The 144,179-nt window shown below is 42.2% G+C and overlaps 1 protein-coding gene across 1 annotated transcript; it reads right to left on the bottom strand.

The window, feature by feature from the left end:
• Nucleotides 1-50,282: 50,282 nt before the first annotated feature.
• Nucleotides 50,283-131,958, bottom strand: XYLB (xylulokinase). The gene is made up of 19 exons (XM_066195862.1): nt 131,866-131,958; nt 129,515-129,597; nt 128,635-128,704; nt 127,146-127,226; nt 125,802-125,888; nt 124,539-124,667; nt 123,198-123,263; nt 120,212-120,284; nt 114,680-114,798; nt 113,455-113,536; nt 112,406-112,446; nt 111,881-111,996; nt 109,738-109,853; nt 107,372-107,445; nt 105,981-106,077; nt 64,938-64,996; nt 61,045-61,132; nt 58,787-58,881; nt 50,283-51,038 (listed from the first exon to the last, which is right to left on the bottom strand). Exons 1-19 carry the CDS (start codon nt 131,908-131,910, stop codon nt 50,955-50,957), a joined length of 1,605 nt encoding a protein of 534 aa, XP_066051959.1. The 5' UTR covers nt 131,911-131,958; the 3' UTR covers nt 50,283-50,954.
• Nucleotides 131,959-144,179: the final 12,221 nt, after the last annotated feature.

The following is a 144,179-nucleotide window of genomic DNA, read 5'->3' as shown; positions in this document are numbered from 1 at the left end:
ATTTCCACCCTGCATTTCCCCAACTTTTAATGGCTGAAATTAGGCAAAAGGACATGGATTTATGCAGGTCCCTTCCATTATTTACCCACACCTTCTTACCTGCAGGACTTTGAAGTTGCCCTCTGTTGTCAACAACTATCCCTTAGGTCTCAGTTTCCCCCCTGCTAGGGCCTGCCAATCAAACTCGGCTGCATTCCTGATTCTTAGCATCCCTAGCCCAAAAATCAGAGCATCACTGTGACTAGATATTCACCCAAAGGACCTTAAGGTGCTCCCTGTAGTCAAATGCACAATTCTACAGAGGCAGGGTAAGAGCAAGCAGCATACCCAGTGCCACCTCTGGGCAGGGATCTGGATTCCTGCTCTGCCAGAGCACTGCACAAACCACTGTCTTTGGCTTGCCACAGCCTCTAGGCAGATTCCAGCAGAGTTTAAAACACTCTCAATGGGTGGAAAGCAAACAGGAACAAGCTATCAAAATGTTTTGCAAACTTAGAAAAACTCAGGAGTGATGGGGAAAGTAAGAGCAGAAAGAGTCAGTAATAATAATTACTGCTATTGATACCTACTAAATAATCAATAAAACATAAAGCATTTACACATATCTCTTGTCTCAGCTGTTTGATCATTTCATCTCCATTTCTGAATAAAGAAAAGCTTGTTTTGCTATTTCAGCTCCTAAACCAATCCAAAACATATGCAGAGATACCACACACACAAAATAAAACTAGCACACACATCCTCCACCAGAGACAACCCAACATTTTCAAACCTAAAAGAAAACCCAAAATAAACTGTGAGTTTATCCTGAATGTGGGTGAGTTCTCATTTCACTGAGACAACTTTCTGGTGAAAATGGCTAAATAATCAGCTGGAAAACTAAATAAATAAAGTCACTAAAAAAAATCAGCTCACTAAAGGATTTCTGCCCCAAATTTGACATAATGCATAATTTTCCTGTGCATTTCACTGCACTAGTCCATCTCTACAAGCCACATGTCCAGGGCAGGTATGGACACTTCAATTTTAAGAATGATCTAGGTGAAGATGTCCCTGCTCATTGCAGGGGCCTTGGACTAGATGACCTTTAAAAGTCCCTTGTAGCCCAAACTCTTCTATGATTCTATGAGCTGTAGGAGTAATAAAAGCAATGAGTTAAAAAGCCCTAGCAGGTCATCAGAGATAAAAAACTCTTTGCTTGCAGGGATGGGGGAATAAGAAGAAAGCAAAACAAGGATTTTGTAGAAAAGTTTCTCTGTGATTAAGTTGTTCTGTAGCAGCAAGTTTTTTTTGCATCTGCCCTGGATAAGAAGAACTGGTCAGGATGTGGGATGGGAATTACGCTGGACTGGAGGACAGTTCAGCTTGATGCCTTCCACAAGAAGCACATTCATCTCAAAAGAGAAAATAAATGTAGCTTTAGGCCAGGAGCCTGACCCTCAGTCCTTCCACTTCTATTTTCAGGTATGTGTAAGAGTGACCCTTATTTTGGCTAAAAACCTGTGTCTGCTGAAACCACCTGGGAAGCTCATGCTCCCTGACACAGGACATTGGTTTGAGAGTGCAGGGACAGGCTGAGGAAAGGTTTCACACAGGATGAGCTCACCAGGCTACCAAGGCTTCACAACAATCAGTGCTGTGCACGTTTGCGCACTGTGCCCCAAATTTCGAGCTCAAAATCAGGAAACTATGAGGTCAGTTCCTGAAACAGCACCACAGGGCTGGCTAAGTGGCAAGAGCTGAGGTGATACTGTCATAAAAGCTCCTGCTGGGGGCTATGTTTGCTGGCAGCAGCACAGTTGCATTGCTCATGTCTGGGAGTGTTGAGAATGAGAAATTTTCTGTAACAAAAACCCAGCCTGAGCCAAAGTGCAGAAGGAAGAGAGAGGTTGTAGGTCCAGTCTTGCAGCTGACCCACCTGGTGAAGACCTCAACTCAAAGCCAGAGGCCACGGAACAGTATGTGGAATGTAATAATCAGACCCCCACGAGACAAAAATAGAAGCATTTGTGGGGATGGATGCACTAAGACAATGCAGCCATGAAATAAAAGAGTCCAGCTCTATCTTTCCCTGATCATTACAAGGAGCAAGAGGCTGAGCAAGGTGAGCAGTGAGTGTGGAGGGAGGAAGGAAATGCACTGTGGGAGCCCCATGGAGTGAGCCAGTGTCAGTTTGTTACCTGGGGTGAAGCAATTGCTGGAAAGTCTCCTGTGTTTGTGGTATTTTGTCACAATGAATATTTAATTAGGCCAAGGCACGCCTGGCAGTTTGCAGACACGTTCTCACTGCTCCAGAGCTTCCATCAAGATGGGGGATGCACAAAGGAGTCTACAACCTCAGGCCTCTGCTTCCACCCAGGTCACTCCTGTAGGCAGCTAAACCCTTGACCACTCCCTTAAAAACTTGACTTCCAGATGATAAACACAAGCACTAAGTGAGCAGCCAAAAAGAGAGTTTCCTTAAGCCTAAGCATTGCCAAGACTCAGAAATACCTTTTTTATTTTGGCTGAAACAAGGCACCCATTCTAGTTGCGAATGTATGGCTGTAAGTACAAAGTTGGGTAAACAGCTTGCTCTTGAAGAAAACCCTCAAGAAGCTTCACTACACTGTAAACCTCATTAGTCCTTTTGACTCCACAGAGGGAAATGTGACAACCCTGTGCAGAGCCAAGGTTAATGCTGTCCTGCACAACTTGATGTGGCTGTGGGGATCAGACATCAATACTCCCAGTAATCAGAATTCAAATCTGGCCAAGGAGGCTGGTTTTTCTTCCAATACATTAATTCCAACTTTTCACATTCACCAGCCTTTTCAAGTCAGGATCTTCAGAAACATGAGTGTCTCATTGTCCCCCTGGTGTCCTGAAACACATCCAGCCCTGAACCACCCAGAACTGGCAAGAGCAAACAGCACACATCTGCAGCCAGAAAAATGGCATCTGACAGCACCAAGGAGGCTGAATCCTGTGCCAGGGGCAGCTGCCAGCCCAGGGATGCTGGACTTCAGGACTCTGATGGGACATGAGCATTGTCCAGGCTTCCTGAGAAATTTACTCATGGCAAACACAGCAGTGCAGGATAAATAACTTTATTCTCAAGGGATCACTACCTTCAGACCAGCTCCCACAGAGGGATAAATTTCAGCCTGCCCTTTTGCTTTCTCTCATCACATTTTTGGTGTTAGAGGTGAAGCGAAGTATCTTCTTCAAGGAAAAACAAAATTAAAAAAAGTCCTGATGTCGTTCTTTTGGGTTCCCATCTTTCCTGTGAGCACACATACCTCAATCATTCTGTCATTTCATTGATACCAATGAAAGGACAAATTAAAAACTGATAATTCATGGGCTCACTTGGTCCCTCTCCCACAAAGAAACATTTGCTTATTTATGTAAATATTCCCTTTTTTTTGCTCCATCCCCCAACACGACATTGCTTAAAAAACAATGTTTAAAAAAAGTTTTTAAAAACCCTCCAAAATCTGGGGATTTTTTTAAAATTACCTGGATTGCACCAGATCCTGTTGGAGGCCTCCCCTCAAACCACCCCACGATCATGTGAGTTTCTACTTTTCCAAACACTCAGCCCTATGATGCCCCTTCATGCCAGTTTGGCTCAGTTTTGAATTCACAACAGGTCTCCGAAGGACAAAATTAACCTTAAGACCCTTTAACACACATTTCCCTGTTACAGCCCATTGAGATTTAACTTATTTTTCAGTGGATGAGCCATTGGTTTGCAACCACCTTGTGCAAAACAGCTTCCCTGCAGCATTAGACTTGGCAGAGAGATGTCTTGAAAACTGCCTTTGCCCCAAACAGTCAGCAGGGGAAGAGACCTCAGCCTAGCTGGGGCTTCAGCAGATTAATGAATGTGCAACAACATTGAAACAAGCCCCACAAACGCTTGCAGCAAGTGTGGATCCTGACACTGACAACAGCTCATGTTTCAAGATATCTTGCTACCTGTAGGCTAACTGCTTTCCAAGTCTTCCTTTGGCAAGCAAGGGGGAAAAAGGCTGAAGTGGGGAAAATTCCCCATTTGTTTGGCCTTGGAGGCTGCATTTGCTTGTGCACAGCCTCTCACACACTCCAACACTCTGTCAAAATGCTGCCTGAACTCTTCCACCAATACTTCATAAGTCATCAGCTAGACTAACAAAGAGCATCTTCCCTTCCACCTCAGAGCTCAGATCTCTGCTTGTCCCTCTGCTTTTGCATGGGTTTTCCAGGCAGAAAACATGGGGTATGTTAAAGACCCCAGAGCTGCAGCAGGAGGTGGTCAAATAAATTAGGCAAAGTCACAGAAGAAGTCAGAAGAAGAGCAGCAAAGAGAGGCCATGGTCCATCTGAGGCCTCCCAGCCCTGTGCATTAACCACAGTAAGCCCTCTGCTTACATCTTGTTTTATCCTCTAAATGCTGGAGGCTGTTTAGTGTCCTTTTTCTTTTTCCCTCTCTCTTTTCCTTTTTTATTTTCTGTTCAAATATTTTACTAGCTACACTGAAAAGAGAGCTACAAACAGTAGGGGAGAATCTCTCATGGCCAGAATACAATGAAGCGCATAAGTGCGGGGGATTGCTCCTTACAATGCTTGAATCAAAGATAAACATGAAAAGAGCTACCTCCTTAGAGCAAAAAACAGAGCAAGACACCATTCCCAAGGGGAGCAGTGATGTCTTTAAAAAATAAATCAGCCACCTCAGAGGTCAGAGCAACGTGGGGAGGAATATTTTTTTCATCCAGCATCTCGCCTGAATTTCAAATCCAGGTAATTTGCTGGCAAACAGCATTTGAGGAAAACATTAGGACGTAGGACTCATAGCAGAAAAAGTCTCTCTTCCAAGGACCCCAAAACACTCCACAGTCCTTAAGTAAGGAAACTTCACAGCACCCCTAACTACTGGCTGGAAAGCTCTTGCTCTTAAAATGATGTCATGCCTGTTTTGGGCTGACAGACCACTACAAGACAACCACAGGCACACTGTGCTCCTCAGCCCATTTTCCAGCCCAGAGCTGCCTTCCCTCTGGAACTCTTTGGGGCCACTGTGGCATCCAGCACTGGCTATATCCCAGAGAAGTGAGCAGACTCTTTCCCAAAAGCAAGGTGCATCTGCCTTGGGTGCTTCCTGATAGACCTCTGGAGGGCACAAACATACCCTAAATCCATAAAACATCCAATTTTATGAAATTAAGAGCCATGGAGACAAGGACAGGTGTTCTTAAATCACTAAGGCCAAAGATAATGCTCCCTTGATGCCCTCCAAGAGACCCCATTGTCCCTTGTGGATGGTGCCAAAGCCTCCACAGCAGCACTGTGCAGCATCAGACTGAGTCTCAATCCACTTTTACAAGTCCCATGAGCTCTTCCCCTCAACTGGGGTCTGCATCAGCAGTCACAGGTCCCAGGGTCAGTGACACAAAAGTCACCCTTCAGCCCTTGGGTTAGGGTGACTGTGTTCCTGGGGAGCATGGAGGGCTTCAGGAGGGGTCTGCAGACCATGATCAGAGCTGCAGGAGGCTGAGATCATTGCTCCATTTGGATTTTCCAGCCAAGTTATCCAAGTGTTGAGGCACTGGCATGAAAAAAAAGAAAAGTAAGCTTGAGGTGTCTCCAAAATGAATCCCCTCCTCTTCTGCCCACCTGCAGGGAAGGAGCAGCATGTCTCACATGACTATGCCTGATAAACCCATGCAACCGCCCAAAATATGGGAGCTTTTATTTGGTCATGGGGTAAAAAAGAAAGCATCACAATAAGGTTCAAACCCCATGCTGAGGTGGAGTGGTACCACGTGAAAACGAGTACGGTGTGCAGAAAGCTTCAGGATACTTTTGGAGCCCACCTTGTTCAATTGCTGCTTAGAGAAGATGGAGGGCTAAATATTTACTGCCCTTTGAGAAAAGCTTCCCGTTGCTGACTGGTCCTGTCTACCCCATCAGGGCTCTGCCACCTTCATTTGTAGACGTCAAATTTTTTGACACTTACATCCAGTGCAACTGCCCTCCAGCAGGGTCTAAACACACGGGTTCTGCTGCTGATTTTGATAATTTCATTCTGATGGAGGAATCTGCATGGCAGAGGAGAGGCAGGGACAGACTGCCCAGGACAGATAACAGGGTGTGCTCAGCTGCTACAGGCACAGCCCAGGCAGCACCAGGTCTTGGTGAAGAAAAGGATGCTTTGGAAAAAAAAACAAACAAACAAACAAACAAACAAAAAAAAAAAAAAAAAAAAAAAAAAACAACAACAAAAAAAAAAAACCACCAAAAACTATCAGGGAGAAAGGAAGCATGAGAAATAAAATGAGCATGCACAGAAGGACTGAAACAAAGCAGAGCTCCTTCCATTGGTATTCCCCTAGCACCCAGAGGCAGACACAGTTGAGGGGAAATTGGGTGGCAGTGCCTTTTAGTGACATCCTTTGAGAGAGAAAATCAAGCTGATGTATTTCCCAGGGAAAGGAGAAGCCTACCATCAGCACCAGAGGAATTTGATCGTAGGAGGGATAAGAGAAGAAAACACTTCTATTTTTTTACTTGATTTGAGGACACGTCTTTTCCCAAAAAAGGGAGGGAGATCCTATTGTTAAGTTACACCAATGCTCTCCTGGAGTCCAGTAAAAGCCTTCTGCTGGCATCCACGTCCTGAGTATGGGTCATTTGGGATGTCATTTGGAATGCATCACAGCCCAGGAGAGCTCCCCTGGCTGAGTACAGGCCAGACACATTTGGGTGCCCCATGGGACCCTTGTGCTTTACATGTTGAGTCTGAGGAGGTTCAGCCTGTGTAATTACTGTCCAGGGGTTTTTTTGAAAATTCGTTGTCTTTCTGTGGAAATGGAAACTTCATGTCTTGCTTCCAGAGCCAGAGCAGCCTTCACTCTTTGACACATCCCTGGTTGCCTCGGCACTTTTCTCAGAGCTCTGTCCTTGTGTGTGCTACAAATTACTATTTATATTTCCTCTGATTTATGTTGGAGAAGGTGCGCAACACTCAGATTTCACCAAGGTGTGTAACACACTCTGGTCAGCACAAGAAAACTCTGCTTTAGACAACAGCAAGAAAACATCTTGATTTTATTTTCACCTGCCTCCAATTCCAGCTTTTCAAACACAAGGCAGACAGCAAAAGGCCTCTAGCAGAGGCTGGCCTGCCTCAAAAACAACTCAATTTCTACCAGTAGTGGAAAGCTGCTTCTGAACCTTACTCTTGCAATACGGACAAGTAACAAGAAATCTGAAACACCAGTGAAATGTAGTAAAAGGGATAAGGTCCAACATGTGCTCAAGAAGGTGTAAAAGAGTGTTTAGGCCCCAATATCACTGGACATTGAGTCTGTGGGAATGGCTGCAAAGAAAATTTAGCAAAACCACCAGGCCACCTCTTCCCCCATGGTTCATTACCCTCAAGAAAAATAGAAAGAAAAAAGAGTTTAAGCATATTTATGGTAAATTCATGGCTCTCATTAGATTTTTAGTAGCCCAACAGCCCAAACATGGGCAACTCTTACTCCGTGGCTAAAACAGAAAGTTGCTGCAGGTCAGGCTGGCTTCTCATGGAAGGGCTCCACTGAGTTTGGTCCCAAAAAGGATTAAATTGCCTTTGTGCACTTTCCATGTGGATACACCCTGCTGGGATGGAGGGAGACACTGGGTCAGAAGTTTTCATATTCTGCCTTGAAATTCAGTTTTGCTTAAAAGGGTCCATTTTAGAGGCAACCTGGGACCGAGCGCATGTCAGAGGCACATTTTTAGCAATGCCATCGTTTGCAAGGAGCACTGGGGAGGCTAAGCCACAAAACACACATACACTCAATGTCAAGGATGCCCAATATTAAAAGCAAAGAGGCTCCCAAAAGGCAGCAAACTCATTTGCCTGAGGCCACCCATTCGGGCTGCTGCAGGCGGCCGGGTTCCCAAACAAGCAGGGGGCTGAGGGAGCAGAAAGGATTTTGCACGGTTCATGTGTCAGCCACGGCTCAGAAAGGTCAATCAGTTTTTCAGTGGGAGCCAAAGGAGAGAGAAAACTGCAGCTGATTAGGAGGAAGGGGGGGAAGGGGAGAAGGAATCTGCGGCCGTGCCAAAATCTGTGTAAACAAACTTCGCTGCAATGTCGCAGATGAAAGAGCAAGGCCTGGCGAGCGGGACCCGGCTCCTCGGCATAAATCAGGAGCCGCTCCAGCAAAATCAAGGAAGTCACGCCGGCACAAGCGGGACAAGAAAAACCCCCTCCTGCTGCTAAACAATAGCCCTGGTCCCCCAAACACGATCCCCCCCTCCCACATGGGAGCAGTGCGCTTGGGTGGCAGCACGGCCGAGCGGCCGCGGTGTTGGAGCACCGGAGTCCCCACATGCCAGACCCAGCCCGGCTTTGGGAAGCGAGGCTGCATCCGCTGGGCCGCAGCCGCTTCAGGAGGAGGGGGCAGTGAATTCACCTCCGTCTTCCGGATTTCCTTTGTTCCTCCTCTCACACAAACCCCCTGCACACGCGGGGGTAGGGACAGAGATAGGGAACGGGCGGCCGTCCCGAAAGGAGATGAGCAGCAGCACAGACTGCAGCTCGCTGACAGCACGCTGAGCCGCAAGCCACTTTTTACACCCTTTTCAATAAATATTAGCTGGAGGGGGCTCTGCTTTTCCCACTCTCCTGCCAGCGTGGCCTCTTATTGTTTACTCTCCCCCAGCAGTCCAGGCGTTCTTGTTAATGTGCTGCGATTGAGTACTTGGGAGAGGATGGGGTTTGGAGTTAGCTCCCGGCTCCCTTTGGAGAGCTGTTTACTCTTTCGTGGTGCCCATGGCCCGCTGAAGACAGCGCTCCTTCCCTCACCCCTGCTGCGTCCATCTGCTTTGTCTGCCTGTTTTCCTGCTGCCACCGGCAGGCAGCTGGCCTGTGCATTTCAGCTGGCTGTTCCTAAACCCCTGGAGGAAAAAATAAAATTAACCCCGTAAAGAAGGGGGCTGGGAAGGATGGGGGGGGAACGGGGAGAGAGGAGCAGCTCTGCCGCCCAACGCTGCTCCCGCTCCACAGCTGCCTGCAGGGACGGGCGCCAGTACAGGGCTGAGCCTCAGCTGACACCAGGATGCTCCTGGCACCAGGTGAGGATTTTTTGTCGGTTTTTTTTTTTTTTCCCCTTGTTTTGCATTTCCTACCTCCAGCAGACAGCATGCAAAGCACAAGGTTTTAGCTCTTGCAGGGTCTTGATGTCTCTGGGTCTCTGCTGAGTCCCTGGCTGAAGGCAGCCCTCAGTCACACCTGACAGCCCAAGTCTCCAGCAGGCACATTCCCCATCCTTCCCCCACAGGAGCCCAAAACAAGAACATATCAACCAGACACCCTACAGCCAGCGCTGCTCCCCCACACTGTCACCTCCACTGTGCTTCTGTCAATGCCGTACCAAAATCCTTGACATTGGTGCAGCCTGTAGGAGCTCTCATTTGGTCTCAGGGACCTCAAATATTTTTCAGGAGAACTGTGACCAGAGTCAGTCAGTACAAGCCATGGGGTGGCAATCTGTGAGAACAGAGATATCCTGATTGATGGCTTTTTAAAGTCTGTTTCTGCATCCCCCTGGAAACCAGACCCTTTGGAGTTCAAGTGAGGGCCAGGGTGTCTCTATGGTTTGCAGCATCACTGGACACACCAGTCCCCAGTCCCTCAAGGGCTATGCTCTGCCAGCAGTCTCAGAGGTCACCCTCTGACCCGTGGGGACATTTTGTGGCAGAGACAAAGATCACATGAAGTCACTGACTACATGCTGACCTGCAGGGAAGGTAGGAGACATCTGGCATAAAGATGGAGCAGTGCCTGGACAGCCCAGCGAGGGTCCTGACATTTGGGTAGCATAAGGGGCTGGGCTTTCAGCTTGTCTTTCATCAGAGCCCCTGCTACCAAAGTATCCAAACCCTTTGGTCTACCCCAAAACCCTCTCAAACATGGCTCATTTCTGAAGAGTCTGACCTGATCTGAGAAGTATTTAACCACTAAAAGGCAGAACTGAAAAGTGAGCTAACATGATAACCTGCTGGGTGCCCACAGGCAGATGCAAATACATACCTGTGTCCACACTCCCACCAGGCAAACACAGCAGCTCTGGGCATAAATACACATGTGACACATACAGAAATCCTCACAGCACTCTCCAGCTGAGGGTTACTCACACAGAGCTTTTCCCCCATCTCCCTCCTCAAACTCTGAGTGGCAAATGGGGCCATCCCTTGCTTGCCTTTGACCTCCCTGAGCTTTGCAGACATAAACAAGGTCTGCTCCTCTTTGCACACAATACTCCCAGCTAACAGGAAAAGCAAGTGGAACCAGAAGTTAGCTACAGTTGTCAAGCCAATGTTATATGCTGCGGAAACCAGCAGAAGTTGCAAATCTCCAGGGAAAACTGTAAGCCCCCTTGCACACAGACTCCTATGGATAAGGAGGTATCCAGGATCTAGCATCCCCCTGGGACCTCAGCTACTAAGTCTGCCCTGTGGGGACTCTTCAGAGCACGTTTTCTTCTCCTTCACACCCTAAACCTGTGGAAAGCAGCGGTTTTAGTCCCTGCTAAGCCACACCTCTGCTGCTCCACCAGCCAGCCCTGGCAGGGGCTGTGCTTGGCACAGGTAAAGCAGATGCCAGGTGCACATCAGCAGGGAATCGCGCCTCAGGATCTCACATGTGCTCACTGGAGCTGCAACCAAAACCCTCTGCAAGACATGCCCTCCCACTCCCCACCCATCTCTGCAGCAGCAGCTGGGAAAGCAAAGCTGCACCGCCCGTCTGGCACATTTGCCCTCATATTCCTCTCTCCAGGTGTGCACGGCTTTTTTATTCAACATTAAGGAGGGATGCTCCGGTGCCTCCAACAGAAAATAGATACCCCTCATTGTCTGAGACTATATTCGCAAAAGTCAAAGTCGCTGTAAATAATAATTTAATGGATGTTCTGCTGTTGGTCTGGGTCCATTACAGACACTTATTTTTCTTACCTTCATTTCCTCTCTGTTCTTCCAAGTAATAGGCTTTGCTGGTGCCAATTCCATGCTGCTGCCCCTTGAAAATAGCTGTGGGTGAGAGAGGATGAAGATGTTCACTCTCCAAAGCCTTTGACTGTACAGCAAGGAGAGAAAAATGCCACCTGCTACCTGATAGGCACTAATTTCCTACTAGGAAAAATGGTTGCTAAACATCTGGCCTGACAGCTGACTTCCAACAGAGCTGTAGGAGGCAGCAGAATATGCTGGGCTGGAGACCCTGGCCACAGTTCAGCAGTACCAGGCTGCCCACAGCGATAGCAACAACAACAAAAACCTGATTTATCTTGAGCCTCTGGTTACCAGAATCCTCTGCAAATAACATGCAGGGAGCTTAACAGTGCCTGTATGTAGAGGAACACAGCACCACAATGAGGAATTTATGCAAGCCAGGCTCTCAAGCAGATCTGGTGGAGTTTAACCCCAGCCCACTACCAGGTGCAGGTGCTGGGATCTTCCAATATTATTCCATAGCTGACATAGTAACAGCCACTCATACCCTGACTGCAGTGCAGTATCTCCTGACCTGAGGAGAAGGTGCCCTGAATTTTCCTTTTTCTATCCAGAGCCCTTTGAGTGCTAACAAGTTAACAGTGTAACTGGTTTCCTTCCATGATGGGATTTGGGGTCCCCAGGCTCTATTCAGGCTGTTTCTGGGAGCCCTGGCCAGTCATCTGATCCCAAATAGCAAAGAGCACCCAAGCAGCCCAGGATCTATGGGCTAGGATAGTGAAATAACCTAGAAAAAAAGCATTTTTTTTTGCATTCGGGGGAATTTCCATTTCCAAAAGTGAGTATAAAACTTAGCTGTGGGATCTTTCACATAAGAGAGCTGGAAGTGGACCTGGATGCTGGAATTCCTCCTTCCTGGAGGAAAGGAGAGAAAGTTCAGTTTTGAAATGCTGTGGAAATGCCCAGGAAGCAGAAGGACCAACAGTGAAGGGAAAGTCTCAGGGTAGAGCTATTGTGCAGGGCAGTCTGTATTTTGCAATGTGGCTTCACTCTGAGAAATGAATTATCTTGAATTATGAATAATTTCTGGTAAGCAGTGTGTTGTGGGGAGATACTTTAGGAGAGAGGGAAGATAAGGGAGCCCTGTGCATGGCCACAGAAGAATGACGGTGGGAGGACATCTTGGAGCTCAGCCTCCTGCCTTTGCTTCTTCTTCCAAGGCACACATCAGAACAAGAGACATGAGCTCCATCCCAGCTGCAGAGACTGATCTGATTTTGCTCATTTCTTTGGTAGTTGGGAAAAGCTGAATGAGCTTTTTTAGCAATCTGACAACAGAGACTTGGCATTGTCATCATGAAGCATGAGAAAAACCATGAGCCAGGTTTGGAAATTGTGAGATTGGCTTGAAAAGCAGAAGACCTTTTATTATTATTATTTTTGCATCTGTTTAGAAACAATGCACATTCTTTGTCTTCAGCTACAGTTCACTGAAATGTCGGGGTCTGGCTTTTAAGGAAATCTATCTTTCTCAGCCAGAAGGAATAAGAACATTTTTCTTCTCATTAGTGATTGTTGTGCAGTTGTATGACACTGAACTCCAGGCTTTGGGGCGGGAGCAGAAATCTTCCAGTGCCTTTCACGGGGCTTGCTGTCAAATTAATCAGTGAATTGGCTGGTCATTGACATGCATATAAATGCAGGCCTGACTCGTGCTCCCACCATGCATGTCCACTCATAGAGTTCATCTCCCATGCTGCACAACTACATGAGCCAAAAGCATCCCCTCAGCTGCCAGAACAAGAGACAGCACATGTAAAAACTGGGGTCTGCCTTCTCTTTTGTCTTCAGCTCTCACTAAGTGAAGTTATGCCCCTGCCCACTCCAAATTTCTAAGGTTTGACTTGGGCCTTTGGACATAAGCACACCGCCAGGGTGCTCGAGTGTCAAACACTAGGTGGTAAAAAGTTTCTGCTTTGATGTAAGTCTCACGGCTTAGAGTCCTCATGATGAAATGCAAAGAATTAACCCCAAACATTTTCCTGCACAAGGAAAGCCTATCCCCTGATGCCTCCTCCTCCATGTCTGGTGCAAGCAAGACCGGAATCGGGCCATTTATCAAAGAAATGGGCAGTTTCCCCCCAGTATTGCAGTGGAAAAATGGCCATCAGTTTGCATTAAAAAGAAACCGCAAACTTGGTACAAAGCACTCAGCCATGGAAACCTGCGGATGTGGCTCCCAGGATCCTTTTCTCTCCGTCAGAATTCACAAGAAAAGCCCTCTCGCTGCTTTCCGTGTCAGCATTAACTCTTCCAAAATGATTGGCATCAAAGGTAGCAAACACTCCCTGCTGACAAAAGCCCCCCTCTGCCTGCCTGCAGCAGCCCCCCGCCTGCCGCCGCCCCACTCCCCAGCACTGACAGGTCCCATTGTGCCGCTGTCCCACAGCAGCTGCACAGGGAACAAAGACATCAAGGCACAGGGGCCGGGGCTTGTTGGAGTTGTGGGAGGAAACACAAGCAAAGGAGAAAAGTGAGGCTGAAGGGAAGGGATCAACAGTTGGTGACTTACGAGCGCGCTCAGAACACGTGAGAAGCAGTTGAAACCTAAAGGTTTTCTACAAATGTACCTGCACAGGCATTTCTGCCTCTGATTATCCACTGCTCTGGCTTCCAATAGCACCGGAATCACTCAGCTAATTGCACTGTAAAGGTAACGGCCTATGAAATTTTTAATGGAGCAGATTGCACTTATAATTTTTTTTTCCTCTGTGGTTCAATATACCTCAAAATCTTTTCTCTCTTCTAGCATTTGATTCAGGATGACAATTTATACTGTTGCCATTCTCCTCACCATAAAGACTGAACTGCAAGACAGGTGCTTTTTCCAGCTGGATCCAGGCAGCTGAGGGCCACAGCTGGATGATCAAATGTTCTGAGGAGCATTTGAAAGCACATCCTCACCACCAAATCACCGATAGGTGCATGGAGCAATCATTTATCAGCAGTCACAGGGCTTGGGCATCCCACTGCTTTGGCATAGCATAGGGTGAGGACAGAAAGCAGTGCTCCTTGCTCAGGAAGGCATGGCTGCTGGGCTTCTACTGCTTCTCCAGGGAAAACAGAACTGGAAAAGGGAAAAGGAGAAAATATTTGAAGAATTAATGCCATGGATTGAAGTAAAGCAGTATTTAAAGCAGGATGTGGGTAAATTCTAAACGCAATGTGGACCACTGTAATAGGATGCAGCAATAAGAGTACCAGTGGGGGCCAAACTCAAGGGAAGACTGAAGCATCTTTCTGCAGAGCATTTAGGTCCAAAACTGCCACATCTCACAGCCACTGCCAGCCCCCAAAGCTGACAACTGCCATTGGCTAGTGGGTGGCTGCAGCTCTTGAGCAGAAATGAATCGTCCTGTGCTGATGCTGATGTCCAAGAGAGCACGAGACATCCAGCTGCACTCAGATCCTACTGACCCACCTTACCCACCCTTATCCTCAATCCCATGAAGTGCCATCTTGGGGTTCATTGCTTGCCTAATGACAAAAACTCCTACACAAAGCACAGCCCTCAGGGTCACATGAGTACACAGACATGGTTGAAGGAGGAGAAGAAGGAAAGGGATAATGTGATGTGTTGGAGCTCTGCATATGGAGCAAGGGGAGCCAAGGAGCGCAGGAATCCACAGATGTTTTTCATAAGACATCAAAATGAAACATCCTCTCAGCTGTTTCGTATCAATATAGTGAAATCCCTATTCCCTCAGAGATAACAAAATGGTCCATTTTCCACACTGCCTGAAAAAATTCCTGGGTGAAAAATTCCAGCTCCAGTCAGTCCTAAATATTAGCAGACAGGCTGGGAATCATCTACAGACCACAGCCCCACTGGGCTAAATCCTCCTGGAAGAGATGGAATCCCCTTAGTGGACTATATCAAATGAGAAAAAGAGCACGGAGAAAGAACAAGCAGAAAAAATGGAGGAAAAAGCCCACATCCCAAAAGTAACAAACACCCCAAGGTGCCATAAATAACTTGATTTCCTGACTGAGCTCACCCTAAAAATGTTCACCCATGCTCTGCACTGAGCAGATCATCATCAGATGAACAACCAGTGCTGCACAGATGCCACCCCCTCTCACGTCTGCAGAAAGTATCAATTTTAACAGTGTTAGTGGGAAGCTTTGCTTAGCATTGCTAACTCACACAAACACACACATGATTCAGATATATCCTAACAGACTGCTCTGGCCCATGACATTCCTGCAGGTCAAAATTAAAATAAAAGGCAGAGACTCGGCATGCACCTCTGGTTAGACTGCTGGCTTGCTCAATGCAGAGGCTGCCTGCAGTTAATCAGCCTTCTTTCTCCACTAACTGTCACTGCAAACAAAGGAATTAGCAGAAGGTCTGTAGGGAGCATTGAGATAATTTGGCTGACTGAAGAAAAGGGAAAGAAAAGAAAAGCAAAACAAAATTACTGAGAAATTTACTTGCACTGACCTCTCCATAAATATTTAGATATAATCATCATTACCTTGGAGTAAATTAAGTTATAAACAGTCTCCACAATTGCACATGATGAATGCGTATCGGCATCAGAGAGCACTTTATTGCAAGTTAATGTGGAAACAGAACACCTCAATCAATCAGGACGCAGAAGAGCTGTCTGATGATATCAGCCCATCTCAACCTATTCATACAGGACACCGTACACTCACTCACCCACACATGTCCGCCCCCCCATTCTTATTACATTAACAAATACATATGGAACCCCAGAAAATGGCAAGATGTATGTCTGTGGAGCTGGAATAATGAGGGATGTACAGTGCGTGTCCTCAGTCGTGGTGGTGGTATTATTTATATCGCGGTAACATCCACGGTGACTGAGGATACGGCCCCCCTGTGCTGAGCTCTGTGTACAAACACAGCCAAAAGCCATCTGGGTAGGATTCATCTGACTAGACACAGATATCCTCAACAGGCATGTTGAGCTGATCACCGTCAGCTCCTTTCACAGCCAGCCGAGGGAAATCAGCACTTCCCAAGCACAACTTTCCAGACCTATTTTAGACATCCAGTTTAAGAAGAGATGAATCATGCCCTGGACTCCTTTGGCTGCTTTGGCTCTGTCCCCACAGACCCTTTGGGAGCCCCGGGTGGCTGCTGCTGAAGTCAGCACCGACACTGCGGATGCCAGTTTGATGAGACGAGTCCCATCCGCTCCGACCGAGAGACTTAAGGGTTTAGGAAGAGCAGATAAACACATGGCAGGCAAAATGGAATCACATCTGAGGTACATTTTTGGATGTGAAACCATGTAGCCTCCCAGGGCTGATGACTTCTCTGGCTTTAGATCTGGGCTGCTAAAGAGCAGAACAGAAGGGGGAGCATGTTGCAGAGGCCTGTTCTGCTCACACCTCGCCTGCCCCTTCACTTTTAGTGTGAGAGCTGAGAGATGACAGTCCCTGAGCTTTGCCTTCCCTTCAAGCCACTGAGGCTCATTCCCTGGCCCTGTCTGACCCTTCCTCTCCAGCTCCTGCCCACGCCAAGCTGGGGCAGTTGTGAGTGCAGTGAACATTATCCAGTGAGCTCTGCCATGGCACTGCCAAACAAGGACCTTTAGGAATTGGCTTCTTCATGCCACCTCTCCATCATACATTCTACTGCCACCTCCCAACACTCCAAAACCCAGATATGCCACACACACAAGACTAATAAGGGGTTTCCATCCTGCAAAGAAGAAAGGGAGTTGATCTAATGAGACAACTGATGATGAAAGCGTTTCTCAGGAAAGGAGCATGATTAGAGATTATTAAAGCTCACAACTTCACCAGGGTCTTGCAAGAGGACAAGGATTTTAACTGGAGGGTACATGTGCCTAAACCTCTTGAGAAAGTCACTGAAATAGGTCCTAACAGTGTAAAGTGCTGGATTTGGGTCAATTCAAGACATCAGTGCATCATTCTGTGCCAGTGGTCTTAGGAAAAACTGACTTCATCGGTTTTTACTTCAGGGTTTTCTCTTACGAGGAAAACTTCCATATCCATTTTCCAGCATGAACTGGGATGTCCAGTTCACAGTGATGCTCAGCTTTTATCTGCCTTTACAAAACATCAACAACAATAGACAGCTCAACAGGTGAAAAGTGCCAGACAGAGAAAATAATTAAAATGCAAACCAAGTGAGCTGAGAAGATCCTTCTCACGGGAAGGTATTTATAGCAAGAGGCGAAAGAGAGACAACATAGCACTAACTGTCTCTGCGCTGTTACAAGGTGAAATAAAAATAAATAAAAGTATTTCTCTTCTTACCCTCCTTGTTTATAGCCTAAATAGAGTAAAGTAAATGTCGGTCTGTAGCTGCCTTGTTTTCTACACTGTGGGACCTTTCAAAAAGAGGTATCACAGATGCCTTTGCTGCTTTTGCACCAGCCCAGCCAGATTCTTCTTGGGACAAGACCCCTTCTTCTGTCAATGCCTTGCCTCAGTGCTACAACACTGACCCTTAATCCGATAATTGCCCGGCCCAGTAAATTATTGCAATTAAGCCCATTTCCCAGCTGCAGCTGAGGACAGCCTCCCGGCAGGGCTCCCAACACAGCCCAGCAGAGCGGCCAAGCCCGTTTTGCCAAACAGCATCTCATCCCTACTGAGACTTAGTCTGAAGGGAGAGAAGGAAATTGCTAAATCTTTCAGCACAAGGCCAAGATTTCTGTAGATACCGAAAGTCTATTGACAGGCTCAGATCAAGGGCTTTTTAATTGAGTGAGGAACGTTAATTAGTAAATTTACTGACTTCTGAACACGGCAAGACCTAGGGCTTCAGATTACCATTGTGCAAGGACAAAGCAGCTTTCAAGGTCCAGAGAGTTTTTTCCCTTTTCTGCCCTACCCTCAAACACCAAAAACTATCTCAGTTAATTGTGGAGATACACGGATGGTGCAGTGGCAGTCAGACACTGCTTCTATTTATCTGAGGGAAGCATTCAAAGGAGTCATCAGGGATGGTTATCTCTGAAGGGTGAAGAGGTCTGAAAAAAATACAGGGTGTTGCTAGAAAACAGAAAGATCAAAGTTAAAAGCATTTGGATGGATAAAGTGGTTGCAAAGATTATTACTTCTTAATATATAAATTACTCAAATCATTCCCATTTGTCTGCCTTCATGACCATATGAAAGAGAAGACCAAAGGCTTAGATCCCAAGACGTTAAATCCTGAAAAATCCACCCATGTTTTAAGTTGTAATACATGAAGCACTTTTCCTGGAAAAACTGTGTGCAGCAAAACCGGCAGCAAAGGCTTTAAAACGTGTTTGTTGTGGAATCAGAAAAAGAAGAGATCAAACTGCCGCAGCTCAGCAGAGAAGGATTGCTGGAAAAGCAGAAACTAAAAATGTAATAACGGGAAGATGAAGACGGGAGGAAACAGCTCACCAAAGGGAATGGCCTTGCCAGGGAAAGGCAGCAGAGTTTATGGCCCTGCTCTTTATTAGCTGAGGAAGTCAACGCACGCTTCTGGGGAAAAAAAAATAGGAAAGGAAATAAAAAGGAGTTTAAAATTATTTTGATGGCTTGAGGCCAGATTCATAGCAGACCTGAGCTGTGTCTGGGGATCTCTCCTCTATTTCTAACGTTCCCTGATGTTTTCCCATGAAATGACGGCTGGGAGGCTGGTGAGCACCATGTTTATGGTGTGCCACTCTACATCCTTTCCTGTGCACCTGCCATCCTGCCAGCCCACGAGATCCGTCCAGCAGCACTCAGCAAACGTCCAAACCATCTTCCACTTTCACAGTTCCTAACCCACTTTCCAGAGATGTGGGCAGCCCTTTCCCCAGCTGGTCACTGACACACCATGGCCGCATTTGCCTGCCCAGAGGCAACGCTTTGGACAAACTGTGCTGTCTTTGTGGAGCAGGGACAGTGCACCTTAGAAGCCAGCTGCAATTTTTGACTAGAAGTGCAAAACATGAGAAGGCTAGGAGCAAGGAGCCCAGGGAGGGAGAATAGGGGCTTCAGCCACAATGTCACACATGTACACAACCCAGACAGCTCCTTTCCTGGGAGCAACAGGATGATATTTTGGAGAGGTTTTAGCACCCAGGGAGAGCTATAAATAACTCATCATCAATAGGCAGCTTTTGGACAAGTGCAGCAGCATCCTCCTTACTCAGTTTTCCCACATCTGATCAGGAGAAGCCAGAATATCTTGACATGAAACTTGTGCTGGGATGTAGATAGGTGGGGGCTATGTTTCTAACTGTGTTAGGATCCAACAGGATGGCAGCCTGAGAATCTTTAATGGCCTCAGACAGGAAGAAAAACTTTGCATTTCACTTTGTAGAGCAGTGACAGAGCAGGGCACTTAGAAAGGTAATGCACACGTTTGCATATTTCTTTGCATGGCTACAACACATTATGCCCCTGGCCCCTGCAAGGTCAGCCTTTACAGAGCACAGTGAGCAAGGTGACAGTCCCACAGTGATACCTGTCCTACATACAGTGCTTGCAGCCATCCATTTTTGGCTTGGCAAAGTGAAGCCCAAGGTGAGTCAAGACACCTCCTGAGTTAGGGACAATTTTCAGCCTCTTATGGCAGGGTGGCACATCACTAAGGACACACGGGCATTTTTTTATTTAAATCCTTTAATGGGGCTTATTGTGCTGTCCAGAAGGACAGACACTGTTGCAGCAAAAGGTTCTGCTGGCCCATTTAGCATAAACTGGATTTTAAATAGAGATGCAGCATTTCCTGTGTCAGCTCATTGCTTCAAATCTCACCTGAATCCTGCATCATGTATGAGACATCTGCACTGCACACTGGTGGAACAAATCTGTCAGCAGAACAAACGTGCAGGGACAAATCTACCCCTGTTCCAACAGCAACAGTGTTAACCCGGGGGACCCTTTTGGGGCTGCCAGAGTCAAATGGGACTCAGAGCAAGTAGGTCTCTACATGCATCTTGGAAGACAAATGAATGACTGAAATAGCATTAGTGGAAGCAGGAGTGCCTGTTCAGTGTGCTGAGATACACTGGCTTGGCCATGGCAGTCACACTGCATTTGGATTCAAATTACCACCAATCAGTTATGCCCTATACAAATCTATCCCTTACTTTAAAAAAAAAAACCAGCAGAAACAAACCTTCTTAAAACCAATCTTGTGTTATGCCTTCAGGGCAAATTTGCTTTTATGAGCATGAATAATTCATGCGTGTTCATTTATTATTAATTAATATTCCATGAACATGCATGGTTTATTCACCCAAACAAAGCACTGTGCCCCAACACTCTCCCTGCAGCCTGGCATTAGCTACGTGCCACAGCCCAGCTGACCAAAGCATTCAACCAGTACCATTTATCACCTCTTTCTCCCTAGAATCCACCAAGAACATTGTGACCCTTCTTGCTGGTCACTGACATTCTTCATTTCCAGGGCTGAAATAGGACAGTTCAGCTCTACTGAGCTTCAGTATTGGGAGAAGTTGAAAGTGTGAGCAAGAGGGAAGCAAGAAGATTTTGAGTTTGATTTTTCTAGTGTGCAGTTCCAGACTGTACCCATTCCCATTTTGGAGAAGCAATGCCAGGCATGCCAGGTCCTCACAGGGTCACTGGTCAGCTGGACAGTTTGGGGGGAATGATTCCTCATTCAGTGCTTTGTCACCAACAGCCACAGCAGCATTTCCCACATGGAACTGTCTTCTGTCAGAGATACTTCATTGCTGATATGGCAGAGATGCCATAAGCCATATGCCCATGCCAACCACATTTTCCTGCTGTGCAGGCACTTTGCTGAGAGCACAGAGGGATCCCCAGCGAAGCCAAGAAACTAATGAAAATCTCTTCCATTTCATGTGTATTGAAACTCTACATTGCAGAGTCATGTGCATTGACTCTGGCAAGAATCTGCACCATGGAAGGGCAGATGGATTTTTCTCCTCAGCATCCATCCTCTAAAGAGCTCACAGGTATTGGATTTTCTCCCAAGGCTAGATCTGCACCCCAACACATGAGCAAAGCCTGCAGAGCCAGCACAAATTATGATCCACTGCCGTCCAGAGGAACCCCAGCTGAGCCCCTTCAAGTCTGGTCAGACCTGACACTCACACTGGCAATCCATATTTTTATGGGACAGGCAGAGCAGGACTACTAATTGCCTCATAAAAAATATCACCTACAGATATCACCCACCACTGTCCTCATCATTGTCTCCACACCAGATCCAGGAGGGCTTCAGATGCAAGCTGACTCACTTGGATCAAATCACCATCTGGATCTTCTTTGCCCTCCCAGACAGTGCCCACAAAACCCCCCACCAAGGGATGTTTAGCTATTGAATCTTCACCTGATAGGAGTAGCCCTGTCACAAAGTATTCCTGGAAGCTCTGTTCATGTCCCAGGTCTCAAAACCACCACTACACCTGCATCCTCTGTGTTACAGCCATAAGAGTGCAGGACCAAGAGCTGGATTTCCTTTATTTGGGCTAAACCATTGCAATCTCCTTAAATGGTCCTGTGTAGTCCTGATTTTCATGCGCAGAAATGCCGAGAGGAAATAATAAAAAACTCCCTGTGTGTTAGACACTGGAACAGCTTCAAATCAAAAGTTAGCTGAAGCAAACAGAAGAGACACGATTTCAGCATTTATTAAAAGCAGAAGTACAGCACAAAAAGAGGGAGAAGAGAAAGCTTTGCTTACAGGAGATGCTCACATAGTACTCAGCACCATGGGGTACCAACCAGAATGATGGACAGTCCCTTGCTGTTTCTGACGTGGCACATAGAGGAAGAGAGGAATTAAAAACAACAATCTAATCAGTTTTAAATAGTGTTGGGTCCAAATCACATGTCTAAACCTAGATAAACCCATCTTTGAGAGTCTGGGGCTGGGACCGGAGAGCAGGCATGAAGCACCCCGTTTCCCTTGCTTCTCTGTAATGGTTTGAAAGAAAGAACTGGGTCCAAATTCCCCCAGTTGTGGCGTGTTTTAGACCTGGACATGAAGTGCTTGATTCCAGTGAATACCCCGGGCAGCCTCCTATTGCCTCAGATTGTTTTACCAATAAGAGATAAGTTCAGAAACACTCTGACAGTTACAGACAATTTAACACACAGGGGCTGCTCGGGGAAAACTTAAAACTGTCATAATTCATCCTCCTCTTCCCCTGGTCCAGAAATGAAAGATTAAACCTAGGAAGATTTATTAAACTGACATTTTAATAGAATTTTTAGACTTTCCATGTTAATAGTTTAAATATAATTGAATTCCATGAATGGGAGGAATACAGGATGAAGCCGGTGTCCCCCAACAATAAGAATGTTTTAAACACTGGGGCATATCATTGATGCATAATTTAGTCCTATTTGCATGGCCCTTAGAACTGGGAGTAACGAAAACACAAATCTAATTAACAGAGTGAAAGAAATGCCTCCACCAGCAAACTTCATCACAAGCTCCACTACCACACACCCACCCTCTGCAAGTTACAAACATGAAACAGATGGCAAGGAGGAGGAAAAAAAAATAAAAGACATCACACATCAGCTCTTGGAGAGGAAGAGGGGGGGAAAAAAAGAGAGAGAAAGCAGAAGGAATAGGATGGATAACCATGCTACTTGACGATGCAGCAATTAACTTGCTGAGGGTGGAATAATTCTTGCAGTGCCTCTCTGGTTGAAGCACTCTCCCAACTTAGCTAAGTAGATGTACTGAGTGCAGTGGAGAGTAAACCAGTTTCCATAAATCCCAGCAGGAGTCCGTTTCACTTTATAAGATTCATGTGAAAAATTGAAAATTCAGGTTTTTCCAAATGCATCCGTAATCAGCAGGCTGAGCCCCACGAGTCCCCAGAGGTAACTGATCACAGCACAAAGTAGGGTTTCACAATCACACTGAGATTCTCCACTGCATTTTCAAACGTTAGACATTAATTCCTGATCAATACAAGGAACAGCAGGCTGCCCCCTACCCCCACTCCCAGAATTGTCTTACATTATTAACTGAGCCTTGGCTTTGTCCTGGAATTACCTAAAATCACAACTCAGAGCTGTAAGACACAGAGTCCCCCCAGATCCAGAGCAGAGGGGGGTCAGAAAGACCTTCCCAGTACCTTTTTCCCCCATGCAGAGAAAAATCCACCCTGTCCTAGGTCTGACAGTTGAAGGTAAACAAGATTTGTTGTGCTTAGCATGATACACTCAAAAATAAACTGAATCTGAAGTTTCTCCAGGTCTAGTTGGACTCTGTAGAAACAGGTCACTCCAAATTAATCTTCATGATCGAGTCTCCCCCCCTTTACAATGTGCCACACTTATTTTTGCTGGGTTTCTCTGTGCCATCACTGTTACAGATTTCATTGACATCAAGACATCTCCCTTTGGAGCTGAAAACAAACTCAGTGTGTCCCAAGCACCAAGGTTTCCAACAGAGTTAAAAATAAGGAGAAAAAAACCAAAAACAAACAAACAAACAAAAAACCCATTAAAAAAACCCACCAAAAACCAGGCTACTCAACAGCTTTTGGTCATTGAAAATTTTCTGGTCTTCTCCAGACATGCATGTTGGGCTGTCATTTGCTCTCCATCCACATGATAGGTGGTGGCTGCTGTTTTTGGTGATGAAGTTTGACATGGATTAGGTCAGGGGCAGGATGCAAGCTGGTCCATCAATCGGATTTAGAACCAGTTTTTGATTACTGGTCATGCTGGTTCTTACCTTGTCTCTCTTTCCCTCTTGGTAACACTCCTGCAGATTTGAAGCCTTTAGCTGCTACCTTTAAGAGGTTCCTGGACTTTAGGCAGCATTTTGGGGAGGTTTTGGATACCTTCACAGTTAAGGCAGATTCATTAGCATGCACTCATGGTCTCATATTTTTTACTGCCTCTCTGCAGGGCTCATTTATTCCACTCAAATCAAACACAAGAATTCCCCCAAGGCACCCTTGTCAGCTATGAAGTGACTGGGCTGCACAACACACTCTTTCCAGGTACTGCAGGAGGTACAGGGAGGCTTGCGATAGTTTTTGGTGTCGTATCAATTCATTATCAAAGGGGAAATTGATGAATATCCACTTTTGCTGAGTTAGACTCTCCTGATGGCTAATGAGCGTGAATAAAATGTTATGCAAATTAGTGGCTGAGAAGGGAATTCGGAACTGAACTTGAATATGAAATAGGTCATTAGTACAACACATCTTTAACATCTGTTGATTGTTCCTAATGTTACATTTGTGGCAAAACTGTCTGTGTTGAGATTTAGTGAGAAGAATTTAAGACAACCCTGCGCTCGTGCATGTGCCTTCTGAACTTTGTGCCACACTTGATGTCAGGAAGCAGGAGTGATTCTGGGCAAACAAGTCCACACCTGGAGAAAAAACACAGTTTATGGCCTAGATTGCTGTCTGATCACCTGCTCAGGGCACCTCTGTATTATGTGTGCCTAGGTGGCTGTGCAGAGTGTCTCATAAAATATGAATACTTCTTCCAGATAGGATGGTGCTTAATGTGCATTTACTGTATGAACACTTATAGGTTTCTATTATTATTTATAAGTCTACAGTGTGAGAAGCTTTTCTCTAATGCTTAAGAAGTGACAGTTTCCCTCTGGCCAAGGACAGGAAGAGAAGAGGACACATCAAGAGAAAGGCAAACAGCAAACACTATGTGTAGACAAGGAAAACTAGATTTTCTCCAAGATACACAGGCCATCTAGGAGTTTAAAAGGAATTAAAATTGGAATAGATTTGAGCTTTGTGGGCTGGGTGGTGTAATGTACAGTTCGTGTCTTGTCCTTTTGGTACAATTCAGTTTGTCTGGGCTCCTGCGCATGGGCTTGTTTAGGGCTTGGGGGCTTTTTCCAGGTTGAAGGAGTGATGATAGTCCTCAGGTAAAATAGGAAAAACTGACTTTCTTTGAAAATAAACTGCCTCAATGGGTCTCCAACACATCACAGGAGAGGAGTGCAAGTTAATGTTGGAGGTAGTGTGTCAGTGGTCTTTAAAAATGAAAAACTAATAATGTGACCAAAGGAAAAAAAAAATCAAAAAAAACAGTGTCAAAGGAATGTTTCTATGTGGGAAACAGCCACTGGGATACACAGATGTACTCACATCCCTCACCTCCCCTGGAACAGGACAGAGACCTCCCAGGAGAGCTCAGATCATTACAGGGTATTTTTAAATCTGGTTCTGCAAAGAAGAAACCTTCCAGACTTGTGATGTTCAAAGGTTGAAGGGGAGACAAAAAGAAGAAAATCCCTTTCCTACCTTCCTCCTGTTCAATGGTTCCTGAGCTATCCATATGAAGCGGGAAAGATGCAAGAGGAGAAAAATTACCCATGTGTAATAAGCTGTGAGCAAGGCAAGAAGTGCAGGGTGCAGCCGAGTGAGTTTCAAGCCATGGTATTGGCATGAGGTTCAGTTTCTGGTTTCTGGGGTGACCACCAAACTCATCCCGTCTTCAAGTACTCCACATGAGGATATTTCTCTCTGGCCAGAAATTCTGCCCTTCCAACATGAACTTCCAGCTTCCATGACCTACTTTTGACAATCCTGTCAGAATTTTCTACACAAACTCTGCATAGGACAGCAACAGGAGCCCCCATTCAAATAAGATCTATCCTCAGGAGAGTGAGTGGTTAACAAGGCGGTTTGTTTCCCCATTATTGCTTTAAATCTAGCACTTCATTTGTAGGCCCTGTTTATAAAAGAAAAAAAAAAAAAAAAAAAAACCAAAAAAAAAACAACAAAGCCTCATGGCAACAGATGATCAAAGCTGACACAAGTGGCCCATCCAAGGCATGGTCTGGAGTTTTGGACAGCAATTGGAGAGCAAAATACAAAGGTTACTACTGGATGAGATGCATAACCAAGGAGAACACAATCAGGGCAACAGTCCAAGCAAAGGACAGACCATGCTTCTTCAGAAACAAAGGCATGGAGTAGCAGGGAGACAGGGGTACTGTCTAAAATTTCAGTGAAGAGAGAGGATAATAGCACAACACTTTCTGTTGAGGGTTTCTGCCCATGCCAGCCATTCTCTGTGTAGTGTCTGCACTTGCTTCTTAGGTACAAAAAGTCACTCACTGCCTGATGTAGGAGCTTTGAAACAAGAGACTAGTGTCTCAGGATGTGCCAAAGCCTGCTGTCTCACAAGACAGGGATCACAAAGCATGCCCTTTACCAGGGTAAGCCGAGGCCAAAAAGGAGCAGTGCAAGTACTCAGGGCTTAGAGTTCTCCAAGCAGAGGACTCAGGGTGTAGAGATCCTCATCAACATCCACGGTGGTGATTTCAAAGACCTTGTTCCAGATCAGAGCCACCTCTATAAACAAGGGGCAAGGAAAGACAGTAGGAGTTTCCTAATCCACTGTGCACTGCAACCCTCTGAACTGGAACTCCAGAGCTGGTGTAAGGAATGACAAACCACAGTGAGGTAAAGAAAACTGGAAGCCACGCAGCTTAACCTCAGCCCAGGGACTGGAGGTTCCTAAACATCAGGATATCAAGAGTCACCAGATTAACTGAATGAGGACCCACAGCCCTTACCCAGACCCATGCCAGGCACCTGCATCCCCCATTCATTACATACTCATAAATGCTGAAATTCACCCAAACATCTTCACCTCCCTCCTACAAACCACAGAGGTGGGCTACTACATTTATTATCCCATCACAATTAACCACTTCTGATTAGTTCAACTAATTACTGGGTGCTAGCAATTACTCACTGACAGGCCTCCTCAGAGTCTTTAATAGCTGTTCCCACAAGAGCAAACAGGTGAAGGCCAGAAGAAAAAAGCAAAACAACTAAACAAGGGGGAAATGAGGGAAAGAATTAAGAAATCCCTGGGCAGACCCAGGTCCTTTGAGATCCAGAGCAGCAAACAGCCCAGCTAATTAGCATGCCTGTTGCATTGCCAGCATGCACAGAAATTTTCCCTCCAGCCCTTTTTCTTGCAGAAGCTCATGATTTGGGATTTGTCCACAATACAAGCACTAGACAGGATTTGTATTTGCACATTGTCATTTCAACACTACAATATCTCTCAAAACTGCTAAATCATGTCTGGATATTTTTGTTTAGAGGGTGAATTTTGGATCCTAAGCCACCAAGTGGAGGCATTTTCTTCATAGCTGACTGAAGACCTATGACAACAGGAGGATTAGGGGAGAATGGAAAATATGACAAAAGGGTAGCCTTAACTGATTTGTAACACACTTCTTTTATGGATAACAGAGGAAAAAAATCCTTAGGAGGATGCTCTACATGTTGTAATAGCAACTGTATGTTTTGTTTCAGACCCTGACAACAGAACTTAACAGAAAAGAAGTTGTTAATGACACTCATAGAAGCAATCTTTATATGTATTAAATTCTACATTATGCAGAAAAAAACCCCATAGCCTTTTATCTGATGCTTAGAGAATACTTTTGCTCCTGTTATCATTGAATTTTATGGGGTTTCCATAAACAGGAGACCATCCAAACAGTGTCTTTGTTTTCAGGTGCTGCATGCTTCACTCCCATGGCTGCAGCACCTGGAATGTGTCTGCTTCCAGACATCCTACTCCAAACTCTTTTGAATTTAATAACACTGACTTGACAGTCTTTAAGGGAGGATTTCAACAAGTCCATAAAGCACTTGTGTTGACTTCCAGGTGGCTTTTTAACCAGAAACCAGTCAGCCACAGACAACATGACCACATATCCTGAAGTATCTCAGCATCCCAGAGGCTGTCTCCGAGCACAGCTGAGACCTTATCAGGAATGTAATCCTGGGGAAGCTGCTGGAGAACAGACATTAAGCAGCCTGACAACAAGAAGCCTGGGTCAGTGCCTTATCCCTCCCTTCCTCAAAACATGCTTTACCAAAATGATGAATTATTGTTTTCCAAGTAATGGTTTTGCACTGGAAACACACACTATTTCTCAAATTGCCCCTTCAGCCTGGAAAGACTACAGAGAACGCAGGGGAATATATCCAACACTTCAAGCCTTGCTGTGCCACAGGTGATGATGGGGGGGTCTGGGCATGCTTGTGCGGAGACTGGTGGAAAACGATTCCCACAGTGGAAAAGTTTCCTGAGCGCAAGACCTTGTCCCTGGGGTGCTGGGTATCTGTGTGGGGTGGGATGAATCTCCCTCAAAGCCCACTGATCCAGACAGGATCACCTGCAGACCACAGATGAAAGAAACACCTATCCCACATGTAGCATGAAATTATTACCCAAGTGCATTCCCTGCTTGAGCAGGAAAGGACAGTGAGCATGGTCAGGAGACCTCTCCCACGCTGAGAGCATCATTCAAGTCCTTTCCCCTTCCGAAGAAAAACAAGGCGGGGAAGAGGGGGAGGACACGGATAAAGTTAAATTGTACCGTAAAACTTTTTTCTACAACAAACCGATTAACATCTGACTCTGCTGTAGAACTCGAACAATGCGAAAGGCTGCAAAACGCTGTCTGAAAAGGCAGTAAAAAACAATGGTCACACAAAGAGCCCTCGCCGAGGCAGGAAGGGCCCCCAGACAGCCCCTGCCCAGCCTCTCCCCAGCCGTGGAGAGCTCTCATGCTCATGCCGAAAAAGTGCAAGAAAGGTGATTTTGTTTCAAAGTGAAATCTTTCTGAACGAGCTGTGCACTGCAGAAAGGCAAGGCATGCGATGGCATCCCCTTGTACAGGAATTACAAGAGCCCTTTGCTCAGAAACCCACCCCCAGGTCCTGCTCTCTGCCCTCAAGGCACTCTCTGCTCTCAGCTCAGCACGGGGAATCCCTCCTGCTCTGCTTGTGTGGAGGTGGGAAGCTCATGAGGATGTGTGCAGTTGGCCACACAGCCACCTCCTGAGCTCAGCCAAACCCTTGTATCTCCAGTTCTGCTGCATTTCTGCAGCTACCTTCAGGGTATGCAACTTCCATTCTTCTATGGCTCTGGATGAATTTTTCAGACCTCAGGAGGTTATCCTGTAAACTGCAAAAAAAAAGACTAAGTTTTAACTCATGCTTTTGCTAATACATTCACTGCTGTAAATCAGCTGAAGTTCAGGAAGCCATGAATATCTGTAAGGTTAGATTTGATACTTCTAGTCAGCAATAATTTCTCCTGCAGACACACATGCACGTAACACTGGGGTTTTTTTCCTTAGAAGTCTTCATACTTTTTTTTTCACCTTTTTGTTCTTTCCTGCTTGCTTTCTATGATTGCAGCAGACAGAATATCTCCCCCAAAGCCTTTTGGAGGTTTCAAGAGACATGGAGCTTCTGGAGCAGTTGCAGTAGAGAGCCACTAATTTGGTCAGGGGTCTGGACAACATCTCTTATGATGAAAGGCTGAGGGAACTGTTCAGTCTCAAGAAGAGGCAGCTGAGAGGGCACCTCATAAATGTATACAAATATATAAAGAGGGGTGCCAAGAAGATGGACCAGGCCTTTCTTGGTGGTGCCAGCAATAGGAAAAGAGCCAGAAACTGATATTGAGGAAGCTCCACCTGAATATGAGGAAGAACTTCTTTACTATGCAGTGACCAAGCACTGGAACAGATTGACCAGGGAATGTGGAGCCTTCCTCACTGGGGTTATTCCGGAGCCATCTGGACACAATCCTGTGCCATGTGCTCTGGGATGACCTTGCTTGAGCTGGCACATTGGACCAGATGACCCACTGTGGTTGTTCCAACCTTTCCTATTCTGTGATTCTGTGGTCTTGCCCGCTCTCCAAAGTACAAGAGGTTTTGGTGTCCCAGGCTCAAAGATGACTGACAATTGGACTTGATGATCCTCAGGATCTTTTCCAGCCTCAGTGATTCTGATTCTATGAGCAAGGCTGGCATCCAGGAGCAGTGGGCCATGGCCTGGAAAGGTGGGTGCAGAAATTTCCGGAGAGACTGCTGTCAGAAAATCAACATGAGGAAGGAGCCTCTAGGAAGGGGAAATGTCAGTCCAGTTTGTCAGTTAGGAGGGAACGGCTGACTAGGACAAGGTTCCTACCACATCTTACAGGGGTTTTATTTTTTACCTGCAAGAAGAAAATCTGGCTTTCCCACATTCACGAGGAGGCAGCTCCTACAAAGCATCCTCCACACTCCACCAGGCAGCAAAACAGTGGGCAGGTGTGACCAGCCTTGCCAGGGCCACCAAAAACAACCACCAGCCATCGTGGCAGGTCAAGCAGTGCTGGACAGGGCCCGTGTTTGGTGCTGTGAGCCTGCAGAGGTGGGGCTTTGTTCAGAAGGGAGATGTGCCCAAGGGAGGCCCCACTGCTTCTCTGCATCAGCCCAGAGGAACAAGTGGCCACAGTGTGAACATCCATGCTGGTCTGGGATGTTTAATATCAAATATTCATAATAATAAATATCAAATAATCAATAATCATGTTTAATATCAAGTCAGGATGGAATTAAGGTACTTGGGTCTGTGACTGCTTTACACTAATTCTGGATAATATAAAAATGTAACTGGTTTTGCCTTTATGAGCAATACTTGGCTTGTTCTGTTCCCAAGCTTGTCTCCTGTGCAGTGTATTTCTTGTGCTGATAAATATTTATGCTCCGTGATTTTGATTTATACAAGGGGTTTAAATATTGTAAAGCTGGATATAACCAGCATAAAACAACATAAAACAAAGCACCAGTACCTAGAATGGGGTGGACTAAAAAGGGATGGCTCCTGCAGCTACCAAATTTTACCCCAGAAATGACCTCTTCCCCTCCCAGGAGCAGCACAAATTGGCAGCATCCCCCTCTCTGCTTTACAATTGAGATTCCCAACCTGTGTGTATCAAACAGGAGAGCTGTTTGCAGTATTGCCAAGGTTACTAGAGTGAAAACATTGCAAATGGCATTTGCATGATTGTACTTTCAAATCCTAACTTGTAGCAACAGTGCATTTTAAATGAAGGGGATTTATAACTCAAACCAGAACACTAATCATATTTTGGAGTAATAGGATTTATTTGTTGGTTGTTTGGTGGTTGTGGGTTTTTTTAAGCTCAGAGACAACAAGCTATGTTCATGAAAAGGGGGCTGGCTGGGCTTACACCCTACTCCAGCAACATTTTGAAAGGATTAGGAAAGAAATATGAATGTGCTCCATTTTCACTATGTGGTTCAGAGCCTGTGTAGTCTTAATGCTTCCCTGCTATGAGAACATCCTAAATTGCTAAACAAGTTCAGACAATTGCCATTTCAAATGTGCAGCTCAGATCAGCACAAAAAAAAGAAGGAGTTGTCTGAGGATCAAGAATGGATGTTTAACAGCACCCAGATGTTCTCCTGCTATGAAATTCCTTACCCAAAGCACACTGGGCACATTCTGAAGCAATGCTCAGTCCTCCAGCAAGGCTAGGATTTACAGCCCAATATCAAGACCAACTAAAGCTGGAAACAGCTGTCATGTTCCCCACAGCACTGGATGTCTGGGACAGGCTATTAAGGTTCTGGAGCACCTGACTTAAAGTCATGCAATATTTACAGGAGAAAGAGCTCTTTTAGGCCGTAATTTAGGAGGTGCACTAAATCTCATGGCCCAAATCCTTACATGGAATAAGTGGATTAAGTCAATATACACCACCCAAAGAGCTTGATTTTAATCTCCATGTCCTGCACACACCAGACTTACAGGAACAAAGGTGCTCTAGGAGGGTTTGATGATTACCAGAAATAGCTCCAAAAAAGTTCCCTGGATTTTTGACAAAAAGGAACTTTTCCAGACATTTCTGAAATATCTCTGTAAAACACATGTTAAAGCCACCTTATAGGGCTTATTTGAATATTAAAATTCTCAGTGGTGGTCTGTTAAGCTGTCCTGTCAGACATGGAAAACCAGGAGTGCTGTGTTTCTGCAGCCATCTGAGGAGATAATAAACCTCATCTGACCACTGAGAACTTCTTGTAACACGTCACTTAAATTGCATGATCATATATTTGCTGGCAATTGATTTTAGACTAGTCAAAGAGTGTCAATTTAGGCAGCTAAAACCACCACCTAAAATCTCCAGTTGTGCTTGGGAATTCTGGCCTTCAGTATATTCAGGCACACACTGATTTTATACAGTGTGTGTATATATATATGTATAATTTCACATACACACATACATACATATATAAATGAAAAATTAATCTGAAATATGTCGCCCTGCAATCTGTCAAATAAAGCTGATATAATAAATATGTCACTTTATTTAACAACTGATGCTGAAGAGAACTAGGCAGAATGAAAGAAATGAAGACAGGGCTTAGTAAAAACACTGAGGAAGGCAGAAATTAAAGCAATCAATCACATTCTCGTGGAATGTCTACACCACTCGAAATAATATTTTATTGTCTGCTATTGATTGGATGCCACTGAACAAAATTACAAACAATGAATCTGGTGTTATAAACAAGAATCACAATAAGAATAACTTATTTCAAAGCCTTGGTCATACACTTTGTAGACTGCAGGGTCCTGGACATCTGCTTCCTGTACCACCATATCCTAAGACACATCCCTGCCCACTGACAATGGGGAGGCCAGGCTGCAAGGGAGCTGAAATAAGGAAACACTCCCATTTTGCTCTCCTTTGTATTTTAAGCATGAAGGTTTAAAGCTTGCAAACTTTGGTAAGATTAGAGGACCCCACTAGGCAAGGCAGCACGAGAGAAGTGACACCTTTTTTCAAAGAGTGAGATTTCAGTTTAGGAAGGAGAAGGACAATACCTTGAATTTTATTCTGAAGCAATCGTAAGAGAAATTAAAGAAATTGTGCTGAATCAGAGAGCAAAGCTGTGGTACTCAGCAGCCAGTCCCAGGCAATGTTTTGGAAAATGAAAGAAAATTCCTATGACCCCTCCATCAGCCAATGTCTCCAAGTGTCTTGGCAGGCTCTTTGTCCTTGCTCCAGTGGGATGCTGCCACTCTGATCCATACAGGGACAAAGGACATGGGTCAGGACACAAGCTGAGCCTGATGGAGAAAGCACAGGACCTGTCACATCCTCTTGCTGCTCACCAAGCCACAAGTTACTCATCAAACACCTTCACTAACAGCACCAGGACAACCTGGGAAGAAAGGTGTTGTTTATGCTGAGCACTGGTCTGAAAGACTCACCTCCAGACAGGATGAGCTGACACAGCAGTGTGAAATAGGACCCACAGCTGCTTCAAAAACCCCTCTGAGCTTGGCTTGTTGTAAGGAGCAATGAATATGTGGCAGGGGGGTTTTAAGCAGCTGGGGGAAAGTCCTTTCTCACCCCTCTAAAACGTAGAGGATGACAAAACTAGAATCTCTGGAAAAATCAAATGAGATGTTTAGATAAGCCAGTCATTCCTGATACTATTCACACGCTAAAATAAAAGTGGGCAAATATGAATGCAAAATGCTGGATGAAGGAGCAAAGCAGAGAGGATAGGATAAAATACACATGTCCCCTTCCTGCATTGTTCTGTGATGCCACTGGGTTGTCATACATTAGCCATTTACAGGCACATGCAAATGGCATGAAAACACTGGGCCAAATCCATCCACGGTGCAAATTCATTGAGTTCCAGCAGATCTACACTGGCTTCTAACTAGGCTTATTATGTATAACCAGACATAATTGTAATTGGCAGCTTTGATTACACCCCACATCATTTCTCCTCTAATTTACCCACATGGGGCAAGAAAGAGGTAACACACAGGTCTGGCTGCAACAGGAGGAAGAGGCAAAGCCATCGCTTGAACTGTGCACAATGGCCAGGAATGGAGTTGGAGGTATTCCCCACTGAAGAAACATTTATCCTGCTGGTATGCAGGAATCAGGTTGTGTCTTACCTTTGTGAAGCTTTACCTACCCAGTAGTTTGCCACCCACCCCTGCAATATTCAACCTCAATTACTAGAGATTTTATGGCATGAGAGTCCTTATAGGCATTTGGGGAGTAAAAACTCTGATTGGAATGTGAGGAAGAGCGTGTTTGTGCATGGGTGAGATTGCAGTTCGAGGGATTTGAAGTTAGTATTTCCTCTCATTTACCCCATATACTTACCCTTCTTCTATAGACTCTACATGTCTCAAATTAGGAGAGAATCTCAAGCCTACAGGGATCAGCAATTCCAACCCCACCTTTCTGGGAGGGAGAAGTACTTCAAGGGTCTTCCAGGTAACATGGATGAGAGTTGTGTACACGGAGCACACCCATCAGCCAGTTTGGAAGGAAAAGCTGCTGTCCTCGTGAATTATAGTCACTTCAGAAAGCTTTGCCTAGATCCCCACCAGGATGAGATTGTCCTTGCAGGACTGGGACTGCTCGATAGAGTCCATAGGCAGATCCATGAATCTTGGTTAATTGATTCTGTGGATGCTTTGGGCCCAGAAAGATGATGGCCCCAGGTTGCAAAGAAGCTATGGAAGTAAAGGCACAAGTGGATGAAAGACAAGATACAAAGTGATTAGCGATGGCTCACTCCCAAACCTGCAGAGGTTTGCCCCAGGTCTGCGTGTGGCCAGCATCTTGATTGATGCCTTTGATGAAGGGTGGAGAACTTGTTTGTAAAATGTCTGGTGGGATTAAGTCCTAAAGGGTTGCAAGTGTTCAAGAGGACAGGAGGAGAATTCAGACAGGCCTCAGCCTGAAATGCATCTGAAAGCGGCAAGAAGAAAATCCAGAGGAATGAGTTCAACCTCCTGCCCTCGGGAGGGACATCTCCAGAGCACAGGAACAACAAGAGGTGCTTGCTTATGGTCTGGGGGACAGGGAAAAGGGCCACAAAGAGCCAGAAATGAGGCATCCCATCAGGGCTATGATGTGCTGACTGGAGGGGATCCACAGGGAAGCACATGAACCTGACACGGCACAATGAGGGATAACCCCCAACTTTCCTGTTGTGACTCACTGTCCATGACCAGGGCAGCCTCTGAGCTCCCTATTGAAGACCAGGGATGCTTCCAGCTATCGGGTCAATGCACACCCCACAATCTGATCAATTTGCTCTTTGGCCACTACTGAATTTCAAGGTGCATCTCTGGTTTTGGGACCAAGCCAAGCTGTGGAGAGGAGGACACCACATGTCCATGGCCACGGTTTTCGGTGTTTTTCGGTGCCCTGCACCCAGTTGGCAGCAATGCTGTGTGCACACAATGAGCATTTAGCGGGTGGAAGGAGACTCCAAGATGCGCAAAGCCAAATGTGTCCAAATGTGAGCGAGGGAAGGCAGCAGGGTGGAGGAAAGCCATCTGGCACCCTCTAGTGTGACACTCTGAGAAAAGCTCGTCCCTCCGCACCCAGCGCTGTTTTCAGCAGCCTCTTTCCTCACCCCCACACCGGCCACCCGCGCCCGCAGGCTCCGTCTCATCAACCCCCTTTAATTACCATCCACTGTAGCAAGACACGAAACTCATTAGTGCGAGCGGCATCTCCTCGTGATGAGCCTGTCGTGTCCCAAGACATCCGGTGCGTGTGAGCCCGATCAGAAGGAGACGCACAGCCCAGAGAGGCTTTAAATGAGATTTTCAAAGCTTTGGGGACCTGGCGTGGCTGAGGGCAAAGAAGTGCCAATGCCAGGGCGTCAGGGCCACCATCACTCACAGCGCCACATGTGCAGGGTTGGGCATGACAACAGACGAGTCCCAGGGCACACGCTGGAAAATTAGACATGTTGCTGTTGGACAGCATTAAGCTGGGAGACAGCAGATTCAGCTGTCTATGTGACATCTGGGGTGGGACATTTGTATTAGCAGAATCTAAATTAAAAAAACAAAACTGCCAAGGACAGGCCAGGGTGTCCCAGTCCAGCCCGTACCCAGCAATGAAGGCACAGCTACAGCCACCCAAGCACATTTCACTTTTTACGATTTGGCTCTCAAGTCACTGGAAGAAAAACAACTTTCTTCCGTTTCTCATCACCTTCACCGTCCTCCAGTGAACTTTTGGGTAATGTATGCTGTGTCATCGGAGCAGCGCTGCTCCATGCATGGTAAACAGGCACCCATATATTTCTCCGGAACCAACACAGAGCACGGGCAAGAGGAGATAAAACACCCCAGCCCACAGAGCACCATCCCTTCCTGGGCACTGGGACCACCTCCACAAACACTCCTGAACAAAACATCCTTCTCTCCCAGGGCTTTGAAAGCAAAAGGGTTTTGGGGTCAGGCCACATGGCAATGGGATGGTGGTTGGTGGCCTGACCTTCAGTACCTGTGATGGTGTAGGTGGGATGTAGGTCCCAGGAGCAACTGCAGTCATCAGAGGCAGGACAGAGCCAAGTCCCAAAAGGCCAAATGAGTGGTACTGCAACTACAATAATGTGAGTGTCCCTGTTGACCTTGAAGTCCTGGCATCTAACCCACCCTCGTGCCAATGAAGGTCACTCCTGCCTGACACATCACTACTGGCATTTTGATGTGTTGGAGGTTTCTATCATCTGCATAGAGTTTTGTGTTTGGTTGAGGGCCAGCTTGTCACCTCAAAACAGTCCTGTATCCTCATCCCTTATGGAATCATTCAGGTTGGAAAATACCTCTAAGATCATCAGGCCTAAACCTCAACCCAGCACCGCCAGTTCCACCACTAAACCATGTCCCTCAGTGCCACATCTACACATCTGTTAAATTCCTCCCAGGATGGTAACTCCACCACTGCCCTGGGCAGCCTTTTCCAATCCTTGACAGCCCTTTCAGTGAAGAAAGTTTTACCAATATCCAATCTACACCTCCCCTGGCAAAAATTCAGGAGAATTCAGAGGACATTTCCTCTGGTCCCCTCAAAGAGACCAACCCTCATCTCTCCACAGGCTCATGCTCTTCCTTGTCCTGTTAATCCAACACCAAAGGACTCCACTTGAGTAGGGGAAAACCAGGGCCATGTGTCTCCTGCATCATCTCTTGCATTCTCACTGCCCTCCTCTGTGTCCTGTGCTCCTCTGAACCAGGAGGATATTTCCCATGGAAACCATGCTGTCAGTAATGCAAGCAATGGATCTGGCTCAGCTCTGGGTAAAGCTGGATTCAATTTTACAAAACCCAACTCACAAGCAAGTTCATCTCCTATAAATAAACACAAAACCTGGAAAAATTGCCTGGCCCCTGAAACAAAAGTAATTTTGCTACACGGCTTAGATTTTTATTGCTAGTTAGTGTAAGGGAGGCAGAAACACAAAAACACAGGCTGAGCCAGGATCTGTGCAAGCTCTCGCAGGCGGATCAGCCAGTGTATCCCCTTAATAACCTTTAAAATGCCTCTTGTCTGTCATGCTAAATTGCATGGCCATTTTATGATGTGGACACATGTTCACAGAGCCCATCCATGGAACAGACTGATCTCAACTGATCAACATGTTCAAAAAGGAGAGAGGGGAGGGGAGGGGAGAGGAGGGGAGGGGAGGGGAGGGGAGGGGAGGGGAGGGGAGGGGAGGGGAGGGGAGGGGAGGGGAGGGGAGGGGAGGGGAGGGATAGACTGTTTCAGTTGGAAAGGACATACAATGATCACTCACTCCAACTTCCTGACCAGTTCAGGGCTGACCATGGTACAGCCTGTTACTAAGGCTCCGTCCAAAATCCTCTTAAACACAGACAGGCTTGGATTAAATCTCTGGAAAGCCTATTCCAGTGTTTGACCACCCTCTCAGTAAAGAAATGTTTTGTGATGTCCCATCTAACCTCCTCCAGTGCAGTTCTCAACTACTCCCACACAGTCCCAGAGAGAAGAGCTCAGTACCTCTCTCTCCACTTCCCCTCCTCAGGAAGCTGTAGAGAACAATGAGGTCACCCCTCAGCCTCCTTTTCTCTGAACAGGACAAACTCAAAGCCCTCAGCTCCTCACAGGACATTCCCTCCTCCGCTTTGTTGCTCTCCTCCAGACACATTCAAAGACCTTCACACCCTTCTTAACTTGTGGGCCCAGAACTGCCCACAGTGCTCCAGATGAAGCCACACCAACACTGAATAAAGCAGGACAATCACCTCTTCTGTACAGCTGGTCATGCTGTGCTTGAGGCACCACAGAATGGATTTTGTCTTTTCAGCTGTCCAGGCTCACTGCTGACTCATCGCCCGCTACCAACCAGCATCTCACTGTCCCCACATCTCAGCTGGGAAAAAGAGGAGTGCTCAGGCAATGGCACTTATCTGTGTTTGTGCCATTAGGGGAAAAGCTTTAAACACAGCACATTATTTCTTGTTTTCAATTACTAAAACAGAGATAGATTTTTTTTCCCAATTTCTCTGTTATCTTATTCTTCTTGCTTTTTCTTTAGCCATTACTTAGTTCAACTCAAACTCACTGTTAAGTGTACTTCCATCAATGCTGGTCAACAAAGCATTTAGGCATGTGCTTAACTCAAAGCAGATAACTAAGGCACATTCAGCAAAACTCACCCATACACATCACTGTTTTTTCTCTGAAAGGGGCCCTCTGTCATTTTAAAAGCTGTATTTCTTTTCAGCATAAAGTACCACAGCCACAAAAATCAATCCACTCTGCTCCATCAGTGTGCATCTGTCACTCAGCTCCCAGCAGAAGGAAAAGCAGAGGCACACAGAGAAAACACTGAAAACACTCACCCAGTCCCTTTCCTTTAAGAACAGCCAAGAGTAAAAAGATGCATAATTTAGCAGAACGGTTTTATTTGTGTATCAGGTTATTTCAAACGTCAGCTGAGGTTATGTTCTTGTCTTCAGTTGCTGCTGGGTGTTGCTTCAAAGTCATTCTGAGTCACTGCTCTCCATCTTCATCTGCTGATGGGCCCCCAGGTAGTGATGGAAACATAACTTCCCTTGACATGGATGACCTCCAATAAAGGAGTGACTTCCCTTCTGACACGCTGATTAGAATGAACGAGGGGAGGCGGAAGGGAAGAAGAAGGTGACTGTAGCTCTTGAAAAGCAAAGACGATGGGCCACATCCTGCTCCCTGACTCTGTGCCATCAGGTTCACTGCAAGTTATTTGCAAAACGGCAAGAAACTCATTAGATTGCTGCTAGGACTATTGATGGAAATGCAAATCTTTACCTACAGGACCTTATTCCACAGCAAATTAACAGCAGGCTAGGGAAAACCAAAAATCTGTAGTCTCAGGGCTGGGAGTCTGTCAGAACGAAGTATAATCTCTGTTTTTCAGATCCCAGTCCAAAAACAAAAGACAAGGTCTAGCTTCATTCAGATTTTCCATTAGTTGCATCAACATTGACTTAAAAGAAGTTCTTCCATGTTTCCATGAGCCTGAATAAGGTGAGGATCAGTGCCTGAGAGTTCCATAAATTGGCCTGACACAATATGAAAGGCTGTGCTCAGAGAGACACAGCCTGGCTGGCAATTTACAAGACCGAGGGAAGTCTCCTCCAGAGTCGAGTTTTTTTTGGCTTGACACAAGATTTTACCCGAGCCTGAACACGAAAGCTAAAACTTAAGGCATCACTTTAATTCTTTCCATTATCTTCCATGGTCTTTGGATTAGGTTCCTTATAGCGAGTTCAGCTTTGGCTGCCCAACATGATACCTCAAGAGATCATCAAGCTGAGAAACAAGGGAGAAGGTTTTCAGAAAAATCCTGCCCTGGTCTTTTAAGGGATCCTGCTGAGATGGCAACTGAGCCTTTGCATTGTTCCCAGTAAGGCCACTTGCAACAGGATCACACAGCCAGGGGCTTCAGCTCTCTAAGAAAGAGCATGAACACCCCCCACCTCAACCCCTCAGTAGGGCCTGCACTCACTGTCACAAGCTCATTTTCCACAGAGAACCAAACATTGTCATTTACACCAATAAAAAGCTGAATTCAGCACTCTTTCCATAAAACGGATCGTGAACCCTTAACACCACTTGCCTCTCCTTGGAATAATAAATTATGAGGACAAATGGCAGAATCATTATCAGTTTCAATATCCAGTCATAAATAGTCTTGTAAGAACACTCAAATGATGGTGTTTTATTGCATTAGATATCACTTGCCATTAATTACAGCATGAAACTTTTGTACTTTGATGAAAAGCATTTTAGCCGGCTCAGTTATAAATTTAAAACAGTCTTAAAACAAAAGTCACCCCAAGTTGTAGTGTGGGGTTTTTTTAATCTACAGATCTGAACACAAAATAGGATTTTTGTCTTAGAATGACACAAAAGACAGGTTTTATAAAAGCTATTTTATCGCCCACTCATTCAGCTTCAGTGCTTACGGCAAACTAACAGTACCCATGACTGTGTTTTACAATAACATTTTCGGCAGCCAGATTTCACTGCTACTTCATAGTTCATTTGGTTTAGTGGGGATTTTCTTCCTAATGATCAAGTGGTGTCGTGAATCAACGTGATCTAGTTTACATTTCTACCCTGTTTCTTTTGTTTGGATCGTTTCTCCCTCCTTCTGTTGCTATAACCCACCACACACGACAGAATCACAGCTGGCTGTAGAGCAAGCCTGGCACCACCAGCAGCTGCTGGGTCAGTCCCTGGAAAATCTGGGATACACACAAAAGCTCACAGAGAGAAAAAAACTTCACAACTTCAGCCTACGAGCTAATTTTTCAAGCAATTGTGGGATCTGTCTTCAAATTTCCAGTTCAGAGAGATTCAGGCCGAAACAATTTACATTGCTGCTCCATGGCATTGATCACAATTTGCATTCGTTTGCAAAAGGGATTAAAGGGATTATCCCAACCCCGCTCTGGGCATGGCAACCTTGCAGCCACCACAGCCAAATTCCCCAGAGACCAGGATTCAGAGCCTCTGCTCAGGTGAACAACAGTTTATCTATTATAGCAACACCTCTGAATTCAAACAACCATACATGAATGCACAGTCTCAAATCCGGATGAGCTGCAGCAGTTGTACTGGATCCCATAAATTTCTCAGTCGATATGGAGAGGACACTTTGTTTTCCCTTCCCAACCCTCTAGGAGGAATTATAGGTTGCCCAGTATTTAAACTATTCTCATGAGACCTGGGAGACCAAGGTTTGGCTCTTGTCCTGCCAAAGGTTCCCATTTTGCCCAGGGACACAGGAAAAACACCCAGTTTCTCAGAGGTATGGTGGGAGTCTGCCCAGGCTTAAGAGAGCTAAGCTTAGGAGTCAAAATCCTGTGACAGTCAATGGAGATCAGGTCCCTGCATTCCACAGTGACTTCTTGCCCTTCCCATGCCTGGAAATGGTGCTCAAGGAGATTTGCTCTGTGACCTTCAGGGAGACAAAGGTGAAGCTGACCAGTCTGCAGTTTTCTTAGACCCTCCTTGCTTGAGGATGACCTTGACATCAGCCACTTCCCAGTCACTGGGGACCTTCCATAATCACCCCCACCTTTCAGAGATCACATTGAGCAGTCTTGCAATGGCATCAACCATCTTCCTCAGCACCCTTTAACGCATCCCACCTGCTCCCATGCACCCATATATGCCCATTTTGCTTCACCAGTTCCTAAACTGATCCTCCCCTACAACAGGTGGCACCTGCCTCTCCTAAATCCTGCTAGTAGGCACGAAAATGGAGAGGTTCGATAGCAGACCTTGCCAGTAATGACAAAGGCAAAGAGCAGCTTTCCCCATCCCCTTTGCCACTAGGTTGGCCAACATATTCAGCAGTAAATCAGTATGTTCCCATTTTCCCTTTCCTGGTGATTTACTTACAGAAATCCTTACTCCTGCCCTTCACACCCTCACCAGTTTCATCTCACTTTTGGCTTTTTGAATTTCATCCATGTTAGAGCATATCTGAGATCTGAGGACAAGTGACATTGGCCAAGACTCATCAGCACCTGTAAAAACAGATGTCATTGTTGCAACTTGACTGTTTCTTGAAAGGGTGACCATTTGCTTTTTGACACAGAAGTGAGAAATTGAAGAAAAACAGCCTAACTGCTCATTTAAGGCAGCCTGTTCTTTCCCTTCTGCTTAGCCAGTTAAAACCTCATTTGACAATCTGAGAGTTTAGCTCCCAGTGCTCTTGCTTAAAATATAACAGATGGCCTCTAATAAGTAAATTGAAAAGTGCAAATAAGGTTAAAACATTTTTTTCTTTATTGAATATCATTAACTTCAAGGCTGTCCACTTTAAAATGCTAATTCAACCTCACTTCCTTTTGTAGGGTTCTAGTGAAGAAAGATTGCCATGGGGTAAATTCCTCTTGTTTGTAGAGGACCAGCCCAGCAAATGGATAGCAAACTGGGCTATTACATGTCCCAAGATTAAGAAGTAGAGTTGAAAGCTTTGCATTATTTGTCCCTTCCTTACTTGTTCCTTCCCACAAACCAAACACAGGCAAGAAGGAAGAGGTCAAGTGTGAAAACCTGCTCTGTCCACACAGCAAACAACAGCTTCTCTAAACATCACTATTGGTCCAAATCAATTTTCACACAGGATTTCTAACACCTTGTTACCACCCTCCAGCATGTTGGGCTGCAGGTGTGGGGCTCTGTAATCCTGGCACCAATGCGCAGAGTACAAGAGGTCCTTAAGAGCCTCGCTCCCACCTTGCTTCTAATTTCCAGTGCAGATTTATTCCCAATCAGTATGTGTCACTTGCTCATGTGCTAATGCTGTTCTTTGGCTTGAGGAGCTTTCTCCACCCCCAACCTGAAGGATTTTTACTAAATAACCCAGCAAATAATTTTTACTGAATAACCCAACTTCTTTGTGCTTCTGGCAAAGCAAGTTAAACATTCAGCCTCCTCTCCTAGGACAATGTACCTCTGATCAAGGTACCAGCCCTCCTTCACCTGTTCCAGTTTTAATTCTTCTTTCTTCAGCACAAGACAGCAAATCTGGCTGGGTCTTACCAAAGTTCTGCATGAGGCAGTGCTCCGTCTCAGCTGGAAAGGCACACAGGTAAAGTCCAGGATAGCATTCACCTTCTTACTGGCCAGGTCATATTCACAGTTTTAGTCATCGTGTAAAACAACTAGAATGTTTTTTATCCTTCACCACCTTTACTCTTGCTGAAGGTTGAACTCCCAGCCTAAGGCAGATCCAAGAGGCACCACTACTCAGTCCCCAAAGAGAGCCTCGTGTCCAGCTGATGCAAAGCAGCCAACTTTTGGGACAACAGCCTCAGGACAACAGCCGGTCACCGTGAGCAGGGAGCTCTGCGCCCTCCCCCTGCCTGGTGGATTTTACCCCAGGTGCCAGTTTGCAGTCCACAGGGAGGGAGAAGTTTCCATGTCTGCTGTAAACCTGAGCTGCTGTAGAGGAAAAAGTCAAGAGGCATCAGGCCAAAAAAAATAAGAGAGCCTTTGAGTGCCTGGGTCCCCTCATCAAGAATTCCTGAGTCCAGATGAATTCTCCCTTCCCCTCTAAACATGGTTCTCAGTCATCTGAGCAAGTTAATTTACTTTGTCATTTAAAGATTCAGAGTATAAATTACAAAATGCAGAACTTGATACAAATTGCCTGCCCAGTCTCACCTCAGTGATTTCTCATCCAGACAATCTGGCTGAACATTAGCATCCTTCATTTCAAACTACTCATACTATAGACAATCCAACACTGCCCGTCCAGCAAACCTGAGTTACAACAAAGTTTCTGGGCCAAAAGGGAAGGGAAAAGAACCTCTTGACATTTACTCTGGTCTTTATGGGAAGCCCTTGTCCCACAGAGGCTCATCTTTCTTGCTATGGAAGCCCATGAACAAAGAGGGTTGACAACAGGCAGGGGAAGTTGTAGCAACACTTGTTTGACCGGTCCATTTATAAATCATGCCAAAACCATACACAACACAGATCAAAACAAAAAAATCTGCATTCACTGGACAAACAACAGAGCGAGTCTGTGCTGAAAGGTTTTTGGGAGAGTCTGCCAAACACAGAATCACAGAATGGTTTGGGTAAGAAGAGACCTTAATATCATCTAGTTCTAATCCCCCTGCCATGGGCAGGGACACCTTCCACAAATGAAAAACAACAGCTGTATTTTCTGAGCCAAGAATCACTCTGAGGAAAATAAACCACTTTCACAGCAAGGGAAGGCTTGAAATGCAGCTTATTTGCTTATTCATTCAGTTGAACTCTCTGACTAAATCACATATTGCATTATCTGCATTCAATGTATTTTCTCTCCTCTGCTTGAGTAGGTGTTCCTTCTAAGGGACAACAATCGTGGGGACCCAAATAATTTAACTGAGAAATGGAAATTGGGAAAACATATTGTTGCCTTTCGCCAACATCTTTCTTGATCAAAAGGCTGTTTCTGCTATATGCAACTGTCCTCAAGCAGGGCAGTAACCCAGCAAAGAAATTATTCCAGGAGTGACAAGGAATGTCCCATCCTAACCTAACAAGCTGTGACAGCCGTGTGAGGAGATGCTCCTAGGTGGCATAAGCTGTGATATCAAAGTTGTGTGACTCCTTTGCCTCTCACTTGATTTCTGCAAGATGTTTTATTTTAAGATAAAAGTCCTCACCTAAGGAGCAGCTCCATTTCTTCTCCAAGTCCTTCTGTTACACAGCATGGCTTGGACTACTTTTTAAGGAGAATTCAGTCTTCCAAAACACCAGTGTTTACCAGACCTGGAAGATAGTTGAGGTTTCAGGAGGGTAGTGCATACATGTCAATCAGAGAGTAAAGAGTGTCCTCAAACAGCAAGTTGAACAGACCTTTGTTTTCCTGTGCAAAGCTTGTCTCAGTCCTAAGGGAGCTGTCTTTCACTGAACCAGGGTTCTGAGCTTGCAGGCATAACACAAATGCCTGAGAGAGTCCAGCTTGAAGGGATAAACACAAGCAAGGGCGTGCAACTAAAAGACAAACTGCAAGAATGTAAGTAACAAAGCTCTCAAACTGTGTCTGCTGGACACCTCCATGCAGGTGTGTGGAGTGGCCATCTGAGGGGTTGGGGAGGTCAGTCTCACAGATTTGACAGTAAAAACAGAGCAGTCCTGGAATGAGAAAGCTTTCCAGCTGTACAGTGGTAACTGGGGACAAATCTTGTCTCCAAAGTTGAGACAAGCTTTCAATCAGGTCTTCAGGAGTTTTGGCACAAGAAAAGAAATCGGCTTTTTCCGTCCTCTTCTCCACACTACTGCCTTTCTACTCAGTAGGGAGAAACTGCTCACTCAGGAGATGAATCACCTGATCTGTTGTAGACATCTGCCACAAGGTAAGATGAACAACAGCCTGAAACTCCTCTCCCTCGTGGTCCTCTACCTGATGGCTGAAGGAGCCCATATGACAGCAGACAGAGATGTCTACACTGGTCAGATGAATCCCACACCTGAATGTCCAGACTCCTGTTCGGCTGATGAGATGCTAAAAGAGGAGCAACAACCAGATGGATGCATTACAGAGTACTCTGCCAACATATACCAAATAAAAGCATCTTAAGAATGTGTCACAAATACCTGTCATCTAAAGATGTTGGAGCAAAAAACATTGCACGCAATTAATAATATCCCCAAGTAGTCAGGCTGGTGATTGAACATCATGTCTAATGGGCAGGCCTGACACATCAGTGGATGAGGGAACTCAGTGAAGGACTGAAATTGGAGATTGTAGCAGTATCCATAGGATAGCTGCTCCTTCACCCTTTCCCTCAGGGTATGTGCTTCAAGAACACTGAACCAAGTCTCTGAGTTCCCACAGTGGTTGAGACATTCCCAGAAGTCTGGGATCACCACAGAAACATTGTTCTGTTTGTCAAGGGCAACTTTTAGAAGCAGCAGAGAAGCAGAAGAACAAGAAAAGCAAAATGATTCTTGGGGCTGGATTTCAGCAAAGTGTCGCATAGGAGTAGCTCTCAGCATCCCTCAGAAGTGGAAACAGTCAACAAGGTAAATCATCTACAAGAAAAGGTAGTTATCTGCTGCAAAAGAGGGAAAAAAATGGTTCTAGGGGGGAAAAATAATCTAAAAATATTACATTCTGGCAATGTAAGCTGTGATAGCTGAAAGCTAAACCACTTGAACTGACCAACCAAAGAGGCTTGATCCAGACTGCAAAGTATGGAAGGTGAGCAGGGGTTACCCAAAGAATTTATTCAGACTGCTTTTGCCTTGCACATCACAAAGTGCTTTTGACCTGCACAAAATGAGCTTAAAGTAATAAAGAGGTAAGATTCTTTGGTGCAGACATGATTTTGTACCCAATTTGCACAGGAGTTTAAAATTTCAAGCCACATGGAATCAGGACTACAGTCATCTTCAGAGAATCTTTTTAGGAAAACGCTCCTCACAGGACAGTGATGCCCTGGTATCAGATCAGTGAATGTTCTGCCTATTTTCTTTTGCCATTTGTTTGTCAATTTCAGCCCCATTTTAACATGAGGGTCAAGATTTCACCAAAACCAAAACTGGAGAGATACATGAAAAATCGTCAGACGAGGAGAAGAAGAATCTAAATTAGTCCCTTTCTCCTAAGTAGGAGGTTCTAAACTGGCCTTGCATTGATGACAACACCAAGATCAGACAGTTTAGTTCTCGAAAATGTGTATCTTTTTCCCCTCAGCCCGCAGCCTGCATGCAGCAGTCTGAGGACCAAGGTAATAGAAATGAGGATAAAAACAAAATATTTGTTCAAAGTCCTGCTTTGGATTTTTGTGGCTTTAGATACACACCCTTCACTGCACTGCTCTGTGATCTGTGGTGGTAGCTCAACTCCAAAGTAAAAGCAAGCTGAAAAACAAAAAGGTCCCCCTGGGATGGCACAGGGAGGTATTCAGCTCAATTACTTATTAAAGCACCGACACTACATAGATTTTTTTTTTTTTTCAGTACATTACTTATTCAATCAGAGCTCCAGCTCTCTCAGACTGATCCCTTAAGAAAAAGCAAACATCTTTTCCTGTTTGTTTCCAACTGCATCACAAAAGACTTTAAAGACTTCACGCTGCAAAGAAAACTGTTTGTCTTTGGGTGGTTGTACAGCAAGAGCTTGTGGGTGAATCCAGTGAAGTTCTGATTGACTGGTGAGAGCACAGGGCCATTGAGCTAGGGAAGGTGCTTGGATTTTTCCATGTAATTCCATGACCCACCTCCAACCTAGAGTAGCTTTGCTTGGGTGGAACAGGAGCTGCAGGCTAGACAGCAGTGAACAATCTCTTTGTGGAAATCAGGGGGTTTGGGGTTTTTTTTTACAGGAACTGAGATCAATTTTCCATCAAGTTATTCTCAACTGAGAATAGCTCATCACATATTTAAACACAGAAGCTGAGCTTTCATCTAGGCAAGATGGGCATACCATATTGCTCACCTTGAAGAACAGAAAGGTGCCCTGTGGAGGAGGGAGGGAATCAAACTCTCTCAAATATTTTGAGGTAGAAACTACAGATTTCTCTTAGCTAAGCTGTTGATTAAGTTGTAGAATCACTGAAGTTGGAAAACAGCTCCAAGATCATCAAGTCCAGCTGATATTGTAACACCACTTCTATGCTGGACAACCAGAGTACCATAAGGCAGACAAGCTGGCAAAATGCCCACATGGTTTTGGAAAACAAAGGGCACCAGATCCTTCCATCACTGGGGAGTTTTTTAAAGGGATGTGCACATGAGAGCAAGAAGTCTGTGTTTCCTTGGTGAGATAATGTGCATTCCTAGAAGGACAAAAATAAAAGAGTAGTAGAAGCCTTACCACAGAATTTCTTCAAAGGATCTTTCAAGGGGGAGATTTATTGAGTCTTGTTCTATCAGACACTAGTCAGTGAACATGTGCAACTTGGGTGAGCTGGGGAAAAAAAGAGCTTGTCTATAAATTCTTGTACTCCAGACACTGTTCCTCAGAGGCCAGCCCTAATAAACCCATCACCACAGCAATACTATAATTCAGTGGTGGCTCGCTCTTCAGAGCCCTGCATCCCAGTGTCTTCTCAGGGACTGCTGCAGCAAACACACAGTGCATCAGCTGCCCTGAGGACACAGTAGTTTAATGGTAATGTGGGACATGTCAGAGAGCCCCAGCCCAACAGACAAGGAAGCGTCTCCTCTCCCTAACTGGAGAAGAGCTCAGGCCCAGAAAGTAGTTAAATCATCCAGACAATATCCTACTAGCACCACATAATACTTTGCTAGGAACCAAGATATTAAATAGAAATGTTCTGCAATGTGCTATGAGCTGGGAAATGTGAGCTTTAATCTTCCTCAGCTGAGTAAGAAACTGATCATGAGCCTCCCGTTTTACAAGCAAATAAAGCCAGAAAGCTACAAGAGACAATAATCATCTCACCCTGACAAAACAAATGAGCTCAAGAAATTGCCACCAAAACTGCACAAATCTGACAGACGCAGAGAAAGCAGAGTTATTGAATGCCTTCCTTTCATCAGTCTTCACCGATAAGGCCAGTCCTCAGGAATCTCTGACCCAGGAGACCAGGGTAAATGAATGTCCAGAGGAACACCTTCCCCTGGTCATCAAGGGTCTGGAGAATCTCCCTTATGAGGAAAGGGTGAGGGAGCTGGGGCTGTTCAGCCTTGACATAGACCAAGCTCTCCTCAGTGGTGCCCAGCAATGGGACAAGAGGAATGGGCAGAAACTGAGGCCCAGAAAGTTCCACCTGAACATGAGGAGGAACCTCTTTACTGGGCAGTGACCGAGCACTGGAATAGATCACTCAGAGAGGCTGTGGAGTCTTCCTCACTGCAAATACTCCAGAACCACCTGGACACAATCCTGTGCTGTGTGCTCTGGGATCACCCTCTTGGAACAGAGAGATGGGATCAGATGTGGCCCCTTCTAACTTGACCCATTCTGTGATTGGGACCTCTCCAAACCCCTTCCCTGTGTGGTTAATTTTGACATCAAACCAGTAACCTGGCAGAACTTCAGGGTAAGGATGATGGTAATGCTGCTTAAACTAGCAGGCATTGTTTAACCCGTATTAATTAATCCTTCTGCATTTCTCTACAGCCTTGCTCAATGACAAAGCAACTGCTGACAGTGGAGGCCTGCAAGAAGTATTATATGTTTTAGCACTGTACCTTTGGACCCAGAATAATAAGCACATAAAAGAGATAGATGTGTATTTCTAATGCCACCTTTTAAAGCAATTGCTTAAAAGAAGCCTGCTTTAGCAACTTGGAAATGTAATTCTTGACCTTCCTGAGTAATCATGCTAATATCAGAAGAAGTTGTAATTATTCAGTTGTGAACAAAAAAAGGTACTGCTCGTACTCAAAAGTGAAGGACTTAAATATAAAAGGGAGACCAAAGGAGGAATGTGAGTATTCCCTGGCCACTCCAAAGGTGAGTCATGGCCAGGGGTTCCCACTCTCAACAGAGATGTGGCAGGGATAGGGAGAGTGCTCCTATGCCTCCAAAATGTGAAGAATATGAATCTGAGTCATCCAGCTCCAGCAGGGGCACAGTCCAGCTCTCAGTCAATAAAGACATCCTCTACTCTCTATAATTCCCTGGCTTATTCCCAAGACACATTACAGCCTCTGCAGGAGAAGAAGAAAGGCTTCAGTCCCTTTCATTAAACAATCTGCTTTATTCCCAGGAGAAGTTTTATCCTAAGGGAAAGATACCAGCTCCACAGAATGCAGTAAAGTGTTCCCACTTGCACAGGGATCTTCATTCAAATTCTGCAACTTCCACACATCTTTGCAGAAAGATCTCCTGGCTCATATTTTCTGAGATTTTCTCAGCTAGAGGCTACTTAATCTGGACTAAAACAATTGAAGTGAAACAATGGCAACAGAGCAAGACAATCAAGCTGTTCTATTCAAGATGTCCAAGAAAAAAATGGGGTATTGGGAGTGAAAGAAAAAAAAATTACCATCCTGCCCTGTTGAAAGCAGAGCATGGCACAGAATTTCACAGCCATGACAAAGAGGAAGAAAGAGAGTAACCCCAAGATGGTGTGCAGATGAACTGACTCTGCTTTTTGAAGCAGAAAGGAGATGGATGAAACTTTCCATGTTTGGTCTCTTATTTTCTTTTTTACAAAACTGATGTCAAGTAAAACATTGTGCAGTGGTGTCTGTATCACGTAAGATCTCTGTGCTTTCCACAATCTATAAACCCCTGCCATATCATGTTTCATCACACAACAGGCTTTCCTTAGTGTCATGTGACAAGAATTTCCCTTCTCAGAGGATCCCAGGGAGTCTTTAAAGACTTTAATCAGCCTCCTCCACATATTAAAGAAAGATGGGATTAAGTCAGTGTGCTTATGCTTTCTGTGTAGGCAAAGATATAAACATCTCCAAGTTACAGATGAACAGAAAGATGGTCTCAAAACATTTAAGCAAGAGATGTTGAGGAATTAAGATACTTTGCTGGACAGGTATGCAGAGGCTGGCATGCCAAACACATGGAATCAAAGCTGACAGAGATGGGTAGAGTGACTCACATACACAAGGAGCTTGACTTTGTCACCCAGCTCTTCCAAAACAGCAAGCATAGTCTGAAAAGCACCTAAGAAAAATGGAGGCCACAAACACACAGAGCAATATGATGCTTTTTTAATCAGGTTTTGTGGGAAGTGGATTTGTACAGAATTCTCAAAGCCTGAGAGAAGGCTCACATAGTCTTGTGCATCTGTAGGCAAACCTTGAGATAAAGTATGCTGACTTAGAAAGGCCGTGGAACAGGACAGACATTGTTGAGAGAGAAACTGAACTAGAAACAAGTTTCAAATTATGGCCTTGCAAATAATACTAGATACTTTGGAGAAACAGAAATATGAAAGATGCATTGTAGTAGGATCCATGAGGGGTAATTTTAGACTATTGTCTTTAGGGCATTAAAGGCATTGTGTGGCAAAAGCTGATAGGCCAAAAAACGCTTATAATGTATTGTAATTAGGAAATAGTTTAGCTTCTGATTGTGATGGCGTGAATTGTAACATCTGTACCATCTCACCCTTCACATGAAACTGAAAATGGAATAAAAGTTTTTAAAACGCCTCTCAAGAGCCCCGTCTCTAGGTCAGAAAAAGAAGGTTTTCAATCACAATGTAATTTTTTCCCCACCAACACACTCAAACACAGACATTTAAAAATTATTTGTCTACAAAGAGGAACGAAATGATTTAAACAGCTCCAGTAAATTCTGAGCAAATCTCTCCTGATCTTCTCCTTGGGAGTCCACTCAGCCAACATATAAATTTTGTTTGCTTCTATTTCGCAGGACAAGAAGAGGCTGGGTTGTAGATAACCTTCTGTTCAAGCTCAGCATATCTTTTCAGAAGTGGACGATAGAGCTAAAAAGGAAAAAGAAATAAACATGTCTCGTTGAAAAATTAGATTTTTAAATTACACTGCAGTTAAAAAACATCTTCAGACATGAAAAATGCAGCATCTTCACACATGAAAAATGCAGCATCTTCACAGGTACCTGAAGGTTTGGGCTGGTTTTCCCCCAATTTGCTTATGAAACTGCCACAGAGTTTTCCCTCTTTAAATGTCACAGTCCTTTTTACCACCACCTTTACAGCTTAATTTTATGACATGCACAGGTTGTTCTTATTGTGACTGTGTTCTTGCTATAAGCCGAAGTCATTACTTCCAGCAGAAGCAGCTCAGCTAAAGTCACCTCTCCCAGCGTGACATGCCCCCTCAGTAATAGCTGTGCTAATCACCCAGGCAGAACTCCTGTCCTTGCCTCCCTCCACTGCCCCAGGATGGATCACTGCCTCTGTCCCCTCCTCCTCTGCCTGGCTAATCACCCCACTGCTGCCCTCCAGCACAGTCAGATGGGTCCTCCTTGGCCAATGTGCTGACCGGGGCCTTCTAAAATGCACTTCACGCTCCCTCTCAGAGTCCTGTACCTGTTTGAGCTGCTTCTCTCATACACCTCTTTCCCAGCCACAACCTTTCCCATCCACAGTCTGCTCCATGGCCATGTTCCTCGCTCCCCAGGCCCATAGGGACTAATGCAGACCCAGCTTCTATCCACAACTACACCAAGTGTCTGAGTAGCTTTTCTGTATTTTCCTAGCTAGAATTTTCCAGGAGTTTATAGATACAGGATTCTTACAACCATAAAAAGAAGAATCAAGGCTCAAATGTATTCAAAACCCCCAGACTCAGACACATCCTGCGCTTTTGGATACAGGTGAGATCCATGACATGAGAAAACTGGAATAAACCTCTACTCTGGCTCCAGCCAAAAACGGTACTTCATCTAGATCTTGGAGATGCACCTTTCTCCTTGTCTCCTCCCTCTGGTGTTAACTTTCCCTCTCATAAAATCAGTACTGTGACAAGCCATACCAGGACAGCTTTGCACATTTGCTGGCTCGAGCACAAAGAAGGGACTGCCAGGAGCCAGTGCAGGGTGTGGTACAGGCTCGAGCAGTCCTTAGGAGGATGCCACAGGGTCATATCCCTGCCACAGTGAATCCTAGAGGCTGCCAGTCTGGTCTACAAGCCCTCTGCACTGACTCATAATCAGGGCAGCCTCGCTGCTGTCTCCAGGTTCAGAGAGGTTATAGAGCCATAATGAATCATACCCAGCAAACTGAATTACTGCTCTCATCAGTAAGCGAGATCTAGCATTTCAATGCATTTTATCCTCTTCAGGACAGCCAACAACAGTGTGTGTACACGTATGAAAAATTCAGGAGGAAAATGCTGCAGAGGTAAACTCTGGGGATGTAGTAGGAGACCTGCTTGTTCTTGTGCAGGTCTCTGTACAGCCCTGCAGTAGCCTCAGTGTCTGTAACAGCCACACTTCCCCAGATTAAAAAAAAAGAAACCAGAAAGTTTTCTCATCTAGGAAATAAAAAAATAGTGCATTTGTTTTGTCTTTCAACTGATGGCAAAATACCCAGTTTTTACGTTTCCCTTCTCCTGAATGATAGTTTAAACCTGACCAGTGAAAACTGGATCTATCTCTTCATTCCCATCTCCACCTTCCATAACAGCAGGTGGAAGTGACTTAATGGACACATTCTGCACATGACCAACTCCTCCCTTTTTACAAGCCAGATGTTATAGAAATTAAAGATTCATTTCTACATTTCTATAACAGATTAAGTATAGGAAGGGGTAGAAGAGAAGGAGCATCCACAGCAAGTGGAAAGGGACAATCTTCATTAGCCAAGACATCATGAAATGGTTTTTTAAGCCACCTCACAGTGACTGAGTCTTACAGTGTCTTCCACTGATTAAAGCAGAGAATCCTGCTCACTCCTGCCTCTGCAACAGACTCATTCAGTGACCCCAGGCTAGGCATTTAACATGTGTGTGCCCCAGCTCCTCTTCTCCACAGGACAGTGATATGGAGATCCTGGAGGTTTATGCAGATGTATGGGGTTAGAAAATAAAATGCACCACTATTATGAAATGCCACATTACTCAGCATGGTATTTTTAACTAACCACATGAGGACCTGGAGGGCTAAGAGAAGTACATATATATATATATATATATATATATATATATATTCTTTTCATGTTCTCAAAGAATATTATTGCTCCCATTTCTGTTAAATATGCATATCAGAGTAAACCAAACGTTGAGCAGGCAACTATGGCTATACTGGGAGTATCAGTAATGCAAACAAAACCAGCTCCTCTATTCACTGAAGCATCTGTAATGAACACTGGCTATTTCTTACTTCGCTATTCTGTAAAGTTGATAAACCCTAAGTGCTTCTCTGCAAAGATTCAGCACAGCAAAGCTGCGTTGGTGAGTGAGCTCAGGCACTGAGAAAGCAGGCTCCATATTACTTGCCCATCAGTATTTTTACAAAATACGCACAAAGCATTTACCAGAAGGCTGGGAAGTATTATTGTTAATACATCACTCTAAATTAAAATGTGTCAAAATAAATGAACAACCACATTTACTGACACAGTTTCTTTTCCTGTTTATTGGACTTAAGCATTTAGCTTGCTAATTGAGAAAATTCAGGCATTTGCAATAAGCTTCTCAGCCATTAGTGTAAATGAATCCTCCATTACGGACCACATGAAAAAAAATTGCAAACAAATAATTAAGAATATTTCCTATACTTTATTTCTGGTTTTCAGTGTAAAAAGCTGCACAGTTCAGAGGGATAAGCAAAGCCTTAAATTCCTCCTCCTCAGGGAACTTGGCTGTAATACCAGCAGTACATCATAGCTGATAAGTGCAGCAGTACCACAGGCTTTTCACAAGCAGTATTTTTCATGCCAGCTGAGGTTTGGGGCCAGAGCAGTGCAGCTCCCATCGAACACAGAGAAGAAAAGCCAAACAGAGCATGCCCAGCCCAGAGCATGGCACTCAGGTGTGTCTGTGGAAGGGGATTCTCCAGGTCTGTTATGACTGAAGTGCCTCCACAGAACCTTGGGCAGCTCCTCCTTTGTGATTCTGGGAGTCTGTCTCCTGAGGCAATTATAAAGATGTATTTTCATAATTGAGGTCCAAAGGGAATAAAGGACTCTCAATAATGCATAAAAACCCAAGGACATAAATTCCCTCTCTGCCACAGCCTCAAACCTAATCTATCAAACCATGATATTTAACAAAAGTAATTACACATATCACAACACAAACCTTATTATTGTCCATAATTTAATTGTCCTTGCTTAATTATGGCCCTTTCTCCAGCTTATCTTTATGCCCTACTCCACAACATTGACAGTACTCTGACTGCTTCATTTACAAACCCTAAACTTCTCTCCTGGGACAATTTGGTCACATTCTGAGAGTCCCCCAACTAAAGAAAATGCTAATGATAAATAATACATTATAAAAGGGCATAATTCAACCTGCCCTCTCTGAAAAATGCATTTGTACAATGCTACCTTGTTCTCTAGAACAAATCAAATGTGCCATCCTGTTACTACATCTCACCACATTACCAGCCTCAACAGGGCTTTTACTGTTTACATTGTCCCTGCCACCTTCTAAGAGCAAAAGCAGCTACAAATTATTACTACAAGTGACAATCTGCATGGATCCTCCCATCTCCTGCAATGCTCCATTAGCCAATCACTGGAGCAATTCATAATTTACAAATTACAAAGATGATGCTGATGATTATCTAATTTTAATCTACCCGAGTACATTTGATCTACCCTGAATAGATTAAAATTAATCAGTCTCTCACAAACACTTGCTACTTCTGATAGGTTCCTTTTTTTAAAAACTAAAGTCAAATTACTCATAGAGATTTGCTTAAGAAACCAAGAACTGTTTTCTTTTTCAAATCATAGCAGTTTTTCTTTCTTAAAAGAGAAAGAATACTCATAAAGCAGAAACAAACAGTGTTTGGAAATACTCTGAAGACTGAAACAATACCACACCTGAAACAATTATATTCTTTACTTCAGCCATTCTGCAAGCCTATCTTAATCAGTTTAACAGGTAAAAAAATGATTGGCTACACAAATCACCTTAATCAAACTTCTATCAATACCTATTATATTTTTATGGTTGTATTATTATTACCTACTTTGCAGTAAATTACCAACCTAAAGCAATTCTAGAAAACAACTTCCCCCCTCCAAAATCTAACTCAACAAAATATAATTATTTTAAATCAATAAGTAGGTCATTATAACCTTCCTGGGTAATAGGGTCACTTCTATAAATCCACCCACTTACAAGGCAATTCACCAAAGTCAAGAAAACCTGTTAGGTTTACATTTTCCCTTCCTGATTTTTTTGCAAGATTAATACATCTCAGCAGAGTCAATAATGCAATCAAAAATCCAGAGGTAGTGAGCTGCTCTATGCCTTCTCCCTACAAAACCCCACAGGACAGTATCACAACCAACTGGTACTCTGTCACAGGCACATGGCTTGTATAACCACAAGTGACCAACTCCCAGACAATCATGTTCTCTCTCATGTTTTATTTTTGCTTAATTAACCAACTAGCCAACCATCCCTGTTTTAATAGATTACTAAAATAGATCTGAATTCTAATGCTGAAATAACAGATTATTTCTGTCTGTTAACATATATCATTGCTCTAGAATCTCCTGGTTATTTTTGTCATGCTTAGTGGTTCTGATTAATCTTTTTCCTCAGGGAAGAGAGGAGGGCCCAAAGAGGTGAGATGACTCTTTAATTTTTGCTGTTCTGAAAAAGAAAGAAAATAAAGGGAGATGGATTCATCAGATTAACCCACAGATGACTGACTTGAGCTAGTCTGGTTGAGTGAGTTACCAAGGACTATCACCACAGTGGTTTCCACCAGAACATCTCATGATCCGTTTGGGTATTGACGGAATTAGAAACAAGCTCAGATTAATACCCATATCCTACAAAAATGCTGGGAAATCAGGTTCAGCTAAGAGACATGGGATCATACAGAGGGGATTCATCCTCTTTGAAATGGTCTCTTCAAGGCAGGATGGTCTGCTACAGGACAAAGTCCCATTGTTGCCAGGCAAGTTGGAACTTTTGAGACTTCAGTTTCCACTAACCACTGATTCATCGCCCACCACAAGCTCTATGTTCCCCATCTTGTGACTTTATTCTATTTTACCTGCCCATCAGTTTAATTGTACCAGAAGAGCTGCTCTGTGCGCCCTGCCCTTGCTTTTTTAAATCACATTCATTATCACAAATGATCCCTCAGAAATCAAAGAAATGCTTTTTGCATTTTTGGTTCCTGGAAACCCCTGCTGCGGGCATAGGCCTTGGCAATGAAGGAGAAACTACATCAAACTGTCCCATTTGACCTCTGTCTATAGGAGGTTTTCCTCTCTCCAATGATCTAACACATTGTCTCCAACCTATACCAGGAAGAAAGGATGAAACCAGAGCAGATTGCTGTGTTATGACCTGTTTTTTCTCCACCCTGCCAAGATCTAGCTGTAGCCGTCCAAAAAATGTAAAGAAGTGGTTGGGGGAATTTCACATTGGTGAGCCACTCTTTCAGAAGAGCTCCTCAGCAAGACAGGACTTAACCTCAGGATGACTTTGAAGTTTATAAAAAGAACTATCATTTAAGTGAAAGGCTCTAACCCCAACAGAATGAAATTGGATGGACAGGGGGATGCAGTTCTGTATAAAACAGAATCAAACTGACTCATTGCATTATGAATTTTTACTGCACTGTTCATGCTAACACAGTGTATTACTGACAGGCCCTCTGGCTTTCTGCATTTTCACAGCCATGAAACTAGCCAGGGAATCCACCATCAACTGCAAAATTATAAAGCAGGAAGAAAAAAGAAATGGTGTGGAATACGTAATTGTAAGAAGCTGATTTTAATGGAATGAAGCCGGAAAGCCAAGCTAAAGAGCAGGAATGGTTATTCCTTTCCTTGTTGTTTGTCCACTGCCTCCCTGTCATTCATTCCTATCTACTGGGGCAACAATTCGCTACTGTGCATCATTTAAAATCAATTTTAAAAAAATGTGCAAGGAGAGCCAGGTCTAACTATGTGGAAAAGGAAAGTATTGAGAAGGAGATAATTAACTCTTTTAGCTTCCAGGCCATTTTATGCAGAGAGCAAAATAGAAAGAGGTAACTGAATTCCCCAGTGATCTCTCCAGTCAGGTTTGCTTGGCCCCTGCAGGGGTACAAGGTGCTTGCAAGGCCCCTGTGAGTGACAGCTGTATTCTGTGCCCTTGAGTTTTATAGCTGAAGCAGCACCAGGGGGTCAAAAGCAGGTCTCTGAGCACTCCCCACCTCCACCCCAGGCAGGCTGGCAGCTTTTCAGCCACACAGCATTTTGGGGGGGAATAGGGCAGGATCGTGAGGTTGAGTCAGACACCAGGGAGCTGCTCCTGTGGTGTGTTCCCTGCAGAGAGCTTCAGCTGCAACACACGTGGCACAGGCCACTGCTGTTAATTATTTTATCTTTTAAAATGAGGGGGGAAGGTTGAGTAAATGAGATCAGATCAATCAAGTTTAAATTATTCAATGTCTTAATATTTCTGAAGGGGACTTCTATTCGATTACTGAGCTCCTCCATCTCAGTTAATAATTAAATAATACGCTGGCAGGCACAATGCAGCATGATCATTTCTATTATTACTCATGATGATATCTGGTGCTCCTCTACACATGTAGCTGGGAGTTAGTAGTTTTGGCAGATCATTAATTTCCCAGTTTAACTAAAAGCTTTAAAACCTTGTTGCCTGTAGTGAGGCCACTTTCAAATCTCATAAATGGTGGAGTGTGTAAGGCTGTGCTGATGTAAAAGAAGTTTTTGAACAGCTGAAGACCTTGGTGAGATTCACCTTTGCTATTTAAACAAGTGTTCTCCAGGAACCTTGCTATATTGTATTGTTTATTTATTACTGCGCATTATATTTCAAAAGCTGTTGTAAACTAAAGCCGTTGGGGGAGAGGGAGACGTGCAGGGTTGCACTGGAGAGCCTGAGACAATGATTTCCTCCTTGGTTTTACAAGGGCTGGAATCACATAGTTACCAACAACGACTATCTCTTCTACTTTGTCTACGTGGGCCATAAAGCACAAACCTCACCTTCAAACATGCCGAAATTCACAGGATGGGCAGAGAACCAAAGACCTGTGCCTACTGAATCCTCCCCGTTGGCATGGCTTCCAAGTGGGAGTTTGGAAGTGGTTATGTATCAGTGATTCTATACAATTGCTGACCACTGTTTACAGACAGGAAGGATTTTCTGAGATGTTTCCAAGAAGCCAGAAAGCACAGTCACCACCCTTTTTTCCATGCTGCTTGCTGCAAACAAGTCCAGATTTATTTTGTCAAGATTATCGGTTACAACCTGACTGACCTGTATCCAAATTCAACTATTTTATAACTTTTTCTGTCCCTTAAGGAAGACATTTTGCTCTCTGACCACGCCTTGTTAGGAAAATTCATTCTCACAGGCCTGGATGGTGGGATCAGATTATTGCATCATTCCAACACCAAATATCTCTCAAAATCAAATCTGTCTTTACAACAGCGAATAAGAACTGTGTAACCAAGTGTTTCCAAAATTAATCCATTTTACCAGAAGAATTAGCAAAGATCTACATTTTGAAGCAGACAGGAAAGGAAAAGAAAAATGTATTCCCAAACTTGCTCACCTCCTCAGCCCCTGGGGTGGGACTAACAGCCAATCTGGGCTCTGGTGCTAATTTCACAACATCGGCCAAGGACACATTCCTCTCAGCTACAAGTCCTGCAATGAGAATCACAATCCTGATCAATGCAAAGAAACACCATGAGGGATGTGCCTTGACTCCCTGGCAAATTAATACATTATATTGATCTTCCCTGGTCAGGTCAGCATTCAGGATTGAAGGATAAATGGCAGAAGATCTTACATTCCTATGAGCTAGCCTGGGAAGTGGGGACTCTGATTGAGTTTTTGCCAGTCACTCAATTCGTACCCTGGGGAACACGTAAGCAGCAGAAATGCTACTCAACAATATCAGTAATTATTTATGGTTACAACAATACAGTAAACAGCAGTGAAAATATGTGGAAGCAAGAGATTCAAGGACAAAATGTGACTAAACATAAAAATTAAGATTAATGAAAACACTTCCAAGAAAATATGCTACATATTATTAAATATATTTCTGTGTAAGAAAGCAGAAAAATAGGGGAGTTCTGCTATGACAGCATTTTGCTTTGCGAGCAAATCACAGCATTTCAGGAGCTCCCTGTACACCTGCTAAGAACCCCAGGCTAACTGTGAAACACCCCAGATGCACATTGTAGTATTATTAAAGAGCCCTTGCCATCAGTATTTCATTTATATTAGCAAGTCCTCACTTTTCCTCAATTCCTTTGCCTGGCCAGGAGCGAGGCAGCTGAAAGCATCAATCAAAAATGCCATTTAGGAACACACACAGCAAACCCCCTGGGGCTTGGCTGGCAGAGGACGTGAGCAGAGGAGTCCCTCCATCAGCGCGGCATCCGAAATCCTCGCTCAAACGCTCTGTCAGCCAAGCCTCCACATCTCGTATGCCAAACTGGCAGAGGGAATACACAGCTCCCACACACACAAAATATCCACACAAGCTTTAATGGTGGCTCCACATTTCACATGCATTGAAAGACAAGGAGTTTGCCTGCAGCATTAGGCGCTGGGAGGCTTCTGAAGCAGAAGGCAAAGTTTGAGTATAAAGAAAAACAGTTTGGAAACTTGACCCACAAAGTGCAAAAATGGCCTCATTGTGGCTTCAAATACACAGATAATCCAAGTGTTTCCACTGTTGTGCAAAAGCCTACTAGGCCTGACAGAACCCTTGTGCCTTTTCTGGAGATAAAGAGGAGAGCATGCTGTGAGCATTAAACACACCAATTCAGGTTTTGGTGGTGCAATTTTCTGTGCCTTTTTCAAATGCAAGAGATGGTGGAGTCTTTAGATGCTATAATATGACAGCAGAATTTGCTTCTAAAATTAAAACTTGGCTGCTTTCTTCTGATGGCTGATGCTATCTTTTCCAGGCTTGTTGCAATCGCATGGTCTTACATGAACTTGTAGAAAAGTTACCCATGTCTTAAGGCCCAAATCCTTAAGATTTAAATAAAAAAATCTGAGGCTAACTAAAATTGATTTAAACAAGAACTTCCACACTCCTTAAATTGTTTAGTTGTAAGATATTAGAAAACATTTTTAAATACATGGATAAAAATTCATGGTTCGGGTTCAAGTCTTAAATAGCCCACCCTTAACACACACCCACATGCATTAATAGATATAAGTTAATTAACATGTAAATTCTGGGGCTTGCACTCTTTTATTACAGTGAATGATGTAGTATAGCAAGCAAGATAACTGGTCAGCCTAAGAGTATCCCAAGATTCATGCTTTTACCAGAGAAAGTGCATGGAGCCCAGGACACCTTGCATATCTTTCAACTTGATGTTTAAAAGCTGGAAGATAAATATAGGGTTTAATACTGGCCAGCAGTATTACAGGTCTTCTTGTCCCTGCCCTCATTGGTCTTCTTTGCTGGGATCAACCTTTTGTTTGGTTTGGCCATTTCAGCAACCCAGTTTGCAGCCCAGTCCACAAACTGGGGCAGCAGGCTGCACCACCACCTTCAGTTGGCTGTATTCTTCCATGGATGTAGCAACTCAACATGTGAAGGTCCTAGACACTTCCCACACCCCATCCCTTGGTTGAGAAGCAGCCACCAGGCTTGGAATTACAATGTAAATTATATTCTCTGGCCTAATCCAAGTGTACTAAGAGCAAAAATCCCTCTTTGACCTGTGTGACCTTCCAGCCAGATGTGCAGAGGACTCCCCCCTCCTGCCTAGTAATGGTAATCCCAAGTATTAACCAAGTGAAATTAAATTCCCTGACTGCTCACAAGCATCTCCTTACCATGGATTGCTCTGTAAGCACTTCCCAGACAAGCAGAGTTGGCTGTGTCGATGGTGAACACGGGCGCGTTGAACACGTCAGACAGGACCTGAGGAGCACCAAAGCATCCATGAAACACACAGGGAAAAGAAATCCTTCATCACTGCTCAGGAAAACAAGCAGCTGTCCCAAGACCCAGCCAAGCACTCAGGCAACCATGGAAACCCATGGAAAGAAGCACTGCAGGCAACAATGAGGCCTGAACTTGTCACACAACAGGGTACTGGTAATTCTGAGCTACAGGTGTAACTCTAACCAGGAAATAAAGTCCCATTTCTCTCCAGATCTCTTGGTTATGGTTCAGAGGAGCCCCAGTCCAAGTGTCATCCCTCAAAAGCTCACAGAATCAGCCCATGCTAAAGGCTTATGTCAGGGCAAGGAGACCTGCTCAGGAACCCACGACTGGAGCCTGTTTTCTTCCATCATGTTAAGGCTGATTCAAGTGGGAAGGAAAGAGAGAAGAACCAGTCATGGCTCCTCAGTTCTATGCTTGGATAAAAAAACCCCTTCAGCAATATGAAAGCACACTAAGCCCTTCTTCTTCATCGCCACCATTCACATCCTATTAGGATCAGTAGGGAGAGTGACACAGGAGCTGATTACAGAGTCTCTAAATTTACCAGTTTCCCTGTTTTTAAGGGAACCTTAGCTATGAAGATAAATTGAGATACTTGGCTTGAGTAATAAAAATAACATTTTACAGGCAAAGAATTTGTTATGGTATCCAACAGATATTAAAGTTATTCCACCATGCATCATTTTCATTGAAATCAACACCATAAACACCTCACATCCACTGAGTACATGTGCTCTTCCCCACAGTTTAGGTTTAGAAAAACAACACAGAGGGGGAAAAATTAAGACATATTTGGATAGGGACATAGGAGGTTCAGTAACTCTTTTCCAAAACCATTGTCAACAAATGCTTTCCATTTTGGTTTCATCACTTCTAGGACTGCAGGTGCCCCTCAGGCTGAGCAACGCAAGAAGAAGGAAACAATTCAGATATAACCTGTGCTGGTTTTATTATTTTGCCAAAGGGAAAAGTGTCTCACCTGACTTAAATCCATGCAATTGAGTCTAAAATAAAGCCAGAATGTCCAGCATTCCAAACCATTTGGATTAGTGCAAGGCAACCCTGATGCTGGAATTTATAACCCTGCTGTGGATGGACCCCAGGGCTTCATAAAAGATGACTAAGAAATTCAATCCATATCACCTATAGAAATATATAGTACATGAAAAGTTCTAAAGGATTTTTCTTTCTCTGAAATTTTTTGGAGAATCTTCAAATCAAAACCTTTGCAAATCACCGATTTTCATAATTTAAATGAAAGTGGCAGTTTGCTAACTAGAACCCAATGGAAGCCTGAGCTTATGCACTTAAAATACTGCCTTCTGGTAAGACAGAAAAGTCAGGATTGGCTAATTTCTTTTGCAAGCAAGCATTGAGCAACACATGAACTTCAGTGCTAGAGAACAAATGAAAAATCATGGTTATCTATTAAAAAGTCCTCTGGACATTATAAGGTCACAGAGCTCTGGTCCCACTGCCCATCCTGCCAGCCAATGTTACCACTTTGTTTCAACACATTCCCCATCTGCATCTTCACCTCTTCTCTAGTGGGCATTTCTTAAGTTTAAATTTTACAATGTTTTAGACAACAATTTTTTTTTTTTGCATTTCTGAAGAGCGTCATACGTTGCAGCTCTATACTGATTGCTAAGAAGTGCTGTAATACTACAAATAACATTTTAAAAAATTAACAAATAATTATTTTTACCACTATTATAAAACAAAAATTATTCAAAGTTCATATATTTGGTAAGTTATTTGGAACTGTGGTATCTCTTACAAATAATTTAAAAAGAAACTGTTAGAGGTTCTACTGCTTAAGATAATTTACTGTGTTCCATGTGGTCATTAATCAAGCACCACATGTGTTATAAAACGCTTCCTGGAACTGTGGAGAAAGTTGCCCTACGAAATTTTTTTTAACAGATTTTCCTAAGTTGTCTCCTTTGTGGTGTAAAATATAGGAGTTCCTGAACGTTGATTAATTAAATGATAGTCTTTTGTAGCCCTGGAACAAATTATCCAAAATTGACCATGATAAGGGTGGAAGCTGTTATTCTTTATGCAACTGATATGGTTTCTGAGGTTTTGATTAAATTAAAAAGAAAGATCCAATTAACCAGTGATTGAATTAAGTGAATGACACTGTATTGATCATATTATTTAAGGCATTTCTAATGAGTTTTAAAACCAGCTGAACTGTTATACGTGAAGAGCAAGCACCCCAGCCACCACTCTCCCAATCCCATGATTTTTCAGCTGTGTATATTACCAAATTACATATTTTAAGAACATTTGTTTCTCTGCCTTCATTCCACAGCAAGGAGATCCTCCTGGCACCCAAACTGGAAATACAGCTTTAAAAACAAACTCATCTGTGAGTCCAATCTTTCCTGATGCACCCTTGGCAGAATTACTCCTGTAAGCACCAATGTTTTAAGCAATTAACCAATCACTTAATTTCCCAATGTCACATTCTTAGGCAAAGTAACCAAAGCAGGTGAAGAGAAGTGACATCTGCAGGCAAAACATGCTAAATTTGCTGCTCCCCAATCAGCTGTACAACCAGCAGTTACACACACACGTGGCTTAGATGCCTTAGGAGAAAACAGCTTTTTGCTTTTTAGTTCTTCAACCTCCATTTAATCCAGCTCAGGTTTTGTGGAGCAGAGAATTGACTGCAATTGTCAAAGAGAATGGTGTGCAGCTGAGGCTGGAGAGGGTGGGAAGGGATTGGAAACCCCAGAAAACATTTCACCCTGTGTTCACTATCGCCAGTGATAAGACCTGGCCCAAGATTAGGACTTCTGGTGTACATGTCTACCTCCAGGACAGTGTTGGAGCCTGTGGTTAAAGCAGAGCTTGTCAAGGCAGCCCTTGGAGCCCAGAAAGCTCCTTGGATCACCCAGAGGGAGACATTTCCATTTGTTAAGTTAAAACACCATCCGTTTTCTCTGCACTGCAACAGACGGGATCTCCCCCGACTATCACAGGGTTGACAGATCATAAACAGACATCACATCACAGATGACTGGGTTTGGGCGGGATGAATCCCAATCCAGATGTCTCGCTCTGCGCTGTGGAAAGCCAGGTGAGAGGCCTCTCACCATTTGTGAGCGAGGCTGTGCCAAGTCTCAGTGGGCAGAAACAGAGAGCACATGGTTCCCTGCTCTCCAGAAGACGGATGAAGGATCTCACTCAGGCTGGATGAGCAGCAGTAGCAGCAAAAGAGGAGGTTGGGAAGAGAGAGGAACAACCCTAAAAATAGTGTAGCCTCCTCCCAACAAATGCTATAAAGTAATACAAAGGCAGGGGTTTGAGGATTTTATCAGTGTGATTGTTTGTTTGTTGTTTGTTGGGTTTTTGCAATGTTTAACATCATTGACACCACCATGTTTAATTCCCCTTCAGTTTAAAGAGACCAATGGTTCAACTTCAACCTGAACAATTAAAAAAAATAGGTATTATATAAGAAGTTTCTTTGTGATTTTTTTTCTGATTTATTTGATTTAAGTGATGAGACCTGAAAATCACCACTGTTTCAGATACCCATTCATAAAACCAGTCAAGTGTGAAAAAACTCTAAGTACAATGTAAAATTAGCACTGGGCTAAAGGTTTTCACTCTAAACCTAAATAAAAACCCCAAAGACCTGCAGCAAAATCACAATTCCATATCCACACCTTCCTGTGCAGCTGCAATGATTTGAATTCAGTACAGCAAAATAAAAATGGAGATGTAACTGCATGTTCAGCTCAAGATTTAATTTTCTACTTACCTGTAAGATCTTTTTATTGTGGGATGCACCACCGGTAGCCAAAATCCTTGTTCTAGGCACTGCAATGCAATAAAAAGTACAAATCAGACTGACAGTGCATATGGTCAAGATTTGTGCTACTGAACCAAGTACACTGAGAACAAGGGGGTGGGAGTCAGGGTTCTCTCCCTGTACCTCTAATTTACCTTCTGTAAAAAAGGAGATAACACTAATTACCCACTTTTCCAAGGCACATTGGAACACTTCCTTAGAAGAGGCAACATAAATATTGCAGAACTATTATTATTGTAGTGCTATCAATGTCAGGGAGATTTGCAAAGGAGATACAGAGTAAGAAAGGCAGTGTTATTATATTACAGCTCTGGTTTGAGGTCAGATTGGTTTGGCTCATAGCTGTATATATACAAACTGACAGATAACCTTTAAAATCAGCAGTATTTTCCAAACTTATCTCCTCATGACGTTCACAGTCAGAGTTCACTGAAACCTGGGCAATCCCTATGCGCTTGAATGACAAGGAAGTGTGTCAAAAAGCAATTAGAGATGGTCTAAATCACTTCACTAAAATAAAAAAAAAAAAAAAAAAAAAAAAACACCTGAATCTTCATCCAGTGCAAACCCATAGCTCTGGGGGAGTTAAAAAATACATCCCGTGCTCTCTAGGCTTAAAGAAAACCATCCTTTCTTCTACATTTCTGAATGTCTGCCTCACCATTTATTTGTGTGCATGCTCCTCTGGAGCACAGCATGCAACAAGCCACACATCTATCCATAATCACAATTCAGCAAGGCATTACGAATATAAATAGTCCGAATGGTCTCACTGAAGTTCTTCAAAGGCTTAAAACAAAATAAATGCATAAATACTTTGATACCACACATTAAAAAAACTAAATACTTAATTACCCTGATTTATGACAACAATAAGTGATACCATCATGTATACCCTCCCAAAAGGGAAATTTCACTGTAGTTATTGTTTTGTTATCTTAACTTCCTTTTTAATAAAAGCTAAAGATAATTTATTTCTCACAAGGCGAAGTTGGGCAACTTACACTGATGCCCTAAATAACTTATTGTCATTTATCCTTTCAAGTATCTTAATGACAAAAGCCCCGAAGACAGAATTAGAAATAATCAAAAGATGCAGCTCACCACACCATTTCCAGAACCCCATCTGGGTGCTCAGGTGGAGCCCAAGACCCAGACAAAGCATTGCATGGGGGACCCTATTTTACTGATAAATTTAATTTTATTTTCCTCTTTGGAGGATATTCAGTGATGCACAAATTGGGTTTTAAAAGCCATTAGGATCTCTGTCAATGTCAGTAAACAAATAAAACAAGCAGCAGAGTGATTCCTCAGGGAAAACAAGTTTCAATTATACCAACACAGAGTGACAGATTCCTGCCAAGATTATCACAACAACATAATAGCACAGAAGCCAGTGAAAAATAACTAGTAAGCCTCTGTTCCTAGAAACCAAACCAAACTCTAAATTATTTGCCTGGTAGTCACAATTCTGTCTTGCTAAACCTTGTTGCGAATATAAATTCTTTCAGAACTACCACATCCAACATGAAAACACCTCTTTTCAAAGAAAGATAGCAAGACAGGATGAGAAACAAACTAGCTACGCTCCCCAGAAGTTCAAACCAAAGAATAAGTCAGGCTTGCTCTCCAGTGCCTCTGGAAAGGGACTCAGCCCTCTGCTGGGCTCACACCATCAGGAAAGAACAGTGGGCAGCATAAAAGTGCCAAAGCCAAACAACAACCACCCCTGTGAGAACAGCAAACACATCTTAGCTCAGCAGCTTCCTGCACTGCCATCAGCATGCCAGCTCTCTGCCTCAGGGCTTCTGCTCCACAACTTCCCAAATTGTTTGCATTTGGAATCCAGCAGTAGATGGGAGACTTACTCCTTGCTAGGTCAGAACCTTCAGTTTTGGCTACATTATAAATTCATGCCGTCACTGTAATTCAAGCCACTTCTATATCAATAAGTTATCAGAAATAGAGGGGCAAATTTACAGTGCATTTGCTATGTGATACAGACCACACACACCCCACTATCAGCTGAGCTGGCTGTCTTCCAAGAGGCCAAACCAAATCCCAAGGCTGAAATTGTTTAGCATTCTGCTGTCTGCACACCCACCTTAATCCAGACTAATTCTTTTGTAGCAAAATACTACGAATTGTTTCAGAATATACCTAACTACTTGATAACAGAAACTAACTTAATTTACACTGTGAAGTTTCTAACACTGGTTGGGCAACTCACGTTCTAAACTGGATCCACTCATGAGTACAAACACACACAGACACACAGTAAAAGCACCCAAAAACCTATGCTGAAGCTACATGAAGGGCAAAACCATTCATTTTCCTTCTCTTTGTGTAAATAAGATGGCTCACTTCACTGAAACACATCCCAGCAGGTTACAGCCAAGTGAGCTTTAGCCATTGCTGTGGGATGACAGACTCTGAGCTGCTGCACAGGTAGGACTGATCCATCCAGGCCACATGAAAGAAAAATCTCAGGTGAATGTGGCTCTCTGCAAGTGGCCAGAGCAGAGATAACATCATCCCTCACTGAGTTTCAGTCACTTCTTACAGACAAGGATTAGGTCCCTAAAGAACTACTTGAATTTGCTGAATTTTAGGCTTACTTCTTATTTCAGCCTCTCTCCAGAGAATGAGGAAAATACATTGATCACTGATTTCAGGGATTGTCTTTTTAATGCCAATATTGTGTGCTTTACTGAACAGTGGACATTTGCTCTGAGATGTGTAATTGGATACATCTTATAAATAAATAAAGCAAGCCCATCATTTATGTATAAAAGGCATTAACAGAGACATTGCTCATCCATCACCAGCAGTGTTCTCAGCCAGCTGTGTTTGAATCTGTCAGGAGCTACCATCCATCCCCTACAGCGCTGCACAAAGAGAACTTCACAGTGTTACTAAAAAAAACCCCAACAACAACAATTGTAGCAAACATAATTCAGGAATTCAATTCTTTGACAGTTGAGAGAATCAGATTTAAACATCTTTTAATTAAAAGCTCTCTGCATAGTACCTAACCAACCAGTTTATTTCCTTCTTATTGAAAAACTAATTATTTTTAAGAGAGCTGATGCTGATTTTTAACCCTATGTAGAAAGTGCTTGGAGCTGCACATGGCACAGTGTTGTTCTGCCATAGGCACATCTTCTGGAGATCTGTTCTCTTCTGTGGAACGTGGTGACTGACCTAACAAAACAGAGTTAAAACAATGGTTCCCACTGGACAGGAGGAGGGAGGAAGACCCAAGTAAAGAAGTTTGTTTATGTGGGAGGTCTGAGCAAAAGGTGCTTTCCCACAGAAGGCTGAGAAGGCAGCACACTCTGTGCACGTTACTATGCACACAAAAATACTCATTGTGCCTTCCACAGAGATCCAGCAAGAACTGAGTGATGTCAAAGCTCATCTCCTGTCTCTTGCTTTCAGCCAGAATATTGTTTTCATTGAAAGGTACATAGGGAAAAGAAAAAAATCTGTCACTGAGAATAGAGGGAAATTACGATTATACATGTTCAGCATTGTCAGTGGTCCCAAAAAGACTGCAGTCCTGCATCACTGCATATTTACAAACACAGAGGAGGGGCAGGCACTGATCTCTGCTCTGTGGTGACAGGGACAGAACCTGAGGGAATGGCCTGAAGTTGTGTCAGGAGAGGTTTAGGTTGGATGTTAGAGAAAGGTTCTTCACCCAGAGGGTGGCTGGGCACTGGAACAGGTTCCCCAGTGTCACTGTAGGACACGAAAGAAAGACTCCAAATATTTCAGAAGGCAAAGAGCAAAGAAAAAGAAGGCTTTATTTTCTAGTTCTTACTAGCTTTTATAAGGTGTTCTGATACAGACTAAACATGATTGGTGAATAGGAACGACACCTCTCTAATTCCATTGGTTAACTAGAGAAAGAGCAAAACACCACCTGCAGAAAGATTGTTTTGAAAAAGGATAGTTGTTTGCCAAAATTGTTTTGAGAAGAAACTTTCTGAGAAATTTTTCCTTGGGAAAAGTTAGCAGCTGCTAGCAGGCTAAAAATCTCTCAGGCTCACACCCCAGGACAGTGGTCACAGCACCAAACTTGACAGAGCTCAAGAAGAGTTTGGACAACGTTCTCAAGGCACAGGGTGTGACTCTTGGAGATGTCCTGCACAGGACCAGGAGCTGGACTCAATGATCCTTGTGGGTCCCTTCCAACCGAGGGCATTCTATGATTCTATGATGATAGGTGTAGATATTAAGAAAAATAATTATATCAGCAAACTCACACCAGTCGCAGGGGTAACACTAATCATGATCACCAAAAGTCTTCTGCCACATCATTCGTGCAAGGAGACTGGAGGTAGAAATTCAGCCTCCTGTTCCACCAGGAGTGGGTCAGATCAGACAGGTAGCAGACCCAGATGCTGAAATTGGTGAGATGACTTCTGACCTCAGGGGTTTTGGATCTTGCTGTATTTCAACTGGACAGAAAGAGTGTGTCTGTGTCACTGTGTCACTACAGGATTTTGCTGGTTCATGCACCTCAAAGCTCAAAACCAGAATTTAACATTCCATTTTGAAGCTGAAAACCCTTCAACTTTTTCATGTAAATTTTCAGTGCTACCCACAGTGTACCCCGAACTCCAGGCACTCGCTGACTTTCAAAACTCTTAAAAGACAATTCCAAGAATTCGTCCAAGCAGCTTCATAACATCTTTCTCATCACCACTGAATCCATAAATAAAACAGAACAATAGAACATGTATTCAAAAAGCAGCTGATTATGCACATGAACCCATGCCAGTTATAGGCATGATTGCAAATAACTGCAATTTACAATTTGCAAGCAACAAGAAAAGCCCCTCCTTTATTTCTCTGATTAACTTCAAACACTATAATTTTTGGAAAAAAAATATTTGCTAGCTTTCCATTCAAGAAAAAAAAAAACAAAACAAAGCAAAAATATGTGGTTATTTTGTCCCATTTATCAAACAATATATTCCAAAATCATCTTCCTTGCTTATTAACTCTTCCAAAATTCATGCTAATTTTCATTATTCATATAAAAACACTAAAATTTAACTCTCGCTATGGCAAAAGATTTCTCTTATCTAAACTCTTTTAAATATGACGTTTTATGTCCCTGAGACTTTTAGGACTGGGTCCTAAACAGTATCTACATGAATGAAGCAAAAGTAACAGAAACTGGAATATCCTTTTTCTCCTTTTCCTTTTTTTTTTTTTTAAATTTTTTTTTTATTTAGAAAAATACAACTGCCCAAGTCAAAATCGTTCAAAAACTGTTTTTAGAAGTGTTTCTGACTTTCAGTTTGAAGCATCAGCTAATTTATTACTGGCACAAGCAAGCCAGGTTTGCCATAGAGGATGGTTGCTTTCTAATTGGCAAGTGAAGAAGTTTTCACATATTTTGTAACATCCTTTAATTTCACTGAGAGCTGCTCAAATGTTTGTCAGGAATTTTCCAGACACAAAATTTAGTCTTATTTTTTTTCAATGGAGTGCCTGGGGAAGGAAAACAACTTTTACAGAGAGAATTGATCATCCGCCTCTAAGGCCACTGTAGCAGAGCTACCATTAAATCAGCTGTAATTCAACAGAAGGGAAAAAAAGCCTGGATTTTCTCATCAGCAATGACAAATATGCCTAATATTCTCAACATTTATGCTACTTACATAGATAAATTCTCTACAATGATGTGGGGGAGACCAGGCGTGATTCTTCTTGTTCACACTGCTGCAAGGCAAGAATAACACCACTATAATGAGCGGAGGAGCAACGACTAAGTTGAAACAGAGCAGGAGCACTTTAGGATCCAAGGCTCATGTACCACTGATAGTCACAGGCCACCTTATCTTCTCAAGAGACTGTTCTTCATGAAGATGTCAAATTTGGCTTTCCTAAGACCTCATTTCCAACAAGACAAAACTTAGGATTTCAGAACCTGAAGCTTGAAGACACCAAATCACCTTATTGAAAATCCTCCTAGTCTAGCTCAGCTCAGAGATCAACTTAAAATTTAATGTTGACTCAAAGCCTTCTCCTTCTTGATGGATTTCAGGAAGAAATAAACAAAGAAAAACATGCACATAAATTATCTCTTAACAGCAGTTTATAGTACTGCAGATCACCCCCCTCCCCCCAAAAAAACCCATCACCACAGCCCAAGAGGTACTACAGAGGAAACAAAATACTCAAGATACAATTCCACTTCATTGACTGCAGCAGAATTATACTGCAGGGAAAATTTTGGTACATGAGTGGTAAAGACTTCTTTGGGAACAAGCAGATCAATAGTCATAACATTGTTATAACATATACATTGACACGCTCGCAACAAGGCTTCTGAAATATTTGCACTTCTTGTAGAAAAACTGCAGAGCTGCAATTGCTTATCAATTCACAGTGATTTTTTAAATTTTTTTTTTTTTTTTTAGACACAGACCTCTATTTGACAGAATATTGTGATGAAGCCTGGGACAAATTCCAAAGGTATTAAAAAAAAAAATCCACAACTCAGCACTAGAGCTTACAGCAAGGGGGGGGGAGGGAAAAGCAGCAGATTCAGACAAATAGTTTTTGCAGATAAAGGCTGAATATTTTGGAAAAATATTTCTCTGAAGCTTTTAAGGAAAGAGGTCGAAGAAATGGCAGAGAGGTTGGAACTAGATGATTTTTAAACCCAAATCACTTTGACCACTTTCAACCCAAACCCTTCTGTGATTCTATGAACACTTAAAATCCTTTTGGTCAACGCTGAAAATGTATTGGGGGAAGTCCTCTCCTGAAGACATTATTACTAGAAGCAACTTAATGAACTTTGCTATCTCTTGCTCATCTAATTTCTAGTTTCTGAATCAATTCATTAAAGAAAAAATAAGTAGCAGATTTCATGAAGTACGATAAAAAGGATTCATGTACCAATGTAACTGCTTACATCAAGTTTAACTTTTTTTATTTTTTGGCAGTTTTCCACTTTTGTTACCCAAAGTCTGGATATTATAATAATTGTGTGTTGGGGAAAAATACTAATAACCACAAAAACTATTTAGCAGTTGTTCAAATATCTACGTAGTAGCCAAGGCTCCAATTAAAGGCTTAATCTACAAAGAACAACTTGCTTTGATTTACCCTATGTTGCCACAATTATTCATAAGACTCTTGGCAACACCTCTGCCTTCACCTTCCACTTCAGAATTCCTGTCGTTCAGCAAATGAACAAGAGATCTGCAACCAATGTGACAAACTAACTGATTCTCAAAAAATGTTCTGAAGCAGGTGGTACCAGTTTGAAAACAAAACCTAGAGGAGATGCCAACCAGGCATTTTAAATCTGGCCATCACATCCAGTTTTTTAATAACATACCTGCAGACAGCTCCAAAATAGTAAAAGATCAAAGTGGACCATTTGCTTAAACAAGATCACACGACTTCCACACAGTGATCCCAGAGTCCAGACCTGTAATCACTGAACTACAGTGACCTTAGAAAGACATGGAACCTCAGCTAAAGTGACTGAGAATTTACTGTGTCTACTGACTGTTTTCATGTTTAATACATTTAAATAGTTGCACTCTTCCCATAATTTATATTTTTATTCTTTAAACATCCAGTCACTCGACCTTTGTGGCTTTAGCCTTCCAGATAAAACATAATTATTAAAATTAGGTTTCCCCTTCATATGCTGGCACTTTACAGACCACAGTTAAATTACATCTTGTATTTCTTTTTAGTAAGCTAAGGATATTATGTTCTGCCACTCGTTAAAAGGCATAATTTCAAGACCACAAACCACTGATGCTTAGTGCTGCTGGTCTAATACTACTGCCTCGCAGAAATGTCTTCACCTCTGAAACCACTCTCGAAAAAAAGAGCAGAGTTGGTAAGAGCACTAAAAATGTCTGTCCCAGAAGTGTCTGACTGCATGTTGTCAATTTGCCTACCCAGATATTTACCAGTTTATAAAAACTCCTGATAAATCACAGAGGAGCTTGCACTGGAAAACTGCCTGGGAGAACTTTTTGGAGGGAATGTTCTGGCTCTGAATGTCTGTAGCTCCAGCAGACACATGCCCTGCAGTGCCATGTGAGAGGAGGTCAGGTGTCCTGTGGTCCCCAGGGCTTTGGAGAGCTCTGCACTGAGCTACATTCCAGTGCCTCTGGCAACCCTGACAATTCCTGCTGCTCAGTTCCCAGGCTGAGGTGAGACATTCACCCAGAGACAGGCACATGCCAGATATGGTCGAAAATTAGTTTTAATTAAAAGGTCACTGCTACCTTAGGCATTGTCCACTGACTGAAACCAAATTCTTTCAATGTGCTCTGTAGGCAGCACTGAAGCACAGTTCAGTATCTCCTGAAAGTATTCTGACATGTGAGAAACTTCTGCTTGAAACTCAGCAAAATGCACACCCTCCCTGCTTATCACAATTCTGATGAGTATAAGTACCACATGTGGCTTTACAGATCCCACATCAGTAAATAATGCTTGTTACTGAGTTATTGAGGAAGACAAAAACCACCGTTCTTAACAAAGATTTGTCCTCACACACCAATATTCAGCCTTCCAAATCTTCTAAGGGAATAGAAAATTACATTGGCAAATCAACATATGACACCATCCACTGAAGGTTAAAATGAGAAAAGCAAGCAAGGAGATAAATGAGCCACCCAAGGTCACACAAAATCAGAAGAACAACCAAGAATAGAACAAAGGCCTTTTCATTACTTAGATCACAAATGCATTCGATTCTGCCTTAGTTAATCTGCAGAGTATGAGCATCAGTAGCAAGACATGTCCACAGGAGAAAATATAATAATAATGAGCTGCAAGTTCAGCATTACTTAAAGCCACAGGATATAATTAAAAGGCACAGGGTGCAATGACCTGACCTTGAATGCCACCCAAGTGATGAGAAAAAAAGAACATGCTATCGAGTATTTTGATTCTAGAGAAACCCAAAACACAACAAACCTGGGGGAAAAATCAGGTTTGGATCTAGATTTGCAAAGCAGATCTCTACCAGATCTCAGGTCTGCTCTGCTTCCCTCCACACCAGCCTTTGTGTCTTACCAACAACAGCAATAAAAGCATCTGGAAATCCAACAGCGTCAAGCCCATGTAATATTTTATTTTTGCAAAGGATAAGCCTGATAAAAGACAGGAAAGAACTCCCAAAACAAGGTAATTTCAGTGCTTTCCTTAAACATTTTTTCAAAAGAATTATTACAACTATTTTGGCATCCACAAATATTGCCTGTAGCTTTTCATCTCCTAATCCAGCAAGACTGGTTTCTGTTCATTCAGTGCCTGGTGAAGAATTTTTCTTCTTGATTTTTCCCTTTCATACCTCCTACTCCTCTCAACAGAAATAACCTACAGGTTGAAAAGTACTTCACCAGAAAAAAATTAATTGATAGGGGGGTGTAACGGCTCACCAAACACTAGCTGAGGTAGCAGAAAATCTGTTTATTTTGTTTGTTCAGTTAAGTTCTATATATCAAGAAGAGAAGAAAATAAACTATACCAGACCTACTCACAGGAAAAAATCACGCTGACCTGCTCTATGTGACTGTGCTGAGTTACTTCACTCCTCTGAACTCATTCTTTCTGTACCTAAAGAACAGAGCACTGGGGACCACTTGTACCAGTTGGGTCTCTGAGCAGCACTAAAGCCTTCTGTTATTAATAAACCTCCTCCTTTCCAAGTGGATTATTTATAAATGAATTGTGTGACCTCTGGCAGGCTAGAACTAAACAGAGAATACAGTTTGTTCCCCTTTAACTGAAAAACAAAGGCTATGGAAAGATGAATAGAGAGAAGCAATTAATATTTCCTAATAATTGTCACAGTGAATGGGAGAACTGCTACGTTTCTGAGGGTTTCTGCACAGAAAGGTTCCAGGTAACTATTCATTCACGGGGCTGGGTTCATGTAAATCAGATGTTGTTGCCAGGCAACTATAGGTGCTAAGGAATGAAATACAGTCTGCAGAAACCTAATAGCCTGGAGAGAAAAAGGACTACAATCAGAGATTTATGGCATATATAAAAGGAAAAGAGTCATTCTCCCACACACAAAGAACACAGATACTTTATTATCAATGTCTTTAGCATGTTTTTCTATGGCATAATTAAGCAATAAAATTCCTACTACACCCCAAATCAAACAAGAAAATTCTTTTTTTTTTCTTTTTTTTTTTAATGTTTTTGTCATTAAGCTTTCTAGAACTAGATCTTGAGAAATTAGCTACCAAGACAAAAGGTAAAATTTAACCCAAAGATCTTTCTTTTGCCCAAGAAAAGTGTTGAGTATACAGACAGCACTGCAACTGCCAATCAGCTTTACACTTTACCTTCTTATGTTTTTATACCATTCTCATTAACATAGCATCTGATCATCAGAAATTCTCTTTAAGCTTATTAAGATTTTAAAATATTTTTAGCAAGTTAATTAGAATACATTAACAGAGCTCATCTGTGTTCACCCATCATGCATATTTTATTTCATTCAGGCAAATTGCTTTTAAATGAAATATTAGATCTAGGAAGGGTACACTGTTGGGTACTGAACAATACAACCCCTCAGTACAAAGATAGTCACTCACACACCCTAATAGCTTCATGCCACTGAAAAGTGGGAACTTTCTGATGACAAAGGGCTTTTAAAAATTCCTATTCTTATTACGATCCCCTGCAGCTGTGTTGTGCATACATGGCGTATCATCCTTGTACCTGAACCGTGCTCTGCTGCCCTCATGTTCCCATACAATCAATAAAAGTTAAAGACTAAGAGCCCATTGCAATGGGAACCAAAGGTCCAGCTAAGGAGAAGGAGAGGACATTTTCAGCCTCTCACACTGTAATTCCAAGGCTTTTACAAAGTCACATTTGGTGCGTTTGTTTTTCTCCTGCTGATGGCGTGTGAGGATATCACTTGATCTGAAGTCAGGAGCCATAATAAAAGCTCTGGCATGGTGTGGCACGGGTTTCTGACAGGCAGGGGTGAACATAGGTTTGGCAGAACAACAGGAACAGCTCACAAGGGATGAACCTGAAACACCCTTTGCTTTAGCAATCATTGTAAATGCCTCCCTCTAATGTGCACTCAATGTCACAAAGTATAATTAAATAATCATTTCTGAGGGAAAAGGAGACAACAAAAATTACCTTGGCATATTTTTGGCATGTCGCTTGCAGAATTTTACTCAAGTCAGATGAAGTTCATCACTGGCCACTTAAATTTCGCCACAGTTCTACTAATAATACGATGTTCCTCAAGCTCCTGATAAACTTTCACTCAGTCCACCCAAATAAGACATCTTTGAAATTATTCCTTCATGGCCCAAATACTTCCTATCTGAGGAAGGATGGAAAATCACAATAATTTCACCACCAGTTCTCAAGTTAAGTAGTTACTTTTAGAGATCTGCAAAAATATAAGGATAAACAAAGTTTGCCAACCTCATGCTTGATTCAGATTTTGCACTCTCACTGCATTTCAATTAACCTGCCACAGATTGCAGAGATGACATATTTGATTCAGATAGTAAAGAAAACACTCATAAAAAACCAACAGGTCTGAATCCTTTGATGAGTGATCATACAAACTATATCAAAAATCACATTTAAGTCTCAGTCACCACACATTTCATGATCTGCATCATTAACACTGTCTGGTTTGAGGGATTTTGATAATCTCTTTGACAATCTATAGCAGTTCTTTCTCTCCAAAGCACTGATGCCTTTTAACCAATGATCATTATTTAGGTATGCTTTGTGCCTGCAGCCTTCCCTGAGATGTTAATCTCCAGAATTCAAGAGGCTGCTCTTTATAAACTGCTGTCATACTCCCCATGTTTTCTTCCACCGATGAACCCCCAAATCAGGCGTGTTTCATTTAGCATTTGGCTGAACACACCAGCCATGCTGACAAGGGGATGATTTAAGCACAGCTGAGCAATCCTATGGAAAGTTCTTCCAAAGGCCAAGAAAAGAGAACTGTATCAATGGATGTAGTCCCTTTTCTCTGGATAAATCACTATCGATTGCACTGAATCCAAACCCACCCTGCCATAACCTTTTCCTCCTTTTTTCTACATTTATTAATCAACTCACACATCAAAAGCATAAGCTGCAGTCTGCACTTTTTTCTCAAGCTTGACCAGAGAGAAGTTTTATGTTTTAAAGGAATTCTCAGCCTTTGACAGCTGGAGAAGAGATTACACCTCCCTGCCACAGAGCTGGAGTCCAGCAGCTGCCTTGGCCACAGGGATCAGCTGGGATCTCCCTCCAGACCTCTCTGCATGCTGAGTAACAAGCCACACAATCCCAAAAACCTATCTGCTGGCATTAAAAATCAAAAACGGCCTTGGTTTATTTTGTACCATTTAAGCAGAGGTATGTCCTATCCTAAGGAGAAAAAAACCCCAGCACATAGAAATCAATATAAATTTCTAGTAGCACCCTAATCGCAAAAAGTAGGACTTGAATGAGCAATGAAGGCAAACCAACATTTAAATGTTATTTGGAGTGACCAAAGACACTGAAATATGTTTACAATTAAGACTATTCTCCAGATAAAGGAGGGGGTAAAGTAAAGCATGACTACCAGACAATGGTAAAATAAAATGCAATTTAGCAAAGCACATTTTGTCATTGGCCTACCCTGGCGCACGCTCCTTGTTCCTACAACAGAAACAGTGACTCATTTATCCAAGCCAGGACAATTTTAACAAATCCCTATAATATCACTGCCAGAGCTGCATCTGTAGCACAGCTATGCTCAAGCTCACCTGGCTCAGGATTTTAATGACAACCTAGAGCTCTCCACTGCTTTCAGAAACTGCCCTGTTAACCCAGCCTTCCCCAGAGCAGCTCAGAGTGTGTTATCCACCCCAATCCCCACCTGCCTCTGTCATCCCTCCAGAGAAGTCTCAGCTTTCCACTTTAAAAAGCTGAAAAACTTCTCGTGTCCATTCCCTCTCTCTTCCCCTTCTCCCAGAAACACAGCACAGAGGATTCAGGGCCAATTCTTTTCTTTGAATTTTCTTCTGCAAAGGCCAAAACCTTCCCCTACCTAAAACCTAGCCCCAGCTAAGTATGGGACATCACTGAACAGCCACTGAACCTATCTTTCAGGTTTTTTTAATTATTTTTTTTTATCATCATTATTGTCGTTATTTTAAAGTAAGAGGGTGTTCACATATTCCTTTCAAACGCACGAGGATAAGTTTTCCATTTTGGGTATATCCTCTGGGTACCTGAGATGTGGTACACCAAAAGCCAGCATACTTTCTGAGTCCCTTTCACTGCACCACATCCAATCCTCACATAAAACAGCAGTCAACAAAAATGTACAACATCTTTTCCCAATTCCTCACAGTTAACACATTAAGTGGCAATAAAGAGTGCAATGACTTTCCAAGGGCATGTACCTGTTTAATTATTCAAAAGAAAATTGACTCAGGCACCATGGTATGAAACACTAAAATATGCAAACGAAGTAAATTATGGGGGAAAGCAACAAAAGAGAAAAAAAAGGGATCATGGTGAGAGGAACATATGGGGGCAGATTCTGATCATCTTGTGTTTCTGAGTTTCTTTATATACGTGTGTCTAAGAAGGAAAGCTTGTGAAGTGATAGAGAAATTATTATTTACTCATCTCAGTACTCTGACCAGGGTCTTGAAACAATCTAACCATGCCTAGAATTTCCTAAGAGAGTGTTATTTTCACCTATATACATGAAGCAATTTCAGAAAAAGGAATGTTTACACCTTTCTAGACAATCAAATCTTACTGCTGGGAAAACACTTGTTTCAACACAGGCTGTGTAGAACAGAAGAAAAGATGCAAGACCTGATCCATGAGTAAATCTCATTTATTCTAAATTAAGGGTCTGAAATAACTCACTAAAGTAATAAGACCAGGTTAAGAGAAAGGTATCATAACACCAATTCTAGCTATTTGTCCATAAAACATGAATGTCCCATTAAAACAAAGAGCATTTGATTTTACCTTGGACCAGAGAAAAAGTCTTTCCAATCAAGACATCCAGTGAATTGAATGTCTCTTGTAAGCAGGTGTTACTGTGTTATATTTTCATCCAAACTGCTGAGAATAAACTAAAAGAAAATGACAAAGTAAATTGAACAAGAAAGTGTCTGATCTTGATGAATAATTCAATGATGCAATGCAACAAATACTGATTTTTTTTTTTCCTGGTAAAGGCAGTTTACAACTGTCCTTTGCTTAGAAAAATGACCTTCTGATGGTAATTATACTTTTGTCTTTAGGCACTGGATGACAGTCTTAGTAATGCCCACGATTCCAGTTCACAGCTCTGCTGCTGATCTCAAAGCACTCCACTCCTGATATATCATCTAATCCTTTTTTAAACACATAATCCAACTGCTGAAGAACTTCAGCTATAACATCAGGCACACTGGTCACTGACTGCTCTTTAACTATTCTGGTCACTGACTGTTCTTTAACTGTTCTGGTCACTTTTCTGAAGTCCTAAAAGGCACCAGAGAGCCACAACCACCATTCCCACCCCCTGAGGAACTGCTTGACTGCATGGATTACAAGGGGCAGAGAAAGCCTTCTCTGCCACCCCACAGCCAGCACAGACTGAAGGGAGCCTGGCAGCGTTAAGCTGTGACACAGAAAAGTTGGATTCGTTGCAAGAAGAGGTTTTGATAGTCAGGATAGCAATAGGTTAACCAGCATTCCCACTCCCTGAGGAACTCCTTGACTGCCTAGATGGCAATGGTGAAGACACAGAAAACCTTCCCTCTGCCATGACAGGAAAGTCACTCTGCAGCTAGGACTGCCAGAGCCACAGGTCCGTGGCCAACCAGTCTAATGAAAACAGAATTCACCAGGAAAGGGCTGAGCTGGATGCCAGTCTCTGTTCCCAGAAGTATGTTTTTTATTACCAACAATTAAAAAAGGCAAATAAGAATTCATCTGTAGCATCCACAATAAAGACTATGTTGGAAGAGCCCCAAAACTGGGGAGAGGAGGTCAGCCTGGTAATAACCAGACAGCCAGAGAAATCTTCCCTAGGGCTGTGGTACAGCACAGTGTACTCAGGTCTTTCTGTAAGCCATTCTTCACATATCAATATTAAAAAGGGACTTATTCACTAGAAGATTGTGACTGAGAAAGGCTCATTTTGCCTTTTCTCATTTATTCTTCACTCATTGGGCTCTACATCTCTTCCTTGGTGCAGAGTCTTATTATGAACAAAACCTACAGCAAATAATAGTCTGCAGTAGGTTATCAATACAGCCAGAAAAACAACAAAATTAAGAAAAAAATTAACCTTACTAAAATCTGTCACACTTGGCATAACCAGGACTGTCTTAAGTACAAGTAAGGACACAGGCACTCAGGTGCCTCTTTTCTGTCTCCGGAAATATTTCAGCATTTCTTGCTCATGAATACTCACATTACACTTGGCAAGTTGGCAGCACTTCTTAACACCTTACAATCTAATAAAAATATTTTTTTTCTCTGTGCTAGACAAATCTGCCCACCTTCAACCTCTGCTACCCATAAAACAATTTATTCAAGTACCTTTACTCTGAGCACAGTTAACCTTTGCAATGTGCAAAAGCTTCTGTGCCTCGTAAATGAACAAAGAGCTCCTAATGGACAAAAAATACTTTCCTGACTAAAAGTTTAATATTAATTCTGGGAATACAAAGTATAATATGACTACCCATATACTGTACATAATACAGTATATAGCTCATGCATCTTCTTTTAAAATGTTTCTGTTAGCAAATTACCACTGTATAAGATTTCTAGGCACCACAAGGATTCTTTTGGTTACTCCAGATTTACATTGGGAATCAGAAAAAGAATGCTCATGAAAAAGAAAAAGAAGAAAACCACTTGCACTAGTTAAAAATCCAAGGGATGAATGTAAGAGGAAAACAAAATTTATTTTGTTTTCTTCATTTCAAGGTTAAACCTCAAGGAACCTTAACATCTCACACATGGGCATAAGTTTTCAGTGCATGGTCCATGAACTCCTGGCAGCCCATAATGTAAGAAAAACACATTGGTTACCAAGGAGACTTGAACTTGCCATGCAAGAAGTCCAGTCCCATACTGAAAAATTCAGAGACCCTAGAAATTTTAAGTTTTAAAATCAATGATCAAGAGGAAAGAAAGTGGTATGTGAGCAATTTTCATCCTCCTTATCCAGTTTCTTACAGGGATGAGGGATCAGAACTGGACTGGAAGGCTTGAATTCACCAGTGTCACGCTCCTCTGTGGAGACATTTTACATTAAAGCAAGTGCTGGCTTTAGTTCTGTATTTTCAGCTTTATTTTAAATGAAAAACTGCACTGAATTTTGCAGTAACACAACTGTTGATCACATTCTGTTTTGTAACAGAAGTCCTGTCAGATATTTAGCCTTAGTTACTAAAAACTATCTTCAGGGAGTACAAACATTTCCCCTCTGGCATCCTGTCAGTCACAGCAAATCTGTAAATAAACTGTCAAACTCCATTCCAATCATTCCTGAATCTGCAAGGGAAAAAAAAGTGGTAAAATTGGTGCAGCTGGTTGTAGTCCCTGTAGAGCAGGGCTGATTTCACAGCTTTAATATGGTTCACTACTTCACAGCCAGTCCGATCTGATATACAGCATGCAGAAATGAGTGACACCTTTGCTAATCATTTTCTTAAACTTATCACATGTGGAGGAAATAGCAGATGCAATGACTTTTCAAGGGCATGGACTGGTTAATTTTTCAACAGCAAATCGACTCGAGTTCTGCAAAATTAAAAATCCACTAAGACACGCTGTCAAGCTATCTAAATTATGGAAAATTACACAAAAAGGGAAAAACAAAGGTCTGGTCCTGAGAAAGACAGTGTTAGACCCTCTCCTTATATGGTCTTAGGCAAAGTAGGAATATAGCAGCAGCAAACAAGACTAAAATCTAAAAAATCTAAAATCTTTGCTGACTCCAGGAAAGACTGACTAAACAAAATGGGAAACCCTATGTACTATTACCTGGAACATATTAGCACCTTTATTCTGTAATTCATAACTTATTAAGTAATCCTGAAGGAGCTGGGCAAGAATTTTTCTGGCAGATACATTTTGTTGGATCAGAATAACAAACTGAGGAGTTTCTCAAGGCCCCATTGGAAAATGTGCAACTGAAGAAAGATCAGTAAGACAGTAAATAAACACTATCACCTTGCTGCCTATGGACTCAGTTAGGACATGAATCCCCTGATTCAGAACAGGGACAGAACCTGAACTGGGATCTGTTTTATCCTGCAGATTTTCCTTCACCATCAAGTTATACAAAGTCGCACTGTCTCTCTGGATTGGTGAATATTTCATAAAAGGTAGAATAGCCCCAAGCAGAAGACAGACTGACTCAAAACCCAATAGCAAAGACGCTGCCTTAATTTATGTTAAATTTTGGTTCAAGACTCGTTTCTGTTTTCACTCACAAAAGGGATCTCAGTCTCCTAAAGGAGATGCATCCTTTATGTTTCCTCACAAAAGCCCCCTAAAACGTGACTTTAATTATGAGACAGTTTGGACAGAAATTTTGAAAGCATGTAACTTCTAATGAAATAAAACCACAAGGGTTTGATTGCAAATGCTCCCTCAGTCTCCCTGCTCAGGAAAGGAAACTTTTCGTGCTGAAATGTACCATAGGGAAGCAAAGAGCACTGAGGTCACCATGACTGCATCAAGTTTGATGGTGGAAAAAACTAACATCACCCCCTTAATTAGGGTTGCCATATGGTCAGATTTCTGCCTTCATGTTTCCTTTCTGAAGCTCAAATCTTGACTGGCTGGAAAGGGAGGAATACAAAATGCATCAAGGTTCACCATATGGGCCCTGGTCTCCTGTGCACTACATGTGTCAGAGATCTGACATACCGGAGACATCATGCTCACCATGCAAAGCCTACATGGCCTATCAGCTACTATTTCCTTCCACTAATTCCCAGAAGAAACCATGGGAGCCCTACCAAACATCTTCCATTTTCCTACCACACAGAAATCCAAACCATATGCTTCAAAGTTTGCAGAAGCAACAACTGCTGCTCTCCAGAACTGAGTGTCAACCTGGTTTATTCTCCTCTGCTTGTACACAAACATCTCATCCAAGCTGCAAATAACCCTGTGTGAACCTGAAAACTTCAGTGATCCAGGTCTGGACCCTTGTACGTCTTGGTGTTCAGGGTCCTCAGCACAACTTTCATCTGAGAATTAAGCACCAAAAAAAGAAATTGCCGGGTCTGAATCTCATTTTCCATTTAACAACTGAGGGAGTTGATAATCTCAGTCTAAAAATAGTCAATTCGTGCTCAGAACACCCTTGACAGACAGGAATTATCAGCATCCTGATTTCAAATGTGAGAAAAAAAGAAGATACTCATCTAGATGAACTAGGACTGCAGGTCAAGTCTCCTGAGGGTCAAAGCAGCACCGAAATCAGCCGACGTTTTCACTGTGAACTGCAGCCATGGTTCTGCTTGACAATCAATGAGACATAAAAATCCAGCCTATACACTTCTTTCCATCCAAAAAAAAAAAAGCAACATTATTTCAATTTCCAATAAGGAAAAAAAATGATTTATTGGATTGTCCTTCCAGTCTTAAAAAAATAAATTTACTTTGCATACAGAAGTTTCAGCCCTAGATAAGTCCACAGTGAAATACATCCCTCTCTGGCAGACAGCACAGCACAACACAGCAACTCCTGACATGAAATGAACCCTAAGATAGCACCTGACAAAAAGGGGACTTTAAGGAAAAAGAATGCAATTATCCCAATGGGATTTGCTCCAGGGCACCTGTGTTAACCCCTCTGCCAAAAGTATTTTGAACTCTTTAATGGCTACAGATGATAAGAAAAGTTATGATGAAGAGAAAGTCTGTGAGGCAGCACCTGCAAAGTGAACTATTTTTAAGAAAAATGCTTCAGATACAGAGAGGGAAGTAATTAAAAACCCAAAGAAAAACGTGTACTGCTGTCTTTGTTTTCACCCAAGCTGAACTTCCCCTGGAATTGAATTGCTGGCTCACTGGGGCAGCTGGCTGACATCCTGAGCCACGAACAGGAAAAGCTTGTCTGGGAAATCAGCACAGAACTCTGGCTTGTTTGTTTGGAAAGGAGCCCACAAGTAAACACACACACAGACACACAGACCAAGGTCTGCAGCACTGACAGCTAGGGAACAGGACTGGGTGAGAAAGGACCAAAATCCTCTGTGCTGACTTTGCCTCAGCCTGATTTGCTCTCAAGAATGGCAGGTCCATGAGGCCAGGAGGAAAATCCAGAGCAGAGAAAACTCTCAATGGAACAGACCAGGTTAGGGAACATTTATATAAACTGAATGCACAGAAGTCCATGGGACCTCATGGGATGCAGCCCTAAATGCTGAGGTGGTTGGCTGACATAATTGCAAGACCAATCTTTTATCTTTGAAAGGTCATGGCAATTCAGGGAGGCTTCTCAGGACTGGAAAAAAAGCAAATGTCACTTCTGTCTTCAATAATGGCAAAGAGGAGGACACCGGGAATTACAGGTCAGTCAGGCTCACCTTGATCCTTGGGAAGATGGAGCAAAACCTCCTGGAAACCATTTCCAAACATATGAAGGATAGAAACGTGACTGGCATTAGTCAGCAAAGCCTTCTAAGATGAGATGACTGGTTTGATGAATGAGGAGAAAGCGGGGGATGTTATTTATTTCTATTTTAGCAAGCCTTTTGACACTGTGTCCCACAAGATCTTCACTGACAAGCTGATGAACTAGATACTGACAGACTAGATACATGGACAGTGAGGAGGACTGCAAATTGGCTGAACTGCTGGACTTAAAGGTTGTGAACAGTGCCACAAAGTCCAGCTGGAGACAACTCACTAGTGGTGTATCCCAAGGGTCAGCACTGGTCTGATACTGTTCAATATTAACAGCCTAGATGATAGGACAAAGTGTATCCTCAGCAATTTTGCAGGTGACACAAAACTGAGGGGAGTGCTGATACACAAGAGGGTTGTGCTGCCATCAGCAGGACCTCAGCAGGTCGGAGGAACGGACCAGGAACCTTATCCAGTTTAATAAATGGAAGTGAAAAGCCCTGCAACCAGGGAGAAAACACTCCGTGCACCAACTGGCTGAAGATGAGCTGGGAAGTAGCTTGGCAGAAAAAGATCTGAGGATCCGGGAATACAGCAAGGCAAACGAGATCCAGCCATGTGTCCTTGCAGAAAAGGCAACCAACAGCATCTAGAAAGAACAGCACTCACAGGATGAGGAGCTGCCCAGCATATGGGACACACACCAGGAGTGCTGGGTCCAGGCTGGGCAAGAGAGTGCAAGGACATGGACACACTGCAGTGAGCCCAGTGAATGAATGTGCCAGTGATTAAGGGACTTGAACATCTGGCATCCAAGGAAAGGCTGAGTGAGCTGGGACTGCTCAGCCTGGAGGAGAGAAGGCTCACAGGGAATCTTATCAATGAGCATAAATACTTGATAAGGGAGAATAAGACAAGAGATTCTTCTCTGTACTGTCCAGTGATAGAAAAAGAGGCAAAGGGCACAAACTGAAGTAGCAAAAAAAAAAACCTTTTAAACATAAACTTGTTTTATTTCAATTGTACAGGTGATCAAATACTGCAGCAGGTTTCCCAGAGAGGCTCTGGAACCTCCACCCTTTGAGACAAACAGTAGGTTTAGATTAGCTATGAAGAAAAAATGCTTTACTGTGAGGGCATTAAGACACCCTCTGGTTGCCCAGAAAACTTGTGGGTGCCCATCCCTAGAAGTTTTCAAGGCCAGGTTGGACAGGGCTTGGAGTAACCTGGGATGGTGGAAGGTGGCCCTGCCCATGGCAGGGGGGTGGAATGAGATGACCCTTAAGATCCCTTCCAACCAAACCATTCTGTGGTTCTGCGATTCTGTGATTCAAACCCAAACTGGACAGTCTTGGGCTGTCTCCTCCAACCCTGACTAGGCAAGCTCCAGAGATCATTTCCATCCTCCTCTACACCATGGTTTGAGTTAGTCTTAGTATAACACTACATGTAACTGTAAACAGTGCAAAATATCCTGTAAGACTGCTTTGCAAAGTCAGTCTGGGTGAGATATTAATGCACAAAGATCCATTTTTCATCAACATATGCTTCAGTCTGTACAGACAAAAACTAAGCTGCATGTAAGGATCTACTTTGAAATATATAGAAACTAAACAGCTGGAGAGCAAGGACTTAGAGCAAAACAGAAATGTGGTCATATGCCTCTAATTTAAAGTGCATCTTCACTAGGCTTAATGAAATCAGGACAGAACAAGCTCAAGATGACAAAATTACTTAAGAAAGCACCATTATGAAGGTAATTTTTTTGACTAGTGAGTAATGACACTCTTGAGGACATCACAGCTATTTTGGAGAGAAAAGTTTGTGAAAGTAGTCATCTCTGCTTTGCAGGAGCCTTTGACTCCAACCAAGCCAACTGATTTAAGTGTGAATTGGGTGGGACCACAGCAACACAGTGCAACTTTGCAAGCTGTGATGATCTAGTCCTAAAGATTTCAACAAGAACCAAACACGTTTAGAGCTGAAGACCTTGAAGACAGCTAATTTACATTTTGAGATAATACAATTGAGATAATTTTCTATCCCCCATTTTAACCAGGGAACTCTTCATCACTTTCAAGGTCCTCATCGATTTCATCAGAAAAGCAAGTGGTACATCCCAGCATGCATAATACTGCAGTTTTTTAGTGAGTAAAAAGGACAGAATATGTATAAAGGACACGACTAAATTGTTTTTCAGAACCTCCTGACTTCGAAGTGCCTGGTATATTACACTGTGATAGCTCCAGGGGGGGAGAGTGGTCTGTAACTTTGTAAGGAGGAAACAAAAGGAAGCGCTTGGATGCTGCACGGAAACAAACAGACGGACACATTTACTTGACACGCTCCCTGGAAGCCCTGCAGGCTTCATCAGCTGTACTTGTAAGGCCTTTGAAGTGTGGCTGTTGCACAGCTTGTAAGTCCCTTCCTCTGGAGCTCGGGAGCTTGTGGTGTTATAAGCTACTTAAGCTCCTTAGTCCAGATCTAAGCAAACAGCTTGACGCACTTACAAGCTTCACTCCCTCTTATTCTGAAGATGTTAAGCTGCTTAGCTTACTGTCTTCAACTTTCAAATTCCTACAACCAAATCCTACCCATATACCATGAATCTGCCTTTATTAGCCTGATTCTCCCCTCTGCTGAGGATTCTGAATGTCTTTTGCCAAGTCACCAGTAGAACAAGATGTTCTTTTATAGCTTTGTTCTTCCAAAGTCATAGCCAACACCTGAATGCCCATTGCTTTGGTAACTACCACTCTGCATTTCCAGTATCCACAGGTTACTGTATATCAACCATATTCACCTGGTCTAACAAATCTCTTTTCATTAATAAAGTTTGTCAAATATTTCAGTTGGTATTAAAAAAAAACAACAACTCCATACTGGTGTAACGCCTTGTTTTTACTACAAACTTTTGTTTCAGTAGGAACTGCAGAAACTTTCGGAAGAAATTTTGCCTATACATAAAAGATGGTTTTCAACTAAATCAAACTGGTACCAAACTACCAGCATTTACAATTAATAATCTTGCAAGAGAATCCTTAAACTAAGAAGTACAGTAAGGCTGGCATAAATGGACATGACACATTTTCTAGGGCTGAAATCATTAAAACTTTCTATCTATAAATAAAAGATAGGGCAGACATTAATAAATCTTAACAAGTAACCACAAAGAAGACACGACTCCATTTTAATCATAGCACAAAAATAAGCTACTGAGCCAAGTGTGGAAGTGCTGTTATATTGACACTAGAAATGTAAAAAAAAAAAATAAGATAGAAAGGCTTAAAATGCCTAGTTTTCACTGAGGATATTGATAGAAGCAACACACTGGTGAAAGGCAGGCAATCATTACATGCTGTAAAATAAAAGAACAAATTATATTGCAAAGATATAGGAAAACCACAGCGGTGAGTGTTGCTATACACTAATGAAAACCTGAAGCCAGAGCAGACAAAGCAGTTACTTGTACCAACTTGTAACATAATCCATACGGTCTGAATATCACATCAATACCAGGATCTTACAACAGCCCCCTTGCCCAGGATGATGGCAATGATCAAAACACACACAAAGAGACCTCACAGACTGCCTGGACAGGCAATACAGGAACCACAACACACTACAGTAATCCCTGTATTAGCATGAGCTAATAAACTAATAAATGTTAGGCTAAACAGCATGCTCACATCTGCTTTATGCTACAACTTCTCAAAAATCCTAGGGAAAAAACCATCAAGCAACTCTTGACTTAAGCACGAAATCCAGGGGTTCAGGATGTCAACAAGGGATGTTTAGAACAAATCATATGTTAGCCCTACAAAAGTTGTATACAAATGGAGTGCCCAATTATTATAATGTTACCTGTGGAAAATATAAATGCTTTACACAAGCATAAACATAGATTTCCAACAGGTATTTAGATAAGTTCCTTCACCAAAGAAAGCTGCCACAGGACAAGAATGGAAGTGGTCTCACAAATTAATGATAAATTTTTAAAAAGACATGACACATGGAGTAAAAGTAAGGGATCAGTTTTCACAGTTGCTAGTGAAAGGTAATCTGGGAAAAAGCAGAGAACTAGGCAGCAAACCCAACATTGAAGAGACCTAAATTGGCACACCCAACATGCTCTGAAGTATTATCTTCGAATAAAGCATGGTAAATTTTAAAAATTTCATTAAAATACCAGGTCAATACTCAAAAAATAGAAAAAGCAACTACATTAAAAACTTTCATAAAAGGAATAAAGCCATAAACAGCAGTATGCCACCAGTTAAATAAAAGTTGAGTCTCTGTTTGAATACTCAGTGCAGCAGCACTCTTACATCTCAAAAAGAACACAGCAGAAATGGAAACAATATAGAGAGACACAACAAGGCTGATCAAAGGTGGGACAGCTTCCAACAAGACATGAGTAATTCCAGATTACAATTATTCAGCCAAGAAAAGAAATGGCTAAGGGGGTACCAGGAGGAGGCCAGCAGAGCACAGGAAGTCAGAGACAATAAATACAGAGATAGAATAACTATTCTCTGTTTCTCATAGTACAGATCCTACCTAAGGTGCAAATGAAGGTGCAAATCAGGTGACATGCTTAACACAAACAGAAAGTAGGGACATCTTACACAATGCACAGCTCAGGTGAAGCTCTCAGTGCTGCAGGATACCATGGGTGTCAAAACCCTACATGCTTTTAAAAAGTGATTAAAGAAATCATGGGGAAAAGTCCATCAAAAAATGTTACATAAAAAACCCTGAGGTTTGGGAAGTTGCTAAGCTGCAGACCAGGATTTCAAGCCTTGTTTGTGTGTTACAGACTGGCCACTGTCAGAGGAAGACTTTGGCCTAGCTGTGCCTTCAGCCTGACTCAGGGTAACATTTTTGCCTTCACAAACAGCATCAAAACCATTTCATTTTTGAGCACTCTTGAAAGAACCTCTCCTTAATTCTCTTTTGAACAAAAGCCTGCAAATCAAGTCAAGCCAGAGGTGATCCAAAAGACTTTTCAGCTGGGAAGACAGAGCTTGCACAATTTTCCCTTCCCTGTCACAAAATACATAAAAGTATTTTACATTGGGTGTTTAAAAAAATCATTATCAAGCCAACAAATAAGGCACCTTAAAATCTTGCAAAGAAATATTTGATTCTACCAGCCCCAAATGTCCAAGTCCAGCCATTTCCCCCCTCAATAATTTTGTTTCAAAAGTTATAAAAATACAAAAGTCTTACAATCTTAATTATAATTATCATAATTTTGAAGATTGCAACAATCTTGACCTTTTTACCCACGAGCTAACGCAACTTCACATTAATCTTCTCTGTTTAGCAGGAGTTATCAAATGCCATACAGCATGTAAACTACATCTTGATTGCTGAGAAAACATCTCTTTGCCCAACATTATTTAGGCAGGCACTGAAGTTTCATTGACTTGAGAGATACCTAAGCACCTTGCATCACAAATATCTAATCTGGACAGCACTGAGCCAACTGGAGCCAAAACTCTGGACTTCAACACCAAAACTTCAGTCCATAATACCTCACCCAAAGGGTGGCTGGTCAAGATGCTGCTTTGCCTCCTTCCACTATCATGAAGAGTATAACACAATGCAGATAGAAGAGAAAGCATTCTCTGTTTGTCAGAAATAATTAAACTTGTCAATGGCTTTGTGTAAAACTCAAAAGCCATCTGGGAAAAGAGCAGTATGTCTCCACATCCATGTGAGTGACAAGGTCAGAGCATCCCTCACTTCCTTTGTTGCATCTCCATCGCTGACTCTGTTCATCATGCTGTAAATTAATCCATAAAAATTTGGATGGAGTACCTACTGTAATTAGCTCTATCTGTCCAAAGAAGGCAAAACGAGATGGGGTGGCAGCTGAGGGATCCAATTGGCTTGTGGCTGCAGAGTGACAGAACTAGGTCAATATACCAACTTTATTCAGAAGGAGGACAACATAAAATTAGCCTTGTCGTGTTACATTTCCCAGACAAGGTTTCAAGACCTTCAGTTATCAAGGGCTCACTAATAAAATGTTTTATATTCATACTCTTCCCTGTGATCTTTCTTTTTATATATCCCATTAGAAACTCTCCTCTATCAGTTTATGGACTGTGTACCTCAGACAAGAGCACCTCAACAAGCTGCCATTAGGCACCCCTGGAGCCTCCTGTTCTTCAGGCTGAGCAAGCCCAGCTCCTCCAGCCTCTCTGCCCAGAGTAGGTCTTCCAGCCACAAGGCATTTTGGAGGCTCTCCACTGCACTTGGTCCAGTCTGTCAATAGATTTCATACATTAAGGGGCCCCAAACCAGGCACAGCACTCCAGATGTCATCTCCTGGGCTGCTGAATAGAGGACAATAATTCTTCTCCCTCAGCTGCCTGCCCATGCTTCTGTTGGTACAGCCTGCACGTTCTCAGCCATCCTTTCTGCAAGAACACACTGCTGGCTCATTTTTAGCTAGACCTCCCACATCCCTTTCAGCTGAGCTTTCCCCCAGATTCTTATCAAGACAGGGAGTCTATGTGCCCCAGGTGCAAGACTTGACATTTTTCCTTGTTGAATTTGATGAGGCTCCCAACGGACCATTCCTCTGTTTAACATGCAACTTACATGATTTATTCAAGTCACAAGCATGAGCTTCTCATCATCACAGCAGAGGATAAGCCTGGAGATAGAGTTGAATGTGTAAGACAGGATTAGGTGTACGCTGGATGGAGAAGTGTGTTGCACAGCTCACCTCTTTGGCCTTTTCTCATTATATCACAAGACCTGTCTCAATGCTTATGCTCACAGTGGCTGACACACTGGGGGTCTCTCTGCTGAAACTTCTCTGTTCTGAGAGACTCATGTCCCTGTTTGAGGCACTTCTGCCAGGCATTGCTACATGGCTCACAAATGACACAACTCAGTTTTCTTGGTGGCTTTCAGGAGGGGGTGAAAAATTCAAGTTAGGAACTTATGAGATTGCTTCAGAACATGCTTAAACACAAGTAGCATCATTAGTATCAACAAGTCAATGAGATGACAATGTCTGTATTTAAATCTAGGTTCACAATAAAAACAAAGAAAAAAATTGGCCAGACTAGAGGTAAAGTCCATTTTTATAAAAATATGTACATTTTCTTCTAAAGGTGCTTCCTTAAGTCACAGCTGAATTTGAAGGGTAGGGAAGCATTCACTGCTATTGGCTCCACAGAACGTATTCTGCAACTAAAGCAGATGAATTTCCACCAACAATCCTGCAGAAAGTGTGTTGCCTCTTGGTTTAGTTGCCTTCTAAAGTTTCCATGAACTTTGAAAACATCTCAGGAGTGGCCCTCTGAATTTCTAACGGCAAATGAAAGGATACAGGAGACTCACACAATTAAGTGTGAGGGAGAAGCTGCCACTACACTGACAAGTCAAGACGTGCATGTATTTGTATTTATGTAAACCCATGGATACTTATGGGTATCAACCAAATATAAGGTAAGATAATTTTTGTTGCTAAGGTCAGAATAGCAGGAGGCCTGTGTAATTTTAAAAACAGTTTCAGAAGATTTAAAAACTGCTTTTTCACCAAAATACACATCCCTAAAACACTTCCAGGGACTGTTTACTAATATTACTGGTAACATTCATACACCTGGGCATTTCCTTTGCATCATTGTCAAGTCTAACACATCAGATAACTGCTGTGCTTGCAATCTAGAAGCACTTGGGCATTTCATGCATGAGCAGCACTAGGTCAGGAAGAGGTTAATGTGTGGAAACACAAAATGGATTTGGCAAGAAGGAAGAGGAGGAAACAGTGCACTTCAGCAGAAGAATATGACATTTCAGCACATGAGGATATTAAAACATCAGCTATTTTATTTCTAGGCAACAAGGGATATGCACCACTACATGCTCCATATCTAGGCAAACTGAGTGAGTGTTACAATTTTCAGAGAACATGGAAGAGAATAACGGAATAATTTCTCAACACTGTGTGGGATTTGGATGAGCTGGTATCCACTAAAGATCTGGAAATGTCCTTTTTATCTCTCCGTCACAAACCAATTTGAAACATGGTGGGGAGGAAACAGTTATTCCCTTCCTGTTCTGCAGCTGAACCTAAATCAAGACCTGAAGTGTCAATTTACCTTCTAGAATCTTTTGTTGCAGTTTAATTTACTTTTCCTCCAATGTAATCCTGGTGTCACCTTACTGTTTAATATTGAAAGTTATTGACAAAGGAAATGCTGATTCATGAAAATAAGATTTTGCTCTAATGTATTCATGTGAAAACAAATGAGCCTCTACTGCTACATGGTTCTTCCTCTTGCTCACATTTCATTTCAGCCCTGATAGAATTTCAGATGGGGTGAATGAATCCTTCACAAATGCTGCAGCAAGTTTTTCTCAGCTGTGAGCCAACAAACAGAGCAGAGCACTGGAACAGCTGCCCAGGGAGGTCATGGAGTCCCTCTCCCTGGAGACATTCCAAACCCACCTGGACACGTTCCTGTGTCACCTGCTCCAGGTGACCCTGCCTTGGCAGGGGAGTTGGAATGGATGATCTCCAGAGGTCCCTTCCAACCCAAACAGTTCTGTGATTCTGTGAAGAAATTTGATTTCAAAGAAAAGCCTCACATCCAGTGCAATGAGAATGCTCCTTGGAGTGTAAAAGGGTGCAATCATTTACAGACTGAAGCAGAGCTGTCTCTGAACTTACAGAATCTGTTTTTCTAGCTTGTTCCCTATTCATACAGCACGTTCTGCTTCATAGATACATATTTGCTGAGGCTTAATCCTGATTAAGATTAATATTCTAATCCAGCACTACTTATCCTCACTATTCATAGCAGCTGCACTATTCATAACCCAGTGCTTTCATTGATACTGTTTTGCAGGAGGAAGCAGCACAAGCTCCTGTTGTGCAGCATGGTCAAATCTTAAAGGTCAACACCAACCACGCTTCCTCTCTGCCAGTGTTTCCAGGGCTTCTCCATAACTGAATCCCATTTAACAGTATGCATTGAAAATAACCACAGTCTGCTCTGGCTGGGTGCTGAGATCCTCATTCTTTGCAGGTTGCTGGTGCCACACCATTCAATCCAGTTCAAGCACAAGATGATGCCATTCCAACATGGTCCTAGAAGGCCAGAGGATCATTCTGGAAGTCTAGTTATCCTCTGACAGCAGTGTGGCAAAAATGCCCCTAAGCCTTGAAGAAGTACCCAAAAACATCTATGTAAGAGCATATTCAAAAATCTTCAAGAAGAATAGGCCAAGCAACGTCAGCCTCAAAACCAAAAGACATCTCCGGATGGTAAAGATATCTGTCTCCAACCCAGAAACTCCTCTCTACACACCACCACTGTGAGGAGACACTCGCTAGCTGCCACCACCCTCAGCCACAAAGCCAACATCCCAAAACATCTGGGAGGTTTTTCAGCCAGAATGGTCTCATTTCTATTCCCAGCACTGATCAGGGATGACCGTGGGAATGGGGTTGGATGAACAGACTACACCAACAGACAAAAGCGTTTCAGAGACTCATTCTGCAGCCACACTCCAAGGATTTGTGCAATGAGGAGCACTGGAGGAAACCAAGAAAGGGAAGCCTTTTGCTAATTGTATGGTAGCAGACATGGCAAATATCCTTAGGGCCCTCATCATGATGGAGAAAACAGGGGATGTTTAATTCTTTCCAGTAATAAAACATTATGGTGTCTTTCAGTGCCTTCACAGAACCATTTTGAATTGCTCTGGATGCAGAATGATTCAGAATTCTGAGAAACTGGAACAAGAGGAGAACAGAGACGGTATGGGAAAAGGACTGGGTTTCAATATTCGGAGTACAACAGGCAAAAATTTCTCTGGTAACTGGGAAGAAGGCTCACAAAACATGCTCAGTGCTCATTGTCTTGTCTTACCCTGCCACATGCTCCTCCTGTAGACACAGACATTGCAAACAACTTAATTCCAGGATTGGAATCCCACTTCCCAAAGCCAACGAGAACTTTGGATACACTAACCATGCCCACTACATCAGGCTAAAATAGAGCAGCAACCACCTCACAAGCCTGTATCCCATCAATTCCAACAGTTATTCTCCCAGGAAATGGTTAACCATGGACTGAAGAGGAATCTGTTATACTCTCATGACCATGGAACAACTTGCACTGCTCACCTCATACACTGAGGGAAAAAAAGGATCTATGACCAGTGAAACCAGAGCAACTGCTGCAAACATCAGCTGTCAGCACTGCTCTGCCAGCATCCTGCCTGCATTCCATGCAACAGTGCTTTCCAGAAGGCTGAAAAACAGTGATGAGGTCTCATGGTTTTTGTCTCTACAATCTGCTGTCACTGCAGAGCAGCCAGAGCAGAGGCAGCTCCTCCACTTGGGCTGGACACATGCCTTGACACCACCAGAATAAATTAAACTGAGGAGCACGCTGAGCTGAAAGTGTTTCTTATCACTATACTGACAAGCTAAGAACACTTCTGCATGGGGGCTCAACAGGACAGGCAAGTTTTTCCACAGTGTATAAGAATGATTCCTCCAGCAGCTCACACAGGAGCTCTGGAGAACACCTGAGAAGGGAGATCCAGAGCTATGCAGCACCAGGACAGATGCAGAGGCACAGGCACAAGCCTGGCGCAGCTCAGGAATGTTGGTCCCACCACGTTGGCCCAGCTTGCCCAGTCATGCAGCCAGATCTACCCCTGGTTGTGGTGTCCTCCCTCCACATGGGACTGTCACAGGGTAGCCACAGGGAAATTTGGCAGCTGGTGTGCTCCATTTCACCTTCCTGAATGGCTTCTGAGGAAAACAGCAGCTTAAAAATGAAAAATGAGGTTTTACACAGGCGAGTACCTTGGCTGTGCACAAAGCAGGCGAGCCCAAAATGGCACACACATTGTCCTCTTTCCTCCCTGGACTTCTACTGATTCCATTTGGTGTTTTATAGATACAAAAATTATTAAAAAAATAGAAACCAAAGGATAAAGAGCAACTTGGATCAATCCAGTTCTGACACTTGGAGGCACGCTTCATTTATTTTGGATGTTTTAATCATAGAGAGAGAGATATCATGTGAAACGAGCATTTTCCTCGCTAGCTACCCGTATTTAAAGTTAGCAAAACAGAAGCCACTGAACATTTATTCAGGTGAACTCATGTATGTAATGGAGTTGCCTTCAGCAACTCTCCCTCGCTCCTGGGCCTCCTGTGACTGTGCTACCTACATTTATCTTCCTCTGATGATCACAGCTGGGCAGGGTTTTCAAACTTTAAACCAGAAAGCCTTGAAGCCTGCATTATACACAGTGCTAACAGCCCAAACAAAGAGGCAAGAGCAGCAAGAGGTTTATTGTAATACTGGTATTTTCCAAGCTCTTATCGAACAAAGCATTTAATCTAATGTATTACACTTAATGAAGAGTCAGGAACTTGTAGTGCAAATAACAGATCAGATATAATTGGAATTTGCTCCGCACCACTAGCCTACATATATCAATAAAAACAATAACCACATTGGATTTTGGGCTCAATTCATTTGCATTTCTTAATTTAGTGTTTAACTAATTTAACAATTGTAATGATTTAATTCAAATTACAATCTAAGGAAAATAATTTTAAAAAGGCATTAAAGATTTCATTTAGTTCCATCTAAATTAATATTAGCTTTCTTAATATTTTCAGTAAATTATTTTTTTCTCTCACCACTGAAACAAACATGAAGTTTCCTCTGTGCAGTGAAGCCTTAGACAAACCTCGTTAGATTTATTGGTATTATTTCAAGCAATTAATTAATATACATTAGAGTTATTTAGAGGAAAAGCACAAAAAATAGCAGGAAAATGGATGAAGCTGTTTTTAAAACACTGCATTCAACTTAGATAATTGTTCTTTGAGCCTTTTATGTGAAGCTCTTAGGTACACAACATCCATTAGATCACTTTTTCCATACTTTTGTGGCATTGCTCCAAAGCATCAGATGCGCATGATTATTAAAGGAGTTATTACTTGCCGTTTACTTACAAACAGTTCCACATTTTCAAATAGATGTGCCAGCAATTTCTTATTCTAATGTGTCACACTTAAAAACAATGGTTTCAGATGTTCATTTCAGTGGGTACCAGGCCTTTGTGTTCACAAAATTAAGTACCCAATATGAGCTTTGTATCACTTTCTCTGCAGCAAAACTGTTCATTTGCAGGTAACCTTAAGTCACTTAACTAGAAGTGCACTTAATTTGAAGAGATTAGTCAAGCAGCTCTTCACTTGTACATTTGTATTGCCATTATAATTAGAGCTACTTCAAAATAACAAAAAGTTCATTTTTGACCGGAATAAACACAGGAAAAAAAAAAAAATCAAGAGCACCTTAAGTGAAGAGAATGGATGCTTTTGAAAATATCCTTCAAAATCTCTCTGGCTCCGTGACCAATGACCACCTTCATTCCAATGCTACTCACAGGGCTGCTGCCACACAGGATAAAATATATGATATTTCTGTGTGTTTTAAGCTGGCCACAAAGAAAATGGCTATGTGCAGATAAATTCTGACAGCTACCCTGCTCAGTAACAGATATTGGCAAAGGAGAGGGAAGGAGCTGAGTGACCAATCCTGGAAGCACAAAGAAGGCAGCCAGGGATGCACTGAAATGGAGCCCCCAGGAGCCTTCCCTCAGCACATGGATACCTCCAGGATACAAAGCCCATATTCAAAATGCAACAAAAGTGATACTAAGCTGTTGAAAACAAGACAGAGGAATACCCTGAGGGAAGGTGCTAAATGATGAAGTACCTTGCAAGATAGACAAGCACGCTGAAACTTTGGCTACCAACTTTAGAAAGTGAACACGTTTACAAGTCAGTTCATTTGTTAGTATTACTGCAAAAGTGGAAATAGAAAAGATTTACATTTGAAAAGATGCAGCTGATTTCTACAACCAGGACCTAATTGAACTTTCATCCACCAGAACTTCTGAAAATGTCTAATAAATATGCATTTCAGAAGAATCCACGGAAATAGGCACAACCAGGGGTGAAACATTAAGTGCTAAGCCACACTTTAGGAACATTTCATATAAATATTGACAAGTGCAGCTATCTGCAGTAGAGGTATCCTCCAAAGAACTAGTTCACTTTGAGACACTTTGAAAAATAAAACCATCACAAACCCACCCTTTGCTTGTATGTATATACATACTTCTATTTTTAATTTCAAGTTTCCAGCTTTCAGAGATTTCTTGACATTTCTCATTAATCTTCAGATATTGTCAAATGGAATACAAATACTTTAAAACTAACAGAAGTGGTAGAGAAGTGGCCATTTTTAAACTCACTTTCTACTTGAGTAGTAATTGATGTTCAGTGCTCAGCAGGTACTCCTGAGTTTAGTTTTACTTTGTCTGATGCTGTACAATCACTCTAACTGCAGTCAGAAAAAGACAATTTCGGATTCAAGAAAACTTCCTTTGTGTTCTTTTATCCATTCTTTGGATTTTCCAGCTAGGAAAGCTGTAGCACCGACAAGCCAGAGGTCACTGCTAGACACTCTCACGTCCAGTCTTTTGAACATCCAAGAGAAAAATTATATCACAGTCCAGAAGCTGGGATTGGGAATTTCATGTCACCCACCATGTCATCAAGGGACTTAATTTTGTGGATGCTGTAATCTCACTCTTCCACACACCCAATTTTCTTCCTTGGGTTGATCCTGTCACTGATGCTGAATTCCAGCCTCCAAGTGCAAAGGTAAAACATTTCTGTTCTACCCTCAGAGAGAGAACTGGAGAAGTACACACTGCACTTGAAAGTTGTTTTTCATTAACTTTTCACCTTTTGCCACCTTTCACACTTGGACTAAACTGAAGCCGTGAAAGCCTTGGGGCTGAGAACTGTCATTTTACATGCCCCACACACATCTGTGCTAGTGCACAAGTTAGACACACCACACACAGGTTAAATAACATTATAGTTTAAAGAACATCCTTCATGCATGTTCTTGAAAACCACAGGCCAGAAATAAGAAAAAAAATTGCCCAAATTAGTTCCTCATGTCTTAAGAGAATTGAAATTATGCAAGTAGAAAGCAAAATAACTCTTGTCCACAACTGTGTGAACTTTACTTGTGTCTTACTTAAGAAATGTGGGAGGTGGTTGGCTTTTCTTTTCTTGAGATAATCTGGGTAAGCACTGAGTAGCTGTCCTCTGGAAATCAAAGTCTGGATGGAAACAAAGCTTTGGATATCAAAATTGTTTTAAAAATTTAGGCAGTAATCTCTTTTTAAGTAAGGGAAAATTGCCTTGCCTAATTTCATGCAGCCAACAATCACAGCTAAAAATCATTGTATGTGCAGGCAAATAGAGGAAGCAGGGAAAGAACGACTTGTTTAGTAGGAACCCCTGTTAACACTGAAAACCCCAAGCGTGGGTTGATGCAGCTGAAAGCATTGAGACACTCAGTGCTCAGGAGTGATGCATAACCTGAGATGTGTAAAAGAAGCTGAATAACCTTGAACCAGTTAAAAAAAAATTAAAAAAAAAAAAAAAAAAAAAAAAAAAAAGAAAGAAAAAAGGAAAAACAGCTGGAACAGCTGGAAGGACTAAGGAAGTCTTGGGAGAACTGATTGGAGTTCCCTAACAGGACTGTCACATTTTTGCAACAAAAATGAAAATACAGGAACACACCTGGAGAAAGATTTAAAGTAATAAATTTGTAGCATTTCACTAAGTGTCAACTATGGTAAACATGGTCTTTTACAAGCAGAATGATTGTGAAAACAGGGATTCATTTGCAATGATACTAGAAGTTGCTATGGGTATAAATGACTACTACACAGCAATGTTATACGGCTGTGAATCAGGTGAACTTCTTAGCAATGGCATTTCTTACAGATTCCCATGTGTCTGAGATGGAATGGACAAGTATCATATTTTAAACTCACTCTTCAATAACATAAATGATCTCTTTAGGCCAGAGCACCTAGTTTTAGGGGGAAAAAAATCTTGTTCTCAAAACTGCCCGTGCTAAAGAATTCATTACACCACTGTCAATTGCTGCAGTTTGATTTCAGTTTCTGTTAAAAATCTGCACCTTCCTTGTCATTTGAGGTTTGCCTGCTTTCAGCTTCCAGTTATTGAACCATAATGTTTCTGTCTGTAAGGCTCAAGAGTCCTATATTATCAAGTTTCCTTTCCCCAAGAAGGTACTTACAGACTGCAGTCATGTCATTCCCTTGCTAATCTAATTGGATTTAAAACTGTAGATCAGTCTCAAAAAACAAGCAATAAAAGGATATTTAGCAGATAACCCAACTGATCTCCAGGTTCCCAGCTTCCAGAGATCCACAAAGCTCTAACAAACCCAGCGAACTGACAGCTTGACTATTTTTGTGAGTACTGTCTGAACAGTACATCCACTGACAGAGCCATAAACAATCTCTCCTAACATCAGGGCACAGGAATTGAACCATTTACATACTTGGTCTTTTGCTGACCAAACATTAAAAGCAATTGTTCAAACAATGACAACATTTTATCATTGTGTCAGAAAAGAAAGACAGATAGTACTCTTTCCAATCTTTTTATTAACTCTTCAGATTTTCTGTCTTCATTGTGTTTCCTGTATATGTATGACAACAATAAAGCAAAATAAAAGCAAGACAATAGCCACTGCATGAAAAATTCTAGAGCACGTAAGCAGCTTCCTTATAGCACATGAGGTCATTTCCTTCAGAGACATTTTATCTAACCCTTTAAAAAATTAGTTAAACTAATACTTTACTCTCCTGAGCCAAGTAACAATAAAAAGCCATTTTTTGTGAAATACTTGGTCAGGGAATTGGTAATGAACTAACCAACCTTTCCAGATCACTGGCTTAAAACCAAGCCTTGCTTGATCGTGCCTTGAAGGCTCAGCTACGTGATAAAAGTCGAATGCTCTGTGAAAAATAAAAGGGGGTAGAGTCAAGTTCTTGGCAAGCTATTGCCCATCTCACACTGGCACTTTTATCAGCCAGAAGTTTCATCAGAAAATACAAATATCCTCTGCAGCAGAATGACAGGCTTATCTGGGAGGAAGATCCTGCCTCTGATGAATTTCAAAGTACTTCTTGAGCCAACACTCCTCCCTCAAAAATATATGTTTAAGATGTAATGGCAAGGCATTTCTGAGGTCTGTTTGTACTGCATGCCAAGCAGCACACTCTGCCCCATCTCTGTTCACATGTTTCAATCTGGCTGTTACCACTATTCACGATTGTTTCAAAAAGAAAACTTCAACCTGTCACTGTCCTCAAATGATTTTTAAACTGTTTTCACAAACTTACTGAAGCAAAAGGCTCCTAACAAAGCCAGCACCCTCATGCTGCTGAAACACCATCAGCACTCTCAGCAGTAAACAGCAAGAGACAAGCACGAAGCCAACACAACATTTTAGTATTGATTTCTCTAAGAAATTTAAATCCCGCAGGGCATAAACATCAATTTAATCTGTATGCAACTACAAAATGGCCTCACTCCCAGTGTTCTTTATTTCAGCCAAAACACTGCTACAACTGGAGTAAACACACACTCAGCAGTGCAGGCAAAGACAGAACAAGAATCCCCACGTTCCCAATAATTCACAAGAGTTTTGGAGAGCAAAGCCACAAACTCCAGAAGTCAAGGACAACAACCAGCAGGACAACCTGTCTCACAGCCAGACACAAAGACATCCCTGAAGCATCCCGAGGACCAGTGACATCCAGCCCTGCTAAGCAGGAGAGCCACTTCATCCTCCAATGAACCCAAAACTTTGCTGGGGAGCAACAGCCTCACGTCCCACCTTTGGGTTTCTGTGCCTCCACGAGACAACAGGAACAATGAAACACAACTGGTCCATGTGGAACTAACTGATAGCTAGAAACAAGCTCCCCAGGGAAGTGGTGGAGTCACTATCCCTGAAAGTGTTCAAAAAACATGTGGGTGTGGCATTTCATGACATGTCTTAGTGAGTATGGTGGTGTTCGGTCAAATGTTGGATGTGATGATCTTGGAGGTCCTTTCCAACATTAATGATTCCTTGATTCTGTTTTCTGAGCATCCCTGACTCCATCAGACTGCCTTTCCTGCAGACAAAAAGCCACACATTACTGCTACCTCCAGCCTGCTGAGAAGAGCATCAGAAGAAAGCACCACCTGAAGAAAAAGAAAATTTGTCACCTTGGGAGTTTGCCCTCGTGTAATCTTAAGTTGAGTTCTTCAGAAATGTAAGCCCCCCCTCCAATCACTGAGAAAAGAGGCCCAGCATGCTCTGACGTTCCCCTTTTTCTTCTTAGCACTGCAGGACTGCTATTTTTTTTTCAAGAATCCACCCCACTTAAAAAAATCAGTTCATTCTTACAGCAGTGCAAAGCCCCAGGCAAGTCAGTGTCACCCCAGCCAGCACTTTCACACCAATACAGTCACTAGAATTCAAGGCACCAACATTATTTGTGAGTGATGGATTTATGTATGCAAGAAACTATAAATTACACAATAATCACAGACACAGGGCTTTATGGACAAAGCCTGCACTTGTAAATTGTGGCACCTTCTATCCCCCTGCCCCTGCTGATGACAGTTAGGTGGCAGAATCAGATTCCTAAAAGTATAAATGTGACAGAACAGCACATTGGGCATTTGGAGTATTATGAACTCACTGACAGGCACAAAAACATGAAGATGGAAAAGCCCTGTCCAAAGTTAACAGCTTCAGCACAGACCCCACCCCAGATAATCAGACTTCCTATGTGGCAGGATTTATTAATTGCTGCTTTTGTCCCACAAAAGCTTACTTAAAACAACTCTAGCACACACCTGACCCAACATGTATTGACTGACATTACCATTGACATGAAGGTTCCTACCTAGAGCATTCCTCTTGAGCAGAATGTAATTTAAATATCTATTGACTACATGTGTGATCAACACAGAACCCCTGCCTGTGTGCTATTTTCCTTCAGCATATGTAACATACATCATGGCATATTTACCTCACCTATCATTAAGGTGGGGGATGGATTTTGCTCCCAAAATTAATCAGTTTTGTGGGTCCTCACCAGGACAGCCTCACTAGGTCCAAGCAAGGACCATGGCAACATTCTCCAGTCAGTGTCAATTGTAGGATGAACTTTAGGATTTCTTGGTCAGGAATAGAAGCAACTCTGAAGTGACCATCAAGATTATTGAGGTATATACTGGCAGATCAGTCTGTAGCACTGACAGCTTTATAGCTGCTGTGATCACCTGTGGCACCGAGCAGCAGACACTGTCATTTCTCCATAAAGTTACCATGGTTTTGACTTCAGAGGGTCCCCCAACCATGCAGCAAGAATGGCTGTAAGTCCAGCCTCTGAACTCCAGTTGTGAGCTTGGCTTTCCAAGGGGGATGGCTGCAAGCAGTAAAAGGAAGTGAAAAAATAGGTGTTTATGATACGATCAAAATTCAGGAGAATAAAGGCAGAACAGCAAACCTTCACCTTATCTTCATGAATCTCTGAATGGGAGGATGTAAACAACAGGGACAGACCCAACTTCACTTGTTTGTTTCTAGATTCAACACTCAATCCACCCCTTAAGCACATAAGCAAAACAGGATACAGGGTGTTACTGAATGATTTCCTCTGAAACCTGATTGAGAAAGATTAGAGCAATTAGAACAGGGTGACACACACTTTGAAAGCCTTTAAATCACAATTAATATAAGGTTTAACCTTTCTCCTAAGGATCATCTGGTGACTGTGTGCCATTTTCAGAACAAGGCTGACACGTCCTAGCCTCGGAGACAAAATTCATGAGACAGAATCCCCTGCCCTCTACTGGCACCAAAGCCGTACTGAAATCTGAGCTCGTGTCACAGGCAGCACGAACAGCACCTGAGGAGCTGTTTTAAGGGGTATTTTAAACTATTATTTGTAATTTATATCAGATCTATAATGTGCCAGACACATCCACCTGGGAACAAAACCTCACGTATAAAAAGCTCTTTCAGCATCATCACACTCCTTCCCACAGCAGCAGCTAGACTGAGGATTCAAAATACTGCTCCTTGCAAGATAATATATTCATTAACTGGAAGCTAATTCTAAGGGATTATCTAATGTTTGTCATGTTCACAGTGCATTACCAGGAACTCTATATGGCAGGTTTTAATTTGTTTATTTTTCCAAAATTCTCTCTCACGTACGCTGTTGCTTTTCTGATTACAGCCATCCAAACTGCATTTGGCCCAAGAACAGAGAGGCAGGTTCACAGCTGCCAAAACCATTTTCCAGCACCTTGGTGCCAGAGATAGGGAAATTCTTAGCCAGGTTTCTGACTCATATGCACCACTGTGACAGCACCACGCAAACCTCAGGGAACCCCAGCAAGGCATTTGTTGTGACTGACATTGATTTAATAGGTGTCATCATAGAACCTTCCAGATCTTGTGAGCACTTCCTACTGCATTCTCCCATCAGTGCAAACAGCAGGGGGGGGGGGGGGAAATAAAAAATAAAAAAGCCAAGATTTACCCTGCTGTGATTATATTTCTGAATGTAAATCAGCTTGATTCCTGGAAATATCAAAGTAAATCCCCCATGTAGGCAAGGCCTAAAAGGAAATGAATAAACACAAGGGTCCTGACTGCATATTTAATCCAAAAAATAAATAAGCTTTTAAATCACATTAAAAGGAAGGAGGAAAAAAAAAAAAAGGCAGCCTGAAAAACAGCAGCTATTAAACAAGAGAAAGTCTGGCAATGCTGGAGTAATTCCCACAATGCTCATCCATACCCTGAAACACATTGAGAACACACCCTGTTTTCAGAGCTGTCACACAACAAATGCAGACGTGAGCCTGCCATCACTACACAAACAACAGAGTATGACATTTAAATAATACCACTAAGGAGAAGTGGGAGATGCGCACAGCCTACACTGTGTACAGCAGTTCTTTTTTAAAGCAACTCATCTGTTAAGTTACCAAATAGCTCAAAGGCCCTAGGGATGCAGCAAAACAAAAGTACACAATATTCCAAAGAATCCATAGGAACATAATCCAATCACACCTGTCTCCTTTTCATTGTAGGCATCTACAGCATTTTAAAAAATACTAATGAAAAATTCTTAAAGCTTATTAAGCCACATTCTAAAACTATTTGAATTTTTCGCTGTCCAGCTCAGCCTAAATGTATTTACAGATAATTTATCCCCATTTGTTCCTGTGTCAGGGTTGTCTGATATCTCAAATAGTTCTTCTCACACTCTGCTGCTTGTCTAACCTCTGACATTTACAGAGTGCAAAACTGCCCTCAGCCATGAGCTTTCTAGGCTATATAAGCCAAGATTTTGGTGCAGCAGAATCCAAGAATGAAGGCTAAACAGGTATTTTAAGCACATTCTATTTGAAATTCTGCCTGTCTGCATAAATAACCTCCATAAATAAATATAGTTTCAACTATATAAGAAAATATAAAACACAAAAATCTTTACAGAGTAAATTTATGAGGTGGCACTGTCAAGCCTTGTGATTTGTTCCAGTATCTCTGCATTTTCTCAACTTTCAGCTCCTGGAGTTCTCTCTTAAAAAATAAACAATAAAAATATTCTGTCCTTCGTGATTATTGATAAAAGCCTGGGGGTAGGAATCAAGCAATGACTTGTGAAGAAGGAAGTCAGGATGTAAATAAAAATAATATGACTTTTAAAAATAAAATATTTATTAAAAATCCTCCAGATGAGTTAATTCAGTATGTTTAAGATACCGCTGGCTGATACACTGACAGAAAATATCAACAAAAACCTTACAGGCTTGCCTGTATTATTTTCGTAGAATTGTACACCTCGTAATGATCTGAACCCACTTCTCTAGGTGAAACACTGGCTGACTTTGCCGTTCCAATGTGCTAAAAACTATTCATATCATAAATTCTAGGAAGCTGGATCTCTTGCTCTCTAAATCACAAGACAGAGAAAGGGCTTCTGCCTTATTAACAGAAAACTGAGGTAAAGAGGTACGTGACCAGCTTATGGCAGATCCAAGAACTAAGCATAGATTTCAGATTTTCTGAGTTAGTCTTGTGCTTCAGGCAGAGGGCTGGTCTTCTTTTCACTTATCAAGCTATTGAAGGCCACACTCTTATTTCAAAATGGACAATGCAGGTCAGAAACAACGAAACAGCAAGAATACTTGAAAAATAAGTCTTCTTAAAGTTAAACTTCCTTGGTCCTTCTAATGTTAACATCTGTAAAAACTTGCACCCAACACACCATCAATAATTTTTCCAAGAGACCAAATTCAGAATTCATACCCGTTTCTGTATCCATCAGGCAGGACAGGAATCTCATCATACTTACAGACTTTATATCCCAGCTTTTCCGCATGAATCCTCTTGGCCATGAACTGCCCTTCAATCAATGCTCGTATTTCTACTTCCTTTGGAAATCTTGGGACCTGTACCAAAGAGGGAATGAATTAACAACACCTTAGCCAGCATTCAATGCCAAGCTGCAGAGTGGTTAAAAACACAAGGCAGATCTATAGTTGATTATCTTTGCCTTCACCCTGAAGTCTGCTCTCATCTAGGCCCAGTTCTTCACTCATGCACACAAGATGGACCTAAGGACTCATGACAGAGAACACAACCCATATCCTCCATGCTGTAGGCAAGTACATCAAACTTGAAGTTGATGCACAATGGGAAGAAGTTTAGGGGAAGTTTTAAACTTTTCCCGAATCATCTCCCATCACCAAGAGCTGCTTAGGAATCAATATCTCAAAAATACAAAATTAAAGCCATTAGATAAAATTCAGATGAATAAAGCAATGTCACAGAAGTTTAAACCTATTTCTGTCTGCACAAAAGTGAAACCATGTCATCTTTTCATTAGTTTATTTCGTTTCTATCTATAACATTTTTCTGTCCTGGCAAGAGAAGCAGGAGAATATTGAACTGCAAACAGAGGGAATCCTTCACGCGAAGTTGAGTTTCTCCATGCACTGCAGTAAGTGCCTACATTTGTGTAACAGCTAGAAGTGATTAAGCATTCATTTAACAGCCAACACTTAAGAGAGTAGAGCTGCACTGCAAACACCAGATAGCATCAATCTCTGTTCACCTACGTGAGGTCTAATCGACTGGGAGTCATGATTGATCAAAGACATCTCCTGAGTTTCAGTACCACCCAGAAAGTCAGGCATTTAAACAACAACCATTCCTCAAAAAAAAAAACAAAAAGGAAAATATACAAAGAACTTCCTCTCTCCCTTCACATACCACTATGTGGCTTGTGGGTTACTCCGAGTCATGCAGGGCAGCAAAATGAGGTCTTTAGTTCACACATATATAGACAAAATATTACAGCCCAAAGTTTCCACACACCCTTATCTATGTGTCTAAAATTTAAAAAACAAGGACTAAGTCATGTACATGTACTAAGTTCTCAGTAAGCTTAAAGTTAATCCTGTCTCAAAGACAGTGTTGGTTTCAGTAAATCCACATTTTCCAGTAAAGAAAGCATATCATAAAAACAATACCATATAAGTTCTAGTTCAGACATGGCTCTGTAGAGGCTCTCAGGCTACAGACCAAATACTTCCTTATGAAAATCGTCCCAGGGACTTGCATCAATAAATTAAACTGGAAAGTAAATATTTCAGACAGAAAGAAAAAAATATATAATGGCAAAGATTTGAAGCCTTGACAGCACCCCTTCAAAGTCTGAGACATTAACTAGATTATTACTACCTTTTGGTTGTCTCTGTTGAATCTGTGAATCCCAACTGCTTCAGGAGTAATTTCCATCACATCAAAGTAGAAACCTGCATCAAGGAACAGTAAAGAGTGTCATGTTTTCTCCCAGGCCCAAAGTTGGAATCTTATTTCTGCACCCAGCTAAAATGATAATAGATGTTTATCATGTATTTGGACATATAAGTCAGCACACAACCTGTTTCTTTACTAATTTCAGTCCACACATCAACTTCTTAACAATGTTCTGAGCCATGTGGAGGGATTCTTGAACTCTCCTCTGTAGAGCCATGAGTTGGACTTTAATGATCCCAGTGGGTCCCTTCCAACTCAGGATATTCTATAATTCTATGATTCTCAGTTTACAAAATGCAGATTTGAAACATGCTAAACAATGTAATAAACACCAAGCCTACAAAAGAGGATACATCCACCACAATACACACACTTGCAAGTAACACAGATAATACATAACACATACTAGAAATAGTCTGAGTAGGTCATATGCAAGGGTGAAAGGAGAAAAAAACAAACACACACACAGAAAAAAATGGCAAGTTGGTAAGAAGAGTACAGGAATATTGGAACATTTCATACCCTGGATTAGATTTCACGAGCTTATTAGAGAACATCAGATATTTTAAGTCACGAAGCAGAGCTGGTCTCTGAATAGTTTTGATGAGATCTGAGGAAATGCTGTAATGCTTTGTAGACAGCTAGACAAAGATTCCTTTGGGTTGGTCAGAAAAAATATTCAAGAAAGGAGACCAGAAAAAATGAGAACAGAAAAACTGAACAGAATAGTTAAGAAACTAAGGAGAGTTTCTGAGGTTCTAACCTCGGAACAAAAGTGTGCTGCCCCATAGACCTGTGATTTCTGGCAAAATAAGACGCAAAATAATCCTGTGCTTTAGCACACATAACCTTTCTGGTTAAACACTCTGCACAGTTGCCAGTAAGCAACTCTGTGTGTCACAGATCTGCAGGGCCTGTCAGGGGATGCACATCCCAACATTCCAATTCTGACCTCCAAACCTCTGCAGAGGCACTTTCTCACACAACAGGGAGCACAGGGAGCAAAAGGGGGGGTGGTATTTAACCAGCTATGCCTTTGCTTTGCTTCCCCCAGCCACTCAAATTATGGAGATTACTGCATTTTTACAGATATACCCAGAGGTTATTCTAGTGTATGGATTATTGAGGATGAGTTCCATGAAACACCCATTTTATAGAGGAATGAGATATTCAGCTGAATATACTATAACACAAACTTTAAAACTTAAAGGCACTGTCCTGGTTCAGTAACAACATTTTCATCAACTTCCAATATTTTTTAATATTGTCTAAACTGGCTGACTTTGGGGTTTTAGAATAATTTCTTCCCATTTTCTAAAACACTAGAATTGATTTGTCTTCTAGTGAAAAGAGATTCCTGGTCATTTTAATACCCCACAGAGACTGGATTTGACAGACAACATAACAGAGCTTCTAAAAATGAAAAATCTAATCTCACAGTGTCAAGAGGCTCTATCTTAAATTCACTTTGCTAAGGAGTGAAGTCTTCTATAGCTTAAATATCTACATTTAAAAACTTTGCTGCCTACAATTTTTACATTAATTTTACTCATATCAATTCACACCTGAGATGATGCAAACCCTGCAATGGGTCCTTTTTAATCTTGGTTGGACGTGTGCTCACTTTTTGACAGCTTATTTCAGAGCTACATATTAGACTGGTAAAATCTTAAACTGTGGGAAAGAAAATAACATAAAACTTCAAATCCATGAGTTTAATAGTATTTTTTAAATATTTCCATGATCGTAATTTTGTTACATTTCATTCATTAACCATAACATGGGGGAAAAAACAGGGATGAAATGCTTCTGTGACACACATTGGGGAAAATGCAGGAAATCTGGGCATCCCTTGACATCATTGCTTTGTAGAAGATTCAACAAAATATATGCATGAACAAGATTCTAGAGAAAAGACTGAGAAAGAAATAATATGGAGCTACTTAATTCACTTGGTTTGAGTCTTCAGAAAAAGAAATAAACTTTAATGAAAGCCTCCTTCGGAAATTACTAGTTTTAAACGTTCTACAGCTAAGATGTTACTAAAACCCTTCCAACGACCAAAGGAGATCCATAAATATAATTTTCTTAGTCAGTGAATATTGAAGGAAAACACTCTGATGACACTTAGGCTGTCAACAGAGCATTTCCAAGTACACATCCAGAATTTCTCTTGCTCTAGTTAACTCTTGACCTTTATGATGACCCAAATAAAAAGCAGGTACAACACCAACTGCAGTATGTGTCTAAGCAAACCCTCCAAGTCCCAGCCCTGCTAAGGTTCATACCCAAGTTGCCACTGTTTCCAGCAACAGTTGATGATAAAGCTTTGGAGAATTCATCCCAGGAGCCAGAAGCACAGTCATCTCTGATTCTCTCTCTCATCAGAGAACCATTCTTAAAACTGAAACAGATAAACACACCATACACATTTTCCAAAATGTTGAGCTCTAGACTTTTAAAGCATTTTGTTCCTTTACTTCATATTGTTGTTTAGTTTATCAGCCAAATACAGCTGGGCAAGTTAAAAGATATCATCACTTCATTATGGAAAGAGATAGAGAAGGAAGAGCAAGATAAGAGAAAGCAACTTTTACTGGAGGTGCTGGGGAACACAGTGCAGAGGTGGAGGTATACATTTCTCCAGTGAGTGAGGTTAGATCCAGGCTGGCAGGACATGCCAAACCCAGGCTAGCTCTGAACAGCTGAGACATCTCCTCAGAGAAGTGCTCTGCCACCACTCGCTCTGAGATGACCCTGCAAGGAGCAGCAGCAGTGTCTCCATGTTGCATTTATGCTTTCAGGAACATGGTACCTGTATGGAACCAGCTTGGGTCCAACAAGACTTATGATGAGGTCTAGCTCTGTGCCAGGATCTGACAAAGGAAAGCACCACAGCCGGCAAACAAACCATGCAGTAAAATATGCATCTCTTCATTTTTTATGGTCTTTGCACACTTCATGCTATCACCTTCTCTGTGAATATCACACTCCTGCAAAATGCTGCAGCACTGGACTCGTATCCAGAGGAAAGCAGTTTGAACACTCTCCAGCACAGTTATCAGAGCAACTCAGCAGGAGAGGCATAGAAATATCAAAAATGAGGGCAAGGAAATCATTGAACTTGCTCAGTAGCACCAGCTGAAGTTATTTGAGTTTCTGTACAAATACCCTGTCTGGTAGCTCAGGCATTCTTTTTCTACTGAGAGTCCCCCATTAACTCTAATATTCCAGAAATAAAGAGGCCTTGCTGCCAAAGGGGCAGTGTCAGGTCAGAAATGACTACACAGGAGGAACAGGAAGGATTAACTCAGCACTGCCAAGGCCACCACCAAACCACATGTTAAGCTGCAGTGAAAGAACAGCAGTGTAACATTTATTCAGAAAAATGCCTCAGTATCTGTTTTCCTATTACAAACAGGTTGTTTGTATAGCTCTTTTACACAGCAAAAGTAAAGAAAACATTGGGTAGAAGAAAAACTCAAATGCATATTGAAAACAAAGCAAAGAAACAAACAGAAAAACTCACAGAAAATGAAACAAGCAAAACCTGCTGGGAAATCACAAAATAAAACTCAGTAACTTGCAATTGACATCATGTTTTTGAACTCAACTTCATGAACACTGTTCCCACTGTCATCTACTACTCTACAGGTGGGACTCAACACTACAGCTCCAGGGCAGACTTGAGCTTTGCTGAAGTTCTGAGTTTCAAGCATCTGCAATCCAGGGGATTTAGACACAAAATTTATCTGTATAATACTTGCAAATATTTGCCAAAACACTATGACCTGGATTGGAAATTTTAATCCAGAATACAGTGGTTCAGTGAGGGCAAACACAGCTCCAGACCACCTTTCCACCTACTTGGCTGGCAAGGGGCCAAACAAGTCCCAAATCACAGCAGCCAAAAGTTACCATGAGGATGATCTTCTCAGCTGGGTTTCTTGAGAACTCAGTATTTTCCTCAAGCACAGCCCTAATACATCCCTGAACAGCACAGATTATGCTCCTCTCTGGAATAGGAATCTTCATTATGACCCCGCTGGACCCCTAGAGGAGCACAGAAGTTACACAGCCTGGTCAGGCTTCACACATTTCACATTCTATCTCAGCAGATTTGTTGCTCCTGTACATTAAATGTATTACCTGAGATACACAGTGAACTGGCTCTATCAGTATGCCGAAATAATTTCAGCTTTTATTGCCATGAGAATTTATCCTCCACAACTTTGCAGTTTCAGTTCCTCAAATTAAACAATTGGAATGCTATAACGTTGATGGAAATGTTTCAGCAGTAGATTGCCATATACCGTAGAGAATGCTGAATGTTCTATTCATTATCATTTCACAAAAGAAATAAAAAGCACTAACACAGAGAAAGAAATATATGTTATCGATCCCAGATGTAAAAAAAATAAACGATATTACCATAAAAGTGCCATATATGTTTGAGAATCAACAGGATTGCAGAGGATATGACCTTCTAAGGCAGGAGTTGGCTCTTGGATCCACAGGAACAATGTGTCACTCGTGCCAAGGCTAATCTGGAGGGGAAAAAAATAATTGAAGCCTTATCACAATGTGCATGGAAAGCAATACAGAAATTAAATTAAAACCATTTGTTATTACCACTAATTGTTTTTAAATTACACATTAAGTCAATTGGATTCGTGTTGAAGCTAGCTCTGACTTAGGCTGTCATGCCAGTGAAATACATACTAGATGGAGACTTAGGTTTTAATGTCTGGAGTGTTAGTTAAAAATAGTCACAAGAGTTTACTTAAAACCTTTCAGGCAGCTTACAGATTGATTGAAATAGAACAGGCATAAATCCAATAAGCAGTAAATCAACACTAGCAGGTATATTTGACTGGCAACCTGCAGCTATTTACATTTCAAGTATTTCAAGCATCCTAGGACATGGACAGTTTTCAGGACAGTGTTTTGACTTACTGCAATGTCTCCTTCTTGAAGTCTCATCCCTGCCAGTGATGCTGAAAGCAAAAAGAATATCAGGTACAAAGGTAGCTCTGACTCAGTTATGGCCTGTTGTCTGAGACATCATAGGACGTTCCAAACACCATCTCAAAGTACAATTTAAATGGCAAATATCATCCTGATGGCCTTGGTTTATCCACCATAAAAGACAAACCAAAAAGCTTTTGGGTGAGGGAGTGATTTTTAATAAAATCAAAGTGCTCAAGACAAAAGACTACAGAACAGAGTGATTTTTCTAATGGTTTCTGTATTCAGGTTTTATACACAGTGCAACCTTGATTAACAACACACTTTAAAGGAAGAATATTCCCACTTCCATCAGATTAATCACATATTTATTGGACTAAGTTGAATTTGTGTCTCTAGAAGAAAAAAAAAATGGACTTTGGGAAATGCAGAGTTTACCCAGCTCCCAGAATAAGAATGTAAGATATATCATGATGAAGCTTCTATCGTGATTCAAACCTGCTACTATAATATGGGAAGTATTTTATTTTCACAGTCTTTGGAAACAGAAACATTTGCTTTACACTGAAACAGTCTCCAGGATTCAAAAAACCGACCCTAAATTAACACCTTCCCTTGTACTGAGACCTATCAGTCTGACAAAAGGACAGCTCTAATTTTTAGAGAAAACCAACAAAGTCCATCTCTACCTTTTTGCTTGAAAAGGTACAAGAGCATTTTTAAATTCATATTTTCTAAGCTAAAATATTAGCAGTCCACAGTAGGAATAGTTTCTCATAGGCAGGCAAACAAAAACTGAAGTTATCAAGAGGCAAATGAATTCACCTCCGATTACTTGGCAAAAGAGAATTAATTTGTCATACACAGCCTATCCAAGACATCTCTATCTCAGAAAGGTGTTGGAAAGAGGAATTAATGCTGATAAAAACAATATTCTTTCATTTTATAGGCAGCATCTGAGAACCAGTAAGATAAATTTAGAGTTTCAGTACATACATAATCATATCCACTGAATCTTGCACAGTTAATCATCTCACCTGGATTGTCTCCTGTAAATGCTACTATTTTACAATCTGGGCTAAACCCATAACGCTGACTATAATATGGAGAAATGGGCCCCTAAGGAAAGAAAGAAAGAGAGGAAAAAAAGCTCAAAAAAAATGGAATGCAGTCTTGCAATATATTACATAATGTATTGTAACATAGAACTGAAAAACCCTAGAGAAGCTACAAAAATAATTTATGAACATTACGGTATAAATGAATATTTTAAAAAAATTTAATGCACTTTTTTCATTGTAGTTGTTGAGAACCTCACAGAAATACCCTCAGATTAGATTTGGAAATAGGCTAGTAAATAGCAGCATTTTAGCTTTGGGTCTTTCTTCAGTTATTCACATCAAGTAACATAAACACATCTATCTGTTTTGCACATATACATGAATATTAATAGCTAGAAATTAGAAATTCAATGCAAACATAAGAGGAAACACAACATTAATATACATCACAGCATCAAATGCTGGAATATGACCCCTATTATTTTAGAGGTCAAGAACCGTATTCTTTCAAGACACATTTGATAGCCATAGAGAAAAAAAACAGAAGAAAACTATCCATAAAAAATACAAGGACATCTATAAGGATTTTTTATATGTTCCTCTCCATTACAGATCAGCAGTGAATTCAGAGGGCTCAGGTGATGGGTATCTCCACTGCCTCACATGTGCACAGCTAAAGAATAGCTGGTTTTGTGCGGGGTAGTAAGACTAAACTCATTTACTCAGGAGATGTGAGGCTTGATTTGATTTCACCATTATGCTACGTGAACTGAGGAGCTTTAAATATCTCAAATTATTCACAAAGATTACCTCATTAACTCTACAAACAGCTGAAAACAAGATCTCTGTTGAGAAATGCAAATGTTGGGTTCTGTTTGTGCAGCAATAAACACCCGTGCACAGCTCTGCAGTGACCAGGTGCTCTGGGGCATGGGAGAGGACCCCAAAAATTCTTATCGTTGGAACATCTAACAAAAAGTCTCCCACACAGCCCAGCGCATGCAAGAATCCAAAGAGACCAAAGCTGTGATGGGTGCCAGTTTCCAAAGATGTCTGCATTGGCTTTGAAAAAAACCTTCACAAAACAGCCGGCAATATTAAAGCAGCAGCATTGCACACACAGACACCCTCCAAGTGCCATTAGCAGAACTCCCAGAAGAGCACCCGTTGTTGCTTACAACTCTTCTGGCCAGGCACATACCAGGATTGAGTGGGATGGTACAGGGCATCCCAGTTTCTCTTCCAATCCAGGGGCACAGGCATCAAGGCAGGACTTTGACCATGCCTTTTCCCAAATCTGCAGCAAGTTCATACCAGAACCTACAAGACAGATCAACAGAGGAAGTGCATAGGATTAAGCAAAGATCAGAAAAGTCCAACAAAAGAAAATTTACAGTTATACGTTTTACATTTAAAGAGAACAGTTTCAGCTCCTCTAAGAATAAAGGATACTGATAATTTAGCCTCTGGAGAGCTTTCACCTGCAAGAGCAGCAGAAAATGCTTCTCTGATGTACAATGCACTAGGCAATTCAGTCATTCTCAAATTATGAGTAAAGACAAGAATATCAATGCCTCCCCATCAGTTTCCCCTCCCCAAATCTTCCACCGTAGACAAGGACCTCATACGAGTAACTAAAAGTGCTGGAGCAATGTCCCTTGAAGATGTGTTGTGCTCAGCAGAGACCTAAAAGTGAAGAAATTCCCCCCTGGGTGGGACGGTTTTACATTTACCTACCTTTGAGCAGAGCACCCTTTGAGCATCTAAATCCACACTGACTAATCTTCCTCCATATCAATGTTTCCCTTTTCAATTTTTCAAATTAAGCCTGTAATTTTGAGGATGATTTGGTATCCAGTTTTGAATACCAAAGCCATGATTTTCAGGAATGCTGAGCAGCCCAACTGAAATCTGCAACACCTGCAAGTGTGCAAACCTCTTAAGGCCAGATTCTGTGAACTGATTTACAGGATGCAAAAATCCTAAATAACAGATTTGATCACCTGTTTCCTCACCAGAACTATCAGCAGATCTGAGAAAGGCCCGTGCAGTTTTGGTTTGGTTTCTCATTGCTCTTTTCTCACTGTTTTATTGCTGGTTTAAAAGCTAATTGAAGTTGGTTAGTGGCCAAATCTATATAACATACTGAGCACTCCACACCCCTGGCTTATGATTCTAAGATGCCTTTAATTGCACATTTCATTAGACTTCAAAATCTGTATGTATTTCTAGTTAGTGCTGCTCAGGGACATAGTAGTCTTATGCTAGATTATTACCAATTTAATTTCAAAGACTCTTTAGCCCACATCTTATTTATCTCAGAAACACAGCCGTATTCTGAGTTGAGCACAGTGGAAAACCTGGTATTTCCTTCCATTCAGTACATTTTTAAGCTTTTTAAATCATAAAGATGGTGAAGTTGATGCCACATGCAGCGTCTGTGGAACGAGACTTTGCTTGCAGTGCTGGGATGCAGAGGAAGAAAAGAATTCAAGCACCATCTCAGGCAGCACAAGGCTCCAGCAGTGCTTCTCCTCTGAGAGAGGGCCTTCAACACACTGCACACACACCCTGCTGCTGGTTACACAAGCACAGATGAGCCCACCCTATCAACTCCCAGCAGATTTTTTCATACAGGCTCAAAAATGGGTTTAATAGCATTTATAAACAAACTTTATATTTAACAGTACAATCCTAAGCACCACCAGCATGGTCTGGACCTAGTGCTCCACGTGGTGTTGTAAACACAAAGTGCTGCACAGACAGAAAAAGTTGAGACACTGGAATAACCCAAGCCAAAGAGCAGGATATTTGGATTATACTTAATGACATAAAAACAGAATTAATTTTATCCAAATCAATCCCATTTCAGGCAAATTAAACAGAATTAACATGTTTGGCCTATGATGCAACAACGAGAATTTGACAGAGCACGAAGTGCAACAACCCTCCCACAGGCAAAGGATGAAAATCCCTTTTCTGCCATCAAAATCACTACTACACACCCAGAAAAGGAAAGATGGCAAGATTCACTCCAGTTTCTCTCAGTTCCCTATGAGAGAACACTCTTGAATCCAGCCATCCCCTCCTTCCCAGGGTAAACTGTGTCCTGACAAGGTAAACTCAGCCCAGAGTCACCACCTGCACTTTTCAGAGGCAGAGGGTGTGAGCAGCCACATCTTCCATGCTTCAGGCATAACAGGGCTTTCTACAAGGAAATACACGAATCTATACATTTTCCTGGAAAAGTCCATGATTTAAAAGGCCAAGAACTTCTTCACTAAACTAAAGCACTGAGGAATAGAATCTTTAAATAAATTGGAATTTTCTACAGAAAGGTTAGCTGTTGTTTTCTGTGGGTTTGAGTTTGGTTTTTTGTTTGTTTTTTTTTTTTTTAATCCTTCTTGGTCCACACCCCACAAGCCCAGAGAAACATTTCATTAGAATCCTTCAATGCAATTTTACATGACATTAGGGCAGCCTTCAATCTTTCCTGCATAAAGCAGAAAAGCCTCTAATCTTCATAACTGAATGTTTACATTATACAGAAACAACACTTCAGTTTATTGACTGGTAGATGCAGTGGCACAAAGACTTTCATATGCCCTGAGAAAAAAGAGGTGAGGCAATTTGTCCCAACCTCAGAAACTCATTTAAAAAATGTGAAACAACTGTTTTAGAACTGTTAACCTGTTGGGCTGGATTCATCCTATACAGCTGTGGGCATGGGAGTCTCTAGTCAGTGGAAAATAAAAAACAGAGCTGAATGCTCCTCTGATAATATGAGGAGTGATGCACACTGAGTTCCTAACTCTAGCACCTCTGCTCATGATCTACATCACAAAGTTTAACGGACAAAATCAGTAGTAATCTGAGGAGTAAGGCGAGAAAACAACCAAAAATCAAAGGCACCCCTTTGACTTGTCACCCCATCAGCAGTGAAGGTCAATAGCCAAGGCCATGGCACAGTAAGAACTGAGGAAAGGGTCAAAACACGGATTTATAGATTTTCATATTTCACTGCAAACATTCCTGGCTTTTAGCACAGAATGACCAGGAGCACAATCAGGACTTGCTAATATTTACTACAAATAAAAAAGCGTAAGTGTGTGAACACTTGGGGGGAAAGAAGATAATACAAACACTTTCATTACAATGACCCAACAATGCAGACTAACTGGTTTTATTAATCAACAAAGTAAAGATCAATATTTGCACACATTTATAAGCACTTAAGTGCATCTGTTTCTGCATTACAGCCCTCTGGATTGCCTTTTCAGTGAGTTAAAGCCATGAGAAGTGTAACTGCTGACACCACACAAGCAACAAGAGAAGTAAATTCACCACACTCTTTTTGAAAAGGCTTCAGTCCAACACATCCTTTTTTGATAGAACAACAAAAAACAAGTACGCTAAGCTACGATTTGCCTAAGGCTCTTAGAAAAGCATTTCAAAAGACAGAGCTTCTCTAGGTCAAGAGCTGAATTGCTGTTCTTTAAGGTGTCTTCTAAAAGAAACAATGCCCCAAGTGTTCAACTTCTTTAGGTCCCAGATGTATCTTACTTTTAACATCTGCACAATACAAATGAAAATCATTCTTCGTTCCACTAGAAGGTAATTTCATTTTTTTTTTTAATCAATCAGTCAGGGTGCTCAGCCATTCACAAGTGATTTGAACCTTAAAAGATAGGACCTTTAAGAAGAAAAGAAAAAAATCCTGAAACTGAATAGCACATTTCCCACAATAACCTGCAAATTTAGAGAGATAAGTTATTGTGTAGAGCTAAACAATATGACAGGGTCTTTTAAAGATGATATGACCTGAAGTTAAACCTACAGAAATGAAGAATAGGTCTATTATCTGAATATTACATTGAGAGATGCATTTTAAACTACAATACACAGGTGCTAAGTAAAAGACCAAGTGAATTGCAAGAAATTGTAAATGACAAGAAAACAAGTTTTTCAGATGCATCCAAATAACTACTGCCTCCACTATACTTACATTTTATTACTGGGATTAGAATTCTCTGTCATTATATTAACAGAAGAAAGGAATGAATGAGGTAAAATATAGCTTACAATGCTAAAAAATCTTTTGTCTTGTGAAGATAACTGTAACATCCTGCTTGGTTCTCTTATTTTTTTCACACAAAGATTTAACAATCTTACATGCTCTGAACAGCACATAACATTTATTCAGGTTCTGTAAATATCCATAGGTGTAACAGAACAGGCTCTCCTGGAGCTGTTTGAAAAATGTGACTCATTTTCTAAGAAAATTTTCCAATTAAGGAAATTTTAATTTTCTTTATTTTAAATATTTTGTTTTCAAACAATTTTTCATGTTCTGAAATTGGAGAAGCATGGCTTTCCTCCACGTGCTTCCAAGCAGAAAAGGTAAAGTAACATTATCAAAAAAAAAAAAAAACCCACCAAACAACAGAGATATTTTTAATGCTTATAATTTTAAACATTCTAATCAAAATTAAAACTTCATTCTCATTGAAAAATAAAAAATCAATATGCTTCTTTATCAGAGAAGGCACCTAAAGATCTCACTATCTCTCTTGGAAATACAGTAGGTGGCTGAGCAGCTCAAGTGCTCAGTATTTGGACCTGCTGAGGAGCAAAGTGCAAATCTCCAAAGAGTTACTGTTGCCAATAATACACAGAAAAATAAAATTCAGCTGTGAAATGCTTGGCTAAAAGGACAGGGCCAGGAAACAGATATAATAATCTCACAAGTGTTATGAAATAAGCATGGATTGCCTTGCCATTTCTGAGGTCTCAAGCATAACTGGAAGCTCTGATAGCAAGTTAGTTGTCCATTAGCTAAAATTGAGGTGTCTTGTCTTTTCCTGTAAGATTTGATGGAATAACAAAGGAGAAAAAATGAATTGGTCTTAACACACGGGTGTCAACCACATCTCTATAATGCAAAAATTCCGTAGAGAGCCTTGTCATCTAACCTTTCAGCTCTGAAATATATCTTCTCCTAGTTTCAGAGCAGAAATCAGAAATGCTATTTAGAAATAACAGCAGTGCTCCCAGGAAAATGCTTTCCTTTGTAATTGCCATTTAAAATTGCCATTTAAAAGCTGGATAACTGAGATAACACACAACAGAAAAGAGAGACGGCAATCTTGTCACTTTTTTTGTCTTTGTTATGATGAATGGAGAGATATGGGAGATTTCTTTTTTTTAACTGGGTTTAGAACATTTTGCTTTATTTATGCTTTTTTTTCCTGGTTCATTTTGAAAATATACTTCTGTTGGAGATCCATACTCCAGTTAGGTAGGAAAAATATCGTCATGACATACATCATGTTCACATCCTGTGCACCTCTGAGCTAAACCAGCAAAACCAAAGAATAAATATCTGAACTCTGAAGCTTAGTTTATGATTCCACAACTTTCTGATGCCTCTAAAAGATCTTTCACCACTCCTTTATACATCACAAAATAATGGAAAAAAGCTAAAATTACATTTAAGAATCTTTTCTGTGGATCCATTTGATAGAAGTGGGAATCAGTATGATTGGGATAGATTAGCATAGCTAACAACAAACTGAAAGGAGTAACTTGGCTTAAAATCTAATATACTTGTCATCAGAATTTAAAGATTGAAAACAAATACCAGAGAACTTGTCTCCCATCTATGTAATGTGGGAATGGGAAGGAAAATTTCCTTGTTAAACTGTCACTATGAAAAAAAAAAGCCCACACTTACCATCACTGTAATCAATGGGTGCATAAGTTCCTAGGAAAAGGGAAGCTGCAAAGCTACTGACCAGAGAGATTCTCTGAAAAAAAAAAATTAAAAAAAAAAGTGAGAAATAGTAAGTCACATCAATATTCATTTCAAAGAAATTAAGTGGAAAGCAAATAAAGTAATTGGAAGCAGGAAATGTTAATAGATGCCTAAGGTTAGGCCCGGAAAGCACACAAAAATACACCTACAAGGATTATTCAGTTCTGACCATCGCAGCAATACAGCTCATATCAATCTAATAGTAACCCCATGATAAAAGCTGTTAATAGCTCTGCCTTCTGAAACATGCAAAACACACCTAGCATGTTAGCATACTCTGTGTTAGCATGAATCCACAACTTCAGTCTATCACACAATCTCATTTTCTAAGAAAAACACTTTCTAAGAAAAACACACACACGAAAAAAAAACCCCCACACAAAACCACCTGTGTCTTGATGACAGGATGCTCAGAACCATTCTCTGCCCCACCCACAGCACAGGTCTGTAAGCTTTTGGAAGCTCTGGCAAAGCTCTGCAAGCACCTCTAGCACCTCTGCATGACCCCTTGCCTTCCTTCCAGCTGAGAGCCCAGACCTCCCAGGAGTTACTCCCAGGAGCTGGTAATAGTCAGCTTTGAACTGAGCCACTGCCTGCAGCTCTGCCTCAGGGCATGCTCCAACTGCATGAAATCCAGCAATGGGGCTGCCCAAAAAATGCCCCATACGACACAAGACACTGATCCTCCATGAACCTGCTTCCTCCTCACGTCTGCTGTGTGAACTACCGAGTTAACCAGCCACCACCAGGCTTTCTGCATGATCAGGTATTGTCTGTTCCCAAGAAGCTGCTGCAAAAGCAGATAAATTCCTCATTCTGTGCTGTGACTCGCTCAGAAGAAACACGGTTGTCACCCAATAACTAAACAGAATCAAACCTCTACTGGTGGAGTGAGCCAGAAATGACAGGTTTTTGTATTAATGATCACAAAACCACTGCTTCACACAGCATTCAAGGGCAGCCTATAGTCAGAGCCCTAAGAGGTGGTTGTAATGGCCAGGAAATTTAATGATGCACTTGCTCTTCGTGCATCTCTCCCCAAGAATATATCACATTGTGCTCAGATAACAAAGGCCTACCTTCTGTGCTGCCCCAGTGGGCACTAGCCTGAAATGGAAGGAAAAAAGGATGAAGTTAAACTGTGAATCAGCCAGCCAGTTTAACAAGCTGACCTACAGAAGCAAAAACATCTACCTTCCACATGTCATTGAGACTGCCAAGCTGTTAAGTGCTGCTTGAGGGTCCCCAAGAGCAGCTCTGGCAGAGAGGTATTTTGTGCTTGAACACATCTTGCATAAGCTTTATTGCTAAAAGTTGCCACCAGTTCAAACAGCCCTCGAAGTCTGAAATCGGTCTGACCGGTTCTCAGTTCCATGGACCCACTTTCCCCCATTAAAATATCTTTCTCTAAATTTAGTCTTAAGCTTATGATCAGATTATATTAGTCTATTATGTATCAGTTCTGTTTCATCTCATACCTTAACTAGTTACAATGAGAATGTAAGAGAAAAGAAGGAAAAAAATTAAGCATTCTCCAACAAGATACAGAGTCACCTCTGCAACTCACTTTCTCATGAAATTAACTGCTTCGCATGGGTGAGATTTTAAAAAAAAAAAAAAAAGGGAAGATTGATGCTGTCAAGAACTGAAGTAATGGAAAACCAGGTCTTCCTTGCTCCCTTTTGTAAAAATGGGGTCTCTGTTTCTCCTTTTCCAGTCAGTGGGAACTTCACCAGACTGCCAAAACTTCTCAAATACGGATAGTGACTTCGCCACTTCATCCACCAGTTCTCTCAGGACCCATGGAAGCATCTCATCAGGTCTCACGGACTTGTGCAGCTTCAGGTTCCTTAGATGGTCTTGATCTTCTCCTACACTGGGTGGTTCTTCATTGTCCCAGTCCCTGGCTTTGCCTGCTGTGACTCAGGTAATGTGGCTGAAACTCTTGCCAATGAAGGCCAAGGCAAAAAAATTCATTGAGTACCTGGCCTTCTTCCCAGCCTGGGTAACCAGGCCTCCCATTTCCTTTTGGAGAGACATTTTTCAAAATCTTCCTTTTATCACCAACATACCTATAAACACTTTTCTTGTTGCCCTTGATGTCCCTGGCTGGATTTAATTGTGTCAAGATTTTAGTTTCCCCAACCTGATCCCTGACTGCTCAGACAACTTTCCTGTATTCCTGCCAGGGTACTGCCTTTATTTCCACCTTCTGTAGGCTTCCTTTTTGTGTTTGAGTTTGTCCAGGAGCAACTGGTTCATCCACACGGGCCTCCTGATGTTTTTGCCTGGCTTAATCTTAGCTGGGATGCATGACTTCAGAGCTTGGAGGAGGTGATCCTTGAATATTAACCAGCTTAGGGGAGATTGTATCCCCCCATTCCAACACTCCAGGAGGCATCTCACCATGTCTCCATGATGCCAAAAGGATCATAACCCTCTAACTCCTGTTTATTTCCCGTGCCATGTGTGTTTGCCCACACATTTAAGCTGGACCATCAATGAAGGTGACTTTGCTGGCTGCTGGTGTCCTTCAGGTGCTCTCCTGCAGACCTGCCATCCCTCTCCAGGTTCTGGGGGTCTCCTTCAGGCACTGGCATTAACCTGGTAGGAGTGGGATGGTTCTCAGGGATGGTTCAGGCTCTCCTCCCCCCACAACTTCACTTTAAATCTCTATTCACCAGCTTGAGAAATATAACACTCAAAGTAGAACTGATGTCTGATTTTTATCTGCCTAACTACTAATAATTAAAAAAAAAATAAAAACATTCCATTTTCATCTTAAATTCAGACACAAAAATAAGAATAATCTTTAGCAAAAAGGTCTGTAAAAACATCTGCACAAAATTAATTTTAAAAGATTTTCAACCATGTTTTCCAATAAGGGAATTGAAGTTAAGCCAACCTCAGTTTGCTTGTAGACCTCAGGATTCTGGCTGTAAATCTTTGCTATCTGGTTTCCTGTAAAACGCTGAGAAAGAAATGCAAATGCTTAGAAACACAAACCCTAAATGGAGTCAATAATCATTAACTCTGTGTAATGAGTTCAGAACATTGCACTTTGGATATTTAATTTGCCTGATGCATGATGAAAGTCAGTGCACAGCAGGCAATCTGCACTAAACAGGGTGTAACACATAGTCTCATTATGAGAATTTTGTTCACCTTTTGAAAAAAAGGCATGTGGAAAAGCATTACTATCCATAATTTACATTTCAGAAATGACAGTTCAATGGAATGAATCACACTTATTCCGTGCACAGGAACCAGCACAATTCAAATGCTGCCTTCAAATCCTTGAAAAGATTTAAGCTACACAATCTATGTACCTGCCTGTGAGGCAGGTGAATTGAAATTAAAGCAGCAAGTTTCATACTCAAAGGAGAAACTCCAGCACAGGCTAAAAACAGATATAAGAATATTTATTTTTCATCCATGTATTATGTCAAATAATCAAAAAACCTTCCAGCACTGAAACCTTAACATCTAACAAGTGAAAAAATAAACTGTTAGTGGTATGGAAAGTCAGATTTCAACATTGACCATAAACCTTGCATGGTGATTCAGAAACAGAGACGCCAGTTTGGGAGGTTAAAGCCTTTCTCTGTTGAACCAAGAGTATGAGTAGCCAGGTGCTGAGATGCCTGGAGGGCAGCCCTGCTCCCACTCCATAACTCAGTGTCACAGTTACAAGGAGGGAAGACTCAGGCAGAGGAGACAAGTGACAGTGTACCTCTGACAGTGTCCCAAACTTCTGAAACACTTCTCTTAGGTCAACAGCTGCTTGTTAATCTCCAGGGAATATTAAAAGACCAATATTTTAGTTGCTGAAGTAACCTAGAGCAGTGATCCACATATAGGTGGATGGATTTACCCTACACAAACCTGTAACGCAAACTGGATTTCCATCCCAATAGGAATGTGGCTACACAAGATGCTCCCAGGGGACAACCAGGCCCTGAGACTTTAAGCATGGCCACTCAACACTGCATTTGGGAAGCACTGCCCAAATGCTCACTCCAACTGCCTCCTGCATCAAAATTTCCAGTGCTTGGTTCATTTCACTGAAAAATTTCCATATCTTCCTTTGTGAGAATAATGCAAAGCACAGTACAGCTGGACTTTCTTCAAAAGCTCTGTCTTTCATAGTTAATGGCTGGTGGTTACCTGCTGCAGTTCCCTGTGATGATAGAATTGTTTCTTTCATGGGATTCTGCCGGGAACTTTCTCCCCATCCATTGCTTACCTCATAGGCCCGGGAGCCAGTGACACTCGCCAGGTGCTGGGCTCCCCCCACAGCTTTCTCCAGCTCTCTGCACTGGGAGGCTGTGCTGGAATCCATCCAGATGGGACTGTTACTGACTGAAAAACAGCCCTGTAGTGAAGAACACCCGTTATTAGGAAGTCTGATCTCTGAGAAGTCCCTGATAAAGTAATAAAAATGCAGCAGCTGCACATGCCAACTCACAGCGCAATTCTCTGGCTGAAGGGCCTTCTGCCCTTCTCTCAGCGATTACAGAAAGCAGATATTGGGTAGAATGTTGGTCAGTGATGAAAAGTTCAACCCAAATTTTGCATCAGAGGGAAGCAACACTTTTTCTGCTGTCACTTCACAGACCCTGCAGCACCATGTCTCAGTACCTACTCAGGTAGCCAAAATCCCAGCCCCTTTTAGAACAACTCTGCAAACCATCAGATTATCCTCCCACAGCTCTACTAAAACATTTCTCTTTAATGCATGGCATAACCACCTGGAAATACAACTGAGGCTTAATAGGCCATTTATTCCAGCATTTTAATGCCATTTCCAAGAGTTTTGCACAATGAGACAGTTACAAAACCAATTATTTAACACATCAGTTACAAAAAATCTCCTTTTCAACATATATCTGTCCTTTCTAACCCTGAAGTAAGGAAAGAAGGGTCTTCCAGAGGAAAGCTGAGTCCTCCCAATTTTTCTTTTTAAATAAAAGCTTTTCAAGTCTGTGTTCAAAGCTCGCCAATCACACACATACAAAAATGTCGAGGTTCAACAAGGTACTTGGTTAGGATTTCAAGTCCACACAACGTTACACTTCTTTCAGAGGGAAGTGTAAACTGGTCTTTTTTAAATAGATATATTTTCTTATGAAATCACTTGCACATCCTGCCAGGAAATTCAGGTACAGAATTTTTTCTTTTGTTAATATAAATATATTAAAAATCTAAAATATTTACAGACGGTTTACAAAAATACTGCATTTTCTAGAAGAATAAAGAGGGTGTTACTCTGACACAGAACAATTCTGGGACACCCACCGGCACCTGTAAGCTTTTAAAGCAGAACATATTGTCATTCAGGGAAAAAAATGAAATGTCAAAAGCCCTGCAACTGAAGGAATAACTACAACATTTCAGTTATGCTGCAGGGGCTTGCAGCCCAGCCAAACAAAAGGAAGAAGGAAAGCAATGTGTAAGGATCAGAAAAAGGACAGTGTAGCTTTCCCTTCAGAGCTTTTGTGCACCTTACCTTTAGTGACTGATGCAAAGGCAATTCAGATGATGCATTCTTTAAAATCTGGATGCTTCCTTTTTTCCAGTACACACTCCCATGTTGCTGCAGGAAATACAGAAACAGGAGGTGGAGATGCCCTCCCAAGCTTCAAAGTTCATATCCTGATCTTACACTCTAAGGAATGAAAGAACTCTCTCCAAACTACGGCCAAAAAATGGCCCATTTCAAATCAACGGTCTCATAAAAAACTCTTATTCAAGACTGAGCAAAGCAGACACTAAATCAGAACATTATTCTGAACTACAGAATTTTCTAGTGGGAACAATTATTGTGCTGCTAATGGTGTTAGATACTTATTTGAGGGCTCTTTGAGCTGTAGCCAGGGCTCCACAGTCATGATTTAGCTCCATGCTATTTCAGCACAGCCTACTGATCCATCAGTTACAAGCCTGGTCCCCCTGCTGGAGGGGGGCAAAATAAAGGGAATATGGGCAGTCTGGAAATGCACTCCCTTTTTTCACTTGAGTAGGATGGGGTTACTTGGCAGTCTCCAACTTGTGCTCCACTGAAGAATTCGTAACAGAGCCTTGATACCAGCTCTGATTTTCAGACACTTTGCTCAGACTTTCAACTGTAATCAATGAAACATGGAGATAAAAGCAAGGGTTTTGATTAATTAGTCCCAGATACATCAAGATGAATAACCTAAACCTCGCATGTCAGAATTAGCTATTGCTTTGGTGCTGTCCTCACCCTGAATATCATCTGTGAAAGTTATAAAAGCCTTCGTTGATTCATTGGAGTACTAGGAGGAGACTGGCTAACTGACTAAATGTCAGGGTGAGTTTTATAAATCTCAAAAAAAAAAAAAAGGCATTATGCACTACAGGCGAAATCATGGCAGCATTTTTGTAATTTCTGCATCATTTGGGTTTGGTTGTTTCTGGGTCGATCCCTGTTCTAGCCAACAAAAAACTGCTCAGTGGGATGTTACGGGGCCTTTAGCAAACTGTGCTCCTCGCTGTTTTTTCTACCCTATTTTCCACAAACACCTGGATCTGCTGAAATTCAGAATGAACAAAGAATTAAAACAATGTGAAGCCAAGCAGTTCTGCACTATGCTGATCTAAACAATTGCACTACCAACCTCATACTCCACTCCCACTCCCTTACAGTGATTGCTCTGTGTGCTTCAGGTGTCCAGTTCCCCTGAGGAATGTCTGTGGATGCTTGTGTAGAAGTTTAGGTCTTATTTTATGCCATTACAGTCTTCTTACATACAATTATTTAAAGTTATCACTCTACCTTATAGTCTACCAAAGAAATAGAGTAAAACTGACCTTTTCTGTATAAACTAACCTGGCCAGCACCAGACAAAGCTCTGACTTGAGAGAAGTTAAAGCCTGAAGACTTCATCTTTTCCAAGATCATATCCAGAGCCTACAACAACAAACAGAATCACGAATGACAGTAACGAGCTATCAAATTATGCATACTCACAATCTGGAATTAAACAGTAAATTCATGTCATCACTGATAAGAGTTCATTGGCAGATAATGAAAAATTAGTTAATGACTATGGACTTCTCGAAAATCAGCATAAATTACTTTATTAAGTGAGAGTCCATAAAAGAAAAGTTGAGTCACGCAGGGGAAAAATAAGATCTTTAAAGAAGCTGAATCACAAAGATCTGTTCTTTGAATCCTAAATAAGAAGCAAAAATTAAAGAATTCCAATTCATTAAAAAGCACTTTAAGAGTGCTAGACACAAAGCAAGATGATCTTTTTCTATTCTTACTTTTGAAAACCTGTGAAATCTTAGTAGGGTACACCCTGCACCCCATCCTACAAGACAATAGGCAAGCTCAATACCAGTGCCCTCCGTGTCAACATATTCACAGATTCTTTAATAGAAGGATAATTCAAGTGATTTTAGCACTTCAAGCACCTAGGTAAACTTTGTTCTTGACATATTTTCCTGAAGTTTAAAACCAAAAATGAATCTCTCTTTAAATAGTTTAATTTAGATCAGCATATCCCAGACTCTCTTGACAAATGGACAACTGCAAGACTTCCAAAGAAACATCATATATACCTATATCATCACATTGTTAAATTATTAATTACAGCAGTTCCTCTTCATTATGGTTCAAAAAACCAACTGCAAGCAAATTTACCAAACCTTTGTCAGCTACTGTGGATTACCAACTGGGAGTTTTGTGACTTTTCAAATATTTTAACTATTCAAATCCCTCTAGTAAGACAAATTTACATAGTGCTATGTAAGTGTTGCAGAATCTGCACAGAAATAAGTAAGGCCTTATTTTAAAATAGAAAAAAAAATGCTGTACTTCAAAATAAACATCAGTCAAAGTTACTGGGAACTAGGGAATAAATTGCCCTTTCACCACTCACCAGTTGCAACATCAATTGGTAAGCAAAGCTTATTCTAAACCAAATAGTTTAAGTAAACCTGGGTGCTACAAAAACACAGATTTAAGGAAGGCAAAGTGACAGCTGCCCCATTTGTGTATGAGGGGGGAAAAAAAACAGTCTTTTTTTTTCAAACTAAGGAAAGTCGGGAAGGAATTTCTCACACATAGAATGCTGAAATAGTAGAGAGTGAAGAAACAAACAAAAAAACCCATCAAAATGTTAGGAATTTCTGCTGTGTTGTTGATAGCATTACTATTTGCATACCAAAGACACAGAACAACACTTCAAAGAAACAGAATGTAAGCAAAAGGATGATGTTGATTTGAGTGATGGGTTCCACTATTGCTCACAATAAACTTTCATTTCTGTAGCAGCAAGGAAAAAGTTGATCCATATAAAGTTTGTTCATACCTTGACCCACATAAGCACTGGTGAAGTGATTGTCAGTCTGTCACTGTGAATATAGACTCCACCTTGAGTCCTACAGAAAAACAGGATTTTCTCTTGGTAAATTCAGCAATATTTTTTTTCCATGCCAAGCAGAGTTCTTCAAGTTCATTAATGACCAAAGAGAATTTGCAATGTTTTTATGTTAAGAGCAAGGATCAGTGTTTGAAACATGAAAAAATGAAAGCCAGGTCCTAGGAAGTGACATGTTTGACCCAATTGCAAAGTAAGTGATTTTCAAGGAAAGGCCCTGACCCTGAAGATCTGTGATAGAATCCATTGCTGATATTGCTCATCGGCTCCATGTAATTCAGTTATTTCTGTCACAATTAGTGACTAGAACCTCAAAGATGAAGTTCAGTTTTTGTCGTTAAACCATCAAGCAAATAAATGTCTTATTGAAACTTGTGACTGGAGGGTGACATTTGTTAATTCTAGTCTATTTTTTTAGAGAGCAAAATACTGTGAACCTACATCTTAACAACTGAATTTATCTCCAAATGCCTTTTAGATGTTCCCCTCATGCAATTTACATGCTGTTCTGAGAGTATCCACCCAGTCATGTCCACAAGTCTGAAGTTCCAAAAGAAAAATAACGGTTTGTTTATACATAATATTTTGGGGTATATTCCCTTAAGTTATTTCCTGTTGGGAGCTCTTGTTATATTTACGTGCAAGGAAAGCAAGAGCATATACTACTCTTGCAGAATGGGAAACATGAACAGGGCATGACTTTTTCTATTCCTCCATACATATCAGTGAGACCAAACAGGGCAATAGTCCCCTCATCCCAATTTCCAAAGCTTTAAATTACATTTTCCAAGTAAAATATAAAATGCCTTACTTAAATTCCGGAAGGTCCTTATCAAAAGGAACATTATCCTCATAAATGACCCTCAGCTGTTCATCAATAGCAATGACTTTCAACTAGAAGATATAAAACAGGAAGTTAACAAAATCTAGCAATAATTGAATAGCATTGACGACTCATTTATAATAATTTAATTCCCACAGACAAAATGAAAAGAAAACCCCACCCCAATCCATACAACTCACTGAAAATAGGGCATGGTTTTACATTAAACAAGTTATTATGTGAATTTCCAGCATGTTGTCTAGTCAGCAACACGTGGGTTTGTTTATTTGTATTTTCTTTCTCCTGCAAGGCACAAGATTGGGCTACAGGCTAAAAAACAGCAAATATGTCACCAGGTTCATAGCTTGCATCACAGTAGCCAGTTTTTCCAATTCCTCCAAAGAGTACAGTATTTTAGACTAAAGAAGTCATACACCTTCTTTTTTTTGTCACCTCCTTTTTTTCGCCTCATCTTACCAAGGAACCTTACAGACAGACCCTTTAGGGTACCTTGAACATCTTTCCTGCTCTCCAGATGGTGAGCAAATCAAATTCTGCCCATTTGGCAAAGCTCAGAGGACATTACATAAGTGCATTTTGAGCTACTGCAACAGAAGGCAACATCCCCAAGTCCATAAACCTGAGCCTTCTTGTAAGCAGGACTTAGAAGGGTACCACAACCTTTCCTCATCTATCTTCATTTAAGTTCACCTAGTTCTGAAGAAAGACAGCAAGAGCTGGGAAGAAAAGCAAGAAGGAATCTCACATTCTGTGCCTATTTCAACCAGGGGGAGATCGCAAACTGCTGTTAAAGGAACTGATTAAAAGAAACCTACAAGGACTGTCATCTCAAGAAGCTGCATTCAAATAACAAGGCCATCCCCATTTTTACCATGGTAGTGTAGAGCCATTATCTATGCCCTGGCACAACTCATTACCAGCCTGCAGTAGCTTAAAAATGGCTCTGACCCACTGCAGCCTAATTGGCTCTCTGCTTGCAGCATGTCCCCATAAAAACACTTGATCAACCTAACCTGGATGTGTCTTTTCAAGCTCCCAAACTTCAGCACAACCATAATGGTGATTTATGCTCAAAAACCTATTTTTAGCATATTCCGGCCTCTGCACAACTTGGGCAGTTTCTATTCACAGTGCAGCAATACCTGGCTGTGCCGACAAATCAGAATTTCAAGCAGAAACCTGAGCATCCAGGTTCACAGTCTTGATTCCCATAAGGACACTGGGAAGCCAGGTTTGGGTGAAAATCCCAGCTCCTATAGCAGCAGGCAGAGGGGTCTTTATGCAGCCTGCATTTAGAGAAGGGCCACAGCACTCCTCTCCAGGATTTAATCCATTCCTAGCAGGATGGGGAAACAGGACACATTCAGACATACAATTCACTGCTTCAGATGGGGCAAAGAGAAAGGGATGAAGGTGAAGAGGATATGAGAACAACCAAGTACATGCACTGTGTGCAAGCCATGGACATCTTAGAACACAAATCGCTCAGAATTATTAGAGCCATAAGCTAAAACACCGGAAGTTCCTCCTCAAAATGAGGAAGAACTTTGTTATATTGACTGTGGCAGAGCACTGGAACAGGATGCCCAGGGAGGACATGGAGTCTCCCTCTTTGGAGACATTCCAAATCTGGACATATCCCCGTGTCACCTGCTCCAGGTGACTCTGCCTTGGCAGGAGGGTTGAACTGGATGATGTCCCAGAGGTTCCTTCCTCAAGAATCGGTCAGGTTGGAGGGACCATAGTGGATCATCCGGTCCAACCTCCCTGCTTTAGGAGCTTCGTCCCTAAGCACACGGCACACCATTCTGTACAGGCATCTACTAGCTATTTCCAGCGAGGGAGACTCCACAACCTCCCTGGGCAATCCAGCCCTAAGGATCGCGTGATTCCGTGAATAATTTGGCATCAGCCGTGTCGGGCTGCAGCGGCTGCGAGCCCCGGGCAGGGAGCGCCGCCCCGTTCCCCGCAGCCCCGGCCGGGCCCGGGGACCGCGGGCAGCCCCGCACGGCAAACCCGGCGCGGGAGGGAGGAGAGCGGGCACGGAAGGCGCGGGGAGGGGACGGAAGCGGCCGGGAGAAGGAAGGCCTGGCCCCGATCGTGCTTGGCGGCCGCGGCGGCGGCGGGGGAGCGCCGAGCTCATCCCCCGCATCCCTCCGGGGCCGCCCCCGTTCCCCGCACCCCGGGTGCGTTCGGAGCCGTCCCGGGCAGCGCAGCCCCGCAGCGGGCAGGGCCCGCAGCAGCCGGGGCGACCCCGGCCCCGCCGCCCGGCCGAAGGAGGGGACAGCAGGGGAGGGGCGGGGGAGGTGGCGCGGTACCTGCTGCGTGCTGAAATCCCAGCCCAGGTAGCAGGGAGCGGCCATGGCACGGCACGGTCCTCGCTCTCACCCGGGAGCCGGGGCAGGGACAGGGAAGGGGGCGGCTCTGCCGGGCCGGCCTCCCCGGGCAGGAGCCGCCGGCCCGGCCCAGCGGAGCGGCCGCACCGCGGTTAATGAGTGCTCAGGGAGCAGGGAGCGGGACGAGCGCTCCATCCCCCGCACGGAGGGGCCGGGAAGAGCTCGGAGGGTGACGCGATGGTGGATAGAGGCCATGGTGGGGTGATGCTGCGGTGGGATTGTTCCGAACGCGGGCCCGTTCCCCGGTGCGCAGTCCCAATTCACACACCGGGGCGAGGTGATGCTGTCCCTCTGTCCCAGTTTGCGCTAAGTAAGGCGCTGGGCGGTAACCCACGAAAGGCTGGCGCACACGTCATCAAAACTTTACACTGTGTATACATCTTAACAAAGGCGTCAGCTTTCATTGGTTACAAATTGTGTGACTTTCCCCTGCATTTGAGTCTGGGTCCGTTTTGAGTCGGCAGTCCATGAGTTGATGGTCGCGATTACCCACTGCTGTAATCACTTTCCCCCAGTTACTGCTCAGTTCTGCTGAATTCACTGTCGGTGACTCTTGTCCAGCCCATTCATCTTGGGCTTGTCTTCCCTTTTCCTTAAAACAACAGATTAGCCAAGCACACAGACTTCACAATGCAGTTGCCTAATCATAACTGTCCGGCTACAGCTACAGGTTAGCAACGAAAACAAAACACCTGCAAAGTTTGACACAAACCCTTGTTCAAACCTTGAGGAGCTTGTGATCAGGATGATGGGATGGTGCGATGATGTGATGGTGGGTCGCACTGTGCCAGGGTGATGCCTGGGGCAGCTGAGCAGCACTCATACATGGGGTTCCCCAGCAGCAGCACACAGGCCAGTGAGAGGACACCAGAGCTGCCAGGCAGGAACCACCCAAGAACCAGAACCAAATCAAAAAGAGCAACCTCAAGTCACAGTCCCAAGGAATTCATTAAATTTTAATATCCTGTTAATGTGATTAATATCCCACAGCCCCGTTGTGGCATCACACTCTAACCAGCACAAACAACAGAGCATTCCATTAAAAAACACAGTATTGTTACTTTGGCTGAAGTATTGTTTTCTAGTTTGCTTTTTTTCACTTGGGAGGGTTGGCTAGGTTTCAGGGCTTTGCATTATCTGCCATAGCATGTGACAAGCAAAGTGGTATTCCTTAATCAAAAGAAGACTCATCTAAAATACACTTCCATTCCACAATCAAGGCAGTATCTCAGCAGAGCCTTAATGAAGTCAAATAGGTTTTGCATGCCCAGGATCTTACACTGTTTTTACAGTACAAACACTTAATTTGAGATAGCTCTGTTGGTCAGAGCATGGTGCTAAAAATGCCAAAGTTGTGGTTTTGATCCCTTTATGAGCCATTCACTTAAGAATTGGATTTGGTGATCCATGTGGGTCTCTTCCAACTCAGAACATTCAGTGATTCTAATTATAAAATATTATGAAATTTTGTCATAGAGCGAGCATTTAAAAATATATTCAGTGATTTCTCAAAGACCTAACACCCATGGGTTTATACTTTCAATATTTCTAGTTATTGTTGCAAAGAACAACTTTTAGAACAATGGCCACCAGGTACTGGTGGAATTTGCCTGCCTCTGAAGAGCTCACGCTGGATGAACCTGTCCTGAACAAAGGTCTCACTTAACCAGAGGCTGTGAAGAAAATAATGTTTTTGAAATGTTACCAAGAACTGTTTCCTCAGTGTAATTTACACCAGAAAACAAAGGATCAAATAACACACAGAGGCTGGGTTTTTTATTAATGCAGGATGTGGCTGGTGAGCCAGAGAGGAGAGGTTTGCTCAGCCCTTTCATTGGCTGCATAGTCCCTGTAAACAGTAACACATTCAAAGGCTGAGGCTTGAAATGCTGCAATTTTCAAAAGATTTGAAAAAATCAAAAAGAAACTGAAGTCTCTAAGTCTGAATGTAAGAATGATGAAGGACTTCTGAAAAAGAGAAATTAGTGGATTTTAATTTTTTTAAAGAAGGTATTAGCTAGTAGAAAGGGAACTAGAGTTGACAAATTTAAAAAAAAAATCTTGTGAGTATGTAAGAATCAGTTATATCATATACATATATATAGAATCAGTTATATCAGCAATCAGGACAGAATACTCTCAAACCCCAAGAAATCACTTGACTTAAACAGCACAAAAAAGCTGAGGCTGGAATAACCTCCCTTGTATTATCAATCTCCTTAATTAGGAACAAGGGGCCAAGACAAGCCAGGAGGAGAATCCACTGAAGGACAAAGTGGGAGTGTTATTGTTGCTACTTTCACCGTTCATGTTTCTCAAAAGAAAATAAGGAAGTTTGGAGAATCAATGACTTATCCAGTCATTCTATTGCCCATCTTTTCATCAAGGCAGCGTTGTCTCAAATGTATTGTTTGAGTATGGAAAATGTGCATTGCTGCTGTTCTTTCTGGACTCAAATTCATGCTTACAGATACTGTCATAGCCTCCAAAAATGTTTCCTGAAAGCGAAGGTTTAGCTGTGCATTTATCAGTGAAGCTGCATTCATGTACTAGTGATGTTTTAGCACTGACAAATCCAGAATTTCCAGAGGGGATGGACAAAATGCCGTTTATAATTGAAATGTCACCACTGCAGATTAACAGCTTGAGGCAAAGCACAGATTAATCACTCAAGACACGTGGAGCAGAGTAAAGGGAAAAGCAAGTTTATTCCTTTTCCTATTAACTAGTTTCTGACCTGATGGAGAAGCAATACTTCCATGCTTTCCTAGGCCCCTGGCTGTTTAGATAAGTTACAACTAGGATGCCAATTAAAGCTATTTTTTCTTACCCCACTGTCAAGTTAACTGCAACTGCACATTTATATCAATTCATTGCAAAACATAAGTTAACTGTATTCCACATTCCTACATGCTGAGATTTTTCACTTTTTATTCTCACTTCCAGTATCAAAACCTGCCTCTGATGTCAGCTGCACCCTGATATGAACTTAGATTTAACTGCACTCTGCAGCTTTGCACAGGGGAACTCCTTCCAAAACAGCGATAACCTAAATTCCAGGCTTCATTATCATCACATCATCTGAGACATGCCAAGCTAGAGAGCAGATAGACCAGACCTTTGCTATAAATTAGGATGACTGTATTGACAGCAGTCCAGCTAACCTGATTTATGCTGCCTACATAATTTAACGGGATGTGGAAGGACTCACACCTTCACAGAAAGCCCATGGGCAACTACAAAGCTAACAATCTTCCTGCTTCCAGAAGTAGATTTTGGGCACCGAACTAGTTATTTTAAGTAGCAGGGCAGCCAAGTGTTTCTAAGCCCCAAGCAGGTATTCCACATTGGTGGATTAGCATAGGTGGGCCCAGCAGAAGCAATGGGACAGGTTAGAGTCACTGCAAATGGAGACTTGAGTATGAACATGCAATAAACCACAGCAGCCCATGTTAGCAAAGGCATTTTCAAGTCTGCCAGCAGAATTATCCTCTTCCCAATAGGAAATCTTGCAGCTCTTAAATTACCCTCAGAAACATTAAACATAGTAAGCTGGGTCAGATGCAAGCCAACCTTTTTGCCAAGTAACCTGAGTCACGTGCGCTGCTGCTGCTAATGAGGCAGGAGATGTTTACAATGTTAAGCTCCAAGTAACACAACAATAACACATTAACACATCACATTTTAAAAAGAAATAATCTCAGCCTGAGCACTAGACCTACCTGCTAGAACAATTTCTGAACAATGGCAATGCTCTGAAGGTCATTCCCTCTCTACTTTGTATTGCAAGAACTCTTATCACAAAATCTCCAGCAATGTTTAACCAAGTACTGAGAATATAAAATACCACACCACCAAAAATGAAAAGATGAAGTTTCTGTTCTTATTGAGATGGCATTATAACAGCAAAAGTGTTTTTCTTTCCCTAAATATGTGCTTATCTGTTGAAGTTATTTTTTGCTCATGATCTTGTGGTAACCATTAGGTTTGTCCATACCTCCAAATGCAGTGGAAAGTCTCATTATTCACTCTGTAAGAATGAGAACTTGATGTTTAAAAACAATGGATTGAGGTGACTGATTTTTTACTGACTCTACTGTGAACACCTGAATGTGAGGGTTTTGTTTTTTGGGGGGTTCTTTGTTTTGTTTTGGAATTTTTTTTGGTTTTTTGTTTGGTTGGCTTTTGTTTTGGGGGTTTTGTTTTTGTTTTTGTTTTTGTTTTTTGCTTTGTTTTGTTTTGTTGCTGTGCAGGCTGCCCAGAGTGGTTGTGGAGTTGTGGAGTCTCCCTCACTGGAGACACTCCAGGACCATCTGAACACAAATCTGTGCAATGTGCCCTCGGGCAACCCTTGACCAGGGATGTTGGCCCAGACAACCCACTGTGGTCCCTTCCAACGTGACCCACTCTGTGATTCTATGAAGGCACGTACAAAGATCCAGCAAAATCCCTGTGCATGAGTTCCACAAGAGGAAGCCCAGAGCACAGTTGTTGCATAGAGACTAAAAATGTAGATTATTTAAGTATAGTAATTACTCCACAAACTTACTGGCTGATTTAATTTTTTGACATGTGCATATTCAATATGCCAGGTGTGCTACTGCATTAACCAGTTAAGGCCCTTTACAGAGAACTCATTAGGAATTGGTGCAGGATTCCACATAAAAGCACACACAAGCACACAAATAATGGGTACAAGAAAATAATTTAAATGATGACTCAACTACACAATCTCAACTATATCATCAGTTTCATGGGTATTGGTCAATTTGCAGCTTTTATTTGATCATGTACATAAAATCCTCCAATTTCACTTCTATTGAATTCAGCAGAAGATGTTTTGACTTCAGTGGATACTGAATCAGGCACTGCGGAATTGTATCTGGTTTTATATACTCTAGTTTTACAGATGTAATTTCCTTGACTCGATTAGGCTACCAGTGATTATGAAGTGCAGTACAAAGTCCTCATGAGATTTCTGCACGGAAGCAAAGTAAAGGATGCTTCTGAATAACAAATTATTTTTAGGATACTTTCCTCCTCTGCACAGACTTCAAGTCCACGTTCATTCTCACAATAGTAACAGTAGTTAACCCTCCTCTTTGGAGGACTATCCTAACTACAGACATTTGCAAGGCTTATTAAAGTTAACTTATGCACCCAGCAGAGTTTCTTGAAGATGAATACCAAGGTGGTTTGTGTTCTAGTGCTCAAAAGCAAATATCTCAGAAGCAAGATGGTGTCACCCAGATAGAACTTTTCATTAACAACAGATTAACCAGTTCTCTCATGCTGTACTTGATTCTTATCAATCTTCACTTACAGATAAGTACATCCTATTGATTAAAAGCAATCAAAGATAAACTCATTCCTACTCAAACAATGCCTGAATTGGAAACTAATAAGAGACAAACCTTGCTCTTTTCAGCACCATCCTGCAAGGACCAAAAAAATCAAGAGTGAGTCAAAATCCTCAAGGTAGAAAAGTTACAATGCATATACAATTTGTCTTAGACCGTGCTTGAAATTTCCACAGAAATCCTATATGTCTATTATGTCTCCTGGGAGAACAAATAAAAAACAAACAAAAAATAATAAAAAACAAACAAACAAACAAACAAGCAAAGCTGTTGTCACCTCCCAGAACTGTGGCCTTCACAACTCCATGGATAGGAAACAGTCAGAAAAGTAGTTGGTATAGAAAAGAAGTAGGCCAGGGGAACTGTGAGGGAAGGTGTCAAAAGTGCATTTATTTAAAATCTCTAACTGGTAAATATGTTCAGTTTCTTCTTAGACTTGCCTCTGCACATTGTCACTTCTAAAAGGGAATTTCAGAAGTTCTTTGTGGGCAAGGATAGCGGAGCTGTAAAATGAACAACTCCTGACCCTTGGTTTTGAAGTCTGGTTGTTGGCCCAGGAGAGATTCTAGTCCTATCAATGAGACAACCAACAGAGGGAGCAGCCTTCTAACAAAGCAAATTTCTGCATTTTAGTTTACCTTTTGTAGCAACTAACACTCCAAAGGAATATGAGTTAATCCTCAGCAAGTCAAGAGGTTTTTTAATGCTGCTTATATCAGGCACAAAAACCACATACAGAACATCTGCTGCTTTTAACTCCTCACAAGCAGCAGAACTGATTTTGACATGCAGGAACACAGACCACATTTACCATACACAAAAATTAAAAAAAAAAAAAAAAAAAAAAAAAGAATGTAAAGGAGACTGGATAGTACCAAGCTCCTGACACCTGCACAGCCAGATAAGTGAGTACTAAATCATAGAATCACAGGGTACCAGGTTGGAAGGGACCTCAAGGATCAGGTGGTCCAACCTTTCTTGGCATAAGCATGTAAAGCACAAGATATTTGGTATGAAAGCCTCAGTGGTACCTTGGTGTGCTTGATTTAAGCCTTTAGAGACACCCAGGCAGAGTGCAGGATCGGAGATATTGGGTATATGCCTACCTACACACACTACCTAATTATATTTACCTAAAGAGAAAAGGGGTATTTAGAATCCTATCAAGGAAATGTGAAGATGGACTACATGCAAGCCAAGCTCACAAAACCGGCAGAGGGACATGCAGAGAGGACCAGAAATAATCTTGCACCATCAGAAAGTCCTGTGCTCTACTCACTACACGCCGTAACTGGGGCATGCTTTAAGGTTGTGCTTTCAAACAATAGAAACGTGTGTGCTCTTATCAAAAATCTCACTAAAAAGTAAACAATTACTATTGATTCTACTAATAGTGTCTGGAATCCAAACAATAGCAGCCACCTTGTTTCAGTCTTTCTTTGAGTTATTACATTTTCTAACAATAAAATAGTCACTTTCTTACACTTCAAGACTGCACGTAAATAAAAATTTTAAAAGCACTGTAGAAAGCTAGAGAAAGGGGATTATCACAGTAACTTTGATTTTCCTTCTCAGTGCCAGTTAAAATCTACAGACATTTGTATTCTGTCTTTTTAACCTCCATGAACAGTGCTGAACATGTCTATAATTCAGCACACGAATATCATGAATAATATACCTCTAGTCTCAGGTGTGCAGTAAAACCCAGTGTTATAGGAAGTGCATTCAATCAGTTAACCATTATGAGCATTTTTAATTATCTTTAAATCAACAATTATTCCTAAAAGGTCCTCCAAACAATTTTTAATAAAAAACTAATTTACTACACACAAATTAATTAGTATGAGATAAAATTAGTTGCATCTTTTTAAATGAGATTTTTGCAACCAAGGTCAAGGGCAGTAAATATCTACTTCAGGTTCTAAAAGCCACAGCTTTTGGACTATGAAGTATTCTCAATTTTTTTTTTTTTTGCCTCAAGGAAATGAAGAATTGGTTCCATTGTGATGGAAGAAAAGACTTAAGGGAAATAGAGCACTTCAGTCTTCAGTGGATAATCAAGTGAAAACCACTCAGATTATGTTTTGATCAGGAATTTGTTCAATTAAAAAAGAATAAGTTTTGACACAAACCTAATCACGGCAATAAATTTTCAGAACCTGTAGTGCTGTTCAGGGATAAATGTGCCAGTGCTAGAAAATGGCTTAGCTGCTTATACTCCCCAGCAAACTAAAGCAACCCCAATGGAGATCTCTAACGTTTCAGTCTCAGGCAAACACAGTCATGCCACTCCAATAGTGCCACCTGCTGCGTACTGGGAAAGTGTACAGGGCTCTGGAGCTCCAGGTAATTCAATTTAAAGATTGACTGACTGATTTTAAAAGAAATCACATGGTGTGCATGTACGAAAATAGGAATTTATCTTTATTTATAAGTAATACCTAAACAGGCAATACCTAAAAGGAGGTTGTTCCACTATGATGTAAGAACAGAACCTATGGGTAATCTGTTTTCAAGTTTATCCCAGTGGCATAATAAGGATTAGCTACATCAGCTCACTACACATCAAAGTCACAATTAAGCTCATGTACTTTCTGATGTCATGCAGATTAGAACTGCAATTCATTTTATTAATCACATCCTGGTTGCAAATTATTCACAGAAAACACACACACATGCATATATATATATATATATATATATATATATATATATATATATATATATATATATATGTGCGTGTGTGTGTGTGTGTACAGACAGACACAGAGACATGCCTTGATGGCAAAGTGTACCTGCACAAACACACATACACACAAACCCATACACACCCCAGAGACTGATTCAAGCACATCTCAAATCCTGTGTGCAGTTTTGGGCCTGTCACGACAAGAAAGACATTGCCGGAGTGTGTCCAGAGAAGAGTTACTGAGCTGGGAATGAGCCTGAAGCACAAGTCTGATGAGGAGCAGCTTGGGGGGCTTAGTCTGGAGAAAAAGAGGCTCAGGGGGAACCTTCTCATCCTTTACAACTCCGACTTGAAGTCGTAGTGAGGTGGGGGTCGGTGTCTTCTCCTGGGTAACAAGTGGCAGGATGAGAGGAAATGGCCTCACATTGCACCAGAAGAAGTTCAGATTGGATTTTAGGAAAATCTTTTCATGGAAAAGGTTATAAAGCATTGAAACAGGCTGTCTGCCCAGGGAAGTGGTGGAGTCACCATCCCCAGAAGTATTCAAAAAATTTGGGGAATGGCACCTTAGAACATGGTTTAATGGTGAACATGATGGTGCTGGGTTGACTTGCTGATCTTAAAGGTTTCTTCCAGCCTTAACAATTCTGTGAAGACTGTGTTCACAAGTTTTCCCTGAAAAGCAAACAAACTGCGATGTATATGGGATTGGCTGAGCTAATCCTGTTTGCAGTTCTTCCGCTCTGCTGTACCACCTGGACTCATTCCCTTTGTTTCACCGGCCATCTGGCTCCTTTACCTGGTTTGTGGTTCTTTTGCTTACCTGTGCAACTGCTTGGGAGGGGACTGACTTGTAAAAAACATTCACGTGACTACATGTGATGGCTTTTCCGTGATCCTGAGGAAATGATGCAGCACAAATAATTAATAATAATTTCTGATCAGATAAAAACTCGTTACATGTTAAATGCTTTTCTAATGAGAAGTGAAGCTCACATCTCTGAAGACAGAGCCTATGTTTCAGGTTTAAGGATGCCATCCCAGTAATTCCTCCTGCTACACACAGGCAGGCTGCACAAGTCACTTTCACAGGAGGTCAGAGAGCCAAATAGTGTGACTGGAATTTTAAAAAGGTTGGGTAACTTTTATGACCATTAATAATGTTTGTATTGAATGCCAGCTCAAACTGTAATGAGGTTAATTAAATCTCCTGTCCCAAAGTATAAGCCAACTGCCTGGAGGCCCAGAGGCAGACTTCATGTGACAACTCAGAGCATTGGACAAACAAGGCAATTGAGGCACTACTTGCTAGAGAGCACCAGGTGTTTGTCACTGCTGAAGGCAGAGTATCAAAGTAGATCTAACAAAGCCACAATACATCAGAACAATTCTAACATGACGGGCTTTTTCTGAGGTAGAGAGAAGCCAACTTCAAGAGTATCCACAGTGTCTGACAGAGTACTGTGTTTACTGTTCTCTTCCTGGCTAAGGCAGGAAAGGAATGCAGCTGAGGTAGGTAACACTACTGTAAGACAGAAGCATATTGGGAAGGCAGGAATAATTATTAACAAGTCAGCTACAGCAGACTTACACATGTGAGCCTGTTGAGCCTCCCAGAACTCTGTGCACTGCATATCTAGAATCTTGTCACCTGCAGACACGGAACTTCCAAGGGGATTCCCAAGATCTGCAGGATTTCAGCCTGATTCAGTCAATCATTTTATGATGCAACCCAAGGAACCAGCAGGAACAAGTGAACTGTCTGAGCTCAGGCAACTGTGAAGCTCAAGCATGTTGAACAGTCTCAGCAAAGAGAACAGCTGCAACATTTCCAGCTCCTGCCAAAACTCTCCTCTGAAATCACCCACTGCAGCACTTTGGGCTCATCAGCAGATTTCTGCTACAAAATGCATGCCAGCCTGCAACAAACTGAACTTTTACCCTTTCCCGAATAGGAAAGGGCCCAGAATTTCTGAAGCTGCAGGGAGGCTTGGTTTATATGTCTCACAATGAAGATATTCAGTAATACCTAAAAATTAGTCAGAAACTTGACTAAAACTTAAAATAGCAAAATAGTCTTCCTAGTTACATGGTTCAATCTGCTGAGGGTTTACTACTTTTATTAGCTACAGAAGACTGTGACTACATCATCTTTAATATCTTAATAAATTTTAAAATCAATGAATACAACCTCTGCTCACTTCTGTTGTTGTTTAATGAGTCTTGGTAAATGGCATCTTTTTCTTATATATAAATTTTATAATAACATATTGTTGCTTCTCAACCAACCCCAGTATTTTGTTAGGAAACAAAACTTGGAATTTATTACTCAGTTCCCTGATACCATCTAACAATAACATATCTTTCTCTTCTTACCATGTGTGCACAGAGGGAATGTAACCATTTCAACTACACAGATGTAACTGTAGTAGCACAACTGATTTTTTTAGAGAGAATTTAACATCTTGCCTGGTGAAAGAGAAGGTTGTGTGGAGACCTCACAGCAACCTTCCAGTATCTGAAGGAAAGCTGGAAGGGGACTCTTCATGAGGATTGGTACTGACAGGACAATGAGTAATGGGTACAAATTGAAAGAGGGGAAGTTTAGGCTGGACATTAGGAAGAAATTCTTTACGTGAGGGTGGTGAGATATTGGAATAGGTTGCCTGGGGAGGCTGTGGATTCCCCAACCCTGGCAGTGTTAAAGGCCAGGTTGGACAATTCCCGGAGCAACTTGGTAAAGTGGGAAGTGTCCCAGCCCATGGCAGGAGGAGTTGGGACAAGATGGTCTTTAAGGTCCCTTTCAACCCTTAGTATTCCATGATTCCGTGAATTTCTCTTGTGCCTCAACCGCACCACAAGCCTGTGCGAGTTTTCATAAGTCACTACCAGTCTAACAGTTGTGGTCTATGTCTGTCTAGACACAAACTCTTCTCAGCCAGAAAAATAAAACATCCCCTCACATAGTATCTTGCAAAGAGACCAATGGATAAACAAAAGCCTACTGTCAAAGCAATAGCAGTGTTATCCATTTCCAAGATAAACTTGGAAATTTTCTTTCACTCAAGGCAACTTCAAACCTTTAATCTTCCCTACAGTTCCACTGACTTTAACTCAGTGGGTTAGAGCATGGTGCTAATAACACCAAGGTTGTGGGTTTGATCCCTGTATGGACCATTCACTTCAGACATGATGATCCCTGTGGGTCCCTGACAACTGAGGATATTCTGTGATTCTGTGACTTCTGTTGTGCTTGATGGAGGATCCTACATCTGGAGTTGTTTGCGCAGACCCATCTGAGCCTACACTTCCAGCACAGGAGATTCACTGTTCTAAATGTATCACAGGACTTGAAGCCCGCAAAACCGGAAAAAACCATCGTGGAACCTCCTGCTGTTCCCTCTGGCCGCACATCACGTTGTCCATCATGACAAGGGCCCGCCCGGCTGCCGTGTCCCCGCCGCCCGGGTGCCATGGGAACCCGCTGCTGCTGCGCCCGCAGCCCCCGCCCCGGCCGCTCCGGACCCTCCGCCTCAAGGACTCCGGGGAAGGGGCTCAGGGAGCAGCCGGCTGGATCCCCGAGCATCCCCCAAGGATGTGCCGATCCCGTGGGGTGCAGGTGGGTGCCCGGGGGCGCTGCGGGGCGATCCCGGCTCAGCGGGATGCACAGGACGCTGCTTTGGTGCCTCCGCTCCCCCAGCGACGAGGGATGTGTCAGAGCTGTGCCCAGCGCCCTTCCTCCTTGTCTTTAGGAAAAATTAATGCTGCTTTAGTAGCCTGTATTTATTAGCCAGCCATCCTGCCAGTTCTCTGTCCCTCCCATCAACAGTTAACTTTCAAGCCTTATTTCTCCACTTGGTTTATGCCACACAGAAGGTAAATTGTCTGTAGAGGATGACATTTTAGTTACAAAACCCCAGTCTTGCATTCAAAGTGGATCTTAGGAAATACCCCTGAGTGTTTACTCAAAAGTTTTGAGATAGTCCTTTTAAACTCTTACCAAAAATGTGTCACTGCATGAAAATGAGCAGATGCACAATTGTACTAAAACTACAGCTTAACTGCCTTTTTTTTTTTTTTTTTTTTTTCCCCCCCACATACTACTGCCTTGAACCCTTGATGGACCTATTTCAGGGACAAAAACTTGCAGTAAACAGCCCAGGCAAAGCTTTATACTTTACCTGATT

The sequence above is a fragment of the Chamaea fasciata genome, unplaced genomic scaffold (genome assembly GCF_029207755.1).
Source record: "Chamaea fasciata isolate MVZ Bird 193981 ecotype frontalis unplaced genomic scaffold, bChaFas1.0.hap1 SCAF_1, whole genome shotgun sequence".
Lineage (NCBI taxonomy): Eukaryota > Metazoa > Chordata > Aves > Passeriformes > Sylviidae > Chamaea > Chamaea fasciata.
This window is presented reverse-complemented; position numbering and strand designations above follow the sequence as displayed.

Excerpts from the sequence above, each read along its gene's own strand:
- XYLB (XM_066195862.1), bottom strand. The coding sequence starts at position 131,910 with ATGGCCGCTCCCTGCTACCTGGGCTGGGATTTCAGCACGCAGCAG. Across the intron at positions 123,264-124,538 it reads CTGGCTCCCGGGCCTATGAG|CGTTTTACAGGAAACCAGAT; the intron begins GTAAGCAATGGA and ends TTTCTTTCTCAG. Across the intron at positions 111,997-112,405 it reads TTCAAGAAGGAGACATTGCA|ATTAGCCTTGGCACGAGTGA; the intron begins GTAAGTCAAAAC and ends TTTCCCCTCCAG.